Below are 141,568 nucleotides of genomic sequence, written 5' to 3'. Positions count from 1 at the left end.
CATCTGCAGTGATTTTGGAGCCCCCCAAAATAAAGTCTCTCACTGTTTCCACTGTTTCCCCATCTATTTGCCATGAAGTGATGTGAATCTATGGCATGATCTTAGTTTTCTGAATGTTGAGCTTTAAGCCAACTTTTTCACTCTCCTCTTTCAGTTTCATCAAGAGGCTCTTTAGTTCTTCTTCACTTTCTACCATAAGGGTGGTGTTATCTGCATGTCTGAGGTTATTGATATTTCTCCCAGCAATCTTGATTCCAGCTTGTGCTTCTTCCAGCCCAGCATTTCTCATGATGTACTCTGCATATAAGTTAAATGACAATATACAGCTTTAACATACTTCTTTCCCGATTTGGAAACAGTCTGTTGTTCCATGTCCAGTTCTATGTTCATGAGAACGTAGTTCACAGGAGGCAGGTCAGGTGATCTGGTATTCCCATCTCTTTCAGAGTTGTCCACAGTTTATTGTGATCCATACAGTCAAAGGTTTTGGCATAGTCAATAAAGCAGAAATAGATGTTTTCCTGGAACTCTCGTGCTTTTTCCATGATCCAGCGGACGTTGGCAATTTGATCTCTGGTTCCTCTGCCCTTTCTGAAACCAGCTTGAACATCTGGAAGTTAGGGTTCACGTATTGTTGAAGCCTGGCTTGCAGAATTTTGAGCATTACTTTAATAGCATGTGAGATGAGTGCAATTGTGTGGTACTTTGAGCATTCTTTGGCATTGCCTTTCTTTGGGATTGGAATGAAAACTGACCTTTTCCAGTCCTGTGGCCACTGCTGAGTTTTCCAAGTTTGCTGGCATATTGAGCGCAGCACTTTTACAGCATCATCTTTTAGGATTTGAAATAGCTCAGCTGGAATTCCATCACCTCCACTAGCTTTGTTTGTAGTGATGCTTCCTAAGGCCCACTTGACTTCGCATTCTAGGATATCTGGTTCTAGGTGAGTGATCACACCATCATGAGTATCTGGGTCATGAAGATCTTTTTTGTACAGTTCTTCTGTGTATTCTTGCCACCTCTTCTCAATATCTTCTGCTTCTGTTAGGTCCATACGATTTCTGTCCTTTATTGAGCCCATCTTTGCATGAAATGTTCTCTTGGTATCTCTAATTTTCTTGAAGGGATCTCTAGTCTTTCCCATTCTGTTGTTTTCCTCTGTTTCTTTGCCCTGATCACTGAGGAAGGCTTTCTTATCTCTTCTTGCTATTCTTTGGAACTCGGCATTCAAATGGGAATATCTTTCCTTTTCTCCTTTACTTTTTGCTTCTCTTCTTTTCACAGCTATTTGTAAGGCCTCCCCAGTCAGCCATTTTGCTTTTTTGCATGTCTTTTTCTTGGGGATGGTCTTGCTCCTTGTCTCCTGTACAGTGTCCCAAACCTCCGTCCATAGTTCATCAGGCACTCGATCTATCAGATCTAGTCCCTTAAATCTAGTTCTCACTGCCACTGTATAATCGGTAGGGATTTGATTTAGGTCATACCTGAATGGTCTAGTGGTTTTCCCTACTTTCTTCAATTTAAGTCTGAATTTGCAACAAGTTCATGATCTGTGCCATAGTCAGCTCCTGGTCTTGTTTTTGCTGACTGTATAGAACTTCACCATCTTGGGCTGCAAAGAATATAATCAATCTGATTTCGGTGTTGACCATCTGATGATGTCCATGTGTAGAATCTTCTCTTGTGTTGTTGGAAGAGAGTGTTTGCTATGACCAGTGTGTTCTCTTGGCAAGACTCTATTAGGCTTTGCTCTGCTTCATTCTGTACTCCAAGGCCAAATTTTCCTGTTACCCCAGGTGTTTCTTGACTTCCTACTTTTGCATTCCAGTCCCCTATAATGAAAAGGACGTCTTTTTTGGGTGTTAGTTCTAAAAGGTCTTGTAGGTCTTCATAGAACCATTCAACTTCAGCTTCTTCAGCGTTACTGGTTGGGGCATAGACTTGGATTACTGTGATGTTGAATGGTTTGCCCTGGAAACGAACAGAGATCATTCTGTCGTTTTTGAGATTGCATCCAGGTACTCCATTTTGGACTCTTTTGTTGACCATGATGGCTACTCCATTTCTTCTGAGGGATTCCTGCCCACAGTAGTAGATATAATGGTCATCTGAGTTAAATTCACCCATTCCAGTCCATTTTAGTTTGCTGATTCCTAGAATGTCTGCATTCACTCTTGCCATCTCCTGTTTGACCACTTCCAATTTGCCTTGATTCATGGACCTAACATTCCAGGTTCCTATGCAATATTGCTCTTTACAGCTTCAGACCTTGCTTCCATCACCAGTCACATCCACAACTGGGTGTTGTTTTTGCTTTGGCTCTGTCTTTTCATTCTTTCTGGAGTTATTTTTCCACTGATCTCCAGTGGCATATTGGGCACATACCGACCTGGGGAGTTCATCTTTCAGTGTCCTATCTTTTTGCCTTTTCATACTGTTCATGGGGTTCTCAAGGCAAGAATACTGAAGTGGTTTGCAGTTCCATTCTCCAGTGGACCACATTTTGTCAGAACTCTCCACCATGACCTGTCTGTGGGTGCCTACATGGCATGCCTACATGGCATGGCTTATAGTTTCATTGAGTTAGACAAGGTGTCTTGCTGGGGCTTCTCCTTTGCCCTTGGACGTGGGGTATCTCCTCACAACCGCTTCAGTGCCTACCGTATTACTGGGGTTTCTCTGCCCTTGAATGTGGGGTATCTCCACATGGAGATGTGTACACAAGGGTACACATGCTAAAATAGTGTGCTTTGGCCACAGTTAATGAAGCCACACCATCATTACATCAGCAGCATTTTCTGGGTGTCATTCTCTTGCAGTCAATGTTGTTAGAACCCTGAAAGTTTCTCTGTGGTGCAAGCTGTATACAGCTTTCCTTAAATGTCAGTGTAAGGCAGTGTCCGTCATCTGTTATAACTGGAAGAGAATTAAGTAGAGAGAGCACTTGACAAGCCACAACTTTGGGGGGAATATACACAGAGCCATGGGGGAGGATGGCCGACCCACCAAAGTGACCAAGTTGGCCATGCTGATCCTCTCTGACATTGTGGGGCCCACGACAGCCTGCCACCCGCCTGCTGCAGTTGTGGGCGTCAGGAAAGTGAGCATTTCTTGCTGCTCATGGTTGTGGGCTGATTAGAGGCTGAACCCAAGGAACAGCACAGAAGTGATATATAAAGTACAACAGGGGGAACAAAAATTGAAGTTTTTCTTACTTTTTTTTTTTCCTGGGTCTGGTATCCAGGGTTCCCTAGTCTGGGTCCAGCATACCTTTCGATATCTGGATCAAAAAAAAGTCAAACAGTTCATCAGTTCTTACATTTTTCCTTACTATGATAGAATACAGAAATATGTTAGATCTTTGTCTCTAGTTTTTGGCAAAGAACTAAATCCCTTGGAATTTCCTGAGTGATGAGTGTGTCTTTTATTCACAGTGAGACTCTTTCATTATACCTGAGTTTGTGCTAATAAGGGGACTTAAGGTGGGGCCCCTAGCTAGCCTCAGACAGGCTCAGTCAACAGAAAAGCTGAATGATTAGAGGGTGGGAACTTTTAGCCCCAACCACTGACCCCTGGAACTGGGAGGGGAGGCTCCATGAAAAGTCTGGAATCATGAGATGTGGAGCCCTTCTGAGATGGTGAGCACACTGCAGTGCTGGGAGGGTGGCATGCCTCCCTCCGCCCCCAGAGGACATGGGAACTACACCGTCCATCCCCCACACTGGGTCCTAAGCATCTCTTCCATTGGACTGTTCCTGAGTTGTATCCTTTATACTAAACCAGTAAACATAAGCTCAGTGTTTTCTTGAGTTTTATGAGTCTTTCTGGCAAATTATCAAACCCAAGGAGAAAGTTGTAGGAAACTGATTTATAGCAAGTGGTCATGGCTTGGAATTTGCCACCAACGTCTGAAGTGGGATCACTGCTGTGGAACTGAGCCCTCGAACTGTGGGGCCTGACTGCATCAGTCAGTGCCATGATTGAACGGAACTGTCAGACTTGCATTTGGTGCCTAAAGAATAGAACTGGATGGGAAATGTGTTGGAAGACAACATACACTTGCATTTTGGATTTCTGGATTTTCAAACTATTTCTGTATCAGATGATACCTTTTACATGAATTATAAGTTCCTTGAAATTTATCAGTGTTTAAACATTTCCCAGTTCACTTTGTAAACTTTCCCTACTTTAAGTGGTACGCTGATAATAAAATGCATGATTTTCTTTAACTATATACATTATAAATTGCGCTTAAGCCAAGTTTATATTATAGAAATATGAATAAGCTGTTGTTGAACGTATTCCTCCTTCCAGTTACAATTTTCCTGATGGATTTTTTTTTTTTTTTTTTTTTTTTGTACTTGTATCTTCTATTTGTTTGCATGGAAAAGCAATTTGGTCATTTAAACTTGAATTTGATGGCACTGAGGCTCGACATTGATGATGACTATACAGAAACTTAAAAACATTTTTTTTTTTTTACAGAGGACACTTTTTTTGGGGCCAAAACTATAGTATTGTGATATTGAATGCCTATACTGTAGAGTGAGGAAAGCTTATTCACATGTAACAAGTAACCTATCAGTGAACATATGTAATGCATTTTTTCTTGTCTTTTAGTACGTCATTGGAGAGTGATCTTCAAGTACAACCTCAACCTCTCTTTTAGTATCTTTTATCCTTCTCTTTGGAGAAGGGCATGGCAACCCACTCCAGTATTCTTGCCTGGAGAATCCCATGGACAGAGGAGCCTGGAGGGCTACAGTCCATGGAATCACAAAGAGTTGGACATGACTGAGCAACTGAAACACACATCCTTCTCTTAGGGCTTCACTGGTGACTCAGTGGTAAAGAATCTGCCTGCATTGCAGGAGACGCAGGTTTGAGCCCTGGGAAGTTACACACGCTTGCCAAACTATTCTCTCATGCAGCCTCCAGTCATTTCTCCCTCCTCTTATTTAATAGGAATTATTGTGGTACTGATTGTTCTCTTAATACTTAATGTCAGAGCTATTCATGGAGAAGGCAATGGCACCCCACTCCAGTACTCTTGCCTGGAAAATCCCATGGACGGAGGACCCTGGTGGGCCGCAGTCCATGGGGTCGCTAAGAGTCGGACACGACTGAGCAACTTTACTTTCACTTTTCACTTTCATGCATTGGAGAAGGAAATGGCAACCCACTCCAGTGTTCTTGCCTGGAGAATCCCAGGGACGGGGGAGCCTGGTGGGCTGCCATCTATGGGGTCACACAGAGTCGGAGACGACTGAAGTGACTTAGCAGCAGCAGCATTGTGGTACTGATTGTTCTCTTAGTACTTATTGTCAGAGCTATTCTAAGACACTAGATGATTTTCTTTTAATGTGTATATATGTTCTCTTCTCAAAAAGATATTAGTTCTAACATTATTTGAACTTTTTTGACAATCCATCCTATAGCTCTTCAAAGTATTTGGTATTTTTATTGAATGCATAAATAATTACATATACATCTTGCAATCTGAGAAGAGAATCTTATTCTCTTCTTAGATATTAATGATGTCAAGCGGCTGAAACCTGGCTACCTGGAAGCTACTGTGGATTGGTTTAGGAGGTACAAGGTTCCAGATGGAAAACCCGAGAATGAGTTTGCTTTCAATGCAGAATTTAAAGATAAGGTAAGGTGTCACTCAGAACTGAAGCTGTAGGCCTATCTGTATTGAGACATAATTTAACCACATTGTTACCATTTAAAGACTATATGACCTATAATATAGCTGTTTAAAGACACAAGACAGGCTTTATGTTGATTTGTTCATTTAAATGGTTTTCCTCCATTTTTGATACAAGGAAATGATTCAAAAGAGATGAAGCTCTCATGCTTTGGTAAAATATTGATAATAAAAAAAGAACAGGGATGTTCCCTGGTGGTCCAGGGGTTAAGACTGTGTTCACTGCAAGTACCATGGGTTCTAGCCCTGGTTGGGCAACTAATCCCACATGCCATGCACCGTGCCCAAAATTAGAAAAGAAAAGAACTTGTTTCTGTATTCTAATGAATATCTCTTTAAATTATAGAACTTTGCAATTGACATTATTGAAAGCACTCATGACTATTGGAGAGCATTAGTGACTAAGAAAACTGATGGAAAAGGCATCAGCTGGTAAGCATTAACTCTCTTCTCCACGTTTAACACACAAAGCAGACTAGCTTACTCCAGATATGTTAATAACCTTAACATATTGTACCATTACATTCACTTAGGAAAGAGATAACTGGTTTTATCAGTACTTAAGTCAATAGAAAGTGTAGACTGAAAGAAAAACCACACAACGTAAAGGTGAGTTACAGTTTATTTGAGGACAATTTATTTTCTATTTATATAGAAATATAAATAAGCTGTTATTGAACATATAGCCCAGGAGATAGCCTCTCAGATAGCCCTAAAGAACTACCGCAGAGATGTAAGGGAGGAGCCAAGAGCAATATAAACTTTTTTTTTTTTGGCTGGGAAAACATGTAGTCAAGCATAAAAAGCTGACTGCTAATCATAAAGAAGAGGCATCTCAAGTTAATGATTTCAGTGCTTTTATGAGAAGAGGCAAGAATCTGGGGTCATTTGAAATTTTTTCTTAGAGATTCGTGTTAACTATTTAGGGGCCAGTATACCCAGATCTTTCCTGTTCTTCTCCATCCTGAATTCCCCTCAGGGCACACTGTCAGCAGGTGACCGTAGTGGCTAATGGCTCGATCCTTGTAGAACTGGAATATCACAGGCAACATTTTTTTCTTTGCAGAAAGTAAAAAAAAAAAAAGCCACAAAGATACTCTGAATAAGTACAAACTAAAATTATAAAGGGGAGAGTGAGATCAGAGCTTTGTTAGGGTAACTGGGGAAAACTGCCTAGCATCAGGGTGCTCAGAATGGGTTGAGTACAAGGGTTGGTATTCTCCGATGTAAATATATAGGATCATCACAACTAAACCAGGATCTACCATGCACATTGAATTAACTACTACTACTTCTACTACTACTACTACTACTAACTAATACTGATTGAGCAGTTAATATTTGCCAAGCATGCAACAGAGATACGGGGAGATTAAACTTAACCAAGGTCATACCACAGTAAGTGTTTTGGAGTGAGGACTTGCATCCAAGTTTGTGTGGCCCCAGCTTATTTTTAGTATAATATACTCCCTCTTTTAAAGATTATAAGAGAATGGCCACCATTACCACTTAACTAGTGTTGTTCTGAAAATACTAGCTGATGAAGTAAATAGGAGAAAGAAATAAGATGCAGGAATACTGGAAAAGGGGGAAGCAAATTGTTGCAGATGATATGACTGTGTACACAGAAAACCCTAGAAAAAAGAATTCTATAAGGTGGAGGATTACAAAATGAGTATATATGCACATTGCTAGCTTTGTATTGGAGAAGGCAATGGCACCCCACTCCAGTACTCTTGCCTGGAAAATCTCATGGGTGGAGGAGCCTGGTGGGCTGCAGTCCATGGGGTCGCTAAGAGTCGTACACGACTGAGCGACTTCACTTTCATTTTTTCACTTTCATGCATTGGAGAAGGAAATGGCAACCCACTCCAGTGTTCTTGCCTGGAGAATCCCAGGGACGGGGGAGCCTGGTGGGCTGCCGTCCATGGGGTCGCACAGAGTCGGACACGACTGAAGTGACTTAGCAGCAGCAGTAGCAGCTTTGTATATGAACATAACAGAAACTATAATGGAGGAAAGGATCCCATGTAGAATAGTGTTTAAGAAAAAAAAGTATAAATAAGAAATCTGAAGGACCCAGAAGAAGAAAACTTCAAAACTCTATACAGAAATATAAAAGATGTTAAATATAAAGGTATCATATATTCATGAATAACATTCAGTTTCATCTAAGAAAAAAAATTGCAGGTCAGAATAGTGACAGAAATCCTGAAAAAAACAAGGGTAGTGGTGGTGAGGTTTGCACCAACTGCCTATTTAAGGAGAAAATAAGGCTAGATCTCTGTCTTGCCCTTTACGTTCCTTTCTTCCTCCAGGTTTGCACACTGGCAGCCACCCTCGTGCTGTGGCTGCTTTTCGTTGCTGAGAGGTGCTGTCACTAGGCAGGTACTCCTGTACAAGTAGCCCAGCACCAACCAGTGTTCTTAACCCCAGCTACTTTCTACCCACATGTTAATTGGCACTGGCTGCCAGCATGAGTTTGCAACTCTTGTCTTATGTCAGTGTTTAATTCCAGACAGATAAACTGTAATGTGAGAAAATTCTAGAAAAAGACTAGGTGAATTTAATTCATTAGCTTAGTAGTAGGGAAGACCTTTCTAAACAGAAGACAGACTCAAAATCCAGAAAAGAAAGATTTACTTATGATTTTTTTATGTATCAGGAGACAGTTCTTCCCAGTTTTTTCTTAACACCTGACAAAGGACTAAATTTCTTAATTTATAAATAACTTACTCAAATTGATAAAAGAAAGAATACTAATAGAGGGAGAGAAAAAGAGAAAGTAAGTTTACATATAAGAAGATGTGCAGCCTCACTTTATAATTTAAAATGCAGCTCAGAAAGATAGTGTTATCCTTCAGTAGATCTGCAAAGTTAAAAAAAAAAAAAATTACACCCATGGCGGATGCATGTTGATGTACGGCAAAACCAATGCAATATTGTAAAGTAAAATAAATAAATAAATAAAAATAAAATTAAAAAAAATTAAATGATAGCCTGGAGTGGCAACATTTATATGTAGTTGTGAGAGTTTGAATGGGGACAGCCTTTGTGAGGGCAGTTTGACAGTAGTCAGTCCCTAGGGTTTTGTTTTTTTTTTTGATTGGAGGATAATTGCTTTACAATGTTGTGTTGGTTTCTGGTGAATAACATGTAAATCAGCCATTAATCTCAAAATTTTAAATTCTTCTATTTCTTTGTAGCATTACTACTAGGAATGTATCCTATAGATATAGTCCTGAAAGATGTAGGTATAAGGATGTTCATTGCAGTGTCATTTATAATATCAAACAAGTTAGAAACAACCAAATTGTAATGATTAAGCAATTCATATAACAGAACAGTATATGGCACATTATTCTCTAGATGTTGATATGGAATGATGTCCAAAATATATTAAATGAGAAAAGCAAAGTCCATAGCAGTATACTTATCATAGTGTGATCCCATTTATGCAAGGTAAGATATACATACACACCCCAGCCTCTGTTTATATTATAAATGTCTTTTCTGGAGGGAGAAAAGAACTATAGGACATTCTCAGGAATCTTCAGTAAGTCGGGATAATGTCTTGTAAAATAAAAACATCTGTCTCTCCACAAACATAAGAAAAACTGAGCACACACACACCTTTGTATGAAAATGTACAATCATGAGACTTTGCTTTTAATATCATCTCTATTTTGTGGTATCCTATTGTTTCTGTGGAAATGGCCTTAGCACATGTTAAGTAACAGGTGGCTGAATATTTTTTCTTTTTCATAGAATATTTTTGATTATAACCACTTAATAGTATACAATAATTCAATATGAAGGAAATTTTGAATCATAGTTAACCAAAAAAAGTTTTTAAAAAATCACTTTAATCTCAGTTTTTCCATAGATACTCTTAGTAACATGTAGAGTTTTCTCTTTTTACAGTCCTTTTTAAGTATATTTTCAAAAATAATCATATTGTATGTATAATATATGGGCTTCCCAGGTGGCACAGTGGTAAAGAACCCATCCACCTGCTAATGCAGGAGACACAGGAGATGTAGGTTTGATCCCTGGGTTGGGAATAGCCCCTGGAGTAGGAAATGGCAGCCCACTCCAGTATTCTTGCTGGGATAATCCCATGGACAGAGGAGTTTGGTGGGCTATAGTCCATGGGGTCATAAAGAGTAAGACAGAGTGACTAAACAAATGCACATATATAATATATACATTTTGTTTTGTGGTTTAGAAAAGTTAACACTACAAGCATTTGTTATGTAATTAAATATATAATACAAATATTCCATCTGTATATTGTTCTGTCTGATGGATAAATCATTTTTAATCATCTCTGTTGTTGGACATTTTGGTTACTTCCAGCTTTTCAATTTTATCAATAGTGAAATCATGTATGTTGAACATCTTTGTACATAATTATTTAAATCTCTGAGTTTGGAGAGGTGGAATTTGTCTATCAAAGTGTATGTGCTTTTTAAAAGGTTTTGGACACATTTTTTTTTTTTTTTTTGGTGTTTTAAAATTTTTTTTAAAATTTTGTTGTGGACATATTTTACCAGATTATTTTTCAGGAATATTGAACCAGGTGTTGCTCCTGCCAGGTGTCAGCACCGACAGAAACCAGATTTTTGTGTTTTTTTTTTTTTTTTTTCATTTTATCTAATTAGGAAAGATAGGCCTCTCATTTTAATTTGCATTTCTTAGCTCTTTCAAATAATTACAAAGCACTCAATCACAGATTTTAAAATCTGAACTTGTTCAAGTATTTGAGTAAAATCTACCTTAAGAATAGCTGTATCTTGCCAAAATAAATAATCAAAATGTTTAATATAGGTGAGGAATCTTTCAACGCCAAACTTGAATCTCACCTGACCTACCAACTTCAACTTGTCATTTTTAACACAAGTTTTAATGAGAGAAGTTTTTGGTAGTGTGACACTTTCCCTTTGTGTAACAGCATGAACACCACGGTGTCTGAGAGCCCCTTCCAGTGTGATCCTGATGCTGCCAAAGCCATTGTGGATGCTGTAAGTAAAGGTTTCCTGGGAAAAAAACAAACTCGGTGGCCAAAAAATACGGTGTTGAATGGGGAGGGAAAGTAGGTTCAATAAATATTTGAGGGTGTCCTGTACGTCTGTTACGGTGTGAGGTCTTGAAATTACAAACCATAAACTCAGGTAGACATTGGACTGAGGGAAACCTGAGGAGAATCCTAGTCAACCCTAACCTGGGCAGATAGCAAGCTAGGACAGTCTGTAAGACTCAGAGTGACTCTAGAATGTTCTAAATAACCCAAGGGCCTGGGTACTTATCATAAGCCATTTTTCATAAGAGTACCAATGGGAACTTATGTGGTTTGGTCATAGCAAAGATGGAGAAAGTCATCCGATTTCAGGTATCATTGCAAGAGTGGTTTGTAGTCCTAGAGAGACTTTCAGGTGAGGTAATAAATCATCCATCAAAGAAATAATCTGATTTTGATTAACTTAAAGATTGAAGCTTGTCTAAAATTATTCTCATTTATAATGTTAGACAAGAAAAACAAAAGAAAATGAGGTCTGAGTTTACTGACTTGTATAGTACAAGGGAAAAAGACAATTTAATGATGAAGCCAGTACATTTAGATTTATTTTTATTTGTATATAAATTTTTACAAAGTTGAGATAAATTAAAAGGGGAAAGCCATTGGTTAACGACCATTACTTTTCAATAAGAACATTCTGCCTACATTTTATATATATGTATGTATATATAAAGTCTATATATACATGTTTTTAAATTATTAAAAAAAAACATTTTTATTAATTATTCTCCTGTGTGTCATTAAAAGCCAAGAGGTTTTGAATTTGTTAGCATTTCTTAGCAGTAGAGCAAGCTTTGCATTGTTCCCATCTGGTGTAAATTGTTTTTAGAACTTAAAATTTGAGATAGTTGTCTTCTGTTAACATTCCTTTTAATCTTTCTGTCAATATACTTTTTTAGCTTATTCTTTTTCCGGAATTAGACTAATACATTTTGTATTTTAGTTACCGCCACCATGTGAATCTGCCTGCACAATACCAACAGATGGTAAGATCTATATTCTAGTAAAATTACATTAAACATTATGCATATATGTGGGAAAATTACATGTATATCCATAGATACATCTTACATACCACATACATACAGAGAGAGGAGAATGGGGAGAAGCAGCATTCTGTGCTTTGAGGCACAGGTGGGAAAAAGATGGCTGTACGTACCCCTTTAGGGCCACCCCCTGTGACAGCGTTTCCAAATCATGACCCACTGTCCTCTGAGTTCCTGGTAGATGCCTCGTGGAGGCTGGAGCAGCCTGGGCTCTGCATCCCTGTCTGGCCACAGGCTGATTCACCCAGAAAACAGTTCTTTCCATCTTTAGATATTAGGATTCTCTATAAGGTTCTTCTGGTGAGAATTGCCTATCTATAGGATCAGCCATCAAGAGTAAGGATGTTTAGTTGCTCAGTCGTGTCTGACTCTGCGACCCCATGGACTATAGCCCACCAGGCTCCTCTGTCCATGGGATTTCCCAAGCAAGAATACTGGAGTGGGTTGCCATTTCCTTCTCCACAAGAGTAAGGAAGCCCAAAACAAAACACTGATAAATTACCTGTTCTGGTAATTTAGTGAAGCTATGCATGTATGTAGATTTGTTTTAATGGAATCCATAGCAGGATATATTAAAGCAAGTATATTATTCACTCTTATATGTTGGGTGTAATTTTGATTCTTAACAGGGATTCTAATTTGTTTTTCTTTTTCCTGACTACAGTGGATAAGTGGTTCCATCACCAGAAAAACTAAGGAAATTTCTCTGGAATACAAGCTGATATTGCTGCATCCTACTTGTCGGAAAGTGTTAGATGTGATAGTAGCTTTTCCAAGCTTTAAATTCATAGAACTAATCAATCAGATTCTGCTGTCACCAATCCAGTATATTCATACATTATCTATCTAAGAGCATTTATCATGTCAACTAAGGTAACTTTTAGTTCCTGCTTAAATATCAAGGCGGTTGTAGTTTGGAAGTCATCTGTGACTGAGTATGCAAGATAAGTACATATTGGATGTATATGTTTGCTATGGTTAGGAAATAAAAATTATTTTGTTTCAACTTGGTTTATGACATTTTTATTTTAATCTGAAGTCTAACACTACCGAGCAGGCTTGGGTGCTGTTTGGTATTTGCTTTCTATGACTGATCTTACAATTCAGTTTTACTAGACTAAAAACTCACTTTTTTAGGCACCTGAAAATGAAATCCCTTGTATTTACAGTAGTTCTTGATACTCTGCTCTTGCCTAATTCCTGTCGTCTCATTGTGAGCCATCAGTCAGAATAGTTCTGTGATTAAATTTGTGGACTTCGGAGCTCTGCAGACCTGAGTTTTTAATGCTACATGATCTACTTACTTAGCTCTGTAATCTCAAGTCAGGTACCAAACACCCAACTCTAGCTCCCTTGTTTGTAAAAGAGATGCAATTTGTGTAAAGGCATTATTAAGCATTCAGATTGTTTTAATTGAAAAATTTTTTGAGATCATTATAAAATCACATGCAGTTGTTAAATAATACAGAGAGACTTTCTCTATACCTTTCCCCCCAAAGGTAAGTTTGTAAAACTACAATATAATAATACAACCAGGATATGGCCCTGATAGTCTACCCATCTTCCTCAGATTTCCCAGTTTTACTTGTACTCATCTGTATGGTGTGTTTTTCTGTATAATAACCTGTGTATGCTCTTGTATGCTACTAGATACTTAACACTTCTAATATCACAAAGACCCCTGGTGTTATCTTTTTATAACCACACCCACCTCTGATTACATGTATCTGTAGTTCATTCTTTTTATTCATTCCTTTTTATTGCTGAGTAGTATGTTATGTATGCCAGAGGCTGTTCACCTTGGAGACCTGCAGATATGGGTGTGGCCTAGCGTGAGATTCACACCGATGTATGTATTGTTTTATGGTATGTATAAACCATTTCACCTGTGAAGGACACCTAAGCTCATTCCAGTTTCTGACTATTAAAGCTGCAAGGACTTACCAATGTCTAAGACTCCACACTCCCAGTGCAGGGGGCCCAGGTTTGTTCACTGGTTAGGGAACTAGGTCCCACATGCTGAAGCTCAGGAGTTCGCATGCCACAATCAAGATCCCACGTGCCACAACTAAGACCCAGTACAGCCAAATAAATAAATATAAAAAATAAAGCTGCTGCAAATATTCATGTACGTATTTTTGTGTCAATATAACTTTTCACTGTAATTGCTAAGTCATCTCATGGATGCATAGATTTGGTTTTATAAAATGCTGCCAAACTGTTTTCTTGAGTGGCTATACTATTCTACACTTCCTATAGCAATGTATGAGAGATTCCGTTTCTCTGCATCCTTGCCAGCGTTTGGTTTATCACTATTTTTTATTTTAGCTGTTCTGTTAGGTGTGCAGTGATATCTTGTTGCGCTTTTCATTTGCATTTCTCTAATTGCTAGTTATGTAAAACACCTTTTCCTGTGTTTATTTGCCATCTTCTTTGGTTAAATATTTGTTCCTACCTTTTATGCATTTTCTGATTAGATTTTTCTTCCCAGCGTTAAATGTTGAAAGTCCTTTGTCAGATATGTAGTTGCAAACATTTTCTCCCATTCTGTGACTTTTCATTCTCTTTACATGGGCTTTTACAGAACAGATTTTTAAATCTGATAAAGTCTCCTGTATCAAATTCTCTTTTAATGAATTATGCTCTTGGTATCAAGTTTAAGAATTCTTTACCTAGATCCCAAAGAATGTCTTCAAATGTTTTATAGCTTTACATTTAAGTCTATGATCCCTTTTGAGTTTATTTTTGTATGAGGTTTAGGGCAAGGCTCTTTAATTCTTGCTACAGATGTCCAACTGCTCCAGCACCATTTGTTGAAATGTTATTCTTCCCTCAGTGTGCTGGTTTTGTGCTTCTGTCAAATATCAGTTGAGTATATTTGTGTGGGTCAATTTCTGGGTGCTCAGTCTGTTCCACTGATCTACGAGTCTAAGCTGTCAGAACCATACTCCCTTGGTTACTCTAGCTATATGGTAAGTCTTACTACCAAATAGAGTACTTCCTTCCACTTTATTCTTTAGTCCAGGCTATGTGCCTTTTCACATAAATTTTAAAATACATCTGGACTATGTCTGTTGTCTATGCCTAGGGAAAAAACCTTACTGGGATTTTGATAGGCATTGCATGAAACCCACATATCAGTTTTAGTCATGTGTTTAGATTCCTAATGTGTTTAGATTCCTAATGTGTTTATGTTAGTGATTTCTAGTTTGCTTCCATTATGCTCAGAAAACACAGTTCATATGATTTCAATTCTCTTTAATTTGCTGAGGTGGTTTTATGGCCCAGGATGTGGTCTGCCTTGGGGAATGTTCCATAGTTGCTTTAAAAAATTTTTTTTTGAATTTGGTATTGAGTGGAATATTCTATTTAACTAAATCCTGTTGATTGGTAGTATTTTTCAGATCTTCTGTATCCTTGCTGGTTTTCTTCTAGTTTTATCAATTATTGAAAGGGAGGTACTGAAGTCTTCAATTACATCTATGGATCTGTCTGTTTTACCTTTCAGCTCGATCAGCTTTTTCATGTATTTTGAGGCTCTGCTGTTTGGTGTGTACACATTTAGGGTCTTTGTCTTGCTGGTGGGTTAATCCTTCTATTATTGTGTAATGTTCCTCTTTGTCTGTAGTAATTTTCTTTGCTCCATAATCTACTTTATCAGACACTGACATAGTCACTCCTTGTTTCTGGCTGTTTGCATGTTATATCTTTTTCTATTCTTTTACTTTCAACCTATATATGTTCAATTTGAAGTGAGTTTCTTATAAGTAACATATAATTGAGTTGCATTTTTATCCAATCTTTGTCTTTTAATTGATAGACCATTTAGATTTAAGCTAATTACTGCTTTGTTACTGCTTTATCCTGTTTGGGATTTGGTCTGGAAGTTTGTGTCTTTTATCAAATTTGGGGATTTTCCAACTATATTTCTTCAAATACTCTTTCAGCCCAAGCCACACTTGCCTCTCTGAGACTCTGATAATATGAACATTGGATCTTTTGTTATTGTCCCACAGGCATGTAGGCTCTTGTTTTTCTCCCAGTCTATTTTTCTTTCTCTTTCAGGTCAGTCCTATTATTCCATCCTCAAGTTCACTGAATCTATCTTTTGTCTTCTCCAATCTTAACAGTGAACCTAGCCAGCAAGTTTTTCTTTTGTTATAGTATTTTTCAGTTCTGTGATGCCCATTTGGTTCTTTTTTATAACTTCTATTTCATTGCAGGGAGTTTTTATTTTTTTAACTTATTTCAAGAGAATTTCTAATTGGCAATCTAGTCGCAGCTTTAAGATGACTGCTTTAAAATCTTTGTCAAGATTCATCTCAGAATTGGCATCCATTGACTCTTTTCTCATTCAACTTGTGATTTTCCTGGTTGTTGGTATGATGTGTGACTATTAATAATATCCTAGGCATTTTGTCTATTATGTTAGGAGATGCTAGGACCCATTTAAATCTTTTTATTTTTAGTAAGCATCACCCTATTTAGAGTTAGCACATGGGTCTTGGCCTACTTTTTGTGGACTGTGATTTCAATGGCAGTTTAATTTTCAGCAGCTTTGCAGTGTTATTTTGGTCAGCTTGGTTTATCTGCGGCCAGTAGGGTTTCTGTTGGTTCCTGCTGGTGCTGCCTGAGAGGGCTAAGTATCTACTGGTGAAGGAGGAGAGTCTTAGGCTCCAGGGATAAAGAAGCTTCCTGAACTGGTATACCCATTATGACTGGATTTCTCCCTCTGGCTCAGTCCACCCACATACCTTGGTAACTCTTGGTGGAAAGGGGAGTCTCAGGCCTTGTGGGGAAGGAGAGTGCCTCCCTGGCTGTTTCTTTCCACCTGGGTTGCCAGTGACCCCCTTGCCAGGTGGTGGCATGCCCACCAGGGGGACCCCCGTTCTCTGCGGGTGCAGGCGGGGGTGTGAGCCTGTCTGGGCCGCCTTCTGTTGCGAGGCTGGGGTTTGAGAAGGGCTCTCCCCGTGTTGGGTGGTGGGACTGTATGTGCCGTCACCGCTGTTCTCCAGTCCTGGGCTTCCAAACCAGCAAGCCTTCTTAGCACCTTTCAGAGTTCTTTGGTTGTGTCTCGCTATCTACAGGGCTGTTAGCTGTGCTTAGCAGAAGAAGCAGGGAAAAACAGGTCTATGTCTTATTGTCTGGACCAGAATCAGAAACATCAGCATTCAGACTTTAGTAGCATTTCTCTTATTCTTTTATAAATTGTTTCTAAATGCTGCCTCAGTCATGTGGTTTCTGAGTGATTTGTTAAGAGAAAAATTGTTTTCTAATCAAAGACGATACAAAGTAGGGGACTTCACAAGTATTGGTCCAATAAATAGGAAATCACCCACCCCAATTTATGGGAAGGAAGGGACACAAGGGACAGAACACTAGTCAGAAGGAATGTCAACAACAGTTCTGTTATGAGCGCCTCTGTAGAAAGCTTTCACTCCTCTGGTCAAGTAAGGAAATGCAAAATACTCTTGTCCTTGCTTACTGGGGCTGCAGTAACCAGGTACCACAAACTGGATGGGCTAAACGACAGAAATGTTTTGTCTTACTGTCCTGGAAGCTGGAAGTCTGAGATCCAGGTATCTGCAGGCCTGTGCTCCCTGGGGAGGAGTTATTCCAGGCCTCTCCCTGCTTTTGGTAGTTCCTGGCTTGTGGCGGCATAACCCTAATCTTGACAAGGCATTCTCCCTCTCTGCTTATTTCCAAATTTCCCCTTCTATAAGAACATCAGGGGACTTCACTGGCGGGCCAGTGGTTAGGACTTGGCGCTTTTGATGTTGTGGGCCCAGGTTCAATCCCTGCTTGAGGAACTAAGATCCTGTAAGCTACATGGCACACCAAAAAAAAAAAAAACGTTAGTCATGTTGGGTTAGGTACCCACTCGACTCCAGTATGACCACATCTGAACTAATTACACCTATCATGATCCTATTTCCAAAATAGGTCACATTCTGAGGACTGGGTGTTAAGAATTCAAAATATGAATTTTTGTGGGACAGAGTAACCCATAACAACTTCAGGCATCTGTAAAGTTCTTCATCACTGGTGCTGGATAAGGGTTATCTACATACTAAAGCCTCAAAGAAAGCCTAACCCTTGGGACAACAGTCATTCTACAAACATTTCTTGAGATTTGGTTTTGTGCCAGGCACTGTTTCAGATCCTGTGGGGAAAGTGGTAATAAGCAGACTGGTGAGGTTACGCGCATCATCTGGATAGGCCCCCTGTGTTTGGCACTAACCAAATCTCCGTGGCTTAAGAAAACAACAGTTCATTCCTCACTCCTCACAAAGTCGTCTCTGCCTCTGGGCAACTGTCCTCCCTGTGACAGCTCGGCCTTGGCCCACCCTGTTAACTTTTACTTTCTCCTGATGGTCACCATCACACAGAGGGAGAAAGGGCTGGAGCCTCACACTGCTGAGTAAATGCTCTGAAGTGACACACACCATAGACGTTCTTGGTCATTGGCTCATGCAGGCCTCACGGCCATGCCTAACCATGAAATAAAGTGTTACTATTGACATACAGTGGGAATGCAAATCCTCTGAAACCTTATCTTATACACAGAGGAGTAATCTTTTTTTCTTTTTGAGAAAAAAAGAGACTCAGAGAACCTAAGTAACTCACCCAAGGTCCCTCAAATGGTATGTGATGACTTAATCCAGTTACCTGACTTTGAGATCAGGGGTTTTCCCACTATTTTACACTGTTCCTTAGTTTTCACTGTCATTATTATGTATACCTATGACTGATTCATGCTGAGGTTTGACAGAAAACAATAAAATTCTATAAAGCAATTATCCTTCAATTAAAAAATAAATAAAATTTTTTAAAAAGAAAAATGTACTTACTAATCCATAAGCTGATTATTTCCTTAATCATTTCTCCTTTGTTAAACTTTTTAGCTCTTTGTTATCGGTATCTTGACGCATAACTTTTTTCCTTTGGGATTATTTTCTAAGGATAAATTTCCAGGGGTAGATTGTAAATGGAATACAGACATTTTTGTTCCTCTTATTTTGTTTTCTGCAAGGCTTCTGCCAGTTTTCAATGCAGCAGATAGTTGCATTTTTTTTCCCCCATGGGCCTGGAAGTCAAAAGGAGCGACTGTATTGCTGTGGCTAAATGATTTGGCTTATTTGAGCATTAGTATTCCTATCTCTAAAACGGTGATATCACCATCATCACAGGGTAGCAGGAAATAGGTGAAGGACTTAGCCCAGTGCCAGGGTCATAGTGGGTGCTGAGTGAAGACTGGTTGTTCATAACTACTCTAGAGGGTGTGGAGAAAAGGGTACCCTCCTACACTACTGGTGGGAGTGTTTTTAAACTGGTACAACCACTGTGGAAAACAGTATGGAGGTTTCTGTAAAAACTAAAAATAGAACTACCATATGACCCACCAATCCCATTCTTGGGCATAAATCTGGAGAAAACCATAATTCAAAAAGATAACATGCACTCCAGTGTTCCCTGCAGCACTATTTACAATAGTCAAGACATGGAAGCAACCTGGACATCCTCTGACAGAGGAATGGGAAAAGACGATGTAGTACTTCTTTTTCCACATACAGATATACAATGGAATATTCAGTTCAGTTCAGTCGCTCAGTCGTGTAAGACTCTGCAACCCCATGGACTGCAGCACGCCAGGCTTCCCTGTCCATCACCAACTCCCAGAGCTTGCTCAAACTCCTGTCCATAGTCAGTGATGCCATCCAATCATCTCATCCTCTGCCATCCCCTTCTCCTCCTGCCTTCAATCTTTCTCAGCATCAGGGTCTTTTCCAATGAGTCAGCTCTTTGCATTAGGTGGCCAAAGTATTGGAGCTTCAGCTTCAGCATCAGTCCTTCCAATGAATATTCAGGACTGATTTCCTTTAGGATGGACTGGTTGGATCTCCTTGCAGTCCAAGGGACTCTCAGGAGTCTTCTCCAATGCCCCAGTTCAAAAGCATCAATTCTTTGGCACTCAGCTTTCTTTATAGTTCAACTCTCACATCCATACATGACTACTGGAAAAACCAGAGCTTTGATGGACCTTTGTCAGCAAAGTAATGTCTCTGCTTTTTAATATACTGTCTAGGTAGGTCAATAGCTTTTTTCCAAGGAGCAAGTCTTTTAATTTCATGGCTTCCGCCACCATCTGCAGTGATTTTGGAGCCCCCCAAAATAAAGCCTCTCACTGTTTCCATTGTTTCCCCATCTATTTGCCATGAAGTGATGGGACTGGATGCCATGATCTTAGTTTTCTGAATGTTGAGTTTTGCTTTGTTTTTTTTTTTTGATTGTTGAGTTTTAAGCCAACTTTTTCACTCTCTTCTTTCACTTTCATCAAGAGGCTCTTAACCATAAAAAAAGAAGGAAATAATGCCAGCTGTAGCAACATAGATGGACCTAGAGATTATCATACTTAGTGAAGTAAATCAGACAAAGACAAATATCATATGATATTACTTATATGTGGAATCTTAAAAAAAATGATACAAATGAACTCATTTTAAACAGAAACAGACTCTCAGACTTAGAAAACAAGCTTGTGGTTACCAAAGGGGAAAGGTGAAGAAGAGGGATAAATTAGGAGATTGGGATTATCATACACCCACTGGTGTGTGCTTAGTCACTCAGTCGTGTCCGACTCTTTGTGCCCCTTTGGACTGTAACCTGCTAGGCTCCTCAGTCCATGGGATTCTCCAGGCAAGAATACTGGAGTGGACTGCCACGCCTCCTGCAGGGGATCTTCCCAACCCAGGGATCAAACCCACGTCTCTTGTGTCTCCTGTACTGTTGGTGGATTCTTTACCTACTTAGCCATTGGGGAAGTCCATATACCCACTACTGTATATAAAATTGATAAAACAGATTATTTATATATATAAAACAGATAATCAATAAGAACCTACTGTATAGTACAGGGAACTCTCAATATTCTATAATAACCTGTATGGGAAAATAATGTGAAAAAGAATGGATACATGTATAACTGAATCACTTTGCTGTACATCTGAAACACACAACATTGTAAATCAACTGTACTCCAATATAAAATAAAAAAAATTTTTAATATTGTATCCTCAGCAACACTGCATGATCAATGCATTTTTTTTTTTTCAGGTAAGGTAATCTGAAGCATTGGCCCAGTTATATAAAGGGCCCAAATGAGACCTCTGATTGGAAATTCAAAATTCATTTTCACCATCCCTGAGCCCAGGCCTGCATATGCTTCACCTGTAATGGCAATTAAGTCCTATCTAATCAGTATATTTAATACACACAGGCTTCTATTGTGCTTTTGCACAGAATGTTCTTTACCTTGAGAACAGCTGTCCTCACTTTTGGGCCAAAGGGAATTTGCCTTTACACTGGCAAGGTGAAGTTGCTCAGTCACGTCCGACTCTGCGACCCCATGGACTGTAGTCCACCAGGCTCCCCAGTCCATGAAATTCTCCAGGCAAGAGTACCGGATTGGGTTGCCATTTCCTTCTCCATACACTGATAAGAAAGCTGTGCAGATTACTTCATGATGGCAAGCATTTATTGAAGAGTTATTAAGTCGAGTCAACTGCCACAGAGTTTATTGGTCCTTCTGTCTCTGGGATCTTTCCTTTTGTTATTACAAAACCATTAACAGAAAATATTCACCAGGAATAAGATTAAGCAATAAAAATCACAAGGGTATGTGGCAATCTGAATTTTTTTTAAAAAGCCTGAGAACAATTTGGCAATCTATCAAAATTTTAAATTTGTCTTTACCCTTTGAGTCACCAGTTCTGCTATAAGAATTCATGCTAGTTGACTAAGAATAGCCAACCAGGCATACAGCCTATGGCAGCTTTGTTTATTATAACGAAACCTGGAAAAAATATCCAGCAGTCCAGTTGAGGAATGGCTAAATATTCATGCCATGTAGCAGTCAATGACATCACTGCATGTGCGGATATGGAAAAGATGTTAAAAAAAATCCAAGTGAAAGGAGAAAGTTGTAGTACTCAACAGCTGCCAGCTACGCCCTGGGGGCCAGATCCAGCCTGCTGGAGGTTTGGGAAAAACATTTTACTGGAACACAGGCACACCATTCATTTATGAATTGCTGTGACTGACTTCTAGCTACAATGGAGAGAGAATTTAATTGTTGGGATAGAGACCATATGACCTGCAAAGTCAAAAATATTTACTGCTTGACCCTTTACCAAAAATTTTTGCCAATTTTTGCTCTATCCTACGATCCTCTTTGTGTTTTTTTCACAAAGAAAGTATTGAGGGGGTGGTGAAAGAGAACCGTTAATGGATCTGCTTGTATGGGTATAGATGATTTCTGGGGACAAGCAGACAAAAATTAACCACAGCCAACAGCCGTTATCTCAGGGAGTAGGAATGAGTTCTGTACGGAAGGAGTAGGGCCCAGGGAGTTTCCTTCCACTTTGTAAGCTTCTAGGCTCTTTGGAATGCAAAGAGGCAAAATGGTTGTCTTACAAACAGCTATATAAGGAGGAGACCTTATAAACAGCTATGAAAAAAAGAGAAGCAAAAGGCAAAGGAGAAAAGGAAAGATATACCCATTTGAATGCAGAGTTCCAAAGAATAGCAAGGAGAGATAAGAAAGCCCTCCTCAGTGATCAGCGCAAAAAAAGAGAGGAAAACAACAATGGGAAAGACTTGAAGAGATCTCTTCAAGAAAATTAGAGATACCAAGGGAACTTTTCATGCAAAGATGGGCACAATAAAGGACAGAAATGGTATGGACCTAACAGAAACAAAAGTTATTAAGAAGAGGTCGCAAGAATACACAGAAGAACCATACAAAAAAGATCTTCATGACCCAGATAATCACGATGGTGTGATCACTCACCTAGAGCCAGACATCCTGGAATGTGAAGTAAAGTGGGCCTTAGGAACCATCACTACAAACAAAGCTAGTGGAGGTAACAGAATTTCAGTTGAGCTATTTCAAATCCTAAAAGATGATGCTGTTAATGTGCTGCACTCAATATGCCAGCAAATTTGGAAAACTCAGCAGTGGCCACAGGACTGGAAAAGGTCAGTTTTCATTCCAATCCCAAAGAAAGTCAATGCCAAAGAATGCTCAAACTACTGCACAAATAATTGCACTCATCTTACATGCTATCAAAGTAATGCTCAAAATTCTGCAAGCCAGGCTTCAACAGTCCGTGAACTGTGAACTTCCATATGTTCAAGCTGGATTTAGAAAAGGCAGAGGAACCAGAGATCAAATTGCCAACATCTGCTGGATTATCGAAAAAGCAAGAGTGTTCCAGAAAAACATCTATTCCTGCTTTATCAACTACACCAAAGCATTTGACTGTGTGGATCACAACAAACTGTGGAAAATTCTGAAAGAGATGGGAATCCCAGACCACCTGACCTGCCTCCTGAGAAATCTGTATGCAGGTCAAGAAGCAACAGTTAGAACTGGACATGGAACAACAGACTGGTTCCAAAGTATGTTTGTTAACATACTTTGTTCCAGAGTATGTTAAAGCTGTATATTGTCACCCTGATTATTTAACTTATATGCAGAGTACATCATGAGAAATGCTGGACTGGATGAAGCACAAGCTGGAATCAAGATTGCTGGGAGAAATATCAATAAACTCAGATATGCAGATAACACCACCCCTATGGCACAAAGCGAAGAAGAAATAAAGAGCCTCTTGACGAAAATGAAATAGGAGAGTGGAAAAGTTGGCTTAAATCTCAACATTCAGAAAACTAAGATCATGGCATCAGGTCCCATCACTTCATGGCAAACAGATGGGGAAACAATGGAAACAGTGAGAGACTTTGTTTTCTTGGGCTCCAAAATCACTGCAGATAGTGACTGGAGCCATGAAATTAAAAGATGCTTGCTCCTTGGAAGAAAAGTTATGACCAATCTGGACAGCATATTAACAAGCAGAGACATTACTTTGCCAACAAATGTCTGTCTAGTCAAAGCTCTGGTTTTTCCAGTAGTCATGTATGGAGGGGTGGACCATAAAGAAAGCTGAGCACCGAAGAATTGATGCTTTTGAACTGTGGTGTTGGAGAAAACTCTTGAGAGTCCCTTGGACTGCAAGGAGATCCAACCAGTCCATCCTAAAGGAAATCAGTCCTGAATATTCATTGGAAGGACTAATGCTGAAGCTGAAGCTCCAATACTTTGGCCACCGGATGCGAAGAGCTGACTCATTGGAAAAGACCCTGATGCTGGGAAAGATTGAAGGCAGGAGGAGAAGGGGACGACAGAGGATGAGATGTTTGGATGATATCACTGACACAATGGACATGTGTTTAAGTAAACTCCAGGAGTTGGTGATGGACTGGGAGGCCTGGCGTGCTGCAGTCCATGGGGTCTCAAAGAGTCTGACATGACTGAGCGACTGAACTGAACTGATGCTGTTTGGTTTGTTTTTCTAAAAGCATGTATAAGATTTAATTTAAAGTTTTTTTTAAGAAAATCAAATAAAGTACGAAAAGGACACCAATGGACAGTGCTCAGCACAGCTAGTGGCAGGGGGCTTCTATATATATATATATATATATATAATGTACATATATATATTAATAATATATATATGTATGTATCTTTCAGTTCAGTTCAGTTGCTCAGTTGTGTCCGACTCTTTGCGACCCCATGAATCACATCACGCCAGGCCTCCCTGTCCATCACCAACTCCCGGAGTTCACTCAAACTCACGTCCATTGGTGATGCCATCCAGCCATCTCATCCTCTGTCGTCCCCTTCTCCTCCTGCCCCCAATCCCTCCCAGCATCAGAGTCTTTTCCAATGAGTCAACTCTTCACATGAGGTGGCCAAAGTACTGGAGTTTCAGCTTTAGCATCATTCCTTCCAAAGAAATCCCAGGGCTGATCTCCTTCAGAATGGACTGGTTGGATCTCCTTGCAGTCCAAGGGACTCTCAAGAGTCTTCTCCAACACCACAGTTCAAAAGCATCTGAATAAGGACTGGGAGGGACTAGGCCCCCAAATCTGATTTTTAACCAGTTCCCCCGATGATTCAAACATGCCCCTATGTTTGAAACTAATGCTGTCGTCATAAGTCTCAGAGATCAGGAAAAATTTCTCAGGGGGTTTAGATCAGCATGAGATAACCCAGCAAACATCTACCACAGCAACAGCAGCAGTGATGATAGCTCCCATTTGTGAACACTTCCTAAGTGTTGGGCCTGAGGCTATAGGCTCTATGTATTCAACTAGCGGGTATCCTTGTCCTGTTCCTGATCTTAGATGAAATGCCAAATCAGAAGTTGGAATCAAGATTGCCGAGAGAAATATCAGCAACCTCAGATATGCAGATAATATCACTGTAATGGCAGAAGAGGAACTAAAGATACTCTTGATGAGGGTGAAAGAGGAGAGTGGAAAAGCTGGCTTAAAACTCAGCATTCAAAACCTAAGATCATGGCATCCAGTCCTATCACTTCACAGCAAATAGAAGGGGAAAAAGTGGAAACAGTTGCAGGTTTCATTTTCTTGGGCTCTAATATCACTGAACAGTGACTACAGCCATAAAATTAAAAGATGCTTGCTCTTTGGAAGGAAAGCTATGACAAACCTAGACAGTGTATTAAAAAGCAGAGACATCACTTTGCCAAAGAAGTTCCATATAGTCAAAGCTATGGTTTTTCCAGTAGTCACGTACAGATGTGAGAGTTGGACTATAAAGAAGGCTGAGTGCCTAAGAATTGATGCTTTCGAATTGTGGTGCTGGAGAAGACTTTTGACAGTCCCTTGGACAGTGAGGAGATCAAACCAGTCAATCCTAAAGGAATTCAGTCCTGAATATTCATTGGAAGGACCAATGCTGAAGCTTCACTACTTTGGCCACCTGATGCAAAGGGCCAACTCATTGGAAGGGACCCTGATGCTGGGAAAGATTGAAGGCAAAAGGAAAAGAGGGTAACAGAGGATGAGATGGTTAGATAGCAACACTGACTCAATGGACATGAATCTGAGCAAACTCCAGGAGATAACGAATAGGGAAGCCTGGCGTGCTGCAGTCTATGGGGGGGGGCAAAGAGTCAGACATGACTTACTGACTAAAGAACAATAGCAACTTAGCTTTTCACCATTGAATTTGATGTTGGCTGTAGGTTTATCATATATGGACTTTATTATGTTCAGGTTTGTTCAGTCTATACCCACTTTGTTGAGAATTTTTATAAGTGGATGTTGAATTTTGTCAAAAGCTTTGTCTGCATCTATTAAGATGATATGATTTTCATTCTGTAATTTGTTAATGTGGTGTATCACACTGACCAATTTGTGGATATTGAACCATCCTTACATCCCAGGGTTAAATCCCACTTGATCATGGTGTACAGTCCTTTTAATATATTGTTGAGTTAATGTATTTTTAAATGTATTTTATTTTTTAAATTACACAAATTTTTTTCTGTTTATTTATTTTACTTTACAATATTGCATTGGTTTTGCCATACATTGACTTGAATCCGCCATGGGTGTACATGTGTTCCCCATCCTGAACCCCGCTCCCACCTCCCTCCCCACACCATCCCTCTGGGTCATCCCAGTGCACCGGCCCCGAGCACCCTGTATCATGCATTGAACCTGGACTGATGATTCGTTTCACATGCGATAATTTACATGTTTCAATGCCATTCTCCCATATCATCCCACCCTTACCCTCTCCCAGAGTCCAGAAGACTGTTCTATACATTGTGTCTCTTTTGCTGTCTCACATACAGGGTTATTTACACAAATTTTTATATGTTAAAATTTCAAAAAATTACAGATAAATTCCTCCATGCTTGCTGTCAATCTCACTCCCTTCTTAACGATTAACCATTATTATCAGTTTAGTATGAATCCTTCTTGATTTTTCTTTATGTTTTTACACACATATATATGAATATAAATATACAATTTAGTATTTTTAAGTATGTATGGGATCATAGTTATTATATACATTTTGAAATTTCATGTTATTTATGGATGCTGCTGCTGCTGCTAAGTCGCTTCAGTCGTGTCTGACTCTGTGTGACCCAATAGACGGCAGCCCACCAGGCTCCCCTGTCCCTGGGATTCTCCGGGCAAGAACACTGGAGTGGGTTGCCATTTCCTTCTCCATATGGATGCTATCTAATTCTTTTTTTATAATTTATTTACTTATTTTATTTCTGGTTGCACTGGGTCTTTGTAGCTTCGAGCAGGCTTTCTCTAGTTTCGGAGTGCTGGGACTACTCTCTAGTTGCAGTGTGAGGCTCTTAATTGCAATGTCTTCTCTTGTTGCAGAGCACAGGTTCTAGATGGATTTCAGTAGTCCATATGAACATGGACTTCAGTAGTTGTGGCATTCCGACTCAGTAGTTGTGGCTCAGGGGTTTTAGAGTGCAGGCTCAATAATTGTGGTGCACAGGTTTAGTTCCTCCACGGCATGTGGAATCTTCCTGGGCCAGGGATCTAACCTAAGTCCCCTGCATTGGTAGGCGGATTCTTACCTAATGTACTACAAGGAAAGTCCTAGATATTACCTAATTCTTTTAAACTGGTGTAAAGGTAATACAGATGTTTGTTGAACACATTCTTAAGCACGCATGACATGTTTCTGAAATCTAATGTGTTGTAGGTAGCTGGAATGCTGGTTACAAGCTGGAGAATAGAAGAGGGGCAGGCAAGAGAGGTAGGCAAGGATTGGGTAATGAAAGGACTTGCTAGAGACCCTGGACTTTAGGAGAACCTTGAGAGGCACCAACAGTTTTTACAGCTGGAAACAACTATTGTCTTATTTCTGTAATGGGTACAGAATTCTAGGAATCCTGGTGATCTGCAGTGCTGTTTGATAATATTTCCCCCTCCCTACCATACTCTTCTCATTAGGAAATGTCCAACTGTATTTACTGAATGCATAACTCCTCTATAAATACTGATGTGATCTTGGTATGGTATGTCATTTGGACATGTCCCACAAGCATTTGCTGGGTGCCCCATGGGAGGCAGTGGAGGGGAGTACCAAGTTGTGTAGTGGTTTCCGAAGCAGGGTCCAAGGCTCTCTGGAGGTGCTAGAGGTTCCCCCAGTGGGGCCATTCAAAATCTAGGAGGTGATTCCCAAGTGCCACTAGACTCTAAGCCTCATGAGGCCTCATGAGGTCAGGGGCTCTGTCTCTTTTGCTTCCCTCTGTATTTCTAGCACCTAGCACATGTCTTCACATATATCATGTACTTCATAAGTATTGAATGAATTAATCCAAAATACAAATTCTTTCATTGCTTCCTAAAGGGAAATACTTATGTACCAAGACAAGACCATAATTGGGCATTCACAAACTAAAATGTGTATTTCTGGAGTTCGCTGAGAACACTAACTTAATATTTTACTAAATCCAGTCAGTCATCATAGGATAGTTAATTTTGTTTAAAAAAGGAAAAAAAGCTTCTGTATTCAGGCTTTTTTCTTTTTCTTCTCTGCAGGTATGGAGGTGGTTGGAATTTCTGCAATGTAAGGAAGGAATCTTTATTTTGTTGTATCCTTAATGCTTCTTGGGGACCTCAACTAATGCTTTTTAATTAAAAACTACTATTAATTATTCTACTAATATTAAGATAGTATCTTGTAAGTGTTGAGTTAACTCTGTAATATGAACAGGAGCAAGATTATCTGCTAAACCTGACCCTCCAAAGACAGAAACCAAGCCTGAAACGACCCCTGCAAAGAAGGGAGAAAAGGGACCCAAAAACAAAGGGGGGAAAACTGACAGTGGTGAGAAAGGGAATAACCCTGAAAAAAATGGAAATGCCAAGTCAGACCAGACACAGAAAGACGAAGGTGCTAGGGATACCAAGTGAAAGAAAAAAATGTTTTTAAAAATTGCGGTAAAATACACCTAACATGCATTTGCCATCTCAACCATTTTTAAGTGTTCTGTACAGTTTAGTAGTGTTGAGCACATTCTCAGTGTTCTACAACAGATCTCCAGCATTCTTTTCATCTTGCAAAACTGAAACTATGTGTGTGCTAAGTCTCATCGGTTGTATCTGATTCTTTGTGAACCTATGGACTGTAGTCCGCCAGGCTCCTCTGTCCATGGGATTCTTCAGGCAAGAATACTGGAGTGAATTTCCATTCCCTCCTCCAGGGCATCTTCTTGACCCAGGGATTGAACCTGTCTCATGCATTGGCAGGAGTGCCACCATAACCCTTAAATAATTCCCCATTCTTGCCCCCTCCCAGGCCATGGTAACCACCCTTCTACCTTCTGTCTCTGCAAATCTGAGAATTCTAGTTCTCAGTACCTACACTAGTACCTAGTATAAATGGAATCATATAGTATTTGTCTTTTTGTGACTGGCTTATTTCACTTAGCATGTCCCCAAAGTTCACTCATGTTGTAGCATTTGTCAGAATTTCCTTCCTTTTTAAGGCTGAATAATATGACATTTTGTTTATCCATTTATCCATTGATGGACACTTGGGTTGCTTCCACCTCTTGGCTGTTGCAAACACTATTGCTGGGAACATCAGTGTACAAATATTTCTTTGAGACTCTGTTTTCAATTCTGTAAGTTATATACTCAGAAGTGGAATGCTGGATCATATGGTAATTGCATTTCCTATATTTGAGCAAATCCCTTGTTGATTTCTATAGGGGCTGCACAATTTTACATTCCCTCCAACAGTATACACATTGCTGCTAAGTCGCTTCAGTCGTGTCCGACTCTGTGCGACCCCATAGATGGCAGCCCACCAGGCTCCCCCGTCCCTGGGATTCTCCAGGCAAGAACACTGGAGTGGGTTGCCATTTCCTTCTCCAATGCATGAAAGTGAAAAGTGAAAGTGAAGTCGCTCAGTCATGTCTGACTCCTAGCGACCCTATGGACGGCAGCCCACCAGGCTCCTCCGTCCATAGGATTTTCCAGGCAAAAGCACTTTGGGAACATACAATTAGCTTAAGAATTAAGATTTTTTTCCAAATTTCACTCTAGATTATGTTAAAGGGAAAACATTTAGAAATCTTAAGACTTTTACCTCCTCAAATTTTAGATTGATTGCTTTTCAGAATGATTTTTCTAGCATTATATGAACTCCTCTGGCTAATAAAAGGCTAAACATTTACATTCTTCTCAGGAGCTGAATTACTTTTTATGTATTAACACAGATGGTTTTCCAGTTTTTACCATGCTCAATGCAGGAAGGAATCACTGATTTTCATCATCCATGCCCTTTCGCTCCCTGGTCTCTCCTCTCCTTCAGAGCCACATTTCGAATGGCACTGTCTAGTGTCACTGCCCCCTTTCTTCCCCTCCTGGCCTCTCCTTAGGTCACTCCAGTCCAGCATCCATCCCTGTTACTCCCCTGAAACTGCATGTATCAAGGTCATCCATGGCCTCCATGCTGACAATTTCAGTAAGTGGTTAATTTTTATGTGTCGACTTGACTGGACTAAAAAACACCCAGATAACTGGTGAAACATTGTTTCTCAGTGTGTCTGTGTTTCTGGAAGAAATTAGCATTTGGTTCGGTACACAAAGTAAAGAAATGTGCCCTCACCACCGTCAATGGGCATCATCCATCTGCAGAAGGCTCAAACGGAACAGAAACACAAAGGAAGGACAAAATCTCTCTCACTTCTTGAGCTGAAACATCTACCTTTCTGCCTTTGGGCATCAGAGTTCCTTGTTCCACAGCCTTCAGACTCCAAGACTTACACCAACAGCCCTCTGATTCTCAGGCCTTCACACTCAGACTGAATTATTTCACCAACTTTTTTGACTCTTCAGCCTGCAGATGGTGGGACTTCCTGGCTTCCATCACCAAGTGACCCTGCTCCTTAATAAATCTCCGCTTATACAGATCTATGTACTCTATTGGTTCTTTTTCTCTGGAGAACTTGGACTAACACAGGTGCATTTCAGTCTCCATTTCAGTTTCTGAGTTCCTGTCTATCTAATGTTGAGCACGCGTAGGGGAATAAGACTAGAATGGGGAGGAGAATTACATAAAACTCAACAAAACCCCTCCATCTCCAGATGACTCACAATAAAAGCTAAATCCTCACAGTGGCCTACAAGGCTCTAAAGGTTTGCCCCTATTGAGAGACAACTTTCCATGAATTGCTCATATTTCTGTACTTCTTGTAGCAGAGGTACTAGAGGCCTTTATTTCAACTATCTTTTTTTTTTTTTCCCCAGGGATGTTTAGATAAAGAACAGCCTTGGAAGAGAGTCTCCATCTGGGCAGGGGATAGGTCTCTATGCTGGCCAGTGTTAATACTGTCTCTATCTGGATCAAAAGTCAGCCAAGTTTGCCTGCAGTCCATTATGAAGGACTGGGGTTCCCTAAGCTCTGGGTTCTTCAGCTGTGATCCAAACCCATTCTGGGCTGCTCTGCATCACCCCTGAAGAACTTGGTGGGGGGCAAGTGCAAAACACATCAACACGAAGCTCATGTTACTTGCTTTGGTTGAGGTAATAAAATCCTTTTTCTCTGCCCCAGGAGTCTCGTGTTTGCCAGCATCCATGGAAGTGTGCCTGGATAACTCCTTAGGTAGTCTCAGAACATTCCCAATTCTTAAACCGTCTGCCCCGCACTTTTATCACCTCATCTCCTGCTACAATTTCCCTTGACACCCTGCCTGGCTATGCTGGCCTCCCAGCTGTTCCTGGAACCTGCCATGCACACTCCTCTTTGGGGCCTCTGCACATGCTCTGCTGTTAGCCTGGAACAGTTCACCCCCAGATGTCTTTCAGGTTCTTTTCAAATGGCATTTTGGTGGGGCCTTCCTTGACAATGGAGAAGGCAATAGCACCCCACTCCAGTACTCTTGCCTGGAAAATCCCATGGACGGAGGAGCCTGGTAGGCTGCAGTCCATGGGGTTGCTAGGAGTCGGACATGACTGAGCGACTTCACTTTCACTTTTCACTTTCATGCATTGGAGAAGGAAATGGCAACCCACTCCAGTGTTCTTGCCTGGAGATTCCCAAGGACGGTGGTACCTGGTGGGCTGCTGTCTATGGGGTCACACAGAGTCGGACACGACTGAAACGACTTAGCAGCAGAAGCAGTCCTTGACGATAGCTTCGCCACCAGTAAACAGGCTGACATTGACCAACCTGAATGAAGATATTATCTCAGTCAGTCAGTTCAGTCGCACAGTCATGTTCGACTCTTTGCAACCCCATGGACTGCAGCACACCAGGTTTCCCTGTACATCACCAACTCCCAGAGCTTGTTCAAACTCATGTCCATCGAGTTAGTGATGCCATCCAACCATCTCATCCTCTGTCATCCCCTTCTCCTCCTGCCTTCAATCTTTCCCAGCATCAGGGTCTTTTCCAATGAGTCAGCTTTTCACATCAGGTGGCCAAAGTATTGGAGCTTCAGCTTTAGCATCAGTCCTTCCAATGAATATTCAGGACTGATTTCCTTTAGGATGGACTGGTTGGATCTCTTTGCAGTCCAAGGGACTCTCAAGAGTCTTCTCCAACACCACAGTTCAAAAGCATCAGTTCTTCAGCACTCAGCTTTCTTTATGGTCCAACTCTCACATCCATACACGACTACTGGAAAAACCATAGCTTTGACTAGACGGACCTTTGTCAGCAAAGTAATGTCTCTCCTTTTTAAAACACTGTCTGGGTTGATCATAGCTTTTTTCCCAAGGAGCAATCATCTTTTATTTCATGGCTGCAGCCACCATCTGCAGTGATTTTAGAGCCCAAGAAAATAAAGTCTCTCACTGTTTCCATTGTTTCCCCATCTATTTGCCATGAAGTGATGGGACTGGATGCCATGATCTTAGTCTTTTGAATGTTGAGTTTTAAGCCAACTTTTTCACTCTCCTCTTTCACTTTTATCAGGCGCCTCTGTAGTTCCTCTTCACTTTCTGCCATAAGGGTGGTGTCATCTGCATATCTGAAGTTATTGATATTTCTCCCAGCAATCTTGATTCCAGCTTGTGCTTCATCCAGCCCAGCATTTCGTATGATGTACTTTGCATATAAGTTAAATAAATGGCATCTCACTGAGTTTTAAATTTATTAACTTTTTTTACTTTCTGTAACCTGTATTTTTATTGTGAGTTTATTATGATTAAGAGCCATTTACACTTCCTTCCCTGGTAATCATCTGATTCTCTCCTTACCTATTTTTTTAGAAAATCTTTTTCATATAAAATTTTCACTTGCCTATGATGTAATTACAGCTTTCCTGGTGGCTCAGTGGTAAAGAATCCACCTGCCAATTCAGGAGAAGCAGGTTTGATCCCTGGGTGAGGAAGATCCCCTGGAGAAGGAAATGGCAACCCACCCCAATATTCTTGCTGGGTAATACCATGGACAGAGGAGCCTGGCAGGCTATAGTCCCTGGGGTCACAAAAAAGTCAGACATGATTAGGTGACTAACAGCAACAACAATGATGAGATTACATGTATTTTTTTCTCAACTTATTATCAATCTTTTGAGTTTATGGTATCATCATTATTGCTATTTTGCCATACAAGGTATTTTAATTTTTCTGTGGTTGAATTTATCAATCTTTTATGGCTTCTGGATTTTCAGTCACAAACAGAAAGACCTTCTCTATTTCAGGAGAGTTGAGACTATAAAGAGTTGAGGCTATAAAGAAAGCTGAGCACAGAAGAATTGATGCTTTTGAACTGTGGTGTTGGAGAAGACTCTTGAGAGTTCCTTGGACTGCAAGGAGATCCAACCAGTCCATCCTAAAGGAAGTCAGTCCTGAATATTCATTGGAAGGACTGATGCTGAAGCTGAAGCTCCAATACTTTGGCCACCTGATGCGAAGAAGTGACTCATTGGAAAAGACCCTGATGCTGGGAAAGATTGAAGGAGGGAGGAGAAGGGGATGACAGAATCTGAGATGGTTGGATGGCATCACAGACGTGATGGACATGAGTCTGAGTGGCTCCAGGAGTTGATGATGGACAGGGAAGCCTGGCGTGCTGCAGTCCATGGGGTCGAAAAGAGTCGGACACGACTGAGCGACTGAACTGATAATGTTTTAGTATCTGAGTGCTAGATCCCCCTCCACGTTCTTTTTCACAGACTGTTTTCTGACTATTCTTATTTTTCCATTTGAATTTTAGGAACAAACAGGGAGTTTAATTAATCCTATTTGTACTTTTGTAAGAATTATGTTAAATTTGTAATTTTACTTACAGAAAATTGAGATCGTTATATTGCATCTTCTCATCCAAAAGCATCATTCATCTTTCCATATGACTCAATTTTCTTACCTGTAAGATGAGAGCAATAACACCAATCTCATAGGGCTGTCCTCATAATTAAATGGGGAAATGCAGGTGAATGACAGTATAACAGGAACCAATGTTTTGGTTCGGAAGTGCTTTGCCACTTCCTGGAGAAGGAAATGGCAACCCACTCCAGTATTCTTGCCTGGAGAATCCCATGGACGGAGGAGCCTGATAGGCTACAGTCCAAGGGGTCGCAAAGAGTCGGACACGACTGAGCGACTTCACTTCACTAGGGTATGAACTTGGGTTTGGTTACCAGAGTATTACGAACTTTGATTCTCTCATTTGTAAACTGAGGATAACAATAGTATCGGCTTCACAGGGCTGTGACGAGGGTCAAATGAGATGAGGCATGCAAAGTACTCAGTGAACAGGAACTTGAGTACTCAGTGAGTATTACCTGTTCTTCTAGAAAACAGGTTATCCCAGGGGCACTGTGACACAACGCTGAAGCTTACGGAAATCCATCTTAGGTCGAGGGCTCTCAGGTCAACTCTTCCTTCCGAGAACCTACCTACCCCGCTGGTCGCCACTTTCTGACTTTCCCCGAGCGGCTAGAAAAACACGCACTCGTATCTGAAGCCGCGAGATCGAGCGCCTAGTTCCGCTGCTAGACTCCAGAACCCTACTCCACCCATTGGGCTGCAGCGCTGCCACGTCTCGCGCATCCCGAGCTCCCTACGAGAGGTAGAGCCCGCCCCAGAGCGATTCGTCACGCCGAGGCCCACCCCTCCGCGGCCCCAGTCGCTGGTAGGGCGGCACCAGATGGCCACGCGCCGTGACGCTACGAAGGGGTGGGGACGAGCGCGCGCCCGGAAGTTCCGGGGTGGGGGGTGTTACGTATATCCGGCGAGTAGCTGGCGGTCCCGGGTGCTGCTGGGCTCTGTGCTCTGAGGGAGGGTCCAAGCCGCTTGCTGCCGCCGGAGGAACCCCTTGGGCCGTGAGTCAGGGGGCCTCGGCGAAGGAGGGAGCTGGGGCCGGAGGCGCGAAGGTGGTGGGCAGGGAGGGTCTGGGTGGAGGCCGGCGCAGGCGAGGTTGGGGGAGGAAGTGACACGCAGGCGGTTCTGTGGGGCCGCGGGGCTTGTTCTGGGCGGGGACGGGCCGGCTTGGCCCGGTCTGCTTGGTTCCCTGCCGGCCTCACGGGTATCGGGTCCATCCGCATTTCACTCGGGGGTCTTGGCAGCTGTTGGGCAGGATACCAGTTTACCTGTCTTTACTGTGGGTCCGGGTTTACGAATCGGCTTCACATCCCCTGTCTCGGATGATTCTCAGCCCTCGGTGGGGTGGATTGAAGTCCTTGATAATTATCCTTTTTTTTTTTTTTTTTTTTTTTTTTACAGAGATTAAGGCCTGTAGAGGCATAGTGAATTGCTCAAAACCCCGCAAATAGCAAGTGTGACCGTTCGAATTAGATGTCCTGGCTCCTAGTCCAGGGCTCTCCCCACCCCCACTTCAGCCACACTTGTATTATCATCTGCTGTCCTGGGTTGAACCCCGTGTTTTCTTCTTCCGCCTCCCTCCTTTTCCCTCTCTTCAGTGCATGGGAAAAAAATCTCGGTTAGTGTTCCCCCTTGTTCTTGTCTTTTCTCTTTTATTTCGGTACATCTGTTTAGGTTGTAACGGGGCTTTACAGAGTTTTGCAATGGGGCTGCCCTTTGACATTTACCCTGCAGCTAAGCAGAGTTTCCTAGCCAAAAGCCAGCTGCTTGCCATCCCAAATCTGTCTGAAATAGTGTCTTCAAGTTGCTCGGAGCATATATAAGTAACGAGTATGTGCAATATAAGTGATGCATAGCTTTTTTATTGACTGATCGTCAGTCTCGTGCTCTTTATTTGAATCATCCGTCCTTAAATTTGCAAATTTTAGGTACGTTGGCAATGCTTTTGTTGGTAGTTAGAGCCCTTAAGCTAATTTGCCATAAGATGCCATAAGGATTTTAAAGTGGGTCAAGGCTAGAAAAGAAATAAAGTGCTAGTTATTTAACTTATGGTTTAAAAGTTGTGATGAGTTATAAGGATGAAAACATTGGATTATCATAGTTGTAATTGGTGGTTTAAGAAAGTTTTTTTTTTTAAAGCAGTTTTGTGATTTGCATTGGAATTTTATGTGATATTAAAAGGAAGGGCTTTGACTTTCGCATTAAAAGAGGAGGGTTTGAGTCTTTGCGTTGTTCCCTTTTCAGCTGAGCTCTCTTGGTTAAGCTAACTAATCTGGGACCATCAGCGCCCTCATCTTGTTAAATGAAGCCGGGGATCCCTACCTCCTAGGGTTAGTGTGAGGCTGAAATGAGATGTGTGTACAGGCACCTTAGAAACTGAAAAACTACTCACTCGGTGCAAAGCCTAAGATCTCAAGGATGGAGGCACCATCAGAGCCATTTCCTCTTTGGGTAGCACTATTGTGAGGTTCTTTGGGTCCAATAACAGGTTTTATTATTTTTTAACATCACCTTCATTTTGGAGGGAAGAATTATAGGATTTTTCAAACAGGGAGATCAAGGGAAAATAAACTGGAGAGTTAAAGTAGTTCAGTTAATTATGAAACATTCCTTAAAATGGGATTTTCTGCCATTCTGTCACCTCCAGAGAATTTATCTAGTTGGGAACATTTCTATAATGATGTGGTGAAACTTTACAAAATGTCTATAAAGTACTGACTGCAAACCAGTGTAGTACAAATGAATATATGTGTTGGGTTTTAAAGTTGAAATCAGTGGGAGTGACCTTAATGAGACGTGCTTTCTAAAGGTGAGACTTCAAGTGGTAGAGAAAGAAAATAGGGAAGGATGACTGGTTTGGTAGGATTGCTGAGGAGAGGCACATTGTTCTTTTACTTACCAACAGTGGAAACTTAAGCACAGGAACTTTGTAAGTGTATTTAAGTCATTGGACTTCTTAGAGACTAAGTTTCCAGACACAACTATTATTTAACATACTAAATTTGGTTTTTCTACCAAAATATATTTTGATGTTGTTGAAGAAGGCAAAAAAAATCTTATTTAGTATCTTTGTATAAAAGCTTTTCCCTCAGTCTCCACCCCCACCCAAACTCCCAAGCTTCTTTTGACCCACCTATAGTAAGCCATAGAAGATAAGCACTAAGCAGTCCTGAAAGTTTACAGGTCAGGCCACAGGCCTGATAAAACCAAACCAAAACAAAAACAGTAATTGGATGAAAAAGAAAATTAACATATACTGTCTCATTCTTTAAATGAATATAGGTAGGGTTTTTGTAGCTAACCCTTTTATAGTAAACCTTTACTTTTTTAAAAAAATAAAACTTCAGGAAATTTGTTTGATAACAATTGGCCGCATCTAGTATAAAGCCTTGCGTTCACGTGTTCTTGCTGTTGGAAAGGAGTGAAAGTGGGGGATCATTCTTTTCTCTGCACCAAATCTGAGGTGCTGAGGCAAAAATTCAGTGTGATCAGGAAATGCTGATTCTGAGAAAACTAAACACCCACCATTGGCTCTAGATTCTATTACTGTTACATTTAGAGGTCCTCTTGCTTATTCCCAGTATATGTATACCTTTTAGTAGCTTTGGGTCATCTTTTGTTTTGTCTAGGCTTATGGGAAACAGTAGAAAAAGTGATGTTAATATCAGTATTGAGGTATGTACTTGGGTAGGAACCTACCTCTATGTCCTGAATGCATTTTCTTATTTTAAGAAAGTCCATATTTGTAAAATGGGTTAGGTGGGTCTTAATTATTCACATTATGACTGGACTCTCTTATCTCTTCATGGCTCTCCAACGTAGTGCTATCATCTTTTTCTAACTTGAGACACATCTATAAAAGAGGTTAAACAATACTGTTAAAGAAGAGATAGAACTGGTAAATGGAGCAGTGCAAATTGTGCCAGCTAGTAGGATTTTAGCAAGCTTGTTTTTTAGAGTTGTTTACAAGAATGGGTTAATATGCTTTTCATTCAGGTTAATATGCCTTTTATTCTTGTTTTCTAGTTAGCACATCAGTGTGACATTTTGATCCAGATTATTGATGAGGGTGATTTCCTAGAAGTTTTGTTAACTGGTAGATAGCTGTGGTGTATCTAGGGAATGTGAATGAGCAGGTGCCTGGAGAAGTGAGTCATACAGTGAAAGAGGAAAGTGTATCTTTAACGACTGGTCCTCTGAGTACCGTAGATTGGAAAGTGATAGGAAATCAGGAGTTTATGCAGATCTGAGTACCCCAGAGACTTCCCTCCAGGGTGCAAAATCCTCTGATTTTTTAGGTCCAAAAACATGGGGTTGTAACCACGCATGAGGGCCAGCAAATGAGAGTTAACGTCTCCAGAAATGTACCAGCATTCAGAAGGCTAATGTTTGCTGCTTTCCTATTTTATACAGGGAGTAAGCATTAATAATGTCTTTCATCTTTGAGTGGATCTACAATGGCTTCAGCAGTGTGCTCCAGTTCCTAGGTAAAGCCATTTCCTTAAAATACACATTTCAAATGCTGCCCATTTCCTGAAACAATTTAAATATAGGTAGATTTTTTCTGTGTAGGAGCTAATTATGCTATTATTATTTTCTTTTTTAGGACTCTACAAGAAATCTGGAAAACTTGTATTCTTGGGTTTGGACAATGCAGGCAAAACCACTCTTCTACACATGCTCAAAGATGACAGACTGGGCCAGCATGTTCCAACATTACATCCAAGTAGGTTTGAAAATACCTGGTGACCTTTTGTTATTTGAGGGTCAATGTCAGGGTTGGAGGATGGATCTCCAAATGATGCAGTTCTTTCATTTACTGAAGCCCCAAAAGACTTGACAAACAATTCTCTATAGGACACACTCAAGTCAAATACCCATGAATCTAAAGACCTCTGGAACTTTGTCACTATCTGTTCTCACTAGTCCTGCCATGGGACACATCTCCCATATCTACTTCTAAGGAGTAGCAAGCACTTTGGAGAAAAAGAGACTTGGCTTTTTTAAATAATTGAAGGGTATTTTCACCCTTGTATCCTTTTCTTTACAAAGTGAAAGCTTCATTAGGTTTTACGTTTATATTGGATTATAATTTTGGTAGCTTGGCCTTGTTGGATGGAGAAGTTTATTTCCTTTATTTTTCAGCATCAGAAGAGCTGACAATTGCTGGAATGACTTTTACAACTTTTGATCTTGGTGGGCATGAGCAAGGTAAGAGATGATTCAGTGGAAGGGTGATGTTGGCTTCTGGATCATTTTGTTCCCCCTTTTCAAAGCAGAGTCTCATATATACCTTTTAAATTGCTTTCTAATAACATGAATATTCCCTTACGTAATCATAATAATTGTCAAACCCAGAAAGTTTCATTTACCTACTCTATAGTGTATACTGCCTTTTTTGGTCATTTGTTCTGGTAAGCCCCTTTAAACATTTTTCCTCTCTTAAACAAGATCCAGTACAGTATCACATGTTGAATTTAATCATGTCTCTTTTTTATCATTTATTCAGTGGAGTGTATGTAGGAAATTATTTGTAATTTTAAGTCATTTTAAATTTGTCAAGAGTTGCAAAGATCGTAGAGTGAGGACTATTTGTGATCACTTTGATCTGAACTGATATTTTGTGTATTCTCCCCATTTGGGGCAGTTGGTGGAACATTTTCTTCTGCCTTGTTGTTCTCCTCAGTGCTTTGTGCCTTACTCAGCCTATGTCTGCTTGGTTCCCAGATTCCTATCTGGTGTTTATGCAGAATTTGGGGCATCTTTATCTGATGGATGCCCACTTTACATTTGGCATGACTTTATAGTCAGTGATTTCATTAACATTACATTTACTTTATTCATGTAATATTTATATCCTACAAAATCATATATGTAAAATGATCATCAGCACATAAAATACCTATACAAAAACATGACTGATAGAACATGTACAGAAGCATCAGCAGTGGCTATGTATTGATGGAGGGCTACAGATGACCTTGTTTCCTTTTTTCCTATAATAAGCTTGTATCATTTTCATTCGGGTAGAGAACGGTGCATGGTATCTTTTCTGCTTCTTTCAGAAGTATCTGTAACCACTTATGGATTTAAATTCAGAGATAAAATAGTTGTAAGCTGAACTGAGACCATCTGGAGAATGCAGAAGGAGGAGGTGTTTTTAGATACCTGAATTGGGAATTGTATATTATTTGGTGTGATAAATTTAGCTTTCAGGTTTTGATAGGAGTAGAAAAGGAAATGCATTTATGTACAGATGGTCTCCAACTTAACAATGATTTAACTTAAGATTTTTGACTTTACGATAAAACAGCCTTTCGTCATGCCCGGCAGCTCCCAGTCAGCCATGAGATCCCGAGAGTAAACAACTGATACACTTGAAATCATTCTGTGCCCATGCACCATGCTTTTTTCCATACAGCATTTCATACAAACATACAGTATTCAATGAATTACATGAGAGAGTCAAAACATTATAAAATAGGCTTTGTGTTAGATGATTTTGCCCAACTATAAGCTGATATAAGTGTTCTGAGCACTTTTAAGGTAGGCTAGGTTAAGCTATATTTGGAATGTTTATCAAATACATTTTGACTTAGATTTTCAACTTAAAATAGATTTATTGGAATATAACCCCATTATAAAGAAAGATTTGTCCATAGTTTTGTTTGAGGAAAATTTACTTAACAGAAACATTTTTTTCCATAATAACCTTGCTACATTTTACACAAATTACTGAGATGCTGTTTGTGTGGAGGGTTTTTCTGTTTTTGTTTTTTTGGTATAACTTAAAAATTTAACTTAAAAAGTAGTCCAGGATTAATGTAGCAAATTCAGTATATGATGAGTATACAAATCTGAAAGGTAAAAGTGAAATTCCACCAACTTCTCCTTCCCAGTCTCACTCTTCAGAGGTGACCACTGTTAAATGTTTGATGTAGAAATGCTTCCTTAATCAGCCCATAGAAATGAATGGCTTAGAAATTATAATACAATTAAAGCATTGCTTCCCAGATGATTGCCGCATCATGTTATAAACCAAAAATTGAAATTTATAAGGCACACTGGGTTAAATTAGGAGACTGAGGTAACTGGCTGGAAACGTCAAGCACCTGGCAAGCCCTGTCTCCCTGTGGGCTGAGTGGATGAAAGTGTCAGTACGCTTACAAATTGGTTAGTTAGGAACTAACTTGGGACTACAGTTATATGGATAAATAATTTGCATCCTGATACTGTAACTCAGAAGTTGCAAACTAAAATGGTTCCGGGGTGAGGTAGGTCATTTAAGTGAGTGAAATCGGGAGTGAGACAGTAGGAAGTGGTGGAAACTTTGACAGACAAGAACTGAAGCCGCATGTAAAGGGGCAGCCACCACTCACTCCTGCTGATTATTATCCACCCAGTATGTGTGGACTGATAGGCATGGGATTGCCAGATGTTGTACTTTTTCAGAAAATGAGGCAGAAAACCCTGATTTGAGTATTTAAATAAATCAGATTCAGTTCACAGACCATCAGTTTATTCGTCCTCTGTTCTGACTTAATACTGGCTAGGATTTGGAGAATCTGTACAGAGTTTAATGCTATTGAAACCTGGCCAGAATTTGCTTACTTCATAGACCATTAGGTTATTCATATTCAGCATATATGTTTTTAAATTGATGCAACTGCAAACTTTGTCTTTTAGCACGTCGGGTTTGGAAAAATTACCTCCCAGCAATTAATGGGATTGTCTTTCTGGTGGACTGTGCAGATCATCCTCGACTTATGGAATCCAAAGTTGAGCTTAATGTATGTTTATATTTTCTTTTTCTTTTCTTGGCCTCTGTTTCTTTTAAGAAATACAACTTAGTAGTGCCAGTACTTAATCATTCCAGTTAACATTTGGTAAAAGTCCTAGCTACAAGAAGAAAGTATTTTAAAATCAAAAACATTATTTTTCAATGTTCTGAGGAATCTTGGCTTGAACGCAAGTAAATTAACTTTGCTTAAATTTATCACAGGGTGATTCTACGTGCCGTTTGCTCAGGACATTCTGCAGTTAATGCCTGTTTTCCCAGCATAATTAATGTCTTTGCCTTTCATGCATCACGTATGTTCACTCTTTATGATGTGTTGGCATAGTGAAACCTTAAAGGAGGTATTAGAATTCTTTGTGTTTTTGAATCTGTATTCTCAGGTTGTACCTGCCCAACCTTTGGCACTGAGTGACTTCCTAGACCTTAACAGGCTGTTCTGTCTTCAGTTTTGGTCACACGCATTGTTTGATACTAACTAGGATTCATGTCGGATTTTTTCCTTTTTCAACATGGCATTTTTCTTGTCTTGATCATTTCTGTAACATTGCCTTTGTAATCCATACTATGTCACTCTGCCTCTTCTTTCTCTTTGATTTATAACTCTCTGCATTCTTGTGTCTGGCAATTTGAACCTCTCTCTGGTGTAAGTATGTTTGTTGAATCTGAAGCTGTAGTCTTAAGATCCTTCCCTTACTTGACCCTTTGGCACTCATCATTCTCTCTGTAAACTCCCCTTTACATTCTTGGTTTTGGTGTTTTCTCTGGCTGATACTTCTGTGACTCTTGGCACAAGCACCTGTTCCCCTGCTTAGCCCTTAAATCTTGGTGCTCCCCAGGGTCTATACTTTTTCCCAGGCTGGTCCAGGCTTCTCCCATTCTTTCATCTGCAACCCATCATGCCAGTGACCCCCAAATGGGTTTCTGTTATTTGAATCTCTCTTGAGCTCCAACCTCATACATAGTGCTACTTATTAGAAACTCTGCCTACCAATTCTGTTCTCCCAGAATGGAACTATTCGTCTTACCATCCTGTACCTGTACATGCGGTGAATGACTAGAGGTTTCACCACCACCCTGCCACATACTACCTGTCTTTGCCCTCCTTGATAGCCTTGAGTAGATCTCTTAACAGTCTGGGGATAAAATCTACAGCTCTTTTGCATAGCACATAAGTTCTTTCATAATCTTTGTTCTGTTTATTTCTCCAGCTTTTCTATTGCCTACCTTGAACTACATTCCAAACATAGATAACAACTTTCCCTCCCTTGAATATTCAGAAGTACCTGTCTATTCAGAAGTAACTGTCTCTTCCTGGTTTTCTCACCTGATCCTTACCTGCTTTTGCTTGCAAAAATCTAAATGTCCTTTAAGAGATCCCACAATTCAGGTATGACTGTTTCTGAGAAGCCTTCTCTGACCTCTCAGACTATTAGACTCTCCATCTTACCAGCATCTGTTGTTTTTACTGATTTTATTAGGTCTGTCCCACTGGAACTTAGATGTAGGGATCTTGTCTTATTTCTTTGTGAAACCCCCATATCTAGGTAGAGAGAAGACAGTGGCAACCCACTCCAGTACTCTGGCCTGGAAAATCCCATGGACGGAGGAGCCTCGTAGGCTGCAGTCCATGGGGTTGCAAAGAGTCAGACACGACTGAGGACTTCACTTTCCCTTTTCACTTTCATGCATTGGAGAAGGAAATGGTGACCCACTCCAGTGTTCTTGCCTGGAGAATCCCAGGGACGGGGGAGCCTGGTGGGCTGCCGTCTATGGGGTCGCACAGAGTCAGACACAACTGAAGTGACTTAGCAGCATATCTAGTAAAGCCTTGGGCATATATGCACTTTGTTACTATTTAATGAATGAGTAACTTCCTTACTCTGATTTTGTCTAACATTTCTTGGTACTTGAGATGTTCATAGTAGGTTTCCCTTTATCCTTTTAATTCTGCCGTCCTTTCCTAGCTCTTCCTGTCAGTGAAATAGATTCCTAGGCTTGAAATCTTTGCCAACTTCGGCTCCTGTGTTGTCTGTCTTATCATTTAGACATCAGTCTCTTCACATCTTTCTCCAGAATGCTTGCTGCACTATTCAGTACGTGCTGCTATCTTAGGTTAGATCATCATCCCTTACCTGAGCACCACAGATAGATACTATTTGAGAATTCATTGAACTGGAAGTGTAGATTCTATTTAATAATTCCTGGATTTAGGGTCTATTGCAGCTAACTTCTCAGACTGGCACCATAATATTTGTCATACCATCCCAACTCATTTACTCTGTCAAGACACGTCGACATAAATGCTTTAATCCAGCCAGGTGATACTCCATATGTTTTTATGAACTCTTCCTACTGTAAAGCCATTGGTTATCTTCTTCATTCTTCAGGTTCTGCCTATCCAAACCCTGCCCCTCCTTCAGAGTCCAGTTTAGTTTCCACATCTTTGTTAAGACTTTGCTTAAGTCCATGTCACTGTTTTATTTTCCTGAGTGCCTTTTAGTATTTGTATTCTCTTCCTATTCACTGTGACAGGTGATCATCCACTTGCCGAGCTTTATTGAGAGACGAGCACAGAGTGAGGATTTCTTGAGCCAGGGATGTGTCTTCCCTTTCTTTTGTCTTCCTGTCATTGTTGGGGACAGTATGTTGTGCACAGGGGGCGTCTAGTAAATACTTGGGGTTTCCTGTAGTCATCTTTGAGGCTCTGTAGCCAGAACTTTGTTCTTCCTGGACAATGCTCAGTGGAGAGCTGAGGATGGTCTGTGGTTGAGTGATTTAGCTCAGAGTTAAGGTTCTGCTGCTTTACAAATAGACACAACTTTACATTATAATTGTTTTGAAGCTTTTGGGGAATTTTAAACTAATGTCAAGGTAATTTTTAGGGGCTTTTTGCCTAAAGATAAGGGTGTTATATAATGTCAAGATTAACTTTTAATCACTCAAGTATAAGTATGATCAGATTTTCACTCTGCATTTGGTACCTTGTAGACAAGTTAAAGGCAAAATTATCTTCATTATCTGGTGGGCTTTTACAGATGCCTCACCCAGCTCTTTTTTTAAATCTTGGCTTTAGGCTTTAATGACAGATGAGACAATATCCAACGTGCCAATCCTTATCTTGGGGAACAAAATTGACAGAACAGATGCAATCAGTGAAGAAAAACTCCGTGAGATATTTGGGCTTTATGGACAGACCACAGGAAAGGTAAGAGAAAAAATCTTCAGCAGATACATTATAAAGGCAACTCACAGCTTTTGAAACATTCACGTTTTGCAATCTAGATTTTACTTGTCTTTTAAAAGTAACTGGGCTTAACATTTGTTTTTCTAGAGGTGATTTGTAGACTGAAGGCTGGAGCATGTTCTTTCTTCCCATGTTTTCTTTTTTTTTTTTCTTTCTTCCCATGTTTTCTAATGAGAGTTTTCTTCAGGTATTTGAAAGAGTCTTTAGCTAGAAATTTTTTTGGACTGGAAATTTCAGGTTATGAAGAGTGCTCATTTATATCATTTTCTAAGCACTGAAATCAGAGTACCGGGTTATTCTCTGTGCTCCTGCTGAGAAAGGTAGGACTGTTACCCCTGTTTGGAGATGAGGAAACTAAGAGGGATTGGTTCAGGTCTACACAGCAAGTCAGTGATAAAACCAGGAATAGAACACAGATCTTCCAGATCAGTAGAATCTTGTTGCAGAAAAGTATGCTTGTGAGAGAAAAATCCAGATCAGCTCTAGTTTATAGGCATCCTGGTCTTTTCAGCATAAGGTTTGGTATATTTAATTTTTAAAAAAAATTGCTTTTCTGGAATCTGTAACTTCCTTTTTTTGCATGGTTCCTTAGTCTTGCCTCTTCTTGGTTATATAGTTCTTTCTAGAAATACTTCTTTTCATTAACTTAGTTTTCCATTTTACACACACTTGAATTTTTAATTTTCTTGACATAACCTGTCATTCGTATATATTTCTGAATACTTGGATTAATAAGAATGTTCTTATTTCTAAGAAATGCTGGACTTCTTTTGTCCATAAAAGAACATGCTTTTCTTGGTTTGCTGCCATAGCTTTCCAGATGAACCAGTTCGTGTGTTCAAAGCAAAGGTGCTTCACAGTGAGAGAATCTGGGAGTAGGACTCTGCTGAAAGCATGAACCCCAGTGGCCTTGACCACATTTCTGTAATTAATCCCTGCCCAGATTTGCTTCTGACGGATGGAGAAAGTGATTTTTGTCATCACCCTCGCAAGCTTTTCCACATGGAAATGCTAACATGTTGGTTTTGCCTCCCCTAGGGGAATGTGACCCTGAAGGAGCTGAATGCCCGCCCCATGGAAGTGTTCATGTGCAGTGTGCTCAAGAGGCAAGGATACGGCGAGGGCTTCCGCTGGCTCTCCCAGTATATTGACTGATGTTTGGACAGTGGAAATAAAAGAGTTTTACTTCTCTGGACTGATCCTATTCACAGCTTCCTCATGAACTTTTCTAATAGAACAAGGAAAGCTCTCCGACCGTGTCCGGCGTTGAGAATCCAAGAGTCTCTGTCTGCTCTCTCATTGCCCAGTGGTGACATGTGCTCTTCTCCACACTGTTGGGAGGTATGCTGCCCCACGTGCTGGTGCAGGTCAGCACCCCGGGACTTGGAGGTGGCAGGATTTGTCGAGTAGAGCTGTGTGCCATCACGGGCCACCTGGAAAGAAAAACACGTCTCACCACTGTGGTTGATTTCAAAAGAAAGTGATTCTATTTTTTAAAGAAAGTGTTGTTAATGTAATTGGTGACCCTCCTCATAATTTTTTTTTTTTTAAGTTCACAATATACTTGGTCCAGAGTTTTCTTTTCTTTTTTTTTAATCTAGTGAATGGCATTTAAATATTTCATAAAATTATGCACAGATACACGTTGGGAGTCCAGAGCTCAGTTAAGTGAACAGCAGGCCGGTGAGAGAGGCTCCCCCGTGTCCCTGACTGCCTTTAGTAGGTGGCACCACCCTGTGCACAGAGCACTAGGGAAGAGCAGAACTCCAGCCTCGCCACTGAGGGTGGTTTCCACCGTGCCAGGCTCCGGTCATGTCTCCTCCCAGCGTGGATAGCAGATGGGTCACTGCGGAGGAGTTAGTTCTAGCCTGGGTTATTGTTACTGTCTTTACTCAATAAGTTACCAATTTCAGCCCGTCTTTGCTTTTATGCAGTTTTAAACTTTCATTTCTTTCTGTAGCACCTTTTTCATTTTCAGTTGTAAAAAGTGACTTTCACCTCATGAAAGATTTGAGAACATCTCCCATGTCGTCACATACTACAGGTGTGTCTCAGTCATTTTTGCAAATTCTAGGGGAAGTTTTTTTCTCCATAGGAGAGTCACACAGGACAAAGTTAACAGCTTAAGAACTCTTAATTCTGTGAGTTGAGAACTTGGACATCTGATATTGTAGCATTTGTTTGAATCTAGGAACGATTTATTCCACTTGCAGAATTTGGTTTCTTTATTGGACTTCATAAACTGTTTTTTTGTATTGGTTATCAATTTTTTTTTGGTGTTAAAGGTTATCATCTGTAACTTCTCCAGATTTTGGGGGTGGGTGGGAGGTGTTACGAAATTGTCTTTCTCCAGGCCAGAAATAACCTGGGGAAATTCTAATCCAAGAACTGTGTGTTGAGCTATTCCTTTTGAGCCAGCATCACCTGTCAGTTAGCACCCGGTATAAAAGCCTCAGCGTCCCCAGCGGTGTGATGAGGGTTATTTTTATAGCATTCCACTTTCCTAATGTCACGTGTGAAATTGGATTTTCATGATCTTAACCAGTGTTTTACCCTTGTAGTTAAGGATGAAGGGATAAGAGATGGTCTTCATGTGGAAGGATATCTTCTTTAATGAAAAATTAGAGGTATTTTTCTCAGAACTGAAAATTGTGATGTTGAGGCTTATTTGCAGAGTACTGAACTAAATTCAGTGGATTCTTGCTTTTAATGTGAGAGCATGGAAAGTGTAGATGACACATTCCTGGGGTGAGAGTATTTTTCTTTAGTTGGATTTTGCATTGTTAGTCTTCAGTACTGACCTGTTGGGAAAGCATACTTTTTCACGGCTAGGTACCAAATGCAGAGGCTCAACGAAGCATAAAGCTGGGAAGAGCAAGTTTTTCATTTATTAGCAAGCATAGCTGGTTTGGAAAGGGGTTAAAGCCTTAAGTGAACAAATCTAGCTAATGGTGAATGAACTAGGTAGTTAACTTGCATACTTTTGATTTCCTTTGGCTAAAGGTAACCCATACTTCTCTATACAGAGATAGGAGAGGTGTGATTGCTTCAGTGTTAGTTTTCTTTTTTTTTTTTTTTTCCTATTTGTCCCTAGTCAATTTTTAGCAAGCTAGAAAACTATGGATTCTACACAGGGCAGCTCTTTGTGAAAGTGGTTTATTTTGGCCACTGGAGAAAGAGTTGGGATTGAAAAATCAAGTGGCACCTGTCTGTTTCTTGCCCCACAGAAAACACAGTTCCTATAATAAAATAGAGGAAAGAAGCTGCTGTGAGGAGCTCGGCTCCTAACAGGATCAGAGCTTTGTACAAGAACTCCCATGAATTGAGACTTTTCATTCTGTTTTATCAGAGTGCATTTATGTCCTATTTCAGGAAAAATAAAACAGTCATTTACAGAAGAGAGTCAATCTGTATCTTAAGCGTTTTAATAAAAAGTTAAAACAAATTTTCTCTCTTGCTCCTTTTTGGCATTGGCTTGTTCTGAGTATGAACATACAACAGGTAAGAGAGACAAATTTTGCTTATGAGGGGATGCCTGGTGTGAGTGTGTGGAAAGACCAGGCCAATTTACACATTCCACTACAAGTAATAAATTGAGTACTGTTTTGTGAGCCTTGCAACAAATGGTGGTCCCAGGATTGGTGGTTATTTCTGCAATTGGATGGACATGGCAGACTTTTTGTACAAAATCTCATATATTAACATGCTAGTAGGGGCTGGGTTCAGTTTAGCCGTGTTTTATCATTTGATATAAAATTGGAGAGATTCAGTTAAAAGTTACATTTTGCAAAATAGGAAAAGTAATGAAACCTATGCTTGAGCATTTACTAGGCTTGTAGGAAGCTTTGCTTTTAAAAAACCCAAATAAGGTTCTAAAATTTAAGTACTGGGATAAAATAGAATGGGAAGCAAAATGCAGCAGGTTGTTTTTGACTGAGTATTAAATTACCGGAGACATCTTGAGCTTGAAACATACTGTGAAATGATGGCATGGGTTTTACATTTATATGAATTTATTTGTGCTACTTGAGTCAGATCAGAGCATAAAAATTAAAGGCTGAGTCAATGAGCCCAGCACTCAGGGGGTCAGGACTCTACTGTGATGTGTTGTAAATAGAGAAAAACCTGATGCAAACAGTTCATGCTGGAGGCTTGAGCATCACTCTGGAGAGAAAGAAACACTCTTAATTGCTGGGAAGTTGGATAGTCAGATTTTACTGTGATAAGCCATCTTCTGTGTCAGAACTAAAAGAAGACAGTACCTGCTATGGGAAAACTGCTGATTTCAGTACTGCTTCATACTATAATGGATCATTTCCCTTTCTCAGACAGGTTTGTGTGACTGGAAATATTGAACATTACCCTGTATTGTGTTGCAGATAAAACCAAGCAGCATTAATTTATTCAAAAATTGACTAGAAAGGTTATGTAATGTAGCAATTGAATGTTTTTCATTAATGCTGACATAAATATCTCCTAAAATAATTCCATTAAAATTAATGTGTACTTTAGTTGATAGTATGATAAACAGACCTTCATAAAATGTCTAGCTTGTGGTGTCTGCTTCAGAGATATCCAAAACACACTTGTTCGTATTCCTCTGCCTTCAGGGTGACTTCATTGGAAAAGATTAGGGGTGGCAAACTATAGCTTGTGGTCCCTATCTGGCCTGCTGCCTGTTGTATGATCTGTGAGGGGGAAAAAAGTGCAATTTTGTGACATGCTACAATGATAAAAAATTGAAACTCTTTGTAATTTGAATTAGATTTTATTGGAACACAGCCATCCCACTCCTTTAGCTTTTGCACGCTACAGCAGCAGAGCTTAGTATTTGAGACAGAGACTACATGGCTCACAAACTGTGATCTATTTACACTCTGGCCCTTTACAGAAAAAGGAACCCCTAACCTAGATAAATACTATATAAACCATATAAATGTCTTTATATGAAATGTGTATACTGCCAATTATAGGGTTGTGTAATTTAAAACTTTGACTTCAATTATTGTTTATCCTGGGCTTCCCTGGCGGCTCAGTGGTAAAGAATCTGCCTGCCAATGCAGGAGATGCAAGAGACCTGGGTGGGGAAGATCCCTTGGAGGAGGAAATGGCAACCCATTCCAGTATTCCTGCCTGGGAAATCCCATGGAGAGAGGAGCCAGGCGGGCTACAGTCCATGGGTTCACAAAAAGTCGGACACTACTTAGCAACTAAACAACAACTGTTTATCAGTTTTGAAGGCCAATTTTAATTTTGAGCAAATCCAGTTTCCATGAGATTGGTAGCGTGGTCTTTGGCATCAAAAGACCCGAGTTGTATATTATGAGCTCTGTTATGTGGACTGCTGTACGGTTTACTTACAAAATTTAAAAGTACAGAACGGCTTCTTTGCCCGTCTTATCCCAGGGATCAGAGGTCAGATGTCTCCTACACCTGGGCAGATACTGACTGGGACCCGTTAGGGACTGGGCAAGTCTACGCACGGCACCACATATTTGTAGTCCCTTTCCTGCAGCTCAGCGAACGGAGATGAGACTAGGCTCCGAAGGACCAGCACGCCCTTATCTCCCGGTAAAGGCCACATTCCTGTCACTCTCCCGGGGCTAGTCCTCCGCTCCCGCTTACATTGCTCAGGTGACCTGAACGGTCTAGGGCGGGGAAAGGTGGGGTCAGCCTCAGCAGCCAATCAGGACTCGGCCCCTTGCCCAGCCAATGGGGTTTAGCCAATCCGGCCTGACGAGGAAGCCCTGGGACAGTGCTTGCGCCTCTTGCTTCCAGCTTTGGGTGGCGCTACGTGGGATCAGCTGGTTCCGGTCGTGGTCCTTGCTCGCTCGCTCGCTCTCCGAGAAGCCTTCGGTGTGCCGTCCCGGAGGCCATGGGGCGTCAGTGGGGGCTCGCCATGAGGGCAGCTGAGCAGGCGGGCTGCGTGGTGAGCGCCTCCCGGGCAGGGCAGCCCGAGGCAGGCTCGTGGAGCTGCAGCGGGGTGATCCTGAACCGTCGCCCGGGCCTGGTGCTGTGCCATGGGGGCATCTTCACCCCCTTCCTGCGGGCCGGCAGCGGGGCGCTGACCGCTGCGAGCGCCGCCTTCCTGCCCGGCGACAGTTGCGGCGACGACCTGCGCCTGCACGTGCAGTGGGGCCCAACCGCCGCAAGTCCGGCAGGCCGCGCGGAGCGGGGTCGCCCGGGGTTGTGCACGCCCCAGTGCGCCGGCCTGGAACCCGGCCCGCCCGCCCGGCCCCGCGGGCGGCCACTGCAGCCCCCGCGCCCCGCCGAGCTTCTGCTGCTGTTGAGCTGCCCGGCCTTCCGGGGCCACTTCGTGCACCTTTTCGGCGGCGAGGAGGCCGAGCAGTGGCGCTTCTCAAACGCAGCACCGGATGATGAGGTGTCGGAGGAAGAGGAGGAGGACCAGCTGAGAGCGCTGGGGTGGTTCGCGCTGCTTCGCGTGCGGCCGGAGATGGAGAAGGAGGCGGAGGAGCGAGGGCCGGTATTGGCCGTGGCGCCTCTCGGGGACGTGCCCAAGGGCGCACCGCTTCTGGCTTGCGGCTCCCCGTTCGGGGCCTTCTGCCCGGACATCTTTCTCAATACGCTCAGCCGCGGCGTGCTCAGCAACTCAGCCGGCCCGCTGCTGCTCACCGATGCCCGCTGCTTGCCAGGCACGGAGGGCGGAGGCGTGTTCGCGTCGCGGCCCGCGGGGGCTTTGGTGGCGCTGGTGGCTGCACCCCTCTGCTGGAAGGCCCGCGAGTGGGTGGGCCTCACGCTGCTCTGCGCCGCCGCCCCACTGCTCAGCGTCGCCCGAGCCGCCCTCTGTCGCCTTCACCCCGAGACTGCCGCCCTGGCTGCCCTCCTACCGCCTGAGATGGGTGCCCCGTGGGGCCTGCCCCTCCGATACCGAGACCCCGGGCCCCCTTGGGCAGCTGCGGCCGTGCTGGTGGAGTGTGGTTCTGTCTGGGGCTCCGGAGTGGCCGTGGCGCCCCGTCTCGTGGTGACCTGCCGGCATGTGGCCCCTCGGGAGACGGCGAGGGTCCTGGTGCGCTCCACCACCCCCAAGTAAGGCCCTGAAGGTTGCCCGCACTCCACTCCCTCACCAGTTGTCAGGACTAGATCCCAGGCCTCAGGTCATAATCCTGAGGACTATGGAGGCCTTCTGGTCTCAGGCTCATGCCTTGGTGGTGCACTGTGTGTAGGGGCCTGGGACCCTCCTCTCATCCATGGTACTCAGAACCCCAGAGTAGGGAGTTCTGTGCCTCCGGCAGAGGGTGAATGGGACTTGGGCAAGATGCCAAGCAACTCTGGAGATCTGTGGCACCGTTCAGCATCCCTGACTAAGCATCACTGAGCTCCCACTCCCAGTCTGAATTCCTTCTGGGCAACTCCTCTGTCTCAGCCTTGCACCCACACACACCCAGAGGCCCTTGAATGGAGTCTTCCTAACCCTGTTCTCTTTCCCCTGAATGCCTAGTGAAATGCCAGGGGCCCAGGGTGCCACCCTCCTGGAGTAGGAGAGGAGCCTGTTACTCTTACTTGGTTTATCTCTTAGATCTTAACCAGAACATCCCTTCTGGATCAGAATGACAGATATGGGGTTCTACCTAGTAAGAATATTAGAGTGGGGCCCAGGCAAATAGGTATATTTTGAACAGTTGTGGGGTGGTCTTGGCCACCAGTTTAGGACTTCAGACAGTCATTTGTCCCCTCTCTGCAAGGAAAGCACTTTTGCTGTCATGTACTTTCACTTGCTCTGACAGTGGAGTCGGCATCCTTGGCTTCTTGGCTTGATTTTCTAATACGTGTTCTTTCTGTTTCTTCTGTAATCCCAGGTGCTTTACCTAGGCCAAAGCAAAGCACTATAGCACCTTGGTGTTACTGCTTGTTGTTCTCCTGTACGTGGTCCAACCCAACTTCTCAGCCCAGATCTTCCCAAACGCCTCTACTGAACTTCCAAGGTTAACCCAGCCTGGCTTTGCCATAGAAATCCCCTCTGACAATCAACAGGATGGCTATGACTTTATAGGGAAGACAGATACTGAGAATTTTCCTCCGTGTGTGGTCCCCAATTCCTCCCCCCTCCCACCGTCCCCCACCCCAACATACTCTTGCTCCTAGGGAACCCACCAGGTCTCCTGGAAGCTACTCCTGCAGTGTGTGTAACAGGCAGCCATGCATAATCTTGGGCAATGTGCTTAATCTGTCTAAGCTGCTTTCCCAGGAATTGACATGTAAAGTCTTGCTACTGCCACATAGTAAGAGCTATAGAAGTGCTAGCATCTATATAAACACGGACCCAGAGGATGAAATTGTATCATGTGTGTCCCACTAAATGACAAGACTGTTGGTATCAAATGAGGAGAAAAGGAAGACCCTGGGAAAATCAGCCCTGGCTCCTCCCGCTAACTGTATGCTGCTCTGCTGCTGCTAAGTCGCTTCAGTCGTGTCCGACTCTGTGCAGCCCCACAGACAGCAGCCTACCAGGCTCCTCCATCTGTGGGATTTTCCAGGCAAGAGTACTGGAGTAGGGTGCCATTGCTTTCTCCCACTAACTGTGTGACTGTGAGATATATTTACTCAGCCTCTCTGGGCCTCAAAAGCACCATCTGAAATGGAGATAATACCAGTGTCTAGTTCATGGGGCTGCTCTGAGGACTAAATGAAATGATGTCCATAGAACATTAACACCAGGCCTGGCCCACAGCGCTCCCTGGGTGCTGGGTGTCTGTGATCATGATAACGTGCAGGAACCTGTATATAGAGGTACTCTGCACTTGGTAAAGCATATTTGGAAATTCCACAGAACAGCTAAGTGATGTGCCCAGAGTTGCTTGCGGGTATGTTCCAGGGCTAACACCAAATCTTTTGAGTCCCGAGTTCATGATTTTTACTGTTACTCATTATTTTGCTTCCTCCCAGTGCTAAAAGTTGGGAAAGCTAGCCTGTCATTTTGTTTCTCTTGTATCCAGGAGTGCCATAATCTGGGGACGTGTGGTGTTTGCCACCCAGGAGACGTGTCCCTATGACATAGCAGTTGTGAGACTGAAGGCGGACCTAGATGGTGTCCCTGTACCTGTGCCCGCTGAGCATTTCCATGAAGGTAATGAATAAAGGGTCCCTTTGGTCAGGAAAGGACCTTAGAAAATCAGTGTTGGGCACATCAAGCCTACAGATCAGGGGTCAGCCCCTCAGGTCAGCTTCCTTCCCCACCCCTGCTGGAGTAACGAGTCAAGCTGGCACCTTGTTGCGTCCTGGTTACAGTGCTTTGGCTGGAGTTGCTCTTAGAGGCCTCCCTGCTGTGCTCAGCATGCCCACGGTGCTGGGGGGCAGGTGGAATTCCCAGCAGAAGGTAAAGCATGTCTTTTTCCTGAGGCCCTGCAGCAGTGTAGTGTGGAGGTGCTGAACCTTGAGGACTCCTCATAACACTGCAGGCTGGTCTGTGAGGCTCCAGTGGCATGATTGGAGTGAAAGGCCTCGTGATGCTGCCACAGAAGTACCAGATGTTTTGGTTTGTGGATGTGATTTTTTTCTAACGTAACAAGGATTATGAGCTCACTGCATTGGCATCTCTTCTGCCACTTACTAGCCCTGTATCCTTGGAGAGGCAACTTAATATTCTTTGTCTCGGTTTCCACATTTGTAAAATGGGGATAATGCTACTTACCCCTAGGTCTTGTGAGGGCTGGGTGAAATATTGCCTGTAAAGCACTTGGTGAAGGAAAGTGGTGCCCATTTGTAGTTATTGTCAGCATTTTATTTTCACCAATAGACTTTTTAGTCCCAGGAGTTGGGTGTTGATTCCACAAACATGTATTGAGTGCCTGGCTAGATGCTAGGAATCCTAAAAAGTGACTACCCAGTCCAGAAAGGGAATGAGGGCTGAAGAGAAATGATGGAGCAGATACAGTGGAGGTCCTGACCTCTTTCTGTAGGGGCCTGGGGAAAGTTCTCATGGAGGCAACAGGCATCTGAGCAGAAACTAGAAAGGCAGACAGGGTTTGGAAATTCAGAAAGGACTGGTTGGCGGGGGTGGGGGGGCTTGGCGAGTGTGTGAGTCCTGCCAGACAGAGGAGGCTCCCCAGCTTAACCCTCCTTCCTTCCCTGGCAGGAGAGGCTGTCAGTGTAGTGGGCTTCGGTGTCTTCGGCCAGGCTTGCGGGCCCTCGGTGACCTCAGGCATCCTGTCGGCTGTGGTGCAGGTGGATGACACGCCGGTGATGCTGCAGACCACCTGTGCCGTGCATGGTGGCTCCAGCGGGGGACCTCTCTTCTCTGCCTGCTCCGGGGACCTCCTGGGTAACCAGCTCCTCTGCCGTCTCCCAGCTTTCCCCTGGCCAGAGCCTCAGTCCCACCCACGAGTGCTCAGTGGCCAGCCCTAGGAGACACCCTCTGTCTGGAAAGATGATGGGCCTTATGCCCAGGGGTAATTAGCCAAGGTTTTTTGGACTGTTGTGCTTCTGAGGTCGGAGAGGATGGATGCTGGGCTTGGAGGGAAGAGATCTGAGTTCTAGTCCTTTCTCTGCCATTAAGGCACTCCACGACCTTAGGTAAGTCACTTAATATCATTTGATCTGTGAAACTCAGTAGTTGGATGCGTCCAAGGGTCACAAACTCAAAAGCCCAACCTACCAGTTGGGCAGGTAAAGTGAAGGAGTGAATATCTTCAGTGAGTGGAGGGCAAAGGAGAAACGGGGTGAACACCACTCAACTCCAGCACATTCTTGCCTCATTACAAAGATATGTGGGCCTAACACTGGCTGACTTTACAGTTTTTCACAAGAAAGTGTGAACTCTTTTTTTTTTTTTTTTAAATAAATATGTGTTTGTTAAATCTTTCAATTTAAAAATTCTGTGAACTTAAGTTTTTTTAAAAAAAATCTGTTTAAAAAAAAGCCAACCATGGGTCCATATGGATACGTCCACCTCCAGTCCAGCACACAGGGTTCATGCAAGCCTTCCCCACTTCTGACTGCTTTCTCCTACAGTGAGAAACGTTGCCTTTCTGTTGCTAGCTGCAGTAGATTTACTTATTTCTTCAGCTGTAGTGTACAAAAAAAGTACTTTCAGAATTCCTAACCACATCCCTGTGAGAAACCAATTTACCAACTAGAAGACAATATTTGAGCGAGTACCGTTCTTTAGCCTTAAAGTGTCCAGTCAAAAGGCTGTTTTCCAAAGTTTCTTAGATTAGCTCCTTCCCCTTCAGAATGGTTATGTGATTCATTTGAAATACAGTTAGGTACATTCATCCTAGTCTGCATTCCATCTTTCTCCCATATACTGGTTGACCTTCTAAAAGATGTATACAGATAAGTGGGTACAGAGATAAATATAAATGTGTGTATGCATGAGTTTGTGTGTGTGTGTGTACATTTGTCTCTTATCTCGGTCTGCTGAGAGGGGCTAGAAGCCAGTGACACTCCAGTTGCAATGAGCATGCCGAGAGTCCAGATCTTGGTTTCTAAGAGTCATTCTCTAATAAAAAGAACCAGGAACTGACTGATTCCAGGGCTACTTTGTGGTGCTGGAAATGAAGGAAACTAAGAAAAAACAAATGATGAGCGTGTCAAATGTTGAAAAACCTAAGAGCTGTGAAGGAGCTCCTGTTGGAACAATTTGAGCAACAAAACAAATAGCAGTAGTATTGGATTGTAACCCAAGAAAAGAATGAATACTTGTGAGTCTATACTAATATAAGTTAACATTGAATGAATTTTAAAATGGAGACAAAGGATAGCTTTCCCTTATGGAAGAATTTCTATTAATAAATGTAGGAGAAATGAAGCTCAGTAGTTGTAGCACATGGGCCTAGTTACCCCATAGCATAGGGGATCTTCCCAGACCAGGGATTGAACTGGTGTCCCTTGTATTGTAAGCCAGATTTTTAACCACTGGACTACCAGACACGCCCTATCACCTCAGTCTTAATCGTGAGAAAACATCAGGTCAACCCAAATTGAGGGACATTCTACAGAATAACTAACCTGTACTCTTCAAAGTGTCAAGGCTGTGGAAGATAGAGACTGGAAGTGACTCAGGAGGAGACCCAGGATACATGATGACTAAATGCCATGTGGGTTCCTGGATCAGAAAAAGAGCATTAGTGCAAACCCTGGTCCATCCAAGTGAGTTCTGTACTTTAGTTAATAGCATTTCACGAAGCTTAATTTCTTGGTTTTGATCAATGTGGTGTGGTGACGTAAGGAAAAGCTGGGTGCTGGATGTACAGGAACTCTGTACTATTTGGGCAAGACTCCTAAAGTTTTCTTCAAAAAATTCATACACATGCACTGAGCCGGCCACCCAAAACTTCTGTGTGAGTCTGATTCATTTATTCATTCACTCCATAAGTTCTTGTTGAGGTCCCGCTATCCCAGGCACTCTTCCAGGTCCTGGGGAGATTATGAATAAAACACAGCAGCCCGGCCCTCATGGAGCTGAAAGATAACAGAAGTTGGAGAGAAAAATACCAAAATAAGTGAGACATAGTGTCAGATACTGATAGCGTTAGGGAGAAAGTAAAGCCAGGAAGGAGGACTGGGGCGTGAGGGGCCTATGTCGATACATGAAGCCTGGTGTCTGTCACTATGAGGGGTATTCAGCACCCCCGCCCCCGACAGGCCCAGGGCCTCCAGGATAGAGGTGGGTCTCCCTCCCTTCCCTGCGCCTTCGCTCATGCCCTCTTTTCCTCTCTGTCTTCTGAACAGGCATCATCGCCAGCAACACCCGGGACAATAACACGGGGGCCACATACCCCCACCTGAACTTCAGCATCCCCATTACGGTGCTCCAGCCGGCCCTGCAGCAGTACAGCCAGACAGGCGACCTGGGCGGCTTCCGCCAGCTAGACCGCGCCTCCGAGCCAGTGAGGGTGGTGTGGCGGCTGCAGCGGCCCCCAGCAGAGGCCCTGCAGAGCAAGCTCTGAAGCTGTGTCACCCCTCTGCTGGGGAGAGCAGCCCTCTGATGCCGTGGGGAGGGCTGATGCTGGCAGCCTCAGGATCCAGACGGGACCCACCAGAGCCCAGTTGCCTCCCCTTCACTACCTACCTTGCTCAGCTCTGGAGTCTGGACCAAACTTCTCTTTGGCCTCTGGGGACCTCTTACCGGGCAGGCCGTTTGGGGGCGCTTTCTCTCTCTGCCCCCTGACAGTAGACTCAGCTCTGTCCCTTCCCTTCTGGCGAGCTCAGGACAGCCGTACAACAGCCCTGGTCCTGACAGAGATGCTGGCTGCAAGACAGGCCCAGTCCTGGTTTCGAGTCTGTCCCCTGTCACCTGATGATCGCTGGCCACCTGGAGCAGCATCTTCCCTGGGGCCTTGGCTCCTCTCTGCCCTCGGTCAGAATGGGGCTGACAGGGCAACGGGGCTTCCTCAGAAAACCTCAGCAGAGGGGCTCTGCTCCGAAGACCAGAGGTGCAAGAAAAAGCATCATCCTGTTCCGTGGACCAGCAGTGGCATCCCTGGAAGCCAGGACTCCCGGCTTTTCGTATGTCAGGTGCCCTGACCTCTGAGGCACTCACACACAGTGCCTTAGTTTTCCAGCCCGTGAAATGGGCCTCAGGGATCTGGGGTGGGGTGGAGGAGTGGAATGTGTCTTGCTGGGCTGTCTGGTTGGGGTTCAGGAATAAACAGGACCTCCAAGGGATGAGTCCTTATACGTCAGATTCTTTTTTCTTTCTTTGTTTCAGGAGTTGAATGGGGAAAAGGAAAGCTCCAGGCACAGAAGTACACACTTTCTGTCCTGCTGTCTCAGTGGGGTTTGATCTCACAGGACACTCTTGTGTCAGACTACTCCTAGAAGCTGGTTGTAGTGCCAGTCAGCCCTGGATGGGCTTGCAGGCCTGGGTCAGTAGTGGTCTTAGCCTGGTAGCAGATGTTTACAGGGTGCCTAGCTGAGCCAGGCCTGGGGATGGACAGGAGTTGGGGAGTTCAAAGGTGAACAAGGCCACGGTGGCCACTAGGAGCTAAGACCAACCCCTGGAGTCAGGAACATGTATTGCATGCCCAGGGCCTTGTGTGCGCCAGCCTTCAAGAAATAATTGTTAAATCATTGACAGATTGAATGCAATTTGGGAATAACTGGGGCAGGAGTGAAATGGGGTGGGGCTCTAATCTAAGCAGAGAGAATTGCTCTGAGTACTTTGTTTCAATATCTGTTTGTTGAGTGCCAGCTCTGGGCAACCACAGAACACTCCGGAGACAGTGATTCTCTTCTCTGTGGATTAGGAAAGGGGCCAGAGGGCAAATGTTTTAATAGCTGGAATGAAAGCCTGTAGTGAATTAACAGGTGGTGAAGGAGGGCTGGGGTCTGACTTGGCTGTGAGTGGGAGGGGAGAGGATTTATTCCAGCAAGTGTGGGTGCCAAGGAGCTCAGGCTATGCTGGGGAGATGGGTGTGTGCCCCCACCCCCACCGCCCCGATTAATGGAGCAAGGGCCTCTCTGCCCTGTTCAGATGGAAGACCGTGTCCAAGGGCCCCAAGGATGGAGGATCAAGCAAGGATTCATCCAGGTGACTCACGAGTTGAACCCTGAGGGGAGACTGTTAACCAGATGGGCTGGAAACAGGGAGGTTGTCCAGGTTGAGGGCAGCAGGGGCTGGGACAAGGAATTGTGGAACTACACACATGTCTTGCCAGGCTTAGTGGAGAAAAGATTGGAACGGAGGCTAGAGAACCAGTGACAATGGCCCTGGTGAGGGGAAGACGGCCGAGGCAGGCCTGGCGGGTGTGGAGAAGCTCCAGCGTGACACAGGAAGTGGGCTTGGCTGGATGTGGGGCGATGCAGAGAGAGAGAGGGGTCAAGCGGTGCTGGGTCTCTGGCCAGGATAGTGATGAGCGGCTGGCAAGTTTAGGGACAAGATGTTTCCCTGGGGTGTCTGTGGGACCTCAAGTGGAGAGCAGAGCAGGCTGTTGAGTAAGTCCCATGAGTTAGGATAATGCAGGAAAAGGTCCCCTCTCCCCCAGCTCAGTGGCTAAAGACAATAGAAGTTTGTTTATTGCTCACAGAAAGTCCAAAGTCGTGCACCTGACCAGGAAAGTTGGGGGGGGGTGGTGGTGGCTGTCATGCATTTGGGGTTAAGGGACCCAAACTCCTTCCCTCCTACAGCTCTATTATCGCTGGGCCTGGGACCTCGGACCCTAGCAGGTCCTCTGTATACTGCTAGTGGATGGGGCAAGAGAGAATGGACAAGATATTCTGGCTTCTTTTTTTAAAAAATTATTTTTTATTTTGAAACAGTTTCAGACTTACAGAAAAGTAGCAAGAATCCCGACACACCCTTCCCCCAGACACCCCTTACCGCCTGTGCCAAACACCCCAGTGATGTTCTCTATGACAGAAAGACCTCATCTGGGATCATGAGTTGTACCCACTTGCCATGGCTCTCTCTCTACCTTGACGTGGAGCAGCTCCTAAGTCTTTCCTTGAGTTGGATGCCCTTGACCTTCCTGAAGTCATTTTGTAGAATGTGTCTTCGTGTGGGTTTGTCCATACTTCCACATGATTAGATTCAGGACGTACATCATTGGGATATCACATTAGTGATGTCTTGTCATTTTCTCCTACTGGGTGTCACATGATCTTTATTTGTCAAATTACAGATGATAATATCGATCCTTTGACTAAGATGATGCCTGCTAGGTTTCTCCACTATAAATTTTCTTTTTTGTTTGTAATTAATAGGTATTTGTGTGGAAATATTTGAAGACTGTGTAAAAATACTGTTCCCCACCCAGTTTCATCTACTATGCTTATCACACATTGATGTCCCTTGACTAACTTAATGTTTGCCAAATGGTAATCTTTTGTTTTTATTTTTCCTCCTACATTTATTCATTGGCATTCTATTGAAGTAAAAGCTTTCCCTTCTCTCCGTTTAACTGTTTTTGTGGAATCATGGATTTGTATTTTAATCAGTGGATTATAATCTATTCTTGTCATTATTTTGATGCTCAAATTGTCCCTATTGGCTGGTGGGGACTCCTTCAAGCTAACTTCTGTGTTCTTTTGGCCTCTCCTCATCATTTTTTTTTAAATTAATTTAGTTGGCTGTGCCAGGTCTTACTTGTGGCATATGAACACTTAGTTGCGGCATGTGGGATCTAGTTCCCTGACCAGGGATTAATCCTCGGCCCCCTGCTGGGAGCAAGGAGTTTTAAACATTGGACCACTAAGGAAGTCCCCTCCCCATCATTCTTTGAGAACTTCCTTCAAAGCATACTGTTCTAGACTTACCTTGTACTTTCCCTGGAATCAGTCACTTCTCTAGGGTCCTTTTTCATTAGAAAATGGTATTTAGAAACAAATATCTAGGTACTAGATGTGCTTCTCACTCAGGTGTTGCTGCTCCCAGGCCCTCTCAGTAGACAGAACTTAGATCTGTATTTACTTCTGTCTCTATATATTGTAAGTCACGAGTTAACACCAACAGTTGCAGTTTGAAACTAAAAGCTCAATACCACAAGGTTCATTCTCGCTGTCCCCTTTTCATATTGGTACTTCCCTCCTTTCAGTGAGAAACACAGCTCCGTTATCCTCAATATATTAACTTGTTTGTTCCACCCCCTGCATGTAGCCAATCTTCTGACCCCATCAGGCTGTCCCTGCCACCCTGCTCTGATGCTGCTCTTAAACAGGCCACCATTACTGCTTTGCACAAGCCTGCCTCGTGATTTTTTTACTTCATTAGTAAAAAGGAAAGAAAGTTGCCCTTGCTGCGTAACTGCTTCAGCCCAGAAGTGACATTATAATCATCCCTGCTCACATTCCTCCCATGAGAATCTGGCCCCAGCCAGCAGCAAAGTGGTGTGGGGGAGATGGGCAACGTAGTCCCTGGCTGGCAGATGCTCCTTGGCAGGCCCCCTGTGCCATAGAAGGGGAGAATGACCTTTGTGGAGAGCTGGTTGGCTCTGCCAAGCTGGGTCTAGTTTTAGTGCTGCTTTAGGAACAAAGACTCACTCGTATTACCAAAAAAAAAAGTCAGTTTGGCATTAGATGCTCCTGCACAGGTGCTGGAAAGCTGCTTGGCCTGGGGAAGCTCTAGGGCCCACTCGGCATGAGTGATTACTCAGCATCCCTCTCTGCTTTGCTTCCTCTCTTCTGGCCTGGCCTTCTGGGCACTGAGTCTCTCCTCCTGTGTTAGTACAATTTGGTCTTTCTGGCCCTTCTCTCCATGACCTTTTACCTCTAGATTTCCTTGTCACATGCCCCATTATCAGATTTCCTCAATAAATGTCCAAGAGAGCAAATATCTGCTTGAGCCCATCATTTTCTCATGCCTTGCTACATCTGGGAGCAGGTGCAGTGGAGAGCCTGGGGCTGCCAGTGTTTAAGAGCAGGAACCTGCAGGAGCCTGAGAAAGGACAAGCAGAAGCACAGGAAGTAAACCAGGGAGGCTAAGACCTCGGTCAGCAGGGCAGACACCAGGATCTGTTTTCCTCTCTTCTTTTCCGCCCATACTCTGGATGGCAACTCCTGGCCATCCCCAGTCGGGTGTGTCCATGAGTTCCAAAGCACAGAAGGGAGGTACACCACTTCTGGGCCCGGCCTTTTCTGTGCCCTTACCCCCACCTGCTGGGAGTGGAGACATCCCTTAAGAGACACCTTGGCAGCCACTTGGTGAAGACAGTCCCTTTAGCTGGTCCCTGGATGATGGTGTGGAGCTGGCAGCCTTATTAACCAGTCCACTGGCCTGGTACTGAAGCCTAGGCAAGTAATCCACTTCTGTTGTATTTGAGCCATTAGACTGGGGGGTCTGCTTGTCACAGCAGTAGAACCTAGCTTCATGAATATAGTCTTCCCCTAGCTGTGAGCACTCTGCCAAAGCACATTTCAAGGGAGAGAAGAAACTGGAGGATTCCCCTGTTGTTTGAGGGTTGTGAATTTCACTAAAACTGACAAGATTCTTCAGATAAAGTTAAGAGTTGTCCCTTCCTTAAGTGGGAATACCGCTTCTGTTTCTCTGGGCCCTTGAGTTGATCCCAGTACCGTGGCGCTCCCCACAGCCCTGGGAGCCAGCAATAGAAACACCTGTTGCTGTCAGGGAATGTATGCCTTCAGCCTTGCTGAGAGCCAGCAATGCGTCCTCCTCTTAGGTTCTGGGATATTAGACAACCTGCCTGATGTTCCTACTACTTTTTTTTTTTAATTCAAGGTTCCCATCTTTCATTTTTTTTCTAATTATTTTGGCAGTGCTGTGCAACATGCGGGATCTCAGTTCCCCCATCAGGGATTGAATCCGTGTCCCTAGCATTGGGAGCTCGCACTAATCATTAAGGTTCCATAGAACTACCAACATTAAGGCATCTGAATTGTATCTCACTGGTCCCTCCAGCACCTGGAAATTCAAAGACAAAAGTCCCTTGTTAGGCAAGGAGCCACAATTTTCAGTGCCAAAGATATGTACACTGTTGAGTGGGAAGAGAGAAGTGATGTGGGGACAAGAAGGTTCCACTGGGACCCCCTCCCCTCTCTTGAATCAAGATGTTCCCTGGTGGCCAAGAAGGTGTTGAATGACAATGACACTTTCCCTAGTTTTCCTGGTGTGGGTCAGGTCCTTGGAGACGGGCCATACCAGCTCTGCAAGCCACGCTCCAAACCCAGCATGGGCCACTGCATGCCTCTCTCTCCTCCCTCCCAGCTTCAGGTTTGAGCTGCAATTTTAATAAGTCCTTTCCTTGTACCCTGCCAATTGGAATCCACTTCACCTGTATTGGTCCAGTCCTTCCACAAAACTCTCCTTGACCTTCCCAAGCCCCAGGGCTGTGTCCCTGCCCTGGGCAGGCTGTGGTGGTTTTCTCCACCTCTGTTTCCCACAGTGCCGGGGCATGAGCCCAGTGAATTTCTGATGCCTGTGTGACTCACCACTGAGTCTCTCCTATGCCTGCTCAGTGACCTCTGGCTCCCTTAGCGATGATGCCCTGATTTTAGGGTCAAGACCCAGCTCCTCTCTTTTACTAACTGTGTGATTTTGCTGATTTATTAGCTTGAGTTTTAGTTTCCTCATCCGTGAAGTGGAGATGAATAAGACTTACCTTGGAGGATCCACGTGTAAAGTAAATTTGAGAAGCTATCCAAAGCACTTAGTCTGTGTTCAACAAATATTAGTTACTATGTTTCTAGGAGTACTGGTAGGGTTGTTTCACCAGATATGAATCATTCTGATTGTCAGCGGCCGGATGGAGGCAGGAGTGGAGAGGGACTCCTCATTGAGTATGGGGTTTCTTTTTGGAGTGATGCAAATATCCTGAGCTACCCTGGTGGCTCAGACAGTAAAGAATCCATCTGCAGTGCAGGAGACGTGGGTTCGATCCCTGGGTCAGGAATATCCCCTGGAGAAGGGCATGGCAACCCACTCCAGTATTCTTGCCTGGAGAATCCCATGGACAGCTATGGGTCCTTGGGGTCACAAAGAGTCAGACACGAATGAGCAACTAACATTTTGGGCTTCCCTTATAGCTCAGTAGGTAAAGAATCTGCCTGTAATGCAGGAGACCCGGGTTTGATTCCTGGGTTTGGAAGAGCCCCTGGAGAAGGAAATGGCAACCCACTCCAGTATTCCTGCCTAGAGAATTCCATGGACAGAGGAACCTGGCAGGCCACAGTCCATGGGGTCACCAGGAGTCAGACATGACTTAGCAACTAAACTATGGGATATCCTGGAGTTAGATAATGGTGAGGATTGCATAGCCTTCACCCCATTATTTTATGTTTTAAAAGTGAATTTTATGGTATGTGAATTAAATCTTAATTAAAAAAAATCATTTAAGCAGGGACTTCCCTGGTGGTCTAGAGGTTAAGAATTTGCCTTGCAAGGCAGGGGACTTGGGTTCGATTCCTGGTTGGGGAACTAAGATCCCACATATACCTCAGAGAAACTAAGGCTGTACACCAGAACTACTGAGCGCGAGTTCCATAACTAGAGAGTGTGTGCACCACAGCAAAAGATCCCGCAGGCCACAACTAAGCCCCAGTGCAGCCAACTAAAGAAATATATATACTTTTAAATCATTTAAGCAAACATTAGTGAACTTTAAGGGAACCAAGTGCTGGGTCAGTGCCAGATGCTGGGGACTCAAAGTCCAGCAAAGCCAGGTCTCTGCCCCAAAGAGCTAGTCAATGGTGGTTGTTATCTTCAGTGTCAGAGTTTAACCACCCCACCCTCCACTTTCCTCTAGATCTTCCCAGGTGGTGCTAGTGGTAAAGAACCTGCCCGCCAATGTAGGAGACACAAGAGACATGGGTTTGATCCTCGGGTCAGGAAGATGCCCTGGAGTAGGAAATGGCAATCCACTCCAGTATTCTTGCCTGGAGAATCCCCATGGACAGAGGAGCCTGGCAGGCTACAGTCCATTGGGTCGAAAAGAGTTGGGTATGACTGTCTGCATGCCCCCCGCACACACACACACACACACACACACCACTTTCTTCTAGGGATTTCAGGAGGACTAAGAGGAGATACAAGCTATTTGGAAGTTTGCAAAGCCCAGGACAAATGAAGGCTCACTGCGTCCAGAACATCAAAGCCAACTCGGGGCTCTCTGATGCATCCCTGAGAGACAGGGGTGGGGTAGGCAGGGCTTATGGGCTCTCTGTACCCCACACTCTGGCACAGCTGCTCTTCTGTGACCTCAAGGCCTGAGAGAAGGAGGTGCAGACTCCCATGCCTCTGACTGTATTCTTTTCTTCAGCTCATGTTCTCACTGGGCAGGGTGCCAGCTGGATGGGAGGAGATGGGAGGATTCCAAAGGACCAGCAGATGCAGCCTGAGGTGTGTGGGCTAATAACGAACATGGGATGTTCATGGGAGGATGCCAGCTCCTTCTCTACCTTGAGATGATTCTGGGTACCAGCATCCTCTAGATGGAATTTCTCACAACACTCCCTATGCCAGGGGTATTGAAAACAAGACCTCTGACCACAGCTTTTGGAAAAGGTACAGAAATGCTTACTTCTAGCATAAACAGTCATGAAAACCAAGGCAATAAAGGGCACTATTCAAAGGAGCACCGGGCTGGGAGAGAGGAAGCTGCCAATGCTCTGCGTCATAGCCTTGGGCAACCTAATTTCCTTATATCAAAGAGCTGTAATAAATGGCTGCTCTGTACTCTGCTGCTGCATGCCAGGCAACGTACTAACACACTTCACACAAATGATCTCACTGAACCTTTTCTTTATTTTTTTTCCCATCAACTCTTCTACAATGCTTCGTGTTAGTGCTAATATTTGCATTAAATAGATGAAGATAGCTTTGCCATTTCACTAAGTCGTGTCTGACTCTTGGCAACCCCGTGGACTGTGGCCTGCCAGACTCCTCTGTCTGTGGGATTCTCCGGGCAGGAACACTGGAGTGGGTTGCCATTTCCTTCTCCAGAAGATGGCTTATCTGTCACCACATTGGCTCGATCCTACCTCCAGTTTGCATCAGTATATTTCTTGACAGATCTGAGTCCAACCGCTTTCTTCTTTCCCCTGGACTCTTCTCCTCCTAGTTCCCTTAGTTTCAGGCAGCCTTCCGTTCCCCCATCTTTTCACCCTCCAACATAACTCAGACCTCACTCTTCTGCTTAAAACCCAGCAGTGGGACTTCCCTGGTGGTCCAGTGGTTAGGACTCCACACTTCCACTGCAGGGTGCATGGGTTTGACCCCTGGTCAGGGAGCTAACATCCCTCATGCTGTGACCAAAAATAAACCAAAACCAAAACCAAAACAATCCCCCCCCCCCCAAAAAAAAAAAACAAACCCAACAAACAAACCCAGCAGTGGCCTCCCCATTGCCCTGGACAGTCTTCACCAGGGCCTGGAGGCTTGTGCCATCCTGCCACGCTGGGCTGCTCTGTCCCCAAGCTCCCCTGCAATGCCCCCATTGTCAGTTCTTTATCCTGCCTCGGTCTTTGCACACCCAGAGTACACTTGGCTCCTCTCTGCCCAGGGCTAACTTATCCTTGGAGAGAGGCCTTGGCACCCTTCTTTTGCCCCCAATCTTTCTTACTGCAATTAGTGATATATATATATATATATATATATATATATATATATATATATTTATTTATTTATTTATTTATTTTATTTTTTATTTTTTGCAGCTTAGTATCTTTCCCCAGACTATCAACCTCGAGGAAAGCAGAAACCATACCTGTCTTGTTCTACATTTTACAACCCCTCGTCCCCACCCAGCGCACCTAGCACAATACCAGACATGGATTAGGCGCTCAGCTTGTTACCTAAGCCAGGGCAGAAGGCTGGTGATCCGCGCCGCCGAGGTCCCATAGCCCGCGTCGGAGCCCGAGCTCCAAGGAACGGCAGGGAAGCCGGGCCGGCGCAGCGCGGGCGGCCTCGGCCGCAGGGGTCAAGGGCACACGGTTGGGGCGGTTGACTCCTGGGCGGCTGCAGTTCCCTGGGGGGCCGCCGGGGGCACAGCCCAGGCTGGAGGGCGGACGCGCCGAGTCACGCCGGCCCGGGCGGGGCCTCGGGCCGGGCGGCGACAACGGGAGCTGCTGGCGGGAGCAGGAGCTGCAAGAGGCTTCCGGCAGGTGAGGGGCGCGCCGGGCGGGCTCTCCGGGACCCCCGCACCTGCTGGGCCCCAAGATGCCCGGAACAGCGTCGGGGGCCGGGGCGCCCGATGTGGCCTCGGGAGGAGGGGGCGATCTGTATGGGAAGCGGGGTTCAGGCCTGCCGCCCCCCAGGTCCCCCAAAAGTCAAGCGGGAAGTTTGCTCCAGCGAGGATGGAGCAAACTTGCCTATCACCCCGTTCACCCCGCACCCTTGAGATCCGTGCTAAGTCTTCCCAAGTAAGACAGACACCCTCCCCCTACGCCCATCCCGGGAGGGCTCCGAGGGTCGCGGCTAGATGGTGGAAGCCGTCCTGGGCGGACTGAAGCCGGTGTCACAAGGCAGGAGCAAAGCCTCAGGGTCAGGAGGAAAACGCGGGGGTTACCGAGTGCTCACAGGCTCCAGGGTGCACTGGGAGGTCCTTTTCTCCACGGAGCTCCAGCTTTCCCGGAAACTAAGGCCAAAGGTGACTCAAGTAACTCGGATGGGCCGGCGGGGTCCAGGAACTCCTGATCCAGCGGGAGCTGCTTTTGGTGCCTGATGTCTGGCATTTTTCTTTCAAAGCACCCATTAAATATACCCTGTCTTTCCCCTCTGGTTACACTCTCTCTGCCCCTTGATTGTACCATGAGATTGGGAGGGGCAAGGCGCTTGGGAGTTGATGGTCCCACAGCAGGGCAGGCACAGGGCAGAGGTTCAGACATAGTTTGGGAAGGGGCTTCCACGTGTCCCAGCTCTGCACTTTGTGTTCAAAATATGTAAACGTGTTAAAACATCAAGGAGGCCTCCTTGGGTTGTAAGTGCCCCCAAGCTCTCAGAGGCCTCCAAGGAGTAGTCAGTCACCTCACATTTGGAGGGTCAATTTCAGAGGGGTAGATGAGGCCCAGCTGGATGGGCCTTTGCTCAGGACTATCCAGCAGGTAAGTGAGGAGCTGGGCAGAGCAGGTATGCTCCAGGGCCAGCCTGATCTCTATGTCTGGTGGTGAAATGAGGAAGCCAGGGTCCAGGCACAGACTGTGGGGATGTTAAGGGAACCACAAAGTGACTGGCTCCCAGGAGATTGCACAAGTTGTGTGCCCTGGGTTTTGGCACCAGCGGCTATATGACACATGAAGGAACCTGTCTGTCCAAAAATGCCCTCTCCTGGGACATGAAATGACAACCTCTTCTTCAGACTTTGAGTCCCTTTTGGAAACTTGTCTTTTGGGGTTTTGTTCTGCATATGTTTACTGAGGAGCTGGCTGTGGAGTGCCCACTCTCAGCCTGGGCCCTGGTGTGCAGCAAGGGAGGCCCTTTACTCCTTTGCCTTCCCCTGTGGGGAGGGGTATGTTTATGGTGTTTTGAGTCACTCTCTAGGCCCTTTCAGATCTTTCAGCCACCCCAGTGGCTCAGTGGTAAAGAATCCACCTGCAATACAGGAGACGCAGGTTCGATCCCTGGGTCAGGAAGATCCCCTGGAGAAGGAAATGGCAACCCACTCCAGTATTATTGCCTGGAGAACTCCCTGGGCAGAGGAGCTTGGCAGGCTACAGTCAATGGAGTCGCAAAGAGTCAGACATGACTGAAGCAACTTAGCATGCACGTACACACGCATGCTAGGTCCTCTCATCCAGGTCAGCCACTCTGGAAATGGCTGGGGAATCTACCTTGGGCATAACCAGTGAGCTCTCGAAAGCGGTGGGTTTTATTTGTAATCTCTATGAAACAATTCTGGGGTGATATCCACCCTTTGATCAGAGCCCACATGGTTCCCGCTGTGTGTCTTCCCGCTGTGTGTGACCTCTTCACAGCTTTGGCCTAAATGTAACTTCCTTGTTTTTCAGTTGATTCCTAAAAGCCCTTTGTTTTATTGGAGAAGAATCCCGTTGGGATCAGGCTGAGTGTCCTTGGCAGAGGAAACAGGATTTACTGAGAAAATCTGAGTATAAACCACATTGTGTGTGTGTTGGGGAAGGGGCAAAGATAGCATTACTTAGGAGCTGCTGGACAGTTAGGATCTGTTCTCTTGGACCTTCTTTTATGCTGACATTTCTGCATCTAGGAAGATTCAGTCAAGATCCTCTGTGCTCATTCTCTTGGCTTGATGATCAGTAAAATCAGATGGTGGATTTGCAGTTCCTCAAAAAGTGAAGTCTAGAGTTACCATGGGACCCAGCAATTCCACTCACAGGTATATACTCAACAGAATTTTTTTGTTCATGCAGAGTTATACATTCATAGCAGCATTATTCACTTTAGCCAAAAGGGGGAAACAACCCAGATGTCCGTCAGTGGACCAAAGGATAAACATAGTGTAGTATTTTCATACAATAGGATATTACTCAGCCATTAAAAAAAAATGAAATACTGATACAAGTTACAGCTTGGATGAATATTGAAAGTATCATGGTAGGCAAAAGAAGCCAAGAGCAAAAGGTATGGAATAGGCACATCTATAGTGACAGAAAGATTAATGATTACAGGGGTTGGAGGGAGGAAGGAATGAAACAAATTCTAATGGCTAAGGAGTCTTTTTTAGGGGGAGTAGTGATGAGCATGTTCTGGTATTAGATCGTGGTGACAGTTGTACGACTTTACGAATGTTCTAGAATCCGCTGGGTTGTACACTCTAAGATAGTGAGCTTCATAATATATGAGAAACATCTCACTGCACCGCCTGGCTTACGGAATCTTGGTTCCCTGACCAGGGATTGAATCTGGGCCCTTGGCAGTGAAAGTGCGGAGTCCTACCACTGGACTGCCAGAGAAATCCCCCAAACATCTCAATTTAGAAAATTAGGCGGTAGGAGGCCTGCTCTGTCTTTAAAACTTTATTATTTCTGTAAAGTGGCATACTCACTTAAAAATATTCAAACAATACCAGAAAAGAGGGGAAAAGCTCAAAGAAGAAAGTAAAAACATCATCCGGCAAGCACTGTTAGCATTTAGGTTTAGAGTGCAGATGTGGTCAAATTGCTGAGGATTAATCTTGGGCAAGTTCCTGAAGTTCTTGCCAAAATGAAGAGGGACCCCTGATGCTGAATGCACAGATGTTGCTGAAAGCTCAGTGATGCCCGCTGTTGTCATGGTTACGTGTATGTGTATAAGTGTAGTTAGGTCCCTGTGCTTGGTGGTCCACAAATGAGATCAGGCTCTATGTGCTGTTCTGTTGTCTAACTTTTTCATGGACAAGCTTTTTTTTTAAGACTTTATGATGTTTTTAGAGTAGTCGTAGGTTCACAGAAAAACTGAGTGGAAGGCATAGAAATTTTCAATACGCCCTCTGTCCGACACATGCATAGCCTCTTCCATTCTTGACATCACTCACCAGAGTGCTCCATTTGTCACATTTGATGAACCTACATTGACATAATCACCCACAGACCATAGTTTATGTTATGGTTCTCTCTTGGTCTTGTATAATCTGTGGGTGCAAATGAATCATGAACAAACTTTTCATGTAAAAAATCTTCCACTGTAAAATTGCCTCCAGAATATTCCATTGTATGGGTGTATAATAGCGTAGCCTATAATCGCCCATTGGTGGAGGCTTCCATTGATTGATGGAGTTGCCCATTGGTTGAGGCTGTTTGCCCAGCACTGCTACTACGTTAGAACCTACAGTTCAACATCACCAATTGCACACTTCCTTTCTGAGCACCTACAGGGTGTGTGCCTGGGAGTGCAGATCCGTGACTTAAGCCAAGGGTTTAGGTGTCTGGAAAAGTAGGTCACGGCTGATCAGAGGGGAGTCCAGTTGTCCTTGGGCCCAGGTGAGAATTGGCATTGGACGAGCCAAGGGAAAGGAGGGTGTCCAAGAGTGTTGGGCAAGGCAGGCTGCCGAAGAAAAGGGTGGAGTGGGGCTGGAGTGCTGCCAGGCCCCCTGTCCGCAAGCGGGTGTGTCAGGGGTCAGTGGAGGAGAGAGAAGGGCAGATTCCAGGAGAGGGGCCTCAGGCAGCTTGTGGCTAAGAAATGCCTCCCCTCCCCAACCCGGCTATGGCAGCCCTTCCTGGGCCTGGGTGTGTGCTCAGGCCCCACACTTTGGACCTGGACAACTAGAGAATCAGTTTACCTTTATTAAGGGCTGTGCCTAGTTGGGTGAGGCCAGGGTTTGTCCTCCGGGGACCCAGTTAATGATCCCGGGGGCACTGAGGGAGCAGGAGTTCAACTCGTTTGACTAACTCACTTCCCGTCCAGCCTGTGCTGGGCTCACGGGGCTTTCTTCCCTGTGAGGCCCTCAGGGCAGCCTGTAGGCCCAGACACTGGCCTGACATGACAGTCCTCTGTGTGTGCTAGGCCCTGCCACCTGCTTTCCTGGCTGCCCAAACCTGTTCCTTGAACCCTTCACACCCTCTCCCTTCCTGCCACTGGACTTCTTGGCCTAAGCTATTTCCTCTGTGATGAAGGCCCCTGGCTTCAGCTGTTTTTCAAGGCTCCACCTCAAGCTTCCCTGGATGGCCCATGGTGGACCCCTCTCCCCAACAATCTGGTAGCCTCTCTTAGTCCTATGGCCCCCTGGCTTTGGAAGCAGAGCTCTCTGGGTGGTCCTCTGACCTCCTCACTGGCTGCTGGCCCCAAGGGCAGGCTGGCACAGAGGGGGGCCATGTTGAAGGGGGCAGGTGAAATGTACCCCTTCCATAGCCTGCCTGACCACCTGCCACATTCCCAGGCCCCGTTCAGCTCCTGGTGTCTGCTTCTGTCCCTGGCTGGTCCCTGGGGTCCTCTTGGGTCCTGGCCCAGTTGACAGATTCAGCCTGATGAACACTCCTCGGGCTATATCTGGACAACCTTTCTGAGGGCCTGGGACCGTGAAGGTGACAATACCTGCTGGGGGGCTTGTTTTGGTCCCAGCCCTGCCAGTTTCTCATTTGTAAAACTGATTCATGTGGACATATGCCAGAGGCCAATAAAATATCGTAAAGCAATTCAGTTCAGTTCAGTCACTCAGTCATGTCCAACTCTTTGCGACCCTATGAACCGCAACATGCCAGGCCTCCCTGTCCATCACCAACTCCCGCAGTTTACCCAAACTCATGTCCATTGAGTCAGTGATGCCATCCAACCATCTCATCCTCCATCATCCCCTTCTCCTCCTGCCCTCAATCTTTCCCAGCATCAGGGTCTTTTCAAATGAGTCAGCTCTTTGCATCAGGTGGCCAAAGTATCGGAGTTTCAGCGTCAACATCAGTCCTTCCAATGAACATCCAGGACTGATCTCCTTTAGGGTGGACTGGTTGGATCTCCATACAGTCCAAGGGACTCTCAAGAGTCTTCTCCAACACCACAGTTCAAAAGCATCAATTCTTCAGTGCTCAGCTTTCTTTATAGTCCAACTCTCACATCCATACATGACTACTGGAAAAACCATAGCGTTGACTAGATGGACCTTTGTTGGTAAAGTAATGTCTCTGCTTTTTAATATGCTGTCTAGGTTGGTCATAACTTTCCTTCCAAGGAGTAAGCGTCTTTTAATTTCATGGCTGCAATCACCATCTGCTGTGATTTTGGAGCCCCTAAAATTAAAGTCAGCCACGGTATTCCCCATCTATTTGCCATGAAGTGATGGGACCAGATGCCATGATCTTAGTTTTCTGAATGTTGAGCTTTAAGCCAACTTTTTCACTCTCCTCTTTCACTTTCATCAAAAGGCTCTTTGGTTCTTTGCTTTCTGCCATAAAGTTGGTGTCATCTGCATATCTGAGGTTATTGATATTTCTCCTCCAATTAAAAAAAGTCATAATTAAAAAGAATGGTAGAATGCATAAGTTTCAACACATTAGGGACCATTTAGTCAATGGAAGGCAAAGTTAAAAATTCCCTCCAATCCCCTATGCCAGATCTGCCCTCCCTCACCCAGGTTTTTACTTCCCCAGAAGAGAAATTAGTGTGTATTTGAATACCAATGGCAACAGTGCCTGGAGGTCCAACCATAAGCTGCCCCCATAAGTGTGAGAAGATCTGGGGACCACCATGTCTTGGAAAGCTACTGTTCAAGGACATTGCGGGCTGGCCCCTCCCATTACAGAGGGTAAATGAAGGCCCAGAGAGGGGAGGTGTTGTGCCCCAGACCACACGGTCGATGCAGGGCAGAGTGGTGGCCTTCCAGTTGCCTGCGGTGCTGCCTGAGGGTACAAGGTGGGCCGGAACGTGCTTCTGCATCGCTTTTTGGCAGCTTGCTGTCTGTCCGGTTCCTCTCCACTCCTTCTTGCTGTGCTCATGCGTGTGTGTGAGCCTGGGCCACACTTGGCCTGCAGACCTGGCCCTCTTTCCTTGCAGATGCTCTCTTTGATTGCAGGTCCCCTTTCCTGGGCATCACCTGCCGCTCTCCCTGCAGCCCTCATGATCAGCGCTTCTCCAGCCTCTTTCTCACCCGTAGACTTCCTTCTTGGTCCTTAACCAGCACTGTTTCTTCTCTCAGCAGAGCTTCCCTTCTGCCCCCTCTTTCCTGGGGGATATCACCCAGCAGTCCCTTTGCACCTCCTCTGTTCCAGCAGCCCCCTCCTCCTGACCCCACTGTCATAGCCTCACACCGCAGCCTATTTTATAGGCTGGTTGTCTTACTGGCTAACTGATCTCCTTAGACCTGGGGCTGAAGCTGGTGACCTGTGAGCTGGTGGAACCTGGCCACTGTCTGCTTAGTGTGCTCCTTAAAGAATTCTGTTTGTTCCTTTAACGTGGCCTCTGCTCACCAGTTCCCCAGAGGCACACCCACTGTTTCTTGGTACTGTGCACATCCAGCTTCCCACATCGTCCACTGGCCCTTTGAGTTTGAAATCCTCCCTTTACAAGGGCTAAGCCTTATCTTTCTGTCTGTCTCTGACTACGGCATCCACAGCACAGAACACATCAAAGAATAAGAGGTTCATTAATTTATATTATTGACTGAATGAATATATTAATGAGTGAAAATAAGTGCAAAATAGTTGTTTAATGTGTGCAAAAAAAATCATGGTTATAGGTGCACAGAATATTTCTGGAAGGATTCATATAAACTTGGTAACAGTAGATGCCTTGGAGAAGGGAACTTGGGGGCTGGGGGGATGAGATGGAATTAGGATACCCCTTATTCCTTTGGAATTTAATTCAAATTTTACAAAAACTGGAGTTTCATTGAAAGGTGATTGCATGCTTTCAGAAGATCAAGTCTTGGCATTTGAGGCCTTTTTTGCTGTGGGCCCACCTCTGCCTTCTCAACCTTGAGCCCCCCTGAATCTGATGTGGTCTTTCCTCCTATCCCAGTAGTGCCCGGTCCGAGATGGGGTCCCAGGTCTCGATGGACGCGGGAGCCGTGCATGTTGTGATTGTGGGCGGGGGCTTTGGTGGCATCGCTGCCGCCAGCCAGCTGCAGGCGCTGAACATCCCGTTTGTGCTGGTGGACATGAAGGACTCCTTCCACCACAACGTGGCAGCCCTCCGGGCCTCCGTGGAGAGTGGTAAGGGGCCCCTCTCTGGGGCGTTCTTTGTGACAGTGGCCTATTCACCACTGTGGGTCAGAGGGTGGTTTTCTCCCTTTACGGCAAGGTGCCTAAATTCCACCATCGACAAGCTCTGGGGAATCTGAAGTCCCTGCCCTTAAGCGGCTACCACACGAAGGCCCCAGAGGTCAGAGTGTGAGCTTCCTTGAGGAGCTGGGGCTCATACTGGGTGCCTTAGGGTGTGGTGGGTACCCAGGGGTCGTTTAACCACCGCTGTCACTGTTGGCATGCGGCTCAGGACGGGTTCTGAGTTATTCTGGCCTCCTGTGGGCAGCCCAGCTTTATACTGCAACCTCCTTTCTATCCATTCCCCAGGGTTTGCCAAAAAGACATTCATTTCCTACTCGGTGACCTTCAAGGAAAACTTCAGACAGGGCCTGGTGGTCGAGATAGACCTGAAGAATCAGACGGTGCTGCTGGAGGATGGCCAGGTGAGTCCAGCAGGGGCTGACCATTCTCAGCTAACTGCAGGAGGCCCCTGGGATGCGATTGCTGGTGGGAGGATACCTAGGCTGGTCTCCTCAGGGACGAGGCACCCCCATCCCTGCCCTGTGCCTGGAAGATAGCAGATGCCTCCTGAGCCAAGGCCAGACCCCAGCAGCCACAGGAGAGTGGTGCAGACATTTTTGGAGCCCTCCCTGTATGCCAGGCACTGTCTGAAGCCTCATGTATTCTCCTTTAATGCCCAATGTGCCCTGGGAGGGAGGTGCACCCCGACCATAAGAGGCTTGCCCAAGACCCCACAGCTGGAAAGACTCCACCAGCATGTGGAACCAGGCAGTTTTTTTCGCCCAGCCCAGAGGCCCCCTTGCTGTCTGGAATCAAAGGGTAGGTGCCACGATCCCATCACCCTCCTGGAGTTTGTGCCCCTCAGCATGGCGTAAGTTCGGTGCCTGGTGGATCCCCAAGGGACCAGAAAGCTGTCAGTGAACTGCCACCTGCCCACCCACTGGAGGGTCACCTCCAGCCTGGCCCTCTGCTCTAGTCAAAGCTAAGTGGGCATTGGACAGAGGGGCTCCAATTCCTATGTTTAATGAGTGTGTGGTTTCTTGTGAATTAGTCCTCCTTGAATCAGTTTTAAGACTATAGAACCTCTGCTTGGCATGATGATAGAAAACCTCGTTATCCTGTGGCTTTGGGTCCCTGAGGGCATCTCAGGCCTCCATGGGGGAGTGGCGGGCTGAGTAGGATACAGACCCTCCAGTCTCTCTCCCATCAGAGCAGCTCTGCCTTTGTCAATTTTAATCTGTAACATCTTATGGAAAAACCCGAATGAATGAACTTTTTGGCCAGCCCAAGGGATTTCCTTCCCCCTCTTTTTTTTTTTCTTCTTTTGGCCAAGATGGGGGAAGTTTCTTCTAGAATAAATGTAGTAGTAGGGAGATTCTAGACTAACTCCACATTGGAAGCTAGAATCCTACTTATTCCCCAGAAATAGTTTTTTGCCTGGTGGAGCCTGGGGTTGGATGCAGAAGCCCAGGCTCTACCCTCACCCCTTTTTTTTCCTTGCTCCTCCCAGGCCCTACCCTTTTCACATCTCATCCTGGCCACGGGCAGCACTGGGCTCTTCCCGGGCAAGTTTAACCAGGTTTCCAGCCAACAGATGGCCATCCAGGCCTATGAGGACATGGTGACGCAGGTGAGCTGCCCACTGCCAGGGGTGGGGATTGAGGACAGAGCTGGGGGAGGGGCCCTGGAGAGTGAAACAGCTGTGGGACACCTGGGGCGGCAGCAGGGAGCCCCCAGGAGGTGTCTGGGGCTGCAGGGACACTGTAGAGATGCAGAGTTACCAGAAAGAGGCTCCTGGGGGAAGACCTTTGGACCTGTCATGAAGTTTGGACATGGGCATCTAGACCTGCTCATGTAGCTATTGGCTCCTGTTTGTACAGGGCGTATGTTTTACAGAGCGGGCTTGGATCCATGCTCTTGGTTCTCATGGGGATCCTGAGAGGTGGGTGGCATGGGTCTGTCCCCACTGAATAGATGAGGCATGGGGACCTAGAGAAGGTCATGCAGCCGTGTGACTGAGGTCAGGCCTTTTCTTCTCTGCAAAGCCGCTGAGAGGCCTGGGGAACTTCTCACATAGTCATGAGCAGACGTTAGACTTGAAGTTAAGAACCTAGCCTATGAACTCAGGCAGATCCACTCATCTGCAAGGTGGGCAGGTAGTGAGAGCTTAGAAAGAAATGCAGGGAGACACCCAGCAAGAGCCTGACCCCCAGGAAACTTATTTGGACCCTGAACTTGGAAAAGGTTCTCTATGCTTCCTTGGTCAAGGAACCTGCTTCCTAGTCTGGACCCAGAGGTGGGGTGAACTTGAGGGTATGCTTCCATTTCCTGCTTCTACAGGTCCAGCGCTCACAGTCCATTGTGGTGGTGGGAGGAGGCTCTGCAGGAGTGGAGATGGCAGCAGAGATTAAAACGGAATATCCTGAGAAAGAGGTAGGCCAGTGACCTTGGGTTTGAACTCCCAAAAGTGGGCTTCTTTTTTGTCTAATGAGCATCAGAATTTGCTCAGGGCCTGGGAAGGGAGTCCCATTAACGTAAAATGGGAGCGTGTGTTTCCCATCTCCTGCTCTCTGTACTGGGGCTCCCCTAAAGTCCCATTCTGCTGGGAATTCTTCCTGGAGAGCTAGGGTGTGCCCTAACATTCAGTGAGGGGTTCTGCCCTCTAGGCCAACCCAGAGGATCAAGCCCGGGGGGAAACATTACAAACTCCCGTGTGCCCTGCAGCAATTTCTCCTTTGTGATAGAAACTTTGATTACCTCTTTTTGCTGACAACCAGCTTGGTCAAAGGTTCCCTCATTAGTGTCTTGTCTGGGTAAGAGATGAGTTTCCCTGGTGGCTCAGACGGTAAAGAATCTGCCTGCAGTGCAATGCAGCAGACCTGGGTTTGATCCCTGGGTCAGGAAGATCCCCTGGAGGAGGAAACGGCAACCCACTCCAGTGTTCTTGCCTGGAGGATCCCATGGACAGAGGAGACTGGCAGGCTATAGTCCATAGGGTTGCAAAAGAGTGAGACATGACTGAGCGACTAACACTTACACTTTTTCTGGATAAGAGACAGTAGTCTTCTCCCTGGACAGATAGGGGGACCCTGCAGTGCACCCCTCACAGCTTCTGCTGGGGAAGGACTGGCCAGCACTGTTTTCTGCCCATGAGAGGGTGGCCCTGCTCCTGTTTGTGGAGGGATAGAGGCATCTTGCTGGCATCTTGGAGAGAAAGGGAGCAGGCTGTAAGGGCTCAGCCTGGGGCTGAGTGATGATCAGCAATTATGGATCCATGAGGCGAGAGGTTGCCTATAGCTGATCCCAGATCAGCTTCTGGGAGCCACGTGGAGCCTGTGGCTGGTTCTTTTTCCCTAGAGAAAGACAGGTTGGTTTTGAAAAGTAAGATCAATATAGGCTAATTTAATTATATGGCTATTCTTTGATGATTTATTGGAAATTATTATGAGCGACTGATGTAGAAGTTGATTAATTTTGGTTTACAGGGTAGAGACTGGTCTAAAGTAGTAAATAACTCAGTATAATTCTTGTATGTTTATAATTAGTAGACAGGTAAGAGTAATAGTAGTTACCCTTTATTAAGGAGTCACTATGTGCTGAGTTGGGGCTTCCCAGGTGGCTCAGTAGTAAGGAACCCACCTGCCAATGCAGGAGATGTGGGTTCAATCCTTGGGTCAGGAAGATCCTTTTGAGGCGGAAATGACAACCTGCTCCAGTATTCTTGTTTGGGAAATCCCATGGACAGAGGAGCCTGGTGGGCTACAGTCCATAGGGACCCAAAGAGACATGACTTGAGTATACACGTACATGTGCTGAGTTATGTGCTTTCTACTTACTTTGTCATTTCATCATTACAAAATTCCTCTGAGTGGGACTGTCCACCTTATGAAGTCTTTGGGAGGTGTCTGAGTGGATATCTGAGATGGGATTTCAACCCAGGCAGTCTGCTCTGAACATCTCTACAGGCCGCCTTCCACGTCACTGCACTGACCCAGGCAGCAAATAGACCTGCCTGGAAGCACCCGTTTTAGAACCAGCTTTAGTGCAATGTCAGCCTGATTTACAGAGTGTCGATGGCTTACTTAGAGACTGTGTACGTGCCCAAGGATGCTTGAAAATCATTTTCCACATGGCGCTCGGTGAGGTATGTGTCAAGAAGCATTGGCATATCTGAAAAAATTCTAGTCTGGGAGATATGGGTTCCAGCCCAGCTCACCATTAACTGGTCTGAAAGTGAAAGTGTTAGTCGTTCAGTTGTGTCCAATTCTGTGCGACCCCATGGAATGTGGCCCGCCAAGCTCTTCTGTCCATGGGATTCTCCAGGCAAGAATACTGGACTAGGTAGCCATTCCCTTCTCCAGGGGACCTTTCTGACCCAGAGATCGAACCCGGGTCTCCTGCATAGCAGGCGGATTCTTTACTGTCTTATAATTGGTCTGCCAGTGGGCCACTTACTTCTCTGGGGCCACTTACCTCAGATTCCTCACCTGTAGACTGGAAGTTGGGAGGAGGTGGGGGAGAAGTGCTGCTACGTTTTCGGGCCTCTTTGTGTGAAGGGGAGACTCAGTGTTTTTTCTTTGCCCTGTGGTTCTTTGCCCTCAGGTCATTCTCATTCACTCCAAGATGGCCCTCGCAGACACAGAGCTCCTGCCCTGTGTCCGGCAGGAAGTGAAGGAGATCCTGCTCCGGAAAGGCGTGCAGCTGCTGCTGAGTATGTGCAAGGCCCCTCCTGCCCGGCCCCTCTCCCCGGCAGAGGCTTGGTCTCTGCCCACAGTCCGAGTGAGGGTGGCCGCGCTAAGCCCAGGCTCTCTGTTCAGTGCCCGTTTAGCCCCTTGTCCTGCTGGAGGTGTGTCTGGGCAGGGCCGAGGCCCCAGTCCTGACAGACTTCTGTGTCGTGGAGGCAGCACTGTCCTGGCTGTTGCTTTGGACGGAGTACAGGTGGGACCCATTTGTTGAATGGTTTAAAAGTCAGGTAAAAGATTTGACCTGAATTATGATATCTCTTTGCTGGAGAGAAGAGGTGTTTTTGGTTTGTATTTTGAGGGTGGTGGGACTTCCCTGTGACTCAGATGCTAAAGAATCTAGACCCAGGTTTGATCCCTGGGTCAGGAAGATACCCTGAAGAAGAGAATGGCAACCCACTCCAGTATTCTTGCCTGGAGAATTTTATGGACAGAGAAAGTCTGGCGGGCTGCAGTCCATGGGGTTACAAAGAGTCAGACATGACTAAGCGACTAACACTTTCACTTTTCAAGGGTGGTGAATAGCATGGCTTTTGTCCAGAGCAGGAGGGAAGAGATCTACCCAGCATATTAGGGTGGGGCTCTTGTTCCTGGGGTGTGACCCCCCCCAGTTAACTGCCCGACCCTCTCACCTTTTGCTGGGAGGGTGAGGTGTCTTCTCCGTGAGAACCCTCCCAGCTCCTGGGCTTCATGGAAGTGGCTGTACAGCCCTCCTCCAGGCAGCAAGGACAGTGGACCCCTCGACTTCCCTTGTCGCTGACGGGGATAAACCTGGAGGGCTCGTCCTGCCTGGCTGGGCTAGTGGAGTGCACATTCAGGGAGGTGGTTTCCTCAAATAACTTTTTGCAGAACCTCTTGGGAAACTCAACCTCACTCTCCCAAGTTGCTTCTTGGAACCTGCCTCCCCTTGGGTCCCTTGGGACCAGATGTCCCGCTGGTGCTTCTCAGGGCTTCAGAGCGCACTGGTGTCCAGCTGTTAGGCCAGCCTTGGCTTGGGCCTCGGCCTTGGAGACACACCTGTCCTCTGCCAGCCTCCTGGTCAACGAGCCTCCCCTGACAGGTGAGCGGGTGAGCAACCTGGAGGCGCTGCCTGTCAACGAGCATGGCGAGTGCATCAAGGTGCAGACGGACAAAGGCACGGAGGTGGACGCCAACCTGGTGATTGTCTGCAACGGTATCAAGATCAACAGTGCAGCCTACCGCAGTGCATTTGGTAAGTGGGAGGCTGAGCGGAGGGCCCCTCCACAGGCTGCCTCTTCTCTCTCCAGCCCCTGGGGAAGATCCTGCAGGACTCTGCCCCAGGAATCGGCGCTCTGCCCCCGACCCCAACCCTATCTCAACGGCTCATTTGGTGTCTTCTGAATGGTGACATCAAACTTCAAGTTTGGGTCCACTCCTGCTGTGCTTCCCTCCGCTGTTTTGATGGTGACTTAGCTCAAGGTGCCCAGTGACCAGATTCTTCCAAAATCGGATCCCACACCCCTAGTGGTGAGAGATGGAAACAGGTTTCAGAGAGAAAGATTTGCTTTCTGTTACTTTTCTCTGCTTTTTTCTACTTTTCTCTGGGCTTCCCTTGTAGCTCAGTCAGTAAAGAATCTGCCTGCAGTGCAGGAGACCTGGGTTTGATCCCTGGGTTGGGAAGATCCCCTGGAGAAGGGAAAGGCAGCCCACTCCAGTATCCTTGCCTGGAAAATCTCATGGACAGAGGAGTCTGGTGGGCTGCAGTCCATAGGGTCCCAAAGAGTTGGGTACTTAACTTTTCTCTGCAGATGCAGGGGAAATTCCAGGGTCAGGCTTTTCTCTGTCCATAGGTGCTGCTCTCCCAAAATCCTGGCCCAGACATTTGACCACTTGAGCTTGGAACAATCTTGAGGAATGGGGACAATAATGAAACCTCTTGTTCTTAAAGCTCAGCATTGACCTATTGAACTAAAATGGAGATGAGGCAGCTGGACCCATGGCTCCACCTGTGAGCTGGAGACTCAATGGTTCCTTCTCAGGTCCCACTGTGGGCGTGTCCCCAGGTCCCCATCATATGCTCCCCAGTACCTTTTCTAGATAAGAAGCTCCTGTTGTGTGTCTAGCAGAAAAGAATGATCCAATCCCAGAAAGAAACTAGTCCTGGCTGTTTGGGGGTGGGATTGAGGACTTAAAATGTACAGAGATCCCAGGACTTAACACCTAATGGTCCTAATGTTATATTCCCAAAGATAAATTGTTTAAGTCCCTTATAAAGAAAATTTTATCATTTATTAAAGCCTTGCATTTATTTAAAAAAAAATCTGATCCTCATTCAGAAGGAAATCCAAGACTTGCCTAGGTTGTCACTTAATCATCATAAGTGAATTCTTGTTAATCGTGGTAACTTATAAAGACTCAAGTGCTTTGTAAGAAGTGACCCTTTACGATATTTCTGACCAGTTCCCACCCTAGAATTGTAACCTCACCTTTGCACAAAGCATTCTGAGGTGGGGAGGTCAGGCAGACTTGCCTCTTGAGGATGTGCCTTTGGAGGGTGGCTGGACCAGCACCATGGCCAGGCCTTACTGTGGTTCAGGTGGCCACGGCAGCTCAGGATCTTGGTTTCGGGCTGGTTCTTCCTGGCAGGTGATCGGCTAGCCAGCAATGGCGCTCTGAGAGTAAACGAGTACCTCCAGGTGGAAGGTTACAGCCACATCTATGCCATCGGAGACTGTGCCGACGTGAGGGAGCCCAAGATGGCCTATCATGCCAACCTCCATGCCAACGTCGCCGTGGCCAACATTGTCAACTCCATGAAGCAGAGGCCCCTCAAAACCTACAAGCCAGGTCAGGAACCCCACATGCAGCACAGTCTTAAGAGAGTTTGGGTTAGATGTGGAGAAGCCTTTGTGGACTTTAGGATGCCTGAACGCTAGAACACACTCAAAGTTAGGGATAGAAACCCGCCCCCACACCAACCCCAACCCAGAGCTCTAGGAAGATATGTTGGGGACTTGGCCAACTTCCTGAAAGCCATATGCATTTCCCCACCCCGACACTGAAGGCCCGGGAAGAGTTTGTGCCCAGGGAGTTGCAGGCCCGTGAACAGTGAGCAGGATTCTAGATTGCACGCATGTTTCTGGTCCACAGGTTCACTGACGTTCCTCCTGGCCATGGGGAGAAATGACGGTGTGGGCCAGATCAGCGGCTTCTACGTGGGGCGGCTTATGGTTCGGCTGGCCAAGAGCCGGGACCTGTTGGTCTCCACGAGCTGGAAAACCATGAAACAGTCTCCACCCTGATGGGGGATCCGGGAGACAGGTACCACCGCCGCCTGGGGATCAGATTTCTTGACAGATGGTACCCACTTGACAAATGCCTAAGGGCAAAAGCTCTTTTCTTGGAGTAAGATGTCAGTGAAGTACCGACCAGAAACACAATTTATAGAAAACCAAAAACTGGGAGAGGGAGAGGGATATTAATGTTAAAAAAGACACCCCTAAGGAACTCTTTCTGGGTTTGGAAAGGTGTTCTTGTACTCATGCTGGCTGAAGGGTTCACTTGTTCCTGAAGGGCATGGCCTGCCTTCTCTACCCCAGCCTCCTCTTGGATGTGTGTGTTTGTGTGTAAATGCATGCATGCACACAAGCGCACGGTATGTGGCTTTCAGAGCACTGAGTAGGGGAGAGAGCTCCCTCTCCTGGTGGCAGGAAGCATTTCCCTGTCTGTAAGGGCAGGAAAGAGGGCCTGCGCAAGACCAGCTAAGGAAAGAGGGCTGGGATGGAGGGATGGCCTGCATCCCAACCTCTCCCATCACATGGCGGGTGGGGAGGCCTGTACATCCTGCAACACTCAGATTAATAGGAGCCTGATTTTTAAACTGTTAGTCCATACCATCTTTATTCTTCATGAAACATACTATTTCTATTTTTAGATCCTGATTATATACCATAGGTTATATTTAAGAAGCATTAGATGAAATTTCCCTCCTGGTTAGTCCATTCTACCAGAGAGCGAGTTTTTATAGACCTAAAGGGTTAAGACAGAAGCCTGGTCTGCCAGCTGCTGGGGGTGTTTAAGGAAAGGCAGCCAAGCTAACGTGACCATGTTCATGGGTTGCAATCTGGCTAACATTCAGGGAATAGACTGGGGTTCAGCAGGGGAACCCCTGCATGCTTCCAGGCTAGCGTCATGGGCAAATTTGTGACAAATCTCTAGCTGATGCTGGGGCAGGAGTACCCTGTGGGAACCCTGTGGTTCTGTTCCTCTGATTTCCTGACCAACCCCAATGTCACTTATCTGGAGGCTCAGCCTTGAGGCAATAATGCCTGCCACCAATGATGTTAAGGTATAAAAAATAAAAAGTTGACTCCTCTATTAGAGAGAGGACTTCTAATCAAGACAAGCCTATTTGGGACCACAAGCCTAAGGCAGAAGTGGCTGATAAGTTCATCTGAATAAATTCAGGCCCTGCCCTGGCCCACCCTGTCTCTCCCTGCCTACTTTTAACAGTAACCTCTGGGTACTTGGCCAGAATTCTTAGGATACCAGCCTCACTGGGGTCTTGTGGTCTATCCTGTCTGGGCTGTGGCCCAAGTCTGTTCCATGCTGTTGCCCATGCTTAAGAGAGACTGTGCCTCTCTCCCAAAGGATGGCCACCCCATGGAGGCTTCACCCAGGCCTCCATTCCTGCGGACCACAACCACCCAGGCTCCCTTCCTGCAAGCGGGACCTGCTGCCTGAGAAACACAAGCCATTGCGTGCAGTCTGTCCCGGGGCCTGGCATGGTGGGAGCCTCTGTCCTGTAGTGACAGGCTTGTTCTATGTATAACATTCTAGAAGTGTCCATCCATGGGGACACAGTTCTCCAAAGTGAGGACAACGTTGCAATAAAAGAATATATTGTAAGAAAGACACTGGATCTTTTATTTTTTTTTTCCTTTCATTTTCTTTAAAAAAAAACAAAACAAAAAAAAGCCTGAAGCAAAATCTTTTTAAGAGTAGTTACAGATATTATAGGGTTAAAGGTGGGGGCACTAAAACAGAGACAAGCACCAGTGAGATGCCTTTCTAATTTTCTTCTCTCCCATCACTGAATACAGACAGCCAACAAAGCCCAAGTCACTTTTTTTTCCGCCCTCTTCCCTTGCAAAAAAAAGGAGAAACAGAAGATTTTAAGAATTTTGAAAGGATTTTGTGTGTGTGTAAAAGTCAATGCTATAAATCTAAACAAAGTCTGTGTTTTTTTAAAAAAGTTCTAAAACAACAGGAAGAAAACACATAGAAAGAAAACCCTGGTGGAGACCTGGTTAATTACGGACTGAGGCTCTTTTTTAACGAGAATATAAAATAATAGAAATGCAGAGGGCTCTTCCCGTGGGCAGGGCCTGCTCCTGCAGCTCCTGCTACCCGCTTCCCTTTCCGCTGCCCTCCGCTCCCCTGCCGTCACCCTTCCTTTCTCCTTTTAAAGATAAAACCCCGCTCCTGTGACTCTGATCCTCCTGATTCCCGTTGGTGAGTGTGGTGGCCGCCTGTGGGTGCAGGGCGGCTACTTGGCATCAAGCTTGGCCATCTCCTGTACGTAGATGCCGATGCTCTCGCTGTCGAAGAGGAGGAAGTAGACGTTCTTCAGCGAGGATGCACTCGAGTCATCAAAGTGGGCCGAGATGGCTTTGAGGGTCACCTGGGCTGCCGTCTGTTTGGGGAAGCAGTTTCTGTGCCAAAAGGAAAGAGGAGCCAATGTCACTTTGGTCCTGGGGCCCATGAAGGAACTCTGCCCTCAGCCCGGGGTGGGGGCAATGTGATTCCTTGTTATCCTGGCACCAGGCCCTTGTTCCTGTCACTCAAGGTCTTACTGTGTGCAGGGGGGTCCACACACAATCTCTTTTGACCCCAGAAGAGGGACAGCCTGGGAAGGAGACAGGCAAGGGTCATTGTCCCCACTTTACAGGTACCACACTGGCTCACAGAGGCACCATGGTTTTAGGGCTGGCTGGTGAGGAGCCCAGTGTTTGAATCTATGTGGCCTGACTCAAGTCCGGCTTAGCTTTAAAAAATACCAACTCAGTATTTAAAAGACCTGATCTTGCAGAAAGCCTGTATAGTTTTAATCAGCTCCCTCAAAACTGGGTTCCATGCTAAACGGATTATTAATTAAAGGGCACAAATGTATGCTCAAAAGAGGGACGTCTTCATTAATTCCTGTTTCATGCATTTCACCTTCCTCTCACTAACCCATGTGGATGTGCCAATGTAATTTCAGCAGTGATGATTCTGGGCAGGGCCCCAAGCCCCAGGATGCCACAGGAGAGCTGTCTGCCAGGGACCCAACCATCGTGGTGACACCCTGGCCCCCTTGGGTGGGTCTGGGATGGGCTGGCCTGATAAGAATTCTTCTTGGTCAGCTGTCATGTCCCAGCCCAGGACATCCTGGCGAGTGGTCGCAGTTGTATGCGGAGAATTCCATTCACAGCATCTCCAGGCCAGGCTATGGAGACCCAGCACTGCCCACTTAGGTTGGGATAGAATTGTGGCAGGAAGCTAAGCCTCATTCCTTCCCTCTCCGCCTTCCGGTGTGACTCAGCCGTAACATCTTCAGACTGTAAATCATATCTTCGCTATGGAGGACTCTCGAGAGAGAGGGTGTTCAAAATTAAAGCAATAACTCCCTCTGGCTGTGAGTGTAAGGGGAGAGGCCATGCTACATGTGAGGACAGACAGCCTCATTATTTGCCTGAAATATTGCTCCCGTGCCCAGTTGGGGTCCGTGGCAGAGAGATCAATCATTTCTCCAATCCCTGAAAGCAAGCCTTTGCTGAGGACCTTTCACTTCTCCAGCCTCTGCTGCAGGGATTCTGAGATCTGCATCCTAACTCGGGGCTCCATGCTGCTGGTCGGTGGACCACGCTTTGAGAAGCAAGCGCCTTTGAGCCTGGTGTTTCCCATTCTGTGTTCTAGACACGGGACAGCTGGTGGGCACGCGGACTTTGAACCTGGCTCTCAAAAATGAACTCTGCCTCTTGTTCCTCCTGGAAACTACCTTTCTCTGTTTCGAATGATGGAAACTGGGATTCTCACTCTGTCGCCTGGTCAAAGTGCTTGGCTGCCGCTGGCAGTCCTTGGTTATGTCCTCTGGGATGGCCAAGCTGGATGTGACCAAGTGGGGGCGCAGCTGGTTCCCAGGGAGAAGGCTGGATGAACTGACCCAGCATCCCTGCTGCCCGCCCAGAAGAGAACATCTTACCTGCCGCTGGGGAAGGGCGGGAACGCCACCGACTTCAGCTTCTTGTCCTCTGCTGCCGAGAGGCAATTTTTGATGGTCTCTTCAAGCTGTTCTTCACATTTGTCAGAGCCCCACTGAGGGATGTGACAGTGGATGACAAATTTGGCTGCAAGTCCACTCGACTGGCTGACGGCAGCTGGGACATGAGAGAAAAATGCTGCAGGTTATTTCTTATGTCTTCCCCTTAAGCCGGGGGTTAGGCTGAATCTCCTGTGTCCTCCTTAGGAGAGGAAGAGCCGTGTCAGAATTGCTTTTGACAGTTGGCACAAGTTTCGGGTAAACAGTGAAAACAGATGTGATGGCATGCCACAGATGTTCACATGGTCTGCCTTCTGGCCTCCTAATCAAAGGTATGGGGCTTCCCAGGTAGTATGTGTGCAGTGGTAGAGAATCTGCCTGCCAGTGCAGGAGACGTGGGTTCGATCCCTAAGTTGGGAAGATCCCCTGGAGGAGGGCATGGCAACCCACTCCAGTATTCTTGCCTGGAGAATCCCATGGATAGAGGAGCCTGGCGGGCTGCAGTCCATAGAGTCATAAGGAGTCGGACATGACTGAAATAACTTAGCACAAACAGAAGCTGGAACAGGCAAGGAACAGCTGCTTTAAGAAGGAACCAGCCCTGCCAGCACCTTGATTTTAGTTTCTTAAGACTCATTGCAGCCTTCTGATGTCCAGAGCGCTAAGACAATGCATTTGTGTTGTTTGAGTCTACCAAGTTTGCACTAATTTGTGCGGGTCTGTAATAGTTTCTAGTGATAGGAAACTAATACAACGGCTTTTTAAAAATTGACAAGCCCTCTCTTCCCTCCCCATCTGAGATTCTGACTTGGTAGGTCTGATGCAGGCCTTGTGCTTGGTGATTTGAGGACCCTCCATAAATTGAGAACCACTCTATGTTGTACACCTCCTTGGACAGGGACTGTCTTTTGATCGTCCCTGTACACCTAAAGAGCCTGTAGCAAGCAGGTGTTCACAACAGGTTGTGAAGTTCGATTACGCCTGCTTGGTCTCATAATTTCAGTTCATACTCCCTACTTTTATTTTTTACTCCCCCAGACCTCTTTACTGTCAGTGCCGGAGCTGATAGTGAGCAGTTCTAGGTAAGTCTCTGTGGCCATTGATCTCCAAAGGAGCGGTTGGGTCTGATCCACTGGCCACTCTCTGGCCCCTTGGGGGCGTCGGTGGCTGCAGCCACCTGCTGCTTGCCTCTAAGCCACCCACCTTGTGGAGCTGGGGCTCTGTGCCACTCAAGGGACCAAATTTAGCAAAGGTCCCCCACCCTCCTACAGTGGCCAGGCTCTGGGAGACGGGGGACTTCGAGCAGGTCACGCTGCTATGGCAGTGTTTCTAACAAATATATGTCTGCTGCATTCCAGAGCAGTGTGTGGGGTTGGTTTAAAAGACTTATTTGGAATGTATGATGCCTACCCAGTACACGAGCTGTGTTTCCTAGTGATGTCCATCCACAGTGCTGAAGAGGCTATACCTGCACAGGCCAGGGTGGGTGGCGACACATGCAAGGGGCGTCCCCCGCCTGTCGGCTACAGCTGTGAACGCCCTGCCTTCCCAGTGCCCAGGCTGGTGCCAAGTGTCTGATTAGTGAATGAATGAGTTAAGGAATCAGTCGATGTGAATACTGAGGCAGCAGCGGGCATGACTGGTTGACTCTCTGACCATGTACATTTGTACACCAGAAGCAGAATGTTCCCACTGGCCTTGTGGTTCAAGGGAACCCAGTATCGTGGGGACTGGCACTGCCTGCTTGGGGCAACTTCCCTGAGGCCCTCACTGTTCTTATACGCTGGGGAGATTTCAGCTCCTTACAAACCAGGTTGATTTATTTTATATATGTTTAAAATATGATCATGTTACCAGCTGAATGATATTCTTTTTAACATTAAAAGTCATTTTAAATAAGAGAAATGTACCCCTGATGGTAGTGTTAAGTGAAACAAGAAATGTGTTAAGTTAATCAAGAAAAAATGGCATGCCTTCTCATCTCCTCTGACACTATCTATTTACACTAGCTTTTTTTTTGTTGTTGTTTCTTTCTTTCATGTTTTTGGTCCATGCTACATGGCATGTGGGATCTTAGTTCCTCGACCAGGGATTGAACCCAGGCTCCCTGCAGTGGGGACCATCAGGGAAGTCCCTACTCTAGATTTTGAAGGAAGTCCATGGTAGCAGGTCAGCCTAAAACAAAGCATTTCCATGGCAACTGGAAATGGAAACCCCCGCTTGTAGTTGTAATGATTTAGTGTTCTCTAGAGGCGCCAAGGTGAAGGTCAAGTGATCTTGGAGCTTGGGATCCTGATATGTGGTAGAAACATCTACTAATACTCTTCATGTGATGTGACGTCCCCTGGTAAGTCACCTTTACTTGGTGGGGACCATGCTCTGAGATGGCAGAGTGGCTGCAAGGAGCCTCTAGAACCTTCCTTCAGGGGAGCCCGACACCTTTTCAGAGTCACCACCATCAAGTGGACAGCAGGGCGGCCCCAGTCCTGCTGGGAGGCTGCGGCTGCAGCTGGTCCTTGGTCTCCATGGCCCTGTGCTTTCCCTCCTGCCTCAGTTCCCTGCAGCAGCCCCTCCTTCTCCTGTCCACCCAGGCCTAGTGTTCTCTCTGCTGCCACTTGGCCCTGGCTCCTACAAACCATTTTTGTCCTCAGTTTTCATCAGCTGCTTACCAGTGGCCTTGCTGGAGCCTCAGGTCCAACAGGTGCCCATCAGAGTCATCACTCGCACCCAAAGCCAGTTCCCCTTTCTCTGTCTCTGGCACCACCTGTTGGTTTTCTCTGATTTGCCTCACTCCAGGCCCGTCTGCTTCACTTTCACCACCATGTCCCACCCTTCTCCCATCCAGCTTCCCGGCTGGAATCTGGACGCACTTATAATCGCTGTGGGCTTGGACCGAGATGAGTTCTTCCACAGGGAAGTTACGTTTGCTTCTATGTCATCTGGGGACTCTACCATACCCAGGTCACGTCCCACTAGCCTTCCCAATTGAGGTTTTGGGGCCACAGTGCAAATCCACAGGAGTACCAGCATGTGGTTCAAGTTCCCTAGTGAGGCTTTTCTCCATTGGTCTACCCAATGCCAAGGTCAAGACAGGTACTGGCTGCCCTTTCTGCATGGTGGGTCCATGTTTTGCTTCCTGTTAAACTGAAGGTGCCCAGGCTTTGTGTGGGGTTTCCTACTGGACACTCCATCTTGGAAATGTATTCTTTCTTACAATAAGGACATATCTTACAAGTGATGGTGTTTTGAAACTGAATGAAATATGGTCTAATTTACACCCTGATGAACTATCTCCCCTTTTCCAGATGCACCCACACAAAACCCTTCTTCCCCGGGAGATAACTGCTGTTTGGCCCCGGGGCCATGAATACTTGGACCTAACAGATGTATCTGCTTTCTTAGCTCACGCTTGTTTCCTGCAGCCCTCTCAATCCTTCTGGATTCATTTCTGTTTCTCCCTGTGAGGCTTCTGAGGCTTCTGTAGTCCTTTCAGCAAGAGTCTGCGGACCTCTGACTCTCAAGTTTTGCTATCTGAAACTCTGCACCTTTTACCCTCCCTGTTGAATAATAACAAACAACATGTGAACTTCTTAGTGCAGTCTTCCCCCTTGGTGCTTTGAAGACACTTCTGTCTTCAAGCATCTTTTGTTGCTGACAAGTCTGCTGGCAGGAGAACCATCTTTACAAATGCCCTGCCTTTCCATAGGCTGCTTTGCAGGTTTCTCTTGATTTTTGGAAATGCCACCATGATAGGCCAGGTTTTGGATTTATTTTGATGTTTTAAATATACTCAATAATGTTTTCAACCTGAGGACTCAAGGATTTCATTCTGGAAAATTCTCAGTCAAGATCTTTTTTCTTTTAAATTGAGGTATAGTTGATTTATAACATACTAGTTTCAGGTGTGCAACATAGTCCTTTAGAATTTTTATAGATTATACTTCATTTAATGTTATCATAAAATACTGGCTATATTAGCTGTATTCCCTGTGCTGTACAATATATCCTTGTAGTTTATTTCACACATAGTAGTTTTAACTCTTCATCTTTTTATTAATTATTATTATTAATTTTCTAAACTTTTTGGCCTGTGATACAAGATCCTAGTTCCCTGACCAGAGATTGAACCTGTGGCCTTGCAATGGAAGCATGGAGTCTTAACCACTGGACTGCTAGGGAAGTCCCTTCATCTTTTTACATACTGCTTCTCTGCCTCCTATTTCCTACCTCTGGAACTGTTTAGAAGCACGTTGGAGGCTCTCGCTTTATGTAGGGAAGCTGTTTTTCTCCCCACCCTATCAGGCAGTTTGCAGGCGCTTCCCCAAGACCCCCCGTTAGGAGCCTCTCTATCACGGATGACTCAGGGCTCTGTCTCTGGGTTATACAAGGGATGGGGTAGACGCAGGCACTCAGCTGATGGGTGACGTGGCCCTGGGCTTGGGTAAGGGGCTGTCTGCACCCTTCTGCTTCTCTAGAAAATGGATTTCACATGAGCCAGAGCCCAAGGAGTCGCTCAGAACCTTGGCTTCCTGTAAGGGCTGGGAGTTTCATCCAGCCCTTTCCCTCAGCAGGGACTGGCTCGCGTGCCTTCCAAGTGTGAGGTGACTCTAGTTCTATCAGGTGACCTCCTGATTTCTCTGCATGTTACCAGACCTGCAGCCCAGCTCCCACGCCCCTCACTGTGGCTGCTTGCAGCTCTCCTATCTCTGTCTACATGGATGCTTATGTTTTATGTCAGCATGCTTCTGCCTTAAATTTTTTTTTTAATTTTTACTTATTTTCGGCTGTGCTGGGTCTTCATTGCTGTGCGAGGGCTTTCTCTAGCTGTGGTGAGCAAGGGCTACTCTCCATTGTGGCGCACGTGCTTCTCATCGCAGTGGCTTCTCTTGTTGCAGTGCATAGGCTCAGCAGTTGTAGCACAAGGGCTTAGTTGCTCCACGGCATGTGGGATCCTCCCGGACCAGGGATTGAACCCATGCCTCTTGCACTGGAGGTAGATTCTTAGCCACTGGCCTACCAGGGAAGTCCAATGTCTTAAAATTTTAAAAAGGAAATTCTATCTATCATCGTGTGACGAGTGGTATGTGCAGCTGTAAAGTGAGGACACGCGTTCTTTCTTGATCAGTGGCCCTATAACTTTTCTTGCAATCAGATCTGATCGTGACATTCCCCAGCTTCTATTTTCAAAAGCACCTCTCTTAGTCTATATAGAGTCAAATCCAGACCATTAACACAGCCCACGGGACAGGCCCATCTCTGGCTGCTGTTCATCTCCTCCCTGCCGGCTCCTGACCTTGCCTTCTCACAGACTGTGTCCCTACTGCCCACAATGTCCTTGCCCCCGTGTAGATCTCACATCCTCACTGGTACTTCCCCATCTCCCCAAGCAGAGTGTATGGCTCCCTCTCTGTGCCCCACTTATGTGTCTGTCTCTCTTTCTCGACTGTCCAGTGCTGGAGGACAGGAGTGGGATTTCTTTGTCCTTGGAGCCCCCGCCCCAGGACAGCACTTGGTACCAACTAGATGTCCCTGGAGGTAGGTGTGAACATGGATCTGAAGTTGGACCCACTTGTCAAAAAGTTACCTTTGAAAGTAAGTGTTCAAACAAACAAAAACCTGTGCACAGGTGTTCAGAGGAACTCTATTCACAGAAGTCAAAGGTGGAAATGACCCGTGATGAATGGATAAACAAATGAAATAGTATTCAGCCCTAAAAAGGAATGAAGCACTGATACAAGTTACAGTATGGATAAGCCTCCAAACATTTTAAGTGAAAGAAGCCAGACACAAAAGATCACATATTATACAATTCAATTTATATAAAATATCCAGAAGAGGCAAATCTATAGAAAGAGAAAGCACACTGGTGGTTATCAGGGGCTGGGGGAGGGACGTGACTACTCAATCCATGTGGACTTTCTACAGACGGTGATAGAAAGTTCTGGGAACTAGATAGTGGTGACAGAGAAGCAGCACTGAGTATAGTTAACGCCACCGCACTGTACAGGTTTAAAGGTCACAGTGGTAAACTCTGTCATGCATTTTCCGCACACACAGAAAGTTACCCAACCGTTCTAGACCATTTTTGGGTAAGCTGATGATGCAAAATGGCCCGTATCCAGACACTTTGTAGTCCCCATGGTGTATGAAATGATCTATGTGGGCCTGCTCAAATTATCTGAGAGATGCTAAAATACCTTCCTGATTGGTTGTGGCCTGTTTTGCTCTGTGAACTGAATGTGTGTGTAGCATGTCCCGCTAGAGGGGAAGGTGCCTGGGGACATGACCCAATTCCACACTTACCTTCAGCTACTTCCAAAGGGCCCTGGGACTTGCGAAGCTCCTTTACTGTTTCCAAGAACTCCTTGCCCCCAGCCTTTTCCAAGGCCTTACCTGTGAAGGACAATAGCGGAAAGCCATTGTGGTTGCCCTTTTCAAAGCCATTAATTTACACTGGTTGACAGTTTGACTAAGTCTTAAAAAAGTGCTTAGAAATTAGGAATCAACTTTTGCAATTAAATCCTGGTTACCGGGCTTCCGTGGTGGTCCAGCACTTAAGAATCTGCCTGCCAAGACAGGGGACAAGGGTTCAATCCCTGGTCCGGGAAGATCCCACATGCTGCGTGACAACTAAAGCCATGAGCCCCAACTACTGAGCCAGTCTAGAGCTGGTGAGCCGCAACCACTGAAGCCCGTGCGTCTAGAACCTGAAACAAGAGAGCCACTGCCATGAGAACTCCGTGTGCCCCAGCCAGAGAGCAGCCGCCATTCTCTGCAACTAGAGAAAGCTCTCATGCAGCAACAAAGACCTAGAACAGCCAAACTAACTAACTAACTAAATAAACTTTAAAAAATTAAAAAATTAAATCCTGGTTGCCAGTGATCACCGGTGGCAGGGGTCCCTGTGCTTCTATCCAACAGTACTTAGATTCTAGCAAACTTTTTTTCAAAAGAATTATTTAATATTTTATTTCACTTACTATTGCTTCTAATGTATCATAGGAATTATTTCCCCAAAATGTTAATCACAGCTGGATTGAAAGAATATTTGCAAAATACAGTAATGTTGTTTCCGTAACTGTACCACACTATAAGTCTCCTGGAGAGTCAAAGGGGTTTGCCTTTGTGGAATGTGAAACAAGAGCTCAAGGAGCAGAAGCTATTGAGGCAGGTCTCAGCCCTTTAGTCAGAACAGGGAAGAGGCAAAGAAGCTGCTCTGAAGATGCAGAATGCCTCACTCCCAAATTAGAAATTTTAAAAATGGCCCAGAAAGACAACAATAAAAAAGAAGCCTCAGAAGTTTGCAAAGAAGGAATTTTGTGGTGGTCCCATGGTTAGGGCTTGGCACTTTCACTGCCGGGGCCCGTGGTGTGGCCAAAAAAAAAAAAGTCTGCAAAGAAAACAAAGGTATTTATAACTTTAAGGTTTAGGGTTAGATAAATAAGGTTTTCTTTTTTTCAACTTATGTCTTTATTTCTTAACTTGATATTTCATTTCGAAGAAGTCTCCACTGTAGAGGAAAAGGATACTGGAGATATAAAAGACTGATCCCTCTTGAAAGCAAAAAGGAAGCATAAGAAAAAACAGAAGGAGAGGCATAAAATGGGAGAAGAAGTTATGCCATTATGAGTACTATCAAAGTAAGTCAGTGGTACAAGTTATATTGTTGGCAATTGACACAAACTCTTCAAAGGACCTTTTTAGGGGTTGATTTGTTCATAAAGCAGTCTCAATGACATGAACTCTTAATGATCTCTTTAAAAAATTAAGGACTCAGAACCTCCACTGGGTGTGGGATCTGACCTTGAGTTTTTGTTACAATTCTAGTGTTTTTTTTCTATTCTACTACCACCCACCACCTAAAAAACAGAGCTATCTTTATTGTTCTCCTGATATAAAAATGCAAATACTGTAGAAATGAAAAAGAAGGTAAAACTTTAAAAGATAAACTTATTTTATTTGTGAGAAGCTGCTGCTGCTGCTGCTAAGTCGCTTTAGTCGTGTCCAACTCTGTGCGACCCCATAGACGGCAGCCCACCAGGCTCCCCCGTCCCTGGGCTTCTCCAGGCAAGAACACTGGAGTGGGTTGCCATTTCCTTCTCCAATGCATGAAAGTGAAAAGTGAAAGTGAAGTCGCTCAGTCGTGTCCGACTCTTAGCGACCCCATGGCCTGCAGCCCACCAGGCTCCTCCATCCATGGGATTTTCCAGGCAAGAGTACTGGAGTGGGGTGCCATTGCCTTCTCCGTGTGAGAAGCTAGGACACACTTAGAGTGAAAGTGTTAATCGCCCAGTTGTGTCTGATTCTTTGTGACACCATGGACAGTAGCCTGCCAGGCTCCTCATGGAATTCTCCCGGCAAGAATCCTAGAGTGGGTTGCCATTCCCTTCTCCAGGGGATCTTCCCGACTCAGGGATCAAACCAGGGTCTCCTGCATGGCAGGGAGATTCTTTACCAACTGGGCCACTAGGACACACTTAAGGCAGAGCTCCAGATTAAGGCCACTAGTGGGAGGCTTTCCAAACGCAGTGAGTTGAGGGCAGCTGGTAGAGCCTGGGCTGGGTTTAAGGAGTGGAGTTTTCACCATCTCTATGTGCAAGAGAAATCCTGTTTCTCTGTAATACTAGTTTTTGTCGTTTGTTTTTTCTGTTTTCCCCCACCCAGTGCTATCGTATCTCCATTTCAGCAAAGCAAGCGGCCTGTGATGCCAAGGGGGACACACAGGTGAGCTCGGCAGCCTGGGGCCCCTGGTGCTGCCATCCTGGGCTGAGCTACTAGTAACCACCCCAAATCACCTACCTCAGGAGCAAGTCCTGTATCCCAGGAACAAAACCCTTTCCTTACTCATTTCTGTCTTGTAAAAATGGGTGAGATGGTGACCATCTAGTTGCCATCTTATTATTTCTAGTGTCAGGAAGCTTACCTTCCTAGGTTCCTCCACCTAGCCTGGTACCACTGGTGGGACAGATTGCAATCCACTGGTGAAATAATTCAGTGTATATAGCCTTACAGACAGCCTAACTTGTTCCAGATGTCAATTTCCTTTTTACCAGTGGTGTTCTCAATACTGCAGCTTAAAATATATGTACAGGTTTACCCAAAACAAGCACAACAATACTTAGAGTAACACTACTCATTATAGCCCACATTGGAAACAGCCCCAATGCCACCAGGGGTACACTGGATCAACAAACTGTTATATTTCTACGACGGAACACTGCACAGTAAAGAAAATGAATGAACTACAACTACGCTCAGCAGCATGCGTGGATTTCACAAAGTTGAGCTAAAGGAGCCAGACACAAAAGGAGACATACTGCATGACTCCTATAAAATATAAAACAGATGAGACCCCTCTATGCTATTAGAAGACAGGAGAGTGGTAGGGACTTCCCTGGTGGCCCAATGGCTAAGACTCTGTGCTTCCACTGTAGGGGGCATGGGTTCAATCCCTGGTGGGGGAACTAAGATCCTGCATGCTGTACAGCGCAGCCACAAACAAACAAACAAACAAAACAGAGGACATCATAGTGGTTACCCTCGGAGAGAATGGTCCTGGGACGAGGGATGAAGGGGCCTTGTGGGGTGCTGGCAAGGTTCTGTTTCATGATCACGATGCTGGTCACACAGTTGTATCCATCAAGCTGTGCACTAATGATCTGTTTTTGTATAACACTTCAATAAAAATTTCAAAAATATATGCATATTAAAAAAATTAGTTTTTGATCCCTGGGTCAAACCTGGGTCTCCTGCACTGCAGGCAGATTCTTTACTGTCTGAGGCCCCAGGGAAGTCCCAATACTTTAATGATGTTCAGTTAAACACAAAGGCAGAGTTTGACTGACAGGGTCCGCCAAGCAGAGGCTATCCAGCTGACAGAGACCAGCCTCACGAGAACTTGCCAGAACAGTAGCTATTCTAAGGCACTTCTCCTGAAGTCTCAGAACCTTACCTATATCTTCCTTGAGGTCAATTTCGGCTGTGGTTGGGTGGACGATGCCCTCCACTCTCATGGAGCCAATATGGCTGATGTCACTCTGGGTCAAGGACAGCTGCATTGGGAAGAGAAGATGGAGAGTTGGGCGAGATAAGTCCTATGGAAAACCTTCGCATCTGTGCATTCGTTCACTGACTGACAACAGAAATGGCTCTATGTGGAAAAACCATCTCAAATTTCCAGGTGTGTGGTTCTCAGTAGGCTCTTTTGAGCTCAGTGGATTTGATATTCACCCTGAGGTTAGCAGCACGCAACAAATCTGCCTCCTCTTCCAGGAACAGGAATGGGATCTCCCTTCCTTTTCTTCTCCCTATAGATTATGCCCTCATTTCTCATCTGGGTGGTCTTGGTGTTTGACGTGGTAGTTTCTGAGTAGCTCCTGCAAGAAGCTACTCAGTCCTCACCATTCTTTTCAGAGCAGCACAGACTTCTGGGCACAGGGACGCAAAGCCAACCACTTCTGCGGGAGAGAAGGTATGGGCTCCGGGATTCTGACCTGCCTGTATATGGCCACCTTGTCTTTTGGGGACCCTGGAGCCACACTTGTGAAATGCTGCCCTAGGGGCGTGAACTGAGTGGAATGGAAACCATTCTCCATCATCTCCCCACCTGAGCAAGAACTTCTTGCTCCCCTATTTAAGTGAGAGAAAGCGAATCATCTCGTAACTACAGACAGCCCCTAGAGCGGACGTAACTTCCACCTCTTTGCTCCGCTGCTTTCATCAGTGATAAGTTAGGAACCCGCCACTTTGATGCGCTTCTCAAAACATGCTCTTGCCAATGGCTTCAAAAGAGGTTCAACCATTGTCAGGCTGCAAACATTTGCTACCTGAGACATGATTAACTGACTCTTTCCACACGTGTCTTATTGCAGCCCCAGTTGACTTAGTAGATAAATTGTCTGTTATGCTTGTGGGAATGAATTATCTGCATGTTTGGCGGGGGCTGCTGTTGTGCTGCTGAAAACTGTTCAAATGTATAACCCAGTTTGTTTTCTTTCTACAGCCTAGAAAGGCAAGCAGACTGAATTATTGGCAAATAATTCACTTCTAACACCAGGGATATTCCGGGAACATATCTTTCTATTTTCTTTCTATGATAAATTACATCACATCATGTAAAGCAGGCCTCCCAAAGGCTGGTTGAGAAAGTTAGCTATGGATTTTTTTGGTGAGCACAAGAATAACTGGGACATGGGAAGCAGAAAAATACTGAGCAGAAAGATCCACTGGCTGACCAATGTCAGCATAAACAATTCTCAGCACTAAAGAGTTTGTTTATCCTCACAATGCAGACATTGCCACAGCTTTTTAGTTTAGAAATGAATATGAGACCAGAGTGAAAGTTGTATCAGGGAAGGAATGGATGAAGGTGGCATCATTGCTTGTAAACAGTAGGTTATAAAAATGCAGTAGTGCTTTATGACAGCACATTACAACTTTCTTTATTACCTTCTGCCCTAGAACAAGGCTCTTAGAAGACAGGATAGTGAATCCATCCCCTGGCCCGTCTTCAGAGGTGGAATTTGAAGTCCCTTCTTTATCGCTGTCCTTTGGTTTGGACTGTTGGTAGAAACCAGAAGGACAGATGAGAAATCATCCAGAAAAAGCCCAAAGTGGCTTTTAAGTCTTTCCCTTGGTAACCACCCTGTTGGATATAAAAGGAAGTGGTCAGGTGTTAGGTTCTACTGTTTTTGATGGAGGGAAGCAAGGGATACCAATATGGGGAAAAAAGGATACTACAAAAAATAAGGCGTATTTAAGGGATTCTTCGGAGAAGGCAATGGCACCCCACTCCAGTACTCTTGCCTGGAAAATCCCATGGACAGAGGAGCCTGGTAGGCTGCAGTCCATGGGGTCTCAGAGTCAGACATGACTGAGCGACTTCACTTTCACTTTTCACTTTCATGCACCGGAGAAGGAAATGGCACCCACTCCAGTGTTCTTGCCTGGAGAATCCTAGGGATGGCGGAGCCTGGTAGGCTGCCGTCTATGGGGTCGCACAGAGTCGGACACGACTGAAGCGACTTAGCAGTAGCAGCAGCAAGGGATTCTTGTGCACCCACAGTCCTTACTCAAACCTGGACACAGGTATGTTATTCTTGCTCTTTCAACACCTGCACGTTATGGAGGCTGGGGTCATTCACAGTACACTGTTCAATCTCCCTTCTCCCCAGGGCTCCCTGGGGCACAGCGGCCGAGAAACGAACTCTTTTGTCATCTTTTTAGTCATCACAGAGGTCCGAGGAATGAAAACTTGAAACCCCCAGAGCAGTGCTGTCCAACAGAACTTCCTTCCTTCATGGAAATGTTCTACCTCTGTGCTGCTCGGTACTGTCAAGCATGTGAAATGTGGCTGGAGCAACCAAGGAACTGAGTTTTTATTTCATTTTAATTAATTTAAATTCAAATTTAAATAGCCAAATGTCGCTAGTAGTTGCTGTACTGGGCAGCATATGAAAAATATGACTTCACAAATGGTATCTCTGAGTTATAGCTACTTAGCATATCAGGTTATCCAAACACCTGAAATGCCAGTGGCTGAACTCGGATGACTCTCTGTGGAAGGCTAGAGATGTGTCAGCTGCCATGGGGGAGGTGGGAAGTAGTGTTCCAGGCCAGCATCTCTCACTGAAGATTTTGGTGGGGGCAGTGGAAGGGGTCCGGAAACGTGAAAACCACCATGTTTGGGGGTTGGAAATCTCTAGTAGACCCTGCATGATTATCTGAGCTGGTCTCAAAGACTCTCTATTTATTTTTTTAAGATTTTTTGGAGGTAGCTAATTTTTAAATTCTTTATTGAATTTGTTACAGTATTGCTTCTGCTTTTATGTTTTGGTTTTTTGGCTTCCAGGCATGTGGGATCTTAGCTTCCCAGCCAGGGATGGGTTGAACCCACACCCCCCCTGCAGTGGAAGATGAAGTCTTAACCACTGGGCTGCCAAGAAGTCCCCCCTGTTATTCTTTTTCACAGACATTCCTATCATTTCCTCCCCCCACCCACCCGTGGTACCAAGCTGAGGCAAGTACCCAGTCCTTTGGAGATGCTGGCCACATCCTCCTCTTTGGATGGTTCAACTTCCCTCCTGCTCTTTGAGTGTCCAGGGCTCACAGATACCACTAGGCTTACCTTTTTGGATGTCCGTGGTTTGGCAGCCTTCGATTTCTTTCCCCCCTTCTTTCCTGACGTGGCCTTCCTTCCTCTTTTCTCTGGGGGAGGGGAGAGGATAGTTTCTGACTTGCCTTTGGTCCCTCGCTTTTTGGCCAGCAGTTCAGGGTGGATTCTGGGCAGGACGCCTCCGCTGGCGATGGTCACTCCTTTTAGCAGCTGAAGAGAGACGATGTGTGAGCTCAGACAGCAAAGAGCACGTTGGTTCTGGATTTAAAATGATTCTAACTGTTGGCAAAGAAAGTGTTAAACCTGGTCTCTGCTTTCCAAAGAAACTGCATGATACATGATTTAACTGGTTTTCCCTGTCTCACGGGTAGGGCTTTTCTCTGTAGGTATCAAGGCAATCCACAATTTTGTATGGAAAACAAAACAAGCAAAGTGAAATGAAAGCGTAGACAGGGTGGAACCAGGGATGTTGCCCAGAGCTCGGAAATTCCAGACATAACAGAGGATAAAGAGCTTCAGACGTAGGAGCACAGCTTGACAAAGTGGGGTTCAAAGGTTAATGCAAGGGCTAGACTCAGTTAACAACCTTCCTCACTCCTTTGATCATGCATTCCATCAGTAAAATATGTTTGACCGTGCACCTCCCAATGGATATCTGTTTACTCTAACTAATCGACATGAACGACCACACTAATACATTTTGCACATTCTATAGCAGTGCTACTCCAAGTGTGGTCTGCAACCAGGGCCCGCCCACAAGCTATTAGTTACCCATCTGTGGCAAAAGCGCTACAGAAATCATGAGGAAGTGTCTAATAAGTTGATAGAGTTATTGTTTATCTATTCGATCTAGTAACAACAAAATTGTAGCTGGTAGTTTGTATATTTTTGTCTTTTAATTTTTCTAGTAATTACTTTTTATTTTATTTTTGGAAATTATCAGTTCATGTTGGATTGGAAATAGGAACTGATTCTTAGCCACAAACAGGTTGAAAAAATAAGACCAGAAAATAAATATAAATGAAAGTTCTTATACTATCCACCTGCTACCTCACACATCTTCGGTGGGGGGATGAAGGTGGGAATTTACTTGATTTTGGAATCAGTTTTAAAGTATAAAGGGTTAGTTTTGATAATAGAAAGAAGGACACTTCTGCCCTCGTCAGAATAAATCATCAACAAAGTTTGGGTGAAGAACCTGTAAAGAGAAGAACACGTGTGTACTGCACCTCCCCTAGCAACACACAGAGCTTGCTTTTAAGGAGGAAGCGAAGCTCTGGCAAGATTCAAAATATATAATGGAGTCTATTCCAGAGACAATTTTATGTTGAATCTCAATCCTATACTATCTGAATGTTTCAGCGTAGATGTGACTGGGCACTATAGCAGGAAGGATTTCTAACCAGCTGGGTCCACAAGCAGTAATGTGTTTGGCAAATCCATTTGGTGGCTGGTGTCAGTGCTTCAGACGTACCTGGTTGAGCTCCTCGTCATTGGCAACAGCCAGCAGGATGTGTCTCGGGGCTATCCGGGCCTTCTTGTTGTCCCTTGCTGCATTCCCAGCCAATTCTAGAATTTCCGCTGAAATTTCAAGGGAGTGTTAATAGGCAATCATGGAATGGGGTCTGAGCTTTCCAAAGCTTTTCTTTGGAAATGGTCTTTGAGTTTGATCACTTTTACTCATTTGCGATTTTTATGTCTGGGACTGGAAAGAAATCCAGAAAACTGAAAAGTACTCGTCACAGACATGTAAGATATTTTAGAAAGGCCTGATATATGATCCTTTGGCAAAGTCTTCTAGCTGTCCCTGGACATTAATTCTCCCCCATCTTCCTTAGCGGTAGACCTCTGATTTTTTGCTGAGCCCATAATCACAGGAATGAAGACAGTATTCCAATCTCCCTTGTTGATAAATGTGGTCATGTGACAAAGATCTGGCCAATGAGAGGCAAGCAGTCATGTTGCATGGTACTTCTGGGAAGTATGCGTCAATGAAAAGACAGTATTCTTCTTCCCTCTTTACTGGCAGACTGAGGACACGATGGCTGGAATTTGAGCAGCCACCTTTGTCCAAGAGTAAGAACTGTGGATTACAGAGCAACAAGATAGAAGGAACCAGAATCTCTTATGACTGTGGAGCCTCCTTGTCTTCTATAGACTTCTTTTGTATGAGAGAAAAAGAAACTCTCTTGTTTAAGCCACATTCAGCAGAAGTTAACCCTTATTAAAACATAACCCTAATATAAAACCCGAGTTTCTTTCACTGTGCAGCCATTTCTGAGGAGAGCTGAGACCGCTTTCAGAATCTCCTTCTTCTTCACTTGATGCCCCTGGTCCCTTACGTCCTAAAGGAAAGTGGATAGAAAGAACTGATTTATACTCAGGGGGTGAGGAACTACTTGACCTAAAAGGTGGACTCCTAACGGGAATACCTTTGAGACCTAGGAAGGGAGGTTTGTTGGGCCCCAGGGGTTTTTCACATATCCCTCAGGACCTAACCATGGCTCTGACTTTAGCAAACGTATCATTTGATAAATGTGAAAAAGTTTAAAGAAAAGAACATTCCTAAAAGTATTTCACATACTATCAAAATTTTGGAGTCAATAAATTTTTTTTTAATCCATAGAATTGGTTTATACTCTTGAATGCTTTCTCCTTCCACCTTTGTTTTATTATTATTTTTTTCTTTCTCAATTTTAGAAGAATGTTTTGCTAAATCAAATCTGTCTGCCTTCAAAAGTATGAATGAGCCTGTAAAAAAAATTCCTTCCCTAGAAAGAATTCCTTCCCTAGAGAAAGAGGCAAAGTGCCATGTGTTATATGTGGGGGTGGGGGGAATTGTATGTGCATGAATGTGTTGTATGTATGTATGTGTGCAGGTGTGTGTGTACGTGTGTGTGTTGAGGGGATTTGCTGGTACAATGGCATATATACTAAGCCCTAAAATTAACAGACAATTTTGCATGATTCAAATAAATCAACACATGCAGTTGCCATCATTCATAAAATCTATGGCAATAAAACAAAAACTTGGCATAAATACGCCATATTAACTAAGCAAATGTGATTAACAAAAAATCAGAATAAAATAAGCATTAGAGTTAAATATTTATATGGCATTTCCATAATGAAAGGCGCTAAATCACTGCAAATTCATTCTCACAACATCTTTTCTAGGTTATTAAGCAAGGAATATGGTGTTTACCAACAATTCATTTACATAGTCACGGCGTTTTCTGAATCAAAGTTTGAGGCACCATGGTTTGAAAAATATGAGCAGGCTTGTTGGGAATGGAACACAAGAGCATTTGAAATGAATGCCATATTAGATATCCAATCTGGTTTGCTGCCTTCAGATTGTTGCCCAACTTTTCTTTCTTTTAAAAAGGGTACCCAATGGGGCTTCCCTGGTGGCTCAGTGGTAAAGAATCTTTCTGCCAATGCAGGAGACTCTAGTTCGAACCCTGGTCAGGGAAGATTCCACGTGCTGCAGAGCAACTAAGCCCATGCGCCACAACTCTTAAGCCTGGGCTCTAGAGCCCGAGAACCACAACTATTGAGCTCATGTGCTACAACCACTGAAGCTCGAGTGCCCTAGAGCCTGTGCTCCAGAACAAGAGAAGCCACCACAATGAGAAGCCTGTGCACTGCAAAGAAGAGTAGTTCCTGCTTGCCACAACTAGAGAAAAGCCCACTCGGAAGACTCAGCACAGCCAAAAAAATCAATCAATCAAATTATACAAAAGGGAACCCATCTAAAGAGGTGTCATTGTAAAGTCTTCACAATAGGCTTGTGTTATGATTCTAGGTTGAAATGTATAGCACCCCACTGAGTGCAATTAAAAGGACTTTCCTATACCTGCTGATCCTAGGGGCCCCGAACCTGGGAGGAAGGAGCTCTCCACTCACCCCTTTGTCCAGATGGGTGGAAATGCGCCTCTGAGTTTTAAGCTTCTGAACAGGTGAATTTTTAGCATCACGGACCATAACTGTCCTGCCTCTGTCACCAGCATTTAGAGGAAGCAGTTAAGGATCCTCTCCAGGGTTCATCAAATTAACCCTCAGTATGAGAGGCCAGGCTAATGGGAAGCTTGCAGCCTTCAGGAAGCCCCTGAAGGTCAGGTGATTTTCAGCTTGACAGACAGAAGCAAAGACTGGATTCTCAAAGGGAAAATCTGCCCTCATCGCACACGGCCACAGGAAGAGGCTAAAGGCAGCAATTTGTTAGAAGGCGCAGTGCAGGCCCACAGGTGAGGCTGGCCTGTGTACAGCTGGGCTCTTGGACTAACTCTTCCGAAATAATTTATAGGAAGGAAAAGCTTGATTGTGTGCTTGAGTGCAAAAGCAGAGGTAGAATTTTTTCTCTTTAAAGAGAAAAAAAAGAATACACAGCAGAAAATCTAGACCTAGAAGTTCTTTTCTCTGTTGGATGTTTAGCCTAAAAGTTCCTTGGGCCAGATTTCACCATTTAAATGTTTGAAATAATGTTAATCATTATTAATATCTTCAAATGTTGTTATGACAAATATATTCATGTCAACTATAAAAGTTTGCTACACTCCAGAGTGATTTTATTGATCTTGGGAACACAAGTATCCTTGCATGAACTGGCAATCAATAGAAAAACTGAATTTATATGGCACACAATGTTTCACTGCAAATTTTGTGGGAAGATCATAATTTGTTAAGTGGTGGAGACTTCCACGGAAGTCTGGAAATTACTACAGCAAACTTCTCACTTCTTGCAAGTCACACTTCCAGTTGCAGTAACCATCTGGAATACAACTGAGTATCTGATAGTAAAAAGAATGATTTCTTAGCCAAAAAGGATGCAGGAAAGCTCATCATGCACATTATTCTTGGAGGAGCCCGTGTCCTCTCATTCTGGACACAATCTAAACCAACAATGGACAACTCAGCTCACAGGAGATGGGAAATACCACAGTACATCTGAGACAGAACACAGGATGGTCTCCTGCCCTCGCCTCTGCTTGTTTGTCCACCTGCCCACTAGGTGGCGGTGTCCCTGGGCCCGGTCTGGGTGCTCTGCTCTGCTCAGGCTGCGCAGTCTTCTGGTGAAACCTCATTCAGTCACAGCACCCGCTTCCATCCTCCTTCCCATGTCACCAGATCTGTACTTCCAGCCCTGCCATGATGTCACCTGGGTGTTCTGCAGGTAAATAAAACTCACCACATCCCCAAATCTAAAGCATCCCCAGAAACAGGCTCTTCCATCACCCCTGGGACTGGCAGTTCCATCCACGCACAGACCTGGAGTCATTCTCCATCCCTACCTCTCTTGACTTATCAGTCTTACACACCTTTTCTTCTCTTTTCCAAACTTATTGCCATTACCTGAGTTAAAGCTCTCTTCTCCTCCAGCCCAGATAATTGTCGTGGCTGCCTAAGTGGTTTTCCTGTCCCCGGTTTTGTCTTCCTCTAGACCCATGCCAAAAAGGCCAGCACTGGCCGATGGCATTTTGTGCAAATTAGAAAAAGATGCCCCTTCCTCAAGATGCTGGACTTCCCTGCTTTTGTTAGGACAAGATGCTTTACTGCCATCTGCTGGAAATGTTCATAATAAGTTACAGTTCTTTGAGGTCTATGATGTGAATGCTACTACCTTAAATGTATGTCTTTGTGCAGTGTACAACCACAGGTGTGATCCTGGCTGCCAAAGTGATCTTTTCAAAACCCAAATGTAAAACCTAAAAAATCAATAGATTAAAAAAAATGTTTGGTGTTAAATCGGTTCAGTCCCTCAGTTGTGTCCCACTCTTTGGGACCCCATGGACTGCAGCACGCCAGGCTTTCCTGTCCATCACCAACTCCCGGAGCTTGTATAAACTCATGTCCATTGAGTCAGTGATGCCATCCAACCATTTCATCCTCTGTCGTCCCCTCCTGCTGCCTTCAGTGTTTTCCATTATCAGGATCTTTTCTAATGATCAGTAAGTATCAGTCCTTCCAACGAATATTCAGGACTGATTTCCTTTAGGATGGACTGGTTGGATCTCCTTGCAGTCCAAGGGACTCTCAAGAGTCTTCTCCAACACCACAGTTCAAAAGCAACAATTCTTTGGTGCTCAGCAATGGCACCCCACTCCAGTATTCTTGCCTGGAAAATCCCATGGACAGAGGAGCCTGGTAGGCTGCAGTCCATGGAGTCGCAAAGAGTCAGACACGACTGAGCGACTTCTTTCACTTTTCTCTTTCATGCATTGGAGAAGGAAATGGCAACCCACTCCAGTGTTCTTGCCTGGAGAATCCCAGAGATGGGGGAGCCTGGTAGGCTGCCGTCTATGGGGTCGAACAGAGTCAGACACGACAAGCGACTTAGCAGCAGCAGCAGCCTTCTTTATAGTCCAACTCACATCCATATATGACTACTGGAAAAACCATAGCTTTGACTAGATGGACCTTTGCTGGCAAAGTAATGTCTCTCCTTTTTAATAAGCTGTCTAGGTTGGTCATAGCTTTTCTTCCAAGGAGCAAGCATCTTTTAATTTCATGGCTGCAGTCACCATCTGCAGTGATTTTGGAGCCCAAGAAAATAAAGTCTCTCACTGTTTCCATTGTTTCCCCATGTATCTGCCATGAAGTGATGGGACCGGATGCCATGATCTTCATTTTTTAAATGCTGAATTTTAAGCCAGCTGTTTCACTCTCCTCTTTCACTTTCATCAAGAGACTCTTTAGTCCTTCGCTTTCTGCCATAAGGGTGGTGTCATCTGTGTATCTGAGGTTATTGATATTTCTCCCAGCAATCTTGATTCCAGCTTGTGTTTCATCCAGCCCAGCATTTCACATGATGTACTCTGCATATAAGTTAAATAAGCAGGGTGACAATATACAGCTTTGACGTACTCCTTTCCCAATCTGGAACCAGTCCGTTGTTCCATGTCTGGTTCTAACTGTTGTTTCTTGACCTGCATACAAATTTCTCAGGAGGCAGGTAAGGTGGTCTAGTATTTCCATCTCTTGAAGAATTTTCCAGTTTGTTGTGATACACACAGTCAAAGGGTTTGGTGTAGTCAATAAAGATGTTTTTCTTGAATTCTCTTGCTTTTCTATGATCCAATGGATGTTGGTAATTTGATCTCTGGTTCCTCTCCCTTTTCTAAATCCAGCTTGAACATCTGGAAGTTCTCGGTTCATGTACTGTTGAAGCCTGACTTGGAGAATTTTGAGCATCACTTTGCAAGCGTGTGAGATGAATGCAATTGTGTGGTAGTTTGAACATTCCTTGGCATTGCCTTTCTTTTGGATTGGGTTGAAAACTGACCTTTCCCAGTCCTGTGGCCACTGCTGAGTTTTCCAAATTTGCTGGCATATTGAGTTCAGCACTTTAACAGCATCATTGTTTAGCATTTGAAATAGCTCAACTGTGATTCCATCACCTCCACTAGCTTTGTTTGTAGTGATGTTTCCTAAGGCCCACTTGACTTTGCATTCCAGTACGGCTGGCTCTAGGTGAGTGATCACACCATCATGGTTATCTGATCATTAAGATCATTTTTGTATAGTTCTTCCATGTATTCTTAATACCTTCTGCTTCTGTTAGGTCCATACCATTTTTGTCCTTTATGGAGCCCATCTTTGCATGAAATGTTCCCTTGGTATCTCTAATTTTCTTGAAGAGATCTCTAGTCTTTCCCATTCTATTGTTATCCTCTATTTCTTTGCATTGATCACTGAGGAAGGCTTTCTTATCTCTCCTGCTATGAATTAAATTTACCCATTGGTGTTAAATGGATAGACCCAATTGTCTGGAAATGATGTGTAAATGATAGGTTTCTCGGTTACATAAAGATTTCATGAAGCGCTCTCAAATTCAACCTTGTTTTTTTTTCTTTGTCCATGCTGAGTGGCATGTGGGATCTTAGTTCTCCAACCAGGGATTGAACCCATGCTCTCTGCAGTGGAAGCATGAAGTCGTAACTACTGAACTGCCAGGGAAGTTACTCAACCCTGTTTTAAGCCTATTTGTCCAGTCAATTAAAAATACCTTACAGAACATTTTCTCACCATAAAATGATTATAAATTTCTCATTCTCAATATCTTAGATTTACATGATAACTATTGCTGATGGATATAAAATTCTTTTCCAGAATTTGGGCTTGCCTTTTCAGTCCATTTCCCTCACTACCATCAGAGATGTAAACCAGGCCAGCATTTACAGATTGATAAACTGAACTATGAATGTGATGTCCATTCTCGGAGGCTGGTGGATGTTTCTAGATGAGCAGTCCAACATGTACTTGGCTGCCGGAGTGTGCAACCTCCCCCAGAGGTTTGGACCAGAAATGGCATATGGCTCTAAAGTCATGATGTGTGAACCTGGGGTTGGCCAGGGAGCCAGTCCAGAGAAATCGGGCAAGGCCAACTACTATTTCTCCCCAAGCGCCTGAAAATTTGTGCAACCTTTTTTTTTTGGCTAAGTAGCACCCACTCTTTTGTTTTTTTCCATTTGGTATAGATTTTATTTTTATCTGTTAAGTATTTAAATTTTTAATAGATTTTATTAAATTGGGGGATCTGCTCCAGGAAAAATTAAAATGGACTTTAAAATATGGATAATTTCTTGGTACAGTTTTACTTAATAGAAAGGATGGTTCATGAATTTCAAAGACTTATGAAATATGACTTTGCATGCTATTTTTTAAAAATTTATTTATTTTTAATTGGAGGATAATTGCTTTACAATGTTATGTTAGTTTTTGCCGTACATCAACATGAATCAGTCATGGGTATACATGTCCCTTCCCTCTTGAACCTCCCTCCCTCCCACCCCACCCCCCTCATCCCATCCATCTAGGTTGTCCCAGAGCACCAGGCTGAGTTCCCTGCGCTAACAGCAACTTCCCATTAACTATCTATTTTACACATGGTAATGTATATATACTAGTGCTACTCTCTCAGTTCATCCCACCCTCTCTTTCCCTGGCTGTGTCCAAAGTCTGTTCTCTAAGCCTGTGTCTCTATTCCTGCTCTGCAAATAGGTTCATCAGCACCTTTTTCTAGATTCCATATATATGTGTTAATATACAATATTTGTTTTTCTCTTTCTAACTTACTTCACTCTGTATAACAGGCTCTGGGTTCATCTGCCTCACTAGAACTGACTCAAATTTGTTCCTTTTTTATGGCCAAGTAATATTCCATTATATATATATATGTACAACAACTTCTATATCCATTCATCTGTCTATGGACATCTAGGTTGCTTCCATGTCCTGGCTATTGTAAACAGTACTGCAATGAACACTGGGGTACATGTGTTTTTCAATTATAGTTTTTCCAGGGTATATGCCCAGTAGTGGGATTGCTGGGTCATATGGTAGTTTTATTACTAGTTTTTAAAGTATCTTCATACTGTTCTTCATAGTGGCTGTATCAATTTGCATTCCCACCAATTTGCTGCTGCTGCTGCTGCTAAGTCGCTTCAGTCGTGTCCAACTCTGTGCGACCCCATAGACGGCAGCCCGCCAGGCTCCCCCATCCCTGGGATTCTCCAGGCAAGAACACTGGAGTGGGTTGCCATTTCCTTCTCCAATGTGTGAAAGTGAAAAGTGAAAGTGAAGTCGCTCAGTTGTATCCGACTCTTCGGGACCCCATGGACCACAGCCTACCAGGCTCCTCTGTCCATGGGATTTTCCAGGAAGAGTACTAGAGTGGGGTGCCATTGCCTTCTCCGTCCCACCAATTTACACGCCTTTTTAAAAACGCTTTTCTTTAAAAAAATTTTTTATTGAAGTATAGTTGATTTACAATGTTGTGTTAATTACTGCTGTACAGCAAAGTGACTCAGTTATACATACATATATGTACCTTCTTTTTTGTGTGTGTGTGTTCATTTACTTTAATAACACTACATTTACCATGTTATCACCATGGAATGTAAATTCAAGTTAGACAAGAGAATTTCACCAGTACAGCAAAGCATTCTGTGACACACAAAATTTTGTATAATGTCTGACCAAACCAGCTTGCTCATCAATCACTTCCATTATAGGCATTTTATTTAGTTGATGATTCTTTTGGAGAAAATAAACATACTGCACACATTTAAAAAGTGTTTTTCATTTACCTTTGCATTAGCACTTAAAATACACATTTGTTTCAAAATAACAGTTAAAATTATTCTAATATAATAGCAGCAAAATATAATTCTGCAATTACAGAAAAGCTAAAAGGGATCTACAATTTAAGTTATTCTCATGCTTACAACTATGATTCTAAAATAAATACTATTCCAAAGTGGCTCTGTTACCAGCTTTTTAGGTTTGGTTTAAAGACACACACAGACTTGCAGGGAGGTTTATAACGTTGTATTCCATGCACTGTTCTGAAAGGGTTCCTCAAGAGCCAACCAGCCCTTAAAACAGAACTCAGTCCACAAGGCAGTCAGAAAGTTAAATTAACTGGGGTAAATAGGATTCCTACATTACATCAAAAGCATATGATATTCTGCAGCAACTGGGAACATTTTCAGGATTGGCATGTTGTCTTCTTTAGAACTAATTTCAATAGAAGAGTTTAAGAAGGTGGACAGGTACCACTATCAAGTGTATTTAAAAGCGACATGTTTCTTTTGTGCTGATCTGACTCCCCTGAATGACCTAGCTAGTGAACTAGTCACCAGTAACCTGGTCACCATGCAAATCAAGCCTGCAAGAAAGGAAGCCAATTTTCAAATTACCATGTTCTTGTCTGACCCAAACAATTTATTTTCAATATGAACATATGAGCTCAATATGAGATGTCTAACTAAAGCAAGCACCACCAACAAGACCGATACGGCATCTCCTCTTCTAGGGTTTAGCTTTGCCCAGAATTCTTGATACAGGGAATAGCCCATACCAAGAGTCACTGCTCCCACAACAAAGCCTTGGGCTGCCACACGCAGGTTATCAGGTGAACAGACATTTTAGTATTTCCCCTGCTTTTCAATCTATATAATCCATATGCAACAATTGCTGCAAAACCTGCCATTCCAATGGGGACAAATGGTGCCTCTCTAGCTTTTAGGGTAAGTTTAGATCCCTGATCTTCATCAAATGAAGAAAGAGAAACATCTGTGTTGCTTGACATAGTGACTGAAGAATCTTCAGACAACTACAAGACGTTTCAGGTTCCTACTGGCTTCTTGTACATTCTTTTTCATATTCTTTTCCATTATGGGTATTGAAGGGCCCCAGTATGCCACCTCCTGCCTTCAATGCCTTCCCCTGGCATGAGTGTGCAAAATGTGCACGTTCTCATGTGGCCCTCTCTTCACTCTCGTTTCTCCGCAACCTGACAATTAACCCATCTGAATCTATCCAGCTCCTACTAATTACTCATCACGGCTGCCCATCAGAATCTTTTGGGGAAATAAAAAAAAAATTCTGATGCCCAGGATTATCCCAGAATCTTTGGGAGTAAGATCCGGGCATCAGGATTTTAAATCAATCAATTTGTTAAAAAACCAGGATTGAGAACCTGATTTAGGTCTTTACGGCCCTTGCTTGATATTAGGCAGCCTCCCCCTGCTTCCCAAAGCTCCTCTAGCTTCCCTGCCCACAGGCATGCCATCTTATTGTGTTGTTTTTGTTTTTGTTTTTTAGCTGCACCAGGTTTTAATTGTAGTATGTGGGATCTTTAGTTGAGGCATGTGGGATCTAGTTCCCTGACTAGGAATTGGACTCGAGCCCTCTGCATTGGGAGTGTAGAGTCTTAACCACTGGACCACAAGAGAAGTCCCTTTTTTGTTGTGTTTAATGTTCGTTGGTCCTGCTAGAATGTAAACCCAGGACCACATCTGTTTGTCTTCCTTTGTATTTTCAAGGCCTGATCCAAAGGAGAAACTCAGTCAATATTGTCATGAATGTTGAAGGTCATTTCAAGGGTGATGGGAGACTTTCACACTTTCAACTCCTTTGCCTCAGTTCAGTTCAGTTCAGTTCAGTCGCTCAGTCGTGTCCGACTCTTTGCGACCCCATGAATTGCAGCACGCCAGGCCTCCCTGTCCATCACCAACTCCCGGAGTTCACCCAGACTCACGTCCATCAAGTCAGTGATGCCATCCAACCATTTCATCCTCTGTCGTCCCCTTCTCCTCCTGCCCCCAATCCCTCCCAGCATCAGAGTCTTTTCCAATGAGTCAACTCTTCGCATGAGGTGGCCAAAGTACTGGAGTTTCAGCTTTAGCATCATTCCTTCCAAAGAAATCCCAGGGCTGATCGCCTTCAGAATGGACTGGTTGGATGTCCTTGCAGTCCAAGGGACTCTCAAGAGTCTTCTCCAACACCACAGTTCAAAAGCATCAATTCTTCGGTGCTCAGCCTTCTTTACAGTCCAACTATCACAGACCACAGGAAAAACCATAGCCTTGACTAGACGAACATTTGTTGGCAAAGTACTGTCTCTGCTTTTGAATATGCTATCTAGGTTGGTCATAACTTTCCTTCCAAGGAGTAAGCGTCTTTTAATTTCATGGCTGCAGTCACCATCAGCCGTGATTTTGGAGCCCAAAAAAATAAAGTCTGACACTGTTTCCCCATCTATTTCCCATGAAGTGATGGGACCGGATGCCATGATCTTCGTTTTCTGAATGTTGAGCTTTAAGCCAGCTTTTTCACTCTCCACTTTCACTTTCATCAAAAGGCTTTTTAGTTCCTCTTCACTTTCTGCCATAAGGGTGGTGTCATCTGCATATCTGAGGTTATTGATATTTCTCCCAGCAATCTTGATTCCAGCTTGTGCTTCTTCCAGCCCAGCGTTTCTCATGATGTACTCTGCATATAAGTTAAATAAGCAGGGTGACAATACACAGCCTTGACGTACTCCTTTTCCTATTTGGAGCCAGTCTGTTGTTCCATGTCCAGTTCTAACTGTTGCTTCCTGACCTGCATACAAACTTCTCAAGAGGCAGATCAGGTGGTCTGGTATTCCCATCCTTGCTGCTGCTAAGTCACTTCAGTGGTGTCTGACTCTGTGTGACCCCATAGATGGCAGCCCACCAGGCTTCCCCGTCCCTGGGATTCTCCAGGCAAGAACACTGGAGTGGGTTGCCATTTCCTTCTCCAATGCATGAAAGTGAAAAGTGAAAGTGAAGTCGCTCAGTCGTGTCCAACTCTAGCGACCCCACGGACTGCAGCCTACCAGGCTTTTCTGTCCATGGGATCTTCCAGGCAAAAGTACTGGAGTGGGGTGCCATTGCCTTCTCCAATTCCCATCCCTAAACAAAGTCAATTCATGCCCCTCTCCCAAACAAAACAAAACAACAGCTAACAGAATCCTCTTTTACTTATTCACCAATGGCCTGCAGTAATGATTCAATCCTTTGGCTTAAACTCCTTGTCTCATTAAAATGCAATACAACTCCCAAATAAACCACCTTTATGGAATTAGTCATTACACTTTACCCTAAATGATTTCATCAGCTCTTCATAGAAGAGAAAGGAGAAGGATAAGCATTTATTGAGTGCATCCTATGCACCAGACATTTTACCTACATTGTGGCTCATTAATAGAGTTAAATGAGCTTAGCTCTGAAAATACCCAAAGATCAGAGAGGTTAAGGAATTAGTCCAAGGTAACGGAGCCGGTAAATTGAGAAACCAGATTTAAACTGACATCTAAACCCCTGCTCTCAACAACAGCCTGAGTTTGGAGAGGAGGAAAAAGCACAGAAGGAAGGGATGGAAAGGACACAGAGAAGCCAGAAGACCCGCTTCATCTTCTGCATTTGACCCAGGACAGCCGGAGGCTGGCCCTGGGAAGGAGTGTTATTGGAAACACCATCCTTCCGGGTGCTTCTCCTTCTGTCTCTCACACTTCATGTCCAACCTGTCAGCAGATCCTGTTGACTCTGCCTTCAAAATCCCTCAGTACTCTGATCCCTCCACAGAAGCTTCACCGGCCGCCCCCTAGCCTCGCATCTCTAACCTGGATCTCTGCAAGTAACTAACTTCCTTCCATTTTCCATGCTTCGGCCTTGTATCCCTCTGCCTGCAAGGTCAGATTGCTCCACCTCTGCTCAAACCCTTCATGACAAGTTCTTCTTCCCCGACCAGCCACCATCCCTCGGGCCTCCTTTACATTTCAAGCCCCTCCCTCAGCCCCAGCCTTCCGTCCCCACTGCTGCTTCTCAGACATGCCCAGCACCTGCTTCCCTCTGCCCCGAGGGCCCACCCCACATGCCCCTTCCTGGCCTCCTTCAGGTGCCAGCCCCCTCAGTGGGCCTCCCTTCAGCTCCCAGCTTCCTGGAACAGCCTCACTCCTTTCCTGCTTTATTCATCCCAGAGCACAAATCACCATCTGATAGAGCACACACTTCACTCATTTGTTGACTCATTTGTTCACTCATTTCTCTCTCCAGAATGCACTCTGCTCCAAGGCAGGGACTCCTGTCTGCCTTGGTCTCTGCGGTATCCTCAGCATCTAGAACCACACCTGGCATATAGTAGGTGCTTAATAAATGTCTGTTGAGTGAATGAAGGACTATGAGAAAATGGGTGATGTTCTACTTTGAGAGACACCATCAGTCTTCACGGATGTGCTGTCTCAAAGTTCAGAGTGTGACATTCAGGCTATAATATGCATTGCTATGGGGTCTCGTGGAAGTAAGCCAAAATAAATGAAAAATCATATAAACAGCCCAATGCTATTACCAGGAAAAAGTCTAAGGACTTACTGTGTGTACTGACAGGTAGAGGCTTGGCCAATATTTGTTGAATGAGTGGAGAGGAAAACATAAGGTTTCTCATCAAACACATGTGAACCAAAGAAGAGAGTCTCTGGTGATTGAAAAGGCCAAATTTTGTTTTATTACGCACAGTTTAGGCTTTGGCTAAGTGGAGGCACAGGAAGTATTAATTATTTTGATTATACAAACATTGTAATGGGGCAGTGTATTGAAGTAGAAAATGCATGGCTTGGGATTGAAGAACCTCAGGGAACCCTGGCTCCTGCTTGGAGGATATGGCATCTCTGGGTTACTCAGGGTCTTCCCGCATCAGTGGGTGATACGGACCTGATAGGTTGTTTTAAAGCTTCTGTCACCACTTTCAAAGTCCCTCCTCTCCCTCCAAGTCAGGAGATTTTTTCCCTATCAAATTCCTGGGTCCCACTCCAGACCCAGTGAATCAGACCCTGAGGGGGTGCAGGCTGTGCAGCCAGGAACCTGCATTTTAAACAAACATTCATGCTGCTGAAAGACTGGCTAAAATCTCACTCCTCTGAGTGGTCCCTGGACCACATCAGCATCATTGTAGTGTGTTAGAAATGCAGCGTCTCAGGCCTCACCCCTGACCTTGTCCACAAGATCCCCAGAGCGACCCCCACTTTGAAAAGCACTGCTGTATCATGCTTGATTGATTTGCCTTTCAGATCCCTCCCGCCCTTCTCTCCAACCTCCTAAAGGATCCTCCCAAAAAACTTCTAGCTCAGGAATCCGCGTTTCATTTCATGAGAAGATAAAGACTCAAGATGCCAAGGTCTGCCTGATGGAAGCTTCAGGGGGAGGAGGTTTCCACGGGTGGATCACAGCAAACCTCCTGCCAGTAAGTGTTGCTTGGTGAGCGAAGGGGGACCAAGAGGGCAGAACAGGACTGAGTAGATAAAGAGAAGGAAGAGGCCGCTCTTGAAGGAGAAGCAGGAGGGAAAGAGGGACCTGGTGACAGAAGCGGGGTCATGTTGCAGCTGCAGGGAGCTTGGCTTCCCAGGTAGACAGTTTGGGGAGGTTTGTTCTGTTACCCCATGGACTTAACCAGGATTTAACCCTGGTATCTGGAGAATTTGTTAAAATGACCTCTCAAGGAACTAATCACATTTCTTCATATGTATTTTTATACTTTTATATTTTATATATGTATATATGCTTTGATACTGTGAAGTTTGGTTTCTGTTTAAGACATAAGAAAACCACAACAAAAAAGCTAAATATAAAGTCCTCAAATAGACAGAGACCACACACCACAAAAATGTCATCTTTCAGTAAAAAAAAAAAAATTTTTTTAGCAACCAACATGGGAAACTATTTCCAATATATCTGTAGACAGAGGACCACCTCTGTAATGGAGAGTAAAATTAAAATACTGTTGGCTTTATAGAACCAACTGAAGATGCTTTCAGTGCCGGAGTCAACATTACTTATGGACGTTGAGTCCATTATTTATGGACATTGAGTTCAGTACAGCAGGAGTACTGAAGTGAGGACCCTGAAGTAAAAGTGAAAAACTCTCCTGCAAAGTGAATAGCAAGCCCCTATCTTCCCTGTAGTTTGTCTTCTCCAGGAGCCTAGAAATTTAGGTATTACATTTGTATACAGCAAGACACACCTCTCTTGGGGTGGTCTAGGAAAGTCCCTTTGTTTCTTTTCCCTTCATGTTGATCCTCTGTCCTCTTCCCTAAAGCCTGCAGGAGTCAGTTTTAGTCAATCAGGCAATCCAAAACCCCAATACCCCCCATAGCGACCCTGAGACAGCCACAGGGCGAAACAAGGCTCCCCTGCCCAGCCTGGGTGTAGGGGTAGGGGGGGGAGGGTTACCTGGGAGGGGTTACCTGACCTGCATGTTCACATTACCTGCCAGGTACTCGATGACTGCGGCCATGTAGACGGGAGCACCCACGCTGATCCGGTACTTGAACGTCCCTTTCTTCAGGTACCGCATCAGCCTGCCCACCGGGAAGATGACCCCGGCCCTGGCTGAACGCGACAGCTTGGACATTTTCTTCTTCCCGCTCCGGCCCGACATCTTGCCTTAGTTTCCTTCACAGCTTGCTTTACACGGTGGCCTCCGGGCACTGACTCAATGCTGGAAAGGAAAGATGGCAGGGTGAGGAAGGGCGACTGGCCAACGGCTTGAGAACTGTGGTGCAGCCCCAGGGCACCTGCGACCCACCTAATAGCCCTGGGGAGGTAGCTGAGACCTGGCTGCCACTGCAGAGAGCTGCAGATGGGGAGGTGGGTGTCGGCACGCCCACCCACAAACAACTCCCCATCCCACCCAGCCAGCCCAGCCTCCGTAGGAGAGGCCACAGAAACTCAGGAGAGGGATACCCGGTGGTCAGTCTCCAAGGAAATCCACTTCATGATCTCCAGAACCTATGAATTGGCTACTCAAGCATGTATCTGAGGATACTTTTTAAGTTGACCTGGCTTTATACTCAGAAATGTCTTTTCATAAGTAGGCTTCCCTGGTGGTTCAGATGGTAAAGAATCTGCCTGCAGTGTAGGAGACACGTGTTCTGTCCCTGGGTCGGGAAGATCCCCTGGAGAAGGAAATGGCAACCCACTCCAGTATTCTTGCCTGGAGAATCCCATGGATGGAGGAGCCTAGCGGGTTACAGTCCATGGGGTTGCAAAGAGGTGGACACGACTGAGCAACTATCACTCACTCGTGTGGCCAAAGACACTTTGGAGATGTGATTAAGTGGGAGAGGTGATCCTGGATTATCTGGGTGGGTCTAATGTAATTGCAAGGGTCTTTCTAAGAAGGGAGGGAGATGAGAGGAGCAACAGGCTGACAGCAGGAAATGGATTCTCCCCTCAGAGCATCCCAAAGGAACCAGCCCTGCTGACATCTTCATTTTAGCCCACTGGAAATGATTTTGGGACTCCCCTGGTGGTCCACTGGATAAGAATCCGCCTGTCAATGCAGGGGCTACAGGTTTGCTCCCTGGTCTGGGAAGATCCCACATGCAGAGGAGCAACTAAGCCCATGCGCCACAACTACTGAGCCCATGAGCCTAGAACTAGCGCTTCGAAACCTGAGAGGCCACCGCAATGAGAAGCCCACTCACTCAAACTACAGAGTAGCCCCTGCTCACGGCAACTGGAGAAAGCCCATGTGCAACAATGAAGCCCCAGCGTAGCCAAAGAAATAGTAAAATTAAGTTTAAGAAAGAAAATGATTTTAGACTTCTGACTTCTAGAACTGTAAGAGAATAAATTTGTATTGTTCAAAGCCACTAAATTTGGGGGATAACTTGTTACAACAGCAACAAGCAAACCAATATGGTTCCTCTTTGCCCTGATTTGCTTCTGCCTCTTGTTAATAAATAGTACAAAGTTAATATGGCCATGCCTATCGTAATGGTTAGCTTTGACCCACAACTCAGAGCTGATGTGCCCCTTTTGGACGGAAACACTTCTCTAAATTCTCTAGTAATGTAGCATCCTTGCAAACAGAAATATGCCAGAAGAGGCAGTTTTATTGAATATGCTAATGCAGAGTAACAAGCAAATGAAAAACCACAGTGCAACTCAGACTCTTGCTCTTTGGAATGGGGAACCCAGGGTGATTTGGGGGAGGAACTTCAGAATCAGCACAAAGAGGTGACTTCAGTACAATGCATGGAGAGATATGTATATGATTCATTGTCATTTCAGGAAGCTATCTTTAGTGCAAAGATGAAAAATAATTATATACTTCTGAAGAAGCCTTTGTAAGGCTAAAACTAATTCAGAGAATTGTAATAGAGCTTAACCTGTTGGTGGAGAGAGTATGATAACCAAAAAAAAGGAATATAGGCTAGAATAAGTAAAAGCAAATTACAAACAAGAAGGACCAAAGAAAAGGAAACAAAAGTTTTCTAGGAAAAATGTTAGTGAATCAAACCTCTCTCGCCCAAGGGCAACATTATTTTCAGTGGCCGTTTTCTTTGGGGATGGAAAATGAGAAGGTCAAAAATAAAACTGGTTCTACCTGTTGAGGCAACACAAATTTTGGCTCGGTCGGCTAGCCAACAGCCAAGATGTTAATGAAAGTAAAAAAAAAAAAATGACAGAAGAAAGTGCTAGATAGCTCTCAGAACCTTCCTGCCACCGCGTTCGGACCTCGCTGCTTCAGCCTCCGGGTCCCGTTCCATCTTTCCACCCTGCGACTAGCCGCAGAGAAAAACTAATTCCATATTATCTTTTTGCCCCATACACACTTTGAGGCGAGCAAAAAGATTAGAATAAATTTTAACAATGAGGGAAATCGTGCACATCCAGGCGGGTCAGTGTGGCAATCAGATCGGTGCCAAGTTCTGGGAGGTGATCAGTGATGAACATGGCATCGACCCCACCAGCACCTATCATGGGGACAGCGACCTACAACTGGACCGCATCTCCGTGTACTACAATGAAGCCACAGGTGGCAAATCTGTCCCTCGTGCTGTCTTGGTGGATCTAGAACCCGGAACCATGGACTCTGTTCGCTCAGGTCCTTTTGGTCAGACCTTCAGACCAGACAACTTTGTTTTTGGTCAGTCCGGTGCAGGCAACAACTGGGCCAAGGGCCACTATACAGAGGGAGCCGAGCTGGTTGACTCGGTCCTGGATGTGGTTCGGAAGGAGGCCGAGAGCTGTGACTGCCTGCAGGGCTTCCAGCTGACCCACTCGCTGGGTGGGGGCACCGGCTCCGGAACGGGCACCTTGCTCATCAGCAAGATCCGTGAAGAGTATCCTGACCGCATCATGAACACCTTCAGCGTGGTGCCCTCACCCAAAGTTTCCGACACTGTGGTTGAGCCCTACAACGCCACCCTCTCCATCCATCAGCCGGTGGAGAACACTGATGAAACCTACTGCATTGACAACGAGGCCCTGTACGACATATGTTTCCGCACCCTCAAACTGACCAGGCCAACCTACGGAGACCTGAACCACCTCGTCTCGGCCACCGTGAGTGGAGTCACCACTTGCCTCCGCTTCCCTGGCCAGCTCAACGCTGACCTCCGCAAGCTGGCCGTCAACATGGTGCCCTTCCCACGCCTCCACTTCTTCATGCCTGGCTTTGCCCCTCTAACCAGCCGTGGCAGCCAGCAGTATCGGGCCCTCACTGTCCCTGAGCTCACCCAGCAGGTCTTCGATGCCAAGAACATGATGGCTGCCTGTGACCCCCGCCATGGCCAGTACCTCACCGTGGCTGCTGTGTTCCGTGGGCGGATGTCCATGAAGGAGGTAGATGAGCAGATGCTCAACGTGCAGAATAAGAACAGCAGCTACTTCGTGGAATGGATCCCCAACAACGTCAAGACAGCTGTTTGCGACATCCCACCCCGTGGTCTGAAGATGGCAGTCACCTTCATTGGCAACAGCACGGCCATCCAGGAGCTGTTCAAGCGCATCTCAGAGCAGTTCACGGCCATGTTCCGCCGGAAGGCTTTCCTCCACGGTACACAGGTGAGGGCATGGACGAGATGGAGTTCACTGAGGCTGAGAGCAACATGAACGACCTCGTCTCCGGGTACCAGCAGTACCAGGATGCCACCACAGAAGAGGAAGAGGATTTCGGTGGGGAGGCCGAAGAGGAGGCCTAAGGCCAAGTCCCTATCACCTTAGGCTTCTCAATCCCCTCAGCCTTCTTCCTCAACGACCCCTTTCCTCTCCCTCAGAATTTGCATTTTCTGCATCTATCTTGTTTTTCTTTTTTGGGGGGGATTCTAGAACAGTGCCTGGCACATAATAGGCGCTCAATAAATATTTGTTGTTTGTTGAATGTCTCTTCTCTCTTTCCACTCTTGGGGAGCCTAGATTTTCTGCATTCTGGGTAACCCTGTCATTTTCCTTCTGGTGCCCACTCCTCCCATCTGTCCAGTTAACATTTCCCTCTCTGTTTTCGAGATAGCTCTCCAAGAGGCTGGGTTTCCTCAAATCTCATTTAGAACCGTGTGCTGAAAACCTGGATTGGTGACTGCCATCCTACGCCAGTGTGCTGGCCCAGGGGAAGGAAACTGAGCAAGTAGAAGTCCCTACCAGAAAGGGTTGGGTTTGGAGAGGGGCATCCAGGGTACTGAAGTCCCAGGTGCCAGGTATCTCCCTGCTCCTCTCAGCTTGTGCAGAGGTGTTGACAGTATTATCTTCATTTTCAATCTCCTTCCAAGCTCTGTCCTGAGCTATTACCTTTGCAAGTTTCTGGCCCCTGCCCTATCAAGTGGGAATCCCTTCCTCTTCCACTTTATCTCCTTCATAATAATGTTGAATTCCCTCCTTTCTCCTGTTTGAGAAAGGGGGTCAAGAGAAGCAAGAGATAGCCTTGGTCTCTAAGTCTCCAGAAAGCCCTCCCCACCCCATCTTTTCTTATCAAAAAAAAAAAAAATAAATATCAGCCCCTTCTGTACCTACATGGAAAGGTATGTGCTGCCACCTAAACGTCATTCCCCAGACAGGGGACAGAACACCTTCCATCTTTTGGCAAACATCTCATCTCTCCTGCTACTGCTTCCCCACTTCCTGATTTTGTCCTATTCTACACTTCAGATTTCTATTGTGTTGAACTTGCTGCTTTTTTTCATATTGAAAAGATGACATTGCCCCAAGAGCCAAAAATAAATGGGAACCGAAAAGAAAAAAAAAAAAAAGAAAGTGCTAGATAAATAAACCCATGACTAATATGTAAGATACAGAACTGGGATTTATTTAATCCAGATGGAAGACTGAACATGGAGTTCAATTTTCTAAAGTATCTGATTACTCTGTATGACTGAGGATTTTTATATAAAAACTATGGAGTTAGCAACAAACCCCATTCTCAGCACCCTCTTATCTCAGAGGTAAATGATGTACATTAGAGGCATCTTTACTACATACTTTACATACATTCTTTTTGTATGTTCTTATGTACTTACTGCACTCCTATTTTATGTCATTTTGCCACCGAGAGATGTAGGTATTCATCAAAGTTAAGTACGAGAAAGATGAGCAAATAGCCTAAGAACTTTACCTCTTTCCCAGTAAGGCACAAGGATAAGACAGCATGAATGTTTTTAGGACTTCCACCTTTCTGTGCGTTTGCTGCAAACTCTCACAAATCCACTTAGAGCTGTCCTCTCTGTGATGGAGCAAGTAGCTGCGTATTAGGACTATGACCATCAACTCATATTAAAGCAACTTAGGTCAGGCATTAGTAAGTGTATGAAGCACCTACTGGTCAGCACAGTCCTGGGGGACAGGGAACACTCCAAACAATGTTTAACAGTTGCTGTTCTCAGGGACAGCTTCGCAGCACATGCTGGCTAGCCCCTGGTGACATTCAGAATGGGGGTGGCCCCTGGTGTAGTGGAAAGAGCCGGGACCAGGCAGGAGTCCCTGGGTGTGGCCCCACTTCTGCATGACCAGCTATGGGAGCTCTATGTATTATTTGTGTGGGCCTCCTCTGTAAAACCAGGAGGTGACTAATTGATCCTGAAGGTCTCTCTGATCTTAAACATTCCAATCTTTGGAAATGCACTTCCCAGTGGCTCTGGAAAAGAAGCATAGTCTCTTTAAGAAATGAGTTCTGAAGAGTTAAAACCCTGTGCAGGTGCAATAAAGATGTGTTAGTGTTGGTAACTCCACTAAACCAATTATGTGCTTTTTCCAGTTACCGGTAAGTTGGGGGAGGGGGAGGATTAGTAGGTGTGGTTGTCAAGGAAACCACCTGAGAAGCCCATCACAGGATGGATATACTCTATGGCTACAGTACAACGTGCTGGATAGTCATGATCTCTCTGACAGAGAGCAAAACCCACGGAGCACAAATGCCACAAAGGGCAGGATCCCTTCATCCCCCCATGCCCAGGACATTTTCTCAAATGGAAACAGACAAGGAATGACTAGGTGTGCGTGATAAAGCCACCCAGGGGCTCTCCCAGAATCAGCCAAGTGAAGTCACAAATTGCCCTACAAGTTGGAAATGAGGACTGGCGGTAGAAGAGAAATAGGAGACTTTAGGGAATTGATGCCTAACACATTCATGAATACAAAATAGCCAAGAAAGGAAAACAAGGGTTAGATCAAACAAAGTAATGTACGAACTGAACACTATAAAATGTAGGGATCACCCCAAACATTGCACTTTGTATCGAGAATTTCTTCCTTTGACTTCCAGACATGGCAACCCACTCCAGTATTCTTGCCTGAAGAACCTCATGGACAGAGAAGCCTGGTGGCTACAGTCCATGGGGTCGCAAAACAGGACACGACTTGGTGACTAAACAACAAAAGGGCCTTAGAGCTAGGGATGCAGCACTATTTTAAGTCTAAATGTGAGGCTGACCGTTGCATGTGCTTTAGTAGGACTGGAGAGTCTTTGTGTCTGTGGACCTGTCTTTTTGATAGGAAACCAGTGACCAAAACCAGTCGCCGTGGCCAGGCACAATAATAATCATTTGCATGAACCACAAGTCTCACTACAGGAGGTCCCGATCAGGAGACTGATATATTCTGCCAACCTCCCAGAAACCCTCATGCTGGAACCTATCTTGGCTGAGAGATGCCCGGGCCACTAGGAAGAACCCTGAGTCAGACCAAGTATGGGCACAGGCAAGATGACTGGTCAGAGTCAACCCAAAAACTAATCCCACCACCACCACCAAAAACCCGAGACAGTGCGCCATGTGCAGAGCAGTTCTCCTGGGTTCCCTTACCCTGCTGCTCTCCACCCCCTTGCCAATAAAGTCTTTTGTTTTGTCAGTAGCTGTGTCTCTTTGGACAATTCATTTTCAAGGGTTAGACGAGAGCCCACTCTCGGGCCCTGGAAGGGGTCTCCCTCTTTTGCATGTGCAGACATTGCACTGAGTTTAAGCAGCCTAACTCCTGGCCTCGAGGGCTGGGAGGCCCCTGCACAGTGAAAGAATCAGACCACGTCCAAGAATCCTTCGGGGAAGCAGACAGCAGGCTCATGGGAGCTAATAGGTCACACCTGCTGGGACCCATAGATGGAAGGAAGGGTAGAACCTCCTCGGCCCACTTGAGAGAAGACCCTACTTTCCAAATCCCCCTTTGCCCCCCAGCCTGCGCTGGACTCTGCCTGAAGTGGTGAGAAAAGATAACCTTTAACTTTCTTCTTTTCCAGACCACCCCTGACTCTATGCAGGCTTGGTAATACAGGAGTTAAAAAACTTGAATGCAGGTTTCCCTACTCTTGTGAATATGAAATCTCTGTGGAGGGGCACTCCTGGAAAGAGAAAAGAACTGGGCAATGTGAAACTTGTTTCACTAGACTAATAATTAAATGTTTACATTTACTTACCTTCTCGAAAAAAAGTTCTGTTCTAACTAGGCAGAGCTTAAGGACTATAGTGTGATGTTTGTTTATAGGACTGAAGAAGGAAGATGGCTGGATGAAGCTCTTCCAGTGGTTATACACACTACGCGGGGGACGAGAGGAATGGGAAAGCAGACCAGATACAAGCCAGATCCGCAACATACGTGTCCTTCCACATCTGGAAGACTAAGGTACAACTACTGTATAAAGTCTCATAATGACTTGCAAAGTGAACAGAAGAGTTGTAAGCATGTTAAGCTGAGGGAGGGCAGGAAAATAAAACTCAGGCAAGAGGCAGGGAAAATGAGTGTTGCCTGCTCACTGGCTTTCGCCTCTGGGAGCACAGCGGTTGGGAGGACACCACTGGTTTTGTATGTGCTGGGGAAGAGGGCACATCAGACTCTGTTGTTTTAGGATTTATTTTTATGTTTGGGTTTTAAGTCCATAAGAACATGGGTTAGACTTTACGGGTATCACCAGGGACTTCCCTGGTGGCTCAGACGGTAAAAAGTATCTGCCTACAATGCGGGAGACCTGGGTTTGATCCCTGGGTTGGGAACATCCCCTGGAGAAGGAAATAGCAGCCCTGGACTCCAGTATTGTTGCCTGGAAAATCCCATGGACAGAGGAGCCTGGCAGGCTGCAGTCCATGGGGTCGCAAAGAGTCGGACAAGACTAAGCGACTGCACTTTTCATTTTACAGGTATCACAAGGGTAAATATTCAATTGCAGCACTGACTCAGCCATGGGCAATAAAAATCACACCAGCCTATTTAAATAACTATTGTATTTCATTGATTTTATGATGCACTCAAATTTTTTTTTAATCTCTAGAAATCAGTATGCATCTTACAATCTATGAGATCATAGATTCAATGAAAGTATTTATGGAGCACTTATTACTGAACAAGAAACTACATTAGATAGCTGTAAAATACACATGGCCTTTGTCCTCAAATATTTTCCAATGAAGTTGCATGACAGATCATAATGAAGTTTTAAAGATGCTAGAGCCACGGTTCCCAAACTGTGTGCCAAGGGACCCTGGGACAAAACAGCAAATGTTTAAGCTTTCAAGTGGACTACGGGATAGTCAACCTCTGGTTGTCTCCACAACCACCAGCTTATTGTGGGTCCACCGGTGGTCTAGGATAGATTGTACTAGCTTCCTTTTGGTGACTCCATATCTTTGCAAAGCTGAGTTACTGGCTGTTGTGATTAAAAGCAAGTGCGGGGTGAAAATGAATGTGAATGAGAATGGAGTGTTCAATCTGATTCCAAGGTGGGAGAAATCATGTCGTGTCCAATAGGTGTACACACCCTGTTTCTAACTTATCCCTGGTTATTTAAGAATGGGATGCAATTGTTCTCCTAATTCATGTGTTATTATTTTTTCAAATGGCTACTAAATTGTTAGGACAGAAATACTTATTAAGTTGTTGAGACCGAACCACTTAATAAATGGAACGGAAGGCTTTTCTTCTGGGTTCTGTGAAAAAAAAAAAAAATGGCCGAGACCCTAAATTCTCTGTGAGCTTATATAAGCTGAAACATATAATTAGGACTTGCTCAGGGTCTCCCTAAAGCAGGGAAAACAAGAAAGTTACATAAGTTATTTAAAATTTTTGAATTTATCTTTAAATTTAATACTTGCACACAACAGTAAAATAAAGTGAAAAGGTAAAGAAGTTTATCATTTTATTTCCACCATTGATTGCATTGAAAACTTTAAATAATATGTTTCAATCCCCATTACTGACTCCATCAACTTTAGGGCTTCCCTGACAGCTCAGTTGGTAAAGAAACGGCTGCAACGCAGGAGACTCCAGTTCGATTCCTGTGTTGGAAGATCTGCTTGAGAAGGGATAGGGTACCCATTCCAGTATTGCTGGGCTTCCCTTGTGGCTCAGCTGGTAAAGAATCCGCCTGCAATGTGGGAGACCTGGGTTTGATCCCTGGGTTGAAAGATCCCCTGGGGAAGGGAAAGGCTACCCACTCCAGTATTCTGGCCTGGAGAATTCCATGGACTGTATAGTCCATGGGGTCGCAAAGAGTTGAACACGACTGAGCAACTTTCACACACACAACTTTAGATACTGATTCCTGAGCCTTCGCCATGTAAAATGAGGATGTGCGGGCCCCAATCTTTCCTTGGTCCTCACCTCCCGACTTCACTTCCTTATTTCCACCTCTCTCTTCTGTATTTTCCACTATCCTGAATTACAACATGTGCCTAGGTGAAATTTTAAAAATAAATGCCCATGAATAGCATTTACATGAAGGCTTTGTAAACATCGTTCCCATCAGACCTGAGTGAGATGCTGGCATCCCACTTCCTTCTCTGTGGTCCAACGCTAGGACACTCCACACACACACCCAAGTTACTACGGGCATACCTCAGAGATATTGTAGGTGTAGCTCCAGAAAAACCCCAGAAAGTGAGCCACACGAATTTTTTGGCTTCCCAGCACATAAAAAAGTTATGTTTTCACGTCACTGTGGTCTATTAAGCATGCAATAGCAGTATGTCTTGGGCTTCCCTGTTGGCTCAGACAGTAAAAAATCATCTGCCTGCAATGTGGGAGACCTGGGTTCGATCCCTGGGTTGGGAAGATCCCCTGGAGGAAGGCATGGCAACCCACTCCAGGATTCTTGCCTGGAGAATCCCCACGGACAGAGGAGCCTGGCGGGCTACAGTCCACGGGGTCACAAAGAGTCGGACCCAACAGAGTGACCAAGCACACAGCACCAGCAGTATGTTTAAAAATATGTACATACCTTAATTAAAAAATAATTTACTGCTAAAAAGATGCCAAAAACAGCTACAACAGAAACATCCAAGGTCATTGATCACAAATCACTGTAACAAAAATAATAATCACGAAAACGTTGGAAATACTGTGAGAATTACCACAATGTGACAGACACATCAAGTTAGTCAATGGGTCGCCACAAAATTTCAATTTGTAAAAAACTGCAATATTTGTGAAGCACAATAAAATGAAGTATTTGTGTAATTACAGTTGATCCTTGTTATGTACAGTAGTCCTTTTTAAAAAAAAAAAAACAAAAAAAAACTTTATTTTATATTGAGTATAGCCAGTTAACAATGTTGATTGTTTCAGGTGGACAGCAAAGGGACTCAGCCATACATACACATGTACCCATCCTCCCCCAAACTCCCCTCCCATCCAGGCTGCCACATAACATTGAGCAGAGTTCCATGTGCTATAACGTGTTCTATACAGTAGGTAGGACACTGCATTAGTGAGTGGTGAACAACTGTTCTGGGGAAACAGGGTTGGGCTGCTGTGAGCCTGTGATCACAACATTTTCATCAACGGATCAATACACAGCCTTGTCTGATGTATGTTTCTGTTCAAAGACACCTTATGTAATATGAATTGTTGATTCACTAACACTGAACTCATGGCCAGCATCAATAACTCTTGCTTGAACAGAGCTTATCTAACACACATATTTTCTACATAAGGCACATCTCAGCCTCCATGCCCTTAGGAACACTAGACATCACTTGAAGACTACGCTTGGGGGTCATTTTGAACAGTGAGGTTACTAACAGAAAGCACAAAACTGAAAAACATGGCACTAAATAGACCACGATGAAGACTCATGTACAAGGCAGAAGATGAAACAAGAAGGCAGAGTGTGGCCTTGTTTGATCTCAGCTGGGAAGGTGTGCAGTGGATGGGGCAGCTTTTTCTGCTCTGTGCATGTCTTTGAATGACTGCAAAAGTGCCACAAGTATTGATTTTTGGCTTACCAATAAATTTCAGTGAGTGGGCAAGTTAGCATATATGGAATCCATGAACAATGAGGGTTGACTGTACTTATCTTTGCTCTTGTTGACAGAAGAGAAATGTGCCTTGGGAGTTCCCTGGTGGCCTAGTGGTTAGGACTCCGGGCTTTCGCTGCGATTGACTAGTGCTCTCATGCTCAGTCGTGTCTGACTCTTTGTGATCCTACGGACTGTGGCCCACCAGGCTCCTCTGTCCATGGGATTTTCCAGGCAAGAATACCAGAGTGGGTTGCCATTTCCTCCTCCAGGGGATCGTCCCGACCCAGGGATCGAACCTGCGTCCCCTGCATTGCAGATGGATTCTTTACCGCTGAGCCCTTGGGGAAGACTTCACTGCAGGGGGTTTGGGTTTGATCCCTGGTTGGGGCATCACCCAGCTTCTAGGTCACACTGTTGTTTGCAGGGGGCACTTTTCCCCCAGAGACATTGTTCCTGGAGCCCTCTGCCCTGGGCTCCAGTGTGGAGTGGTTGTTCTACCCAGTGGTCATCCTGGGGCTGTCTTCCCAGCTCATCCTGGATGCCATGACTTCCTCCTTATTGGCATTCCCCCTTGTTTTCCTTTTATCTGCCTCATATTGCTCTTCAGGGACAGTGCTGCGAGGTAAACTTTTTCTTACACAAATGAAATTGTCCTTATTGAGTGATCTTTGAATTATTATTTGGTGGAGTTTCTAGCATCAAAGTCATTTTGCTTCAACGTTTTGAAGCCATTGAGCCATCATTTTTGTTTCATTCAGTTTTACAGAGAAGTTTGGTAGACCCCAATCCCCCAAGCTTTTACATTTTCTCTGCGTGTTCTAAAATTTTACAAGGATGTGTCCAGGTGTCAGCACTTGATGATAAGCCTGTTCAATCTGAAAATTTTTCAAAACTCCTGGAATTTTTTCCTGTTATGTATTTGATTATTTCCCCCATCTCTTTTATTTCTTCCACTTCTCCCTTTACCTGTCTCTTAATGGGATGTCTGTAAACCAGGTCGTGGATCTCCCAGATTGCTCCCCCAAGTCTCAACCTTTTCCTTCTGATACTTAGGCTTTTAAATTTCTCTCCTCACTCCTTTTCTTCCCATGCAGGATCTTAGTTCCCTCTAGGGAATCGAACCCATGTCCCCTGCAGGAAGTGTGGAGTCCTAACCACTGGGCTGCTGGTCCCCATCTTTTTAATTTTGGTAATCATATTGCTAATTTCTGAGCATTCTTTTGTTCTTTGATTGTTCCTTTTTCATAGCATCTTGTTGTTGTTTTTTTTATGAATGCACCATGTCTTCCAATCTCCCTGAAACTAGCTGGGGTGTGTTTACATCATCTTCTTTCTCTAAATTATTTAATAATTTAGACTCAGTTCAGTTCAGTAGCTCAGTTGTGTCCGATTCTTTGCAACCCTATAGACTGTGCACGTCAGGCTTTCCTGTCCATCACCAACTCCTGCAGTTTACCCAAACTCATGCCCATTGAGTCGGTGATGCCATCCAACCATCTCATCCTCTGTCGTCCCCTTCTCCTGCCTTCAATCTTTCCCAGCATCACGGTCTTTTAAAACGGGTCAGCTCTTCGCATCAGGTGGCCAAAGTATTGAAGCTTTAGCTTCAGCATCGGTCCTTCCAAGAATATTCAGGACTGATCTCCTTTATGATGGACTGGTTGGATCTCCTTGCAGTCCAAGGGACTCTCAAGAGTCTTCTCCAACACCACAGTTCAAAGCATTGCTTCTTTGGCACTCAGCTTTCTTTATAGTCCAGCTCTCACATCCATACATGACCACTGGAAAAACCATAGCCTTGACTAGACGGACCTTTGTTGGCAAAGTAATGTCTCTACTTTTTAATATGCTGTCTAGGTTGGTCATAACTTTCCTTCCAAGGAGTAAGCGTCTTTTAATTTCATGGCTGCAGTCACCATCTGCAGTGATTTTGGAGCCCCCAAAATAAAGTCTGACACTGTTTCCATGTTTCCCCATCTATTTGCTATGAAGTGATGGGACTGGATGCCATGATCTTCATTTTCTGAATGTTGAGCTTTAAGCCAACTTTTTCACTCTCCTCTTTCACTTTCATCAAGAGACTCTTTAGTTCTTCTTCACTTTCTGCCCTAAAGGTGGTGTCATCTGACGTTTTTTGACTCAGTTGTCCCATTTATTTCACCTTTCTTTTTCATGTTGGCTTTCCTACCATGTCTGGTGATCTTTGGGCATGCATTCATATTAAAGAATGAAAGACATGGTTGCTTACTACAGGCAGACAGAAAAGCTTTCCACAGCTATTGTTTGGCAGGCACTGTTCCTGTTTGGGACCTCAGGGTACATGCATGGGGCATGCCAACTAGCAGGCATCATCTTAGGATGCCTGGTTAGGAACTGAGAGCCCTCAAATGCCAGAATGAGAGTTTTACTTGGTGGAGCCATACCCATCCTCCAGATTCTAGATCTGCTCTGCAATTGTTCAGTTTCTTTAGAGAAGAAACCTCAGATTGTCAGTTTGGAGGATAAATGCCAGGTTGACAGAAGCCCTACTAGGAGTAGGGGAGGGAGAGAGACCCATTCACCTAGCTGTTCTGGAGACAGACCTTCAATGACTTTCCATTTTTCATCCTGCCCAACTTCAGGGCAGCTCCCTCCTGTTTTTATTCTTAGCTGTGGCTCTTTCTGTGATGCCATCTACGTTTCTATGTGCTTTCAGTCACAGAAAGAAATTTGCTGAAATCTCCCTCCCATCTGCAGATGACCATCACCAGCCCCCACTGCTTGGTTGCGAAGGGCTTATTTTCTTTGTACGTCTTTTACCATTATTTCTGTGGGCTCCAGAGGAAAAGCTCATGTGCTCTAGGAAAGCTCAGGTGCTCAGAGTCCATCACTTAGGACCGGAAATCAAAATGTCATTTTAATTTAACATCTTAACAAACATCACTTGTGAATTAGCCTAGATATGAGTATACCAGTAAAGAGAAAAAGCTCAAGAGTTTTGTGATTAAGAATGGCATATTGAAAAATTCAGATTTACTTTCATCACCAGGTGAGTCAGTGGAAACTAATTGGTCCTGAGACAACTGAGGAATATAAAATTTCTTATCAAGACATTGTAGGAGACTCCGACTTCCCTAGCAGTCCAGTGGTTAAGACTTTATTTTCTGTCGCAAGGAGCTTGGGTTTGATCCCTGGTCAGGGAGCTCAGATCCCACATGCCTCTCGGCCAAAACCTCAAAACATAAAACAGAAGCAATACTGTAATAACTTCAGCGTGCTAAGTCACTTCAGTCACATTCGACTCTTTTGACCCCATGGATTGTAGTCCACCAGGCTCCTCTGTCCATGGGATGCTCCAGGCAAAAATACTGGAGTGGGTTGCCATGACCTCCTCTAGGGGATCTTCCTAACTCAGGGATTGAATCCGTGTCTCTTATGTCTCCTGCACAGGAAGGCAGGTTCTTTATCAGTAGGGCCACCTGGGAAGGCCAGTAAATTCAGTAAAGATTTTAAAAACTGTCCACATCAAAAAGAAAGATTGTATAAGACTCACTAGTAGAATTAGATTCAGTGTGTCTGTATTTGCATAATTGTAGCATATGGAATTCCTATAAACAATATTTAAAACTATACTGTAATCCCAGATGGGAGGAGTGGAAGGAAAGAAAACATCCTAAGCAAGCATTTGCCCTTATTGAATGAATTGCTCTTGGTGAGAAACAGCAAACTTTACTTAATACACTGACTGCCTTCATGAAAAGATAAAATAATCTGGTTTCTTTAGAACAATGTGTGTGCTGTGTGCTTATTCACTCAGATGTGTCCAACTCTTTGCAACCCTCTGTCCATGGGGATTCTCCAGGCAAGAATACTGGAGTGGGTTGTCATGCCCTTCTTCAGGGGATCTTCCCAACCCAGGGATCGAATTCAGGTCTCCCGCATTGCATTGCGATTCTTTACCAGCTGAGCTCCCAGAGAAGCTCTTTTTAGACCAGTATCTTTCTTAATTTAAATAAGTTCTTTCTCAAGCATAAATAGCTGATCGAGAGTAAACTAAGTTTCATGCCCCAACTTCTTGAAGTTTTTTATTACATACAAACTGATGAGGAACAAGACAAAGTAGCCAACTGGCAAGATGGCCTGTTAGCAGCCGCCAGCAATTCTGATTTAAAGGACCACTTTTTCTGCCTCTGAGCTTCAGCAAACCGTCTTTTAAAAACAGACAGCACTCAGCATTTGAGATTGGCAGCAGTGATTACAGGCGTGTGTCACAGGTGTGGTTTGATTGGGCTGATGAGCCACCTTGACGAAGGATCTAGACTATCAAGATAGTTTATTTCAAATACTCTTTTGAGGTCATTCCCTTCAGAAGTATATAAATCAAAATGCTTTTATACATACATTATTTTAAATCTAGAACTAAGAGGTCTTCTCGCTTTTGAATGATAGAAATAAATTTAAAAACAAACTTCTGTAACGTTTATAATCATGAAATTCATAGTGTCATCCCCTAATGGATTCGTTTTAAAACTGCTGAAATTTATTCAATTTATTCATCTTCAGTTCCCATGATATTTCCCTAATCTGTCGTACTGTGCTTCAGAATATTTTCTATTGTAAATATTTATGAAAAAACAAAGTAGATCCTGCAATAAGCATCTTTACTTTGTCATTTCAAAACTATCCTTTGGGAGAATAAAATGAGATGAAATAAAATTAGGTAGGACATAAGGGAATTCAATGTAAATACATTAACTGTATGTAGAAATATGTTTTTAAAGGGTAGAAAAAAAAATTCCAGTCTCATACCTGATAAAATTCTAACATATTTCAGTGTGTTACCGTAAGTACTGTATTAAAATAATAGTAGTTTATTAGTATTATTTTGTAGCTGTAAAAACCATTTTCAGTAGAGCTAGCTAAATCACTTGCTCTATTACACTTCCATTTATGAACTCCAAGGGCAAATCATTATTGCACAAGTAATACTTTCCAAACCATTTTCTTCCAAGGCCACCTTTAAGTGAATGAGAAGAGTCAATAATTTTATCGTCATATATGTTAAAGCGCATTAACAATTTATAATGTAAAGAGCTATATCAAATGCAATTTCATCAGGATGACACGGATCAAATTAACTAAATTAACCAACCACGAACGTTAGAACCAAGCATTAACCCAATTTATTTAAATTATACTATCGGATTACAAATCAGTCCCGTTTCAGAAAGCATTTCAAGTCATGTCCTGGAATAATCTGGCGGGAAAATCAACTGCCAGCACATTCTTTCTAATTCAGAGGCAGAAGATATGCGGCTGTCTGAGACATTTTAGAAGGGATGGAGAGCAGAGCGTGGGATGGAGCCGATGTGGAGTGGACTTAGGTTATCTGCTGCTACTGTAGTACATGGTGACTTTTCTTTTTAAGATTTTTTTCTGATGTGGACCATTTTTAAAGTAAAAATCTGTTACAACATTGTTTCTGGTTTTTTGGTCATGAGGCATGTGGGATCCTAGCCCCTTAACCAGGGATGGAACCGGCACCCCCTGCATTGGAAGGCAAAGTTTTAACCACTGGATCACCAGGAAGCCCCGAGTCTCATACAATCTCTGGATAAGAAAATTTATATTCCTCAATAATCTCTGGTGACTCTTAAAACATTTTGTATTCATTGCACCAGAGTTAAGGATTTTTTTTCTTCTTCTTTGTTATTAGCCTTCTGTTTCTTTCTAATGTAAATACATTTGGCCACCTATGGTATTAATTAGATGAGAAATGAGTATACATGAATGAATAAAAATACTTTGAATTCTCTTCGATTCTGAGTTAGTAGCACATCCCAGAAGAAAATGAACCAGTTTGCCTTCCTGAATCTATTTATTCACAGAAAACATAATAAAAGAAAACCCTTCACTGGGTCCAGCCTGGTTTTGTCTTTTTGCTCTTTTGAGAATTAACAAATCACAACAGTGGGCATGCTACCCTGTTTCCTTAAAATCGAGTAGTTTCAGATTAACAGTGAGGTGTATTGTTATAACAGTGACCTGTCCTCGCAGGGGACTAGCTTTGAACCCAGATGAGCTGCTCAGTGGGAGGGAAGGGGATGTAGCCTCCTTTGGTGGTGGGTGAGTGGACCAGTCCATCAGTGAGTGGGCTGCAGCCCCTTGTGCTGCCTGACCCACCAGGGGCTTCCAGATACATCCAATACTCTTGGGCCACTGAGGATACAGGTGGCGCCACTTGCGGGCTCTCACAGCTACAACAGACTGCATGTTGAGCAGAGGCAGCTGTCCTGGAGCCCCTCCTCCTCCACCCCTCCCTGTGCCTGCCTCTCCCCACCTTGTGTTCCTTATGGTCAGTCCTCAGGCAGTGGCTACCTTGTGGGCAACAGTGGCTGGGGGACTGTTGCTTCGGTTCTATGTTGGTGACAGGCAGTGTTGCTCCCTAGTCAAAGTGGTGAGTGTCCCCCATAGTCTGGGGCCCTGGCAGGTTGTATCACCTGCAACAGTAAGGAGATTGCCAGCCATACGGTGCCATTCTATCTGCGGGTGGAACAAGCTAGACCTCACAGTGTGCATTATGGCGGGGCAATGGAAGGATTCCAGGTCTGCATCGACCAGCTGTGGCCCTCGGGCAAATCAGTTAATTTTTCAGAACCTCTCTTTTGCTCAAACGAAAAACCTTTCAGAATATATATAACACAGAAAGAGGGGGAGTTATGTGGATTGGAATGGGGAAGGCCTGGGAAGCTTGGTGGCTTGGGCCCCACCCTTTGTCTTGGGCCTCCAAGGAACTCTGGGCCTGTGGTACTCCACTGGAGAACCATGGTGCTAGTGGACCTCTGAGGTCCTTTCTGACCTAAAAGTTGCTGCTACTCTAGGAAGGTGCTTAAAATGTCACTTCTTCTGACCCCCCACCCCCATCTGTCACTTTATTCCTAGAAATGGAACAATTGGTAGAATTAAATCATATGCTGGTGATCTTTCCTTTGAAGTCACTATTCCATCACCCATGATAACCACAGAAAAGAAAACGCAGACCTGAAAAACTTGACTGAGTTTTATGGCTTGTTTCTTTTCCACCCCAAGACAATGATCTATACTGTTTATTAAAGAATAGCCAGGGGTGAAAATCCAGTTTAGAAGCAGGGGGCAGTGCTTGAGTGGATGACCACCTTACTGAAATTCTGGAAGGCCGGTTGATTTGGAAGTTTAGTGCTCTGGTGGGGAACCCAGTGAATTATCGTCTGATCTAAAAGTTTATGTGGTATGAGCTACTGGAACTTACCTCTAGTCTACCACCACTATTTACTGTTATGGTTTTGTTGAGCAGTGAAGGCAGCAAAAATACAAGTTACACAGTTCTGTGTATGAACCATTACTGAGGCCAGACCAGTGAACACAGGGCCTGGGTTTTCCCAGAAAGTTTTATTTCATTCTGTTAGACTTTTATCCTGTTGTCATGGAAATAACCACATTTAGGCATCGGAACTGTAAGGACTACTTCTCATATCCAGAAATGATCTTCAAATCTTTGGTCAGACCATGTGTTGCAACTTTGACCTAAACTATACTATTGCTGTACTTAATTCTTGTGGCATCACAGAATCAGCTGAAATAAACATCCCTGTACGAGGCTGGTGGTCCTATGCCTGTTTCCATACACGTTCTGTCAAAGCATGGGAATTTTGACTTGAAATACTTACTCCATTCCAAGTTGAAATTGGCAATGCCAGTCAAATAAATCGGGCAAAGTATGATGGATGGTGAGATGGATAAATGAACAGTAAGGGCTTCAGAGAAACCACCAAATTTATCTTATTTAATACTTCATGACAAAGACAGTTTAAAGTACAGTGTGATGTGGTTCAATCTGATGCTCTTTATCTTTTATTGACACAGTCAGGTAAAATAGTGACATAAAGAAGAGTTTTAACAGAAAATTTGCATACAATAACGTTAAAAAAACTTTAAAACGAACATAATCTGAGAATCAGTGGAATGCTGGTGCCTCCTGTTCTCTCCGCGCACACAGGAGGATGTGGTTGGTGGAGTGAGACTGCCTGCGTGGGAGTCCTAAGTCCACCACCCACCAGTTGTGCCGTGAGCTTGGGCACATTTTAACCTCTCTTTTCTGCAAGATGGGTATAACAACAGTACCTGTCTTTAGGGCTGTTGTAAGAATGAAACTCATCGATACATATAAAATGCTTGGAACAGTTACCTGGCAGGCAGGAAGGCATTTAATAAACATTAGCTATTATGACTTATTTCCACAAAAGAAAGTTTCAGAGACTACTTTTATAGAATGCAGGCTAACATTTTAATTCAAAAGCGACTATTATTATAGTACAGTGCTGGATGTGTGTATAACATGAGGCTTAAAACTCAGCGATGTCTTTCTGCTTCTCTCATTGCTCTTAGGAGGCAATGTGAAGGGGTGGAAAGGAAACAATCCTGGGAGAACACCAAGAGCCACACGCTCTGTGGGAATGCTTTTGTTTCCCTCAAGGCCTGGCACCTGGGGCCCGTCTCGTTCTAATCTCATATTCCCATCTTCCATCTTCCTGGGAATTCACAAGCATCACAATGTTAGACCCATAAGATCTCACAACATCATAACCTAAAGCTGAAAAGGACCTGAGTGATTAGTCATTTAGACCCCCTCCCCAATTTTTGCCACAATAAAATGAGGGGTGGTGGTCACTGAACAACTTGTCCATGGCTACAGTCTGTGTGAGACCAGACCAAGTCCCCTCAGCCCCACTTCTGGAACCCTGATCTGGGGCTGTTTCTCATACCCTTTGTTGTATGTTTCATCCCCACTGGCACCTTGCATAGTATTTTGGGGTTCCTTTTGTAATATTTGGGGAGAGGGAATGGATCACCTTCTCAAACACTTTTCCCTCCAACCTACTTCCCAGTTCATATCTCATTGAGTATCCAGAGGAAAATCAATCCCCATCCTTGTTTGCACCACACTCCTTTCCATTTTTATTTATTTTTAAGTTTTTTTTTTTTTTTTTTGACGTGGGCCATTTTTAAAAAGTCTTTATTGAATTTGTTACAATTTTGCTTCTGTTTTATTTTGTTTTTGTTTTTTTGCCCTGAGGCATGTGGGATGTTAGCTCCCAGACCAGGGATCGAACCCACACCCCCTGCATTGGAAGGCGAAGTCTTAACCACTGGACCACCAGGGAAGTGCCCCCTACATTCCTTTTCAAAATGCCATTTTTCAATACCACTGTTAGGACTCATGTCCTCATTTTTTCCTTCTACATCTAACTTAAGGTATGCCTAGAATCATAGTCTATGGGGTCGCACAGAGTTGGACACGACTGAAGTGACTTAGCAGCAGCAGAATCATAGCGATGAAAGCAACTGTGACCTGTTCATTTAGTTCACTCCCCAGCCTGCACCTGGGCAGGCAGGACAGGCCAGGATTCAGCCTGTGAGGGAATGTACATCATCACGCAAAAGAAAGAGGAGGTGCCAGCTAGAGCCTGGCATCTACATTAGGTTTCCTTCTCCTGCCTGTTTCTTTTCCCTCTTTCTCTCCAATCCTGGTACATTCTCTGTGAAGCCTTGCCCAAGCCCTCCCTTCCAGCTTAGAATTCTTTTCTCCCTTTAAAAATTGTTGTAGCATTTTAATTATGGCTTTTATTACATATTATCAATCACTTTGAAATTAATTGTGTTTAGCTATCCAAGCAACATACAGATTAATCCAAGTTGTAAAATTTCAAATATTATAACAATGGTTACGGACGGGTATGATTAATATGACTAAATTCCTCCACAATCCCTTTAATTCTTGTCTCTCTTAGTGGGTGTCTTATTCTACACCTTTCCTATCCATTTATGTATGCATTTTTACTTATACAAATTCATGGTTTTATTTTGTTTTCATGAAAGTGGTACCATTCAATATATATTGTTTTGCAATTTGCTTTTTTCATTAATAATAAGTCTCAATGACCTTTCTGTCTCAGTATATATAGGTATACTTCATTCTTTTTAACCATTTCCTAATTTCCAAGAAGATGTAGAGTTTATTCAGCCATTCTCTACTGATGGCCATTAGGTTTTTTCAATTTCAAAATTACCAAAACTCTGCCATGTTAGGGAATAACATAATATGTGTACACGCTTGCCTGCTTCTCTACGATATATACTGAGAAATGGAATTGCTGGGTCATAGAATGTGCACATTATTAATGCTGCCAAACTGCCCTCCAAATAGGCTATATCAATTTACACACCTGTCAGCAGTATATAAAAGTACCCATTTTCCCATGAGTTTGCCAATCTTAATCTCCTTTCCCCTTCTTTTACCTTCATATATATTTTATTTCCTAGGTTTGGGGGTGTAAGCGCTCTGAAAGCAGGGTCTAGGATCTCCTCATATTTGGAATTCTTCCGCCATCCAGTGGGGTTTAATAACTGGTACTTCACAAATGCTTGTTGAATGCTCTCTAACCATAAGTTTTCTGTTCACCTCTGGTTAATATACACTTTTCAAGAGCATTTACCAAGATAGCATCTAACTTTGAGAATGAAAAAAATTCTAAGAAAGTTGGTTGTGGGTTTTTTTTGCACATACCTCCTCCCTGAACAAGTTATAGATATCTTTCATTTAAAGTTGTCTAAGACAGGATTCTCTCCCGCCTTGCTGGCAGGAAGCAGTGAAACAGACCTGGTTATCTCAGACAATAGCTAGCAGGGTGTCCCACCCGCTGGGAAACAGGAGACCAAAGGCGCCTCAAAACCCCCGGGAACTAGACAAGACAGAATAGTGAGGGAGCAGGGTCACAGTCTTTGGAACATTCTGGATCCAAGAAGGTAAATTCTTTTACAGGGTTTTGAAATAGAGGAAACCATTAATAATGTCCAAAGTATGGCAGTAAATGGATCTGGGTGAGGAGGAACTGTGACAGGGTAGGAAAAACCAGAGTGAGAACTGGGCTTATTTTTAAAGGAAATGTGGATACAGGAAATAAGGGTTTTAAAGGTGTGAATTACGTGATTCAAGAGAAACTTCCCTCCAAGCAGTGCCTATATTTATTTATATGATAATCTTGAGCTAAAGCAATTCTAAAAACCGACTAGTGAAGTTCCAAATCTTGGTGTTCTGACATTAATTTGAAAACAAGAAGAATTTTACAAAGGGGTAAGAGATAGCTTTCAGCCAAATGTGAACTCATTGAGAATTACATGTAACTTGGTTTGCGTTTCACAAAGGAACTGCTCCTAAATAAGAAACAACATACAGGAAGACACATGTTCGCTCTTAATAGTGTTTCTTTTTCTCTCACCTAATGAACCGTTTCAATAGCAACTGCGCAGCCCAGCGAGGGTACAATTGCATTTCGACACAAAAACAAATGAAAAAAATGAGGAAGTCGTTTGCTGTGCTGGACCGATTGGGGAATGGGCCCCTGAGGTCTCAGGGGGCTTAGACCTAGGCCAGGTTTTGAATTCCCCTGGGCTGGAGAAAGGCTAGAAAGGCTAATACTTTAGTTCATTAGCGCTGTTGGAAAACCCAAACTGCCATTAGCCTACCATCAGGGCTTCGGGGCTGTGGTCCCTGATACACCCCCTTAAAATACACAGGGACCCGCGCTGTGGTTTCTCAGCCTATCCTCGTCCCTTTCATCCCTTCGCCCACCCTGGGGCCATTGCCAATAAACCCGGCAGTGACCAGGCTTAATTCAAGTCCGCGGCGGCCGATTTCAGGCCAGGAATAATCAGGGTCTGGAAACGACTGGAACAGGAGGCGCGTTTGGGCCTTTAGAGGCTCAGTGCCCTGGCCGTTGTTGTGTGGAACAAAGAGGGCAGGAGCGGAGGGCGCCCCCAGGAGGAAAGGTGGGGAAGGACACCCGCGGGCGGAATTCTGGAGGCGGGCGAGGCTGAACTAGGGTGCTCCTGGAGAGCGGGCTGGGCGCCCGGGGAGGCAGGGCTGGTCCCCGCCCCGCGCGCGATTCGCTCCGCATCTGGCGCCCGGCGCAGCCCTTTCCTGAGTCGTAGACACTTTACTTTTATTCCTTTTCACCCTAATTATTATTATTATTTTCCCGCGCAAAGCGGGAACCTGGGACTGCCCAAGCGAGCGGCGGAGGGGCCGCCATTTCCCGGGGAAAGCGCAGCGCGCGCGTCGGCACCGGGCGCCCCGGAAAGGAAACCGGAGGGGAGTGCCCGGCCCCGAACCCTCCTCCGCACCGGCCCGGGGCTCGCAGCCGCCCGCGGCGCCCCGCTCACCGCGCGGCAGCCCCAGACCCTAGCCCCCAGGGCCCGCGTCCCCGGCCTGACCTTCTCTGGCGCGGCCCGCCCCCGGACCCCGGTCTCTTCCCTCCACCCGGCGCCTCCGCGCCCCTTCCATTGTCAGCCCGGAGCACCCGGCGCCCGACCTGGGCACCCTCGGAGGCCCCCAGAGCGGCCTTTCCCGGGCTCTCCCGGCCCCTGCGCAGACCACCGCCCCCGGACTAGCCCTCCTCTGCAGCCGGGCGCCTCCCTTCTCTCCCTCTGCGCCCCCAACTCCGCATCCCCAGGAGCCCTCCGCTCCCTCGGGTCCAGCTTCGCCCGGGGCCGGCGGCTGGACCCCGCATCCCTTCTCCTTCCTCCCTCCCTCGTCGCCCAAGATGCCCCCGGTTCCTCGCCGGCCCCAGGAATTTTACCGCTTCTTTAGCAACACCCCCCCCCCCCACCTTTATTTCCCGAGAAGGCAAGTTGGGCAGCTTGATTTATTAATTTTTCTTTTTCTTTTTTTTTTGCGGGAAGGATCGGCTCTCCGGGGAGCGCCCGCAGGGGCTGGGCAGCGGGGAGGGGCAGGGGGGTTTCTCCGGCCCCTGCACTGCCCCCGCGGCGCGTTTTGTTTCCAGACCCCGAAGCCCCCTGAACAATAATGCCACCGCCATGGCGGGCTCACCTGGTGCTGCGCCGCCTGCTCCGGGCGCCCGGTGCCCTCCGCGCGCCGCTTCCCGGGCGCAGGTTCGGCCGGCGCGGCGCCGGTGCCGGGCAGGACTCTTTGCCTTTCTTTGGGTTCTATCTGTGCGTGTCAATGGCGGCAAGCGGCAGTTCTCCGGGCCGCGGATAGTAGCGGGGGGAGGAGGAGGAGGGAGAAGGGATTGCTCCTTCTCCACATAACCACCTCTAGGAGGAGTCGCTCAGCCTCATCCCCCGCCAGCCCAGGCTCCGCGACGGGTCCGGGGCTTTCGGTGGGGCTTGATGAGCTATTGTCCTTCAGGAGCATTAATGATCAAACCGCGCGGTCTCCGCTTAGCTGGCGGATCCGCTGGATGCGCTGAGGGCTACTTGCTAAGATGAGGCTTCCCCCAGAGCTGGTGATTGAGGCGCTATGGTCTCGATCCAGAGTCTCCTGTTAGCGGGATCCACCTTTGGTGGAAGAAGGTGGCGTGGGCGTTCATCTGGTAGTCCTGGGGAAAGCCTTAGAAGGTGAAAGGGAAAAATGCCATTTTCCAATGTCTCGTGTCCTTAAAGAATAATAAATACATTAACGATTGTGTCCACCACTGGGACGATAGCGTTGGGTGGCCACAGCCACGAGAACTAAGACTTTATATCCATGCCTGCCTTTTAGCTTTTTATAA

At 44.9% G+C, this 141,568-nt stretch overlaps 5 protein-coding genes, 1 long non-coding RNA gene and 2 pseudogenes across 17 annotated transcripts in view; 5 read left to right on the top strand and 3 right to left on the bottom strand.

Moving 5' to 3' along the window:
• Positions 1–12,842, top strand: part of PPA1 (inorganic pyrophosphatase 1) — a 37,256-nt gene extending 24,414 nt beyond the window's left edge. The window contains exons 7-11 of the mRNA XM_006078073.3: positions 5,529–5,656; positions 6,057–6,142; positions 10,665–10,734; positions 11,734–11,776; positions 12,501–12,842. Coding sequence (XP_006078135.1) covers positions 5,529–5,656; positions 6,057–6,142; positions 10,665–10,734; positions 11,734–11,776; positions 12,501–12,532 — 359 coding nt within the window. The 3' untranslated portion in view covers positions 12,533–12,842. The remainder of the gene's footprint in view (positions 1–5,528; positions 5,657–6,056; positions 6,143–10,664; positions 10,735–11,733; positions 11,777–12,500) is intronic.
• Positions 2,575–34,785, bottom strand: LOC112584689. Of its 6 annotated transcripts, none has more exons than XR_006641013.1 (4): positions 34,489–34,785; positions 33,994–34,070; positions 3,216–3,280; positions 2,575–2,916 (listed from the first exon to the last, which is right to left on the bottom strand). It is a non-coding gene; the product is annotated as an uncharacterized LOC112584689 (long non-coding RNA). The 6 variants fall into 6 exon arrangements; XR_003109064.3 differs by lacking the exons at positions 2,575–2,916; positions 3,216–3,280 and adding exons at positions 15,181–16,932; positions 18,688–18,923 and having other exon boundaries at positions 34,489–34,765; XR_006641011.1 differs by having other exon boundaries at positions 2,575–3,280; positions 34,489–34,772.
• Positions 34,786–34,895: 110 nt separating this feature from the next.
• SAR1A (secretion associated Ras related GTPase 1A) lies at positions 34,896–48,514 on the top strand. Its single transcript, XM_006078074.4, has 7 exons — positions 34,896–35,028; positions 38,441–38,514; positions 38,634–38,753; positions 39,173–39,238; positions 41,714–41,817; positions 44,899–45,030; positions 46,108–48,514. The coding sequence occupies exons 2-7, from the start codon at positions 38,457–38,459 to the stop codon at positions 46,222–46,224; spliced, it is 597 nt and encodes a 198-aa protein (XP_006078136.1). The 5' UTR covers positions 34,896–35,028; positions 38,441–38,456; the 3' UTR covers positions 46,225–48,514.
• A 1,777-nt stretch (positions 48,515–50,291) lies between these two features.
• On the top strand, positions 50,292–58,712 carry TYSND1 (trypsin like peroxisomal matrix peptidase 1). Of its 3 annotated transcripts, none has more exons than XR_003109060.3 (4): positions 50,298–52,116; positions 54,024–54,154; positions 55,163–55,599; positions 57,760–57,897. XR_003109060.3 is itself a non-coding variant. In XM_006078076.4 (4 exons), the coding sequence occupies exons 1-4, from the start codon at positions 50,945–50,947 to the stop codon at positions 57,975–57,977; spliced, it is 1,707 nt and encodes a 568-aa protein (XP_006078138.3). In that variant the 5' UTR covers positions 50,323–50,944; the 3' UTR covers positions 57,978–58,712. The 3 variants fall into 3 exon arrangements, 2 of the variants coding, with proteins under 2 accessions (XP_025140462.3, XP_006078138.3); XM_006078076.4 differs by having other exon boundaries at positions 50,323–52,116; positions 55,163–55,348; positions 57,760–58,712; XM_025284677.3 differs by lacking the exon at positions 55,163–55,599 and having other exon boundaries at positions 50,292–52,116; positions 57,760–58,712.
• An 8,717-nt stretch (positions 58,713–67,429) lies between these two features.
• Positions 67,430–84,678, top strand: AIFM2 (apoptosis inducing factor mitochondria associated 2). Of its 4 annotated transcripts, XM_006078080.4 has the most exons (11): positions 67,459–67,581; positions 69,642–69,770; positions 74,819–75,012; positions 75,370–75,485; positions 76,574–76,693; positions 77,404–77,496; positions 79,666–79,774; positions 80,866–81,018; positions 82,413–82,613; positions 82,917–83,087; positions 84,417–84,554. In XM_006078080.4, exons 2-10 carry the CDS (start codon positions 69,745–69,747, stop codon positions 83,066–83,068), a joined length of 1,164 nt encoding a protein of 387 aa, XP_006078142.3. In that variant the 5' UTR covers positions 67,459–67,581; positions 69,642–69,744; the 3' UTR covers positions 83,069–83,087; positions 84,417–84,554. The 4 variants fall into 4 exon arrangements, with proteins under 4 accessions (XP_006078144.3, XP_006078140.3, XP_006078145.3 ...); XM_006078078.4 differs by lacking the exon at positions 82,917–83,087 and having other exon boundaries at positions 67,456–67,581; positions 84,417–84,678; XM_006078082.4 differs by lacking the exons at positions 69,642–69,770; positions 82,917–83,087 and having other exon boundaries at positions 67,430–67,581; positions 84,417–84,678.
• On the bottom strand, positions 84,672–141,263 carry LOC102408956 (core histone macro-H2A.2). Of its 2 annotated transcripts, XM_006078084.4 has the most exons (9): positions 140,887–141,256; positions 116,752–116,983; positions 101,655–101,761; positions 100,193–100,390; positions 98,515–98,625; positions 97,019–97,118; positions 93,370–93,459; positions 87,010–87,184; positions 84,672–85,480 (listed from the first exon to the last, which is right to left on the bottom strand). In XM_006078084.4, the coding sequence occupies exons 2-9, from the start codon at positions 116,921–116,923 to the stop codon at positions 85,315–85,317; spliced, it is 1,119 nt and encodes a 372-aa protein (XP_006078146.1). In that variant the 5' UTR covers positions 116,924–116,983; positions 140,887–141,256; the 3' UTR covers positions 84,672–85,314. The 2 variants fall into 2 exon arrangements, with proteins under 2 accessions (XP_006078146.1, XP_044798145.1); XM_044942210.2 differs by lacking the exon at positions 93,370–93,459 and having other exon boundaries at positions 140,887–141,263.
• On the bottom strand, positions 110,511–112,220 carry LOC102408644 (annotated as a pseudogene).
• Positions 118,991–120,655, top strand: LOC112584688 (annotated as a pseudogene).
• Positions 141,264–141,568: the final 305 nt, after the last annotated feature.

This window comes from Bubalus bubalis, chromosome 4, assembly GCF_019923935.1.
Source record: "Bubalus bubalis isolate 160015118507 breed Murrah chromosome 4, NDDB_SH_1, whole genome shotgun sequence".
Taxonomy (NCBI): Eukaryota; Metazoa; Chordata; class Mammalia; order Artiodactyla; family Bovidae; genus Bubalus; species Bubalus bubalis.
Note: the sequence above shows the minus strand (reverse complement) of the source record. Positions and strands in the feature narration are given on the sequence as shown.

Bases quoted from the DNA above. Each gene is read 5' to 3' on its own strand.
- SAR1A (XM_006078074.4), top strand. From the start codon at position 38,457: ATGTCTTTCATCTTTGAGTGGATCTACAATGGCTTCAGCAGTGTGCTC. The intron at 38,515-38,633 runs GTAAAGCCATTT...TTTCTTTTTTAG, and splicing joins CAGTGTGCTCCAGTTCCTAG to GACTCTACAAGAAATCTGGA. The intron at 45,031-46,107 runs GTAAGAGAAAAA...TGCCTCCCCTAG, and splicing joins ATGGACAGACCACAGGAAAG to GGGAATGTGACCCTGAAGGA.
- AIFM2 (XM_006078078.4), top strand. From the start codon at position 69,745: ATGGGACCCAGCAATTCCACTCACAG. The intron at 69,771-74,818 runs GTATATACTCAA...CTCCTATCCCAG, and splicing joins CCCAGCAATTCCACTCACAG to TAGTGCCCGGTCCGAGATGG. The intron at 75,013-75,369 runs GTAAGGGGCCCC...TCCATTCCCCAG, and splicing joins CCGGGCCTCCGTGGAGAGTG to GGTTTGCCAAAAAGACATTC.
- LOC102408956 (XM_006078084.4), bottom strand. From the start codon at position 116,923: ATGTCGGGCCGGAGCGGGAAGAAGAAAATGTCCAAGCTGTCGCGTTCA. The intron at 93,460-97,018 runs GTAAGGTTCTGA...TGTCCTTCACAG, and splicing joins TGACCTCAAGGAAGATATAG to GTAAGGCCTTGGAAAAGGCT. The intron at 87,185-93,369 runs GTAAGTGTGGAA...CTCATGTCCCAG, and splicing joins CCCTTTGGAAGTAGCTGAAG to CTGCCGTCAGCCAGTCGAGT.
- TYSND1 (XM_006078076.4), top strand. From the start codon at position 50,945: ATGGGGCGTCAGTGGGGGCTCGCCATGAGGGCAGCTGAGCAGGCGGGC. The intron at 52,117-54,023 runs GTAAGGCCCTGA...TCTTGTATCCAG, and splicing joins GTGCGCTCCACCACCCCCAA to GAGTGCCATAATCTGGGGAC. The intron at 54,155-55,162 runs GTAATGAATAAA...CTTCCCTGGCAG, and splicing joins CGCTGAGCATTTCCATGAAG to GAGAGGCTGTCAGTGTAGTG.